At 47.8% G+C, this 144,179-nt stretch overlaps 1 protein-coding gene and 1 non-coding gene across 2 annotated transcripts; both read left to right on the top strand.

The window, feature by feature from the left end:
* Nucleotides 1-13,449: 13,449 nt before the first annotated feature.
* On the top strand, nt 13,450-13,523 carry TRNAT-UGU. Its single transcript has one exon. It is a non-coding gene; the product is annotated as a tRNA-Thr (tRNA).
* A 53,755-nt stretch (nt 13,524-67,278) lies between these two features.
* LOC123371173 lies at nt 67,279-138,407 on the top strand. The gene is made up of 19 exons (XM_045018472.1): nt 67,279-67,478; nt 95,852-95,989; nt 98,832-98,907; nt 100,176-100,330; nt 103,334-103,359; nt 103,703-103,818; nt 104,979-105,139; nt 112,971-112,996; nt 113,340-113,455; nt 114,630-114,790; nt 118,002-118,027; nt 118,371-118,486; nt 119,657-119,817; nt 123,026-123,051; nt 123,397-123,512; nt 124,652-124,812; nt 127,059-127,084; nt 127,433-127,482; nt 138,219-138,407. The coding sequence occupies exons 1-18, from the start codon at nt 67,476-67,478 to the stop codon at nt 127,464-127,466; spliced, it is 1,644 nt and encodes a 547-aa protein (XP_044874407.1). The 5' UTR covers nt 67,279-67,475; the 3' UTR covers nt 127,467-127,482; nt 138,219-138,407.
* The last annotated feature ends 5,772 nt before the right edge of the window (nt 138,408-144,179 follow it).

Here is a 144,179-nt window from a genome sequence, read left to right as displayed (position 1 = left end):
ATGGCAACAAATTCTCACAACCAAATGGAAATAATAAAACAAGCGTTACAGGAAAGTAAAAGTAAAGAACGATTCCTGACGGACCAAATTACAGCCTTCACAGAATTAGAAAAAGAAAATCAGGCTTTGATCAAAGAAAACCAAATCCTACAGGGCATGGTTAAGAAATTAACATTAGAACAGGGCAAAGCCTCGGAAAACCATACCCACTGCGATTCTATTATTAAGCAGTTAAAACACAGATTAGGTTTTGCGACCCGCCAAGAAGCGGGTGTCACATCAGGAGAATGGAACCCAACCAAATGTAAAATACAATCGGATTGGGACACAGATATTTGGGACCCCTGGGAAATTGGACAGAGAGATATCTGGCATGACCCACAAGAGGGTCTTGTAGCTCCGGTGGCAGCCATAGAATGGCGCACTGTGACCACCCCGGTAGACGGTGGGGGGAATCAACAGGTCACTATCGTTCCAGCATCAGCCTCAGACTTAAAAGCAATGGCTGATCATTTGGGAACACTAAATCGAGAAACCTTCTCCCAATGGGGTACCAATGCCATCCTGTTGGCAGGGAGAGAAGCACTCACCACTCAGGAAATTTATCGCCTCATGGGCATATGTGTGGCACCAGAAATACGAGCAGCCCTGGACCGCATAAGAATTGGCGCTGATGATAGTGGGCTAGCCCTAATGGCCACCTTTGGAGAACAGATAGGCAGGCACAATTTTATTGCCCAAGCCATGGCTTCTACTCAGGATACTAATGAAGATCCTGAAAATTATCTCACCCGGTGGGCCCTAATGCAGATTATGTCCGGTATAGTAACCGTACCTGCTAATACGGATTTAGGCTACGTCTACACTACCCGCCGTATCGGCGGGTAGCGATCGATTTTTCAGGGATCGATATATCGCGTCTCATCTAGACGCGATATATCGATCCCCGAACGCGCTTCTATCGATTCCGGAACTCCACCGCCGCGAACGGCGGTGGCGGCGTCGACATGGAGAGCCCCGGACATCGATCCCGCGCCGTGAGGACGGGTAAGTTATCGATATAAGATACTTCGACTTCAGCTACGTTATTCACGTAGCTGAAGTTGCGTATCTTATATCGATTTTTCCCCTTAGTGTAGACCAGCTAATCCCCTTCTCTGTACCATCTCTCAGGCCTGGTCTACACTAGGAGGTTATGTCGAATTTAGCAGCGTTAAATCGAATTAACCCTGCACCCGTCCACACAACGAAGCTATTTAGTTCGACATACAGGTCTCTTTAGTTCGATTTCTGTACTCCTCCCCGACGAGGAGAGTAGCACTAAATTCGACATGGCCATGTCGAATTAGGGTAGGTGTGCATGGAATTCGATGCTAATAGCTCCGGGAGCTATCCCACAGTGCACCACTCTGTTGACGCTCTGGACAGCAGTCCGAGCTCGGATGCTCTGACCAGCCACACAGGAAAAGCCCCGTGAAAATTTGAATTCCTTTTCCTGTCTGGCCAGTTTGAATCTCATTTCCTGTTTGGACATCGTGGCGAGCTCAGCAGCACTGGCAGCGATGCAGAGCTCTCCAGCAGAGGTGTCCATGCAATCTCAGAATAGAAAGAGGGCCCCAGCATGGACTGACCGGGAAGTCTTGGATCTGATCGCTGTGTGGGGCGACGAGTCTGTGCTTTCAGAGCTGCGCTCCAAAAAACGGAATGCGAAGATCTACGAGAAGATCTCCAAAGCCATGACAGAGAGAGGATACAGCCGGGATGCAACGCAGTGCCGCGTGAAAATCAAGGACCTGAGACAAGGCTACCAGAAGACCAAAGCGGCAAACAGACGCTCCGGATCCCAGCCCCAGACATGCCGTTTCTACGAGGCACTGCATGCCATTCTAGGTGCGGCTGCCACCACTACCCCACCACTGACCGTGGACTCTGAGGCATGGTCTACACTAAGGGGGGGGGGTCGAACTAAGGTACGCGACTTCAGCTACGCGAATAGCGTAGCTGAAGTCGAACTACCTTAGTTCGACTGACTTACCCGTCCAGACGCCATGGGATCGAACTCCGCGGCTCCCCCGTTGACTCCACCACCGCCGCTCGCGGTGGTGGAGTTCCGGAGTCGACGGGAGCTCGTTTGGAGTTCGAACTATCGCGTCTAGATTAGACGCGATAGTTCGAACTCCGAGAAGTCGAACTCTCCGCATCGACCCGGCGGGTAAGTATGGACCTACCCTGAGGATGAGATAGTGTCGACGGCCGGTTCCTCGGAGATGTTCGCGGACGGGGAAGATGAGGAAGAAGATGAGGAGGACGAGGCAGTCGACAGTGCTTACAACGCTGATTTCCCCGACAGCCAGGATCTCTTCATCACCCTCACGGAGATCCCCTACCAACCCTCCCCAGCCATTAACCCGGACCCTGAATCAGGGGAAGGATCAGTCGGTAAGTGCTTTAAACATGTAAACATTTATTTTTAACAGAACAGGAATATTAACTATGTGAAAAGAAGGTCAATATGTACGGGGATAGAACAGAAATCCTCATGGGAGATCTCCACAAAGCTCTCCTGGAGGTAATTGAAAAGCCTCTGCATGAGGTTCCTGGGGAGAGCGGCCTTATTGGGTCCTCCGTGGTAGCACACTTTTCCGCGCCAGGCTATCATCAGGTACTTGGGTATCATTGCCTCGACGAGCATGGCGGCATAGGGCTCTGGTTTTTGCCGGCTTTCATGCAGCATGCGGTCTTTATCTGTGTCACTGATCCTCATCAGGGTGATCTCGCTCATGGTGACCTGCTTTGAATTAGGGGAATGTTAGTATTGGGACTGCTTGCCTGTTCCTTTACATAACTGTAACCAGCAGTTTACAGCCATGCGGTGGAAGCGGGACAGGGGCAGAGTTCATGCTTTCCGGATTGCCGGCAGCAGGAACTGGCCAACGCTAGGAGCATTGCTTTGACCGTGAAAGGAGGGCACTGATATAAATTAAGTTTTAAGCAGCCAAAAGTCTACGGCTTACCATGTCTGCCTGCTACACGAATTCTGCTGTCCTGCCCTGCTTGTCTGATCTCCACTGCAAGACCCCATGCACTGAATGCGAAGGCTGAAAATTCGAACTTGTCCTGAGTGCGCATGAGATAGCTGCTGTGCATGGTCTTGTTCACAGAGACAGACTACACTATGTTCATTGTTCGCAAAAATGTATCTTTGTAAGGAATTCACTCCCTTTTTCTCATCACACAGCTGCGACTGTCTCCCGACCTACCCCGGCATCCCCCTCACAGAGGCTGGCACAGATTAGGTGGCGAAAGAAAAGGACACGGGATGAGATGTTCTCAGAACTTATGGGCTGCTCCCGAGCCGAGGCAGCCCAGCAGACCCAGTGGAGGGAGAACATGTTGCAGTACCAGCGCTCACACAGCGAACGGGAGGACAGGTGGTGGCAGGAAGACCAGCAGGCGACTCAAACGCTGCTTGGACTAATGAGGGAGCAAACGGACATGCTCCGGCACCTTGTGGATGTTCTGCAGGACCGGAGGCAGGAGGACAGAGCCCCACTGCAGTCTATCTCTAACCGCCCTCCCCCACCACCAAGTCCCATACCCCCCTCACCCAAAGTACCAAGAAGGAGGGGCGGCAGGGGCCGTGAAAACTGTCACTCCACCCCTGCAGAGTGCTCAAGTACAAGAAGGCTCTCATTCCCAAAATTTTGATAAGTCTTTCCTTCCCGCCTCACCCAAGCCCCCGTCCCAGTTTCATCCCCTAACTGTCTAGTTGATAATAAAAAATACTTTTCTGTTAATTACTGTTTCCGTCATGTTCTTTTAGAGGAGACTGTGTTTGAAGGGGGGGAAAGAGGTTGGTAATTGGACAGGACAGTCACCTTTACCAGGGTACAGAGACGGGGGCAGGTTCAGCAGCAGGTCACACACACAGTGCAGTCTCTATGCACCCTGGTCAGTCTGGGAGGTGGTTTTCATGTTTCAGGGGGGTGGGGCTATGTGACTTTGTGGCGGGGGAGGGCGGTTAGAGATCTTATGCAGCGGTCCTTATCCTGGATCACAGAGCCACGCAGCAGGGGATCTGTAACCGTCCTCCCTCGCCACAAAGTCACATAGCCACCACACACAGAGTCCCGAAAAGCAGGGGTGGCAGGCTCCGTTGAAACAAACAGTCCGCCACTGCGGACCGCTCTAGGAGCAGGAGCCTGTCATTCCTCGAGTTTAGAAGCGGTCTTTACAGCACTATACACCCTACCCACCACAGTCTGCGTCCCAGTTTCAACCCTTTACCACAAAATCAGTAATAAAGAAAACAGTGTTAATTAACAAAGTTCCATGTATTTTATTTTTAAGCGTGCGTTGGAAGGGGGGGAACAGGGTGAACGGGGTATGTAACTGCAGAGGATAGTCAACATTATCTGGGTAAAGAAACGGGGGCAGGTTCAACTTCTCTGTAAACAAACGTAATAGTCACAGGTTACCCTGCTGACTGAGGAACCTAGCTTTCAAAGGCTCCCAGATGCACAGCGCTTCCCGCTGGGCTCTTCTAATCGCACGGTTGTCTGGCTGGGCGTAATCAGCAGTCAGGCTATTTGCCTCCCATCCCACCATAAAGGTCACCCCCTTGCTCTCACAGAGATTGTGGAGCACACAGCAAGCTGCAATAACAATGGGGATATTGGTTTCGCTGAGATCTGAGCAAGTCAGTAAGCTTCTCCATCTCCCCTTGAGACGTCCAAAAGCACACTCCACCACCTTTCTGCACTTGCTCAGCCAGTAGTTGAAGAGTTCTTTGTCACTGTCCATGGCACCTGTATAGGGCTTCATGAGCCAGGGCATTAGCGGGTAGGCTGGGTCCCCGATGATCACTATAGGCATCTGCACATCCCCAACAGTTATTTTGTGGTCCGGGAAGAAAATATCTTCCTGCAGGCGTCTAAACAGACCAGAGTTCCTGTAAACACGCGCGTCATGAACCTTGCCAGGCCATCCGACGTTGATGTTGGTAAAACGTCCCCTATGGTCCACCAGTGCTTGCAGCACCATTGAAAAGTAGCCCTTTCGATTAATATACTGGCTGGCCTGGTGGTCCGGTCCCAGGATAGGGATGTGAGTTCCATCTATAGCCCCACCGCAGTTTGGGAATCCCTTCGCAGCGAAGCCATCTAGGATGACCTGAACGTTTCCCAGGGTCACTACCTTTGAGAGCAGTAGCTCAACGACTGCGTTGGCAACTTGCATCACAGCAACCCCTACGGTAGATTCGCCCACGCCAAAGTGGTTCGCTACTGACCGGTAGCTGTCTGGCGTCGCAAGTTTCCAGAGGGCTATGGCCACTCACTTCTGCACAGTCAGGGCTGCTCGCATCCGGGTGTCCTTGCACTTCAGGGTAGGGGACAGCAAGTCACACAGTTCAAGGAAAGTGCCCTGATGCATCCTAAAGTTTCACAGGCACTGTGATTCATCCCAGACCTGCAGCACTATGCGGTCCCACCAGTCTGTGCTTGTTTCCCGGGCCCAGAATCGCCGTTCCACAGCATGAACATGACCCATTGCCACCATGATGTCCTCGGCGCGGGGTCCCGTGCTTTGTGACAGGTCTGTGCCACTCTCAGACTTCATGTCCTCACCGCGCTGCCGTAGCCTCCTCGCCCGATTTCTCAGCATCTGACTGTGAAAAAGGTGGACGATAAGGTGCAAGGAGTTGACAACGGCCATAACTGCAGTGATGATCACAGCAGGCTCCATGCTTGCAGTGCAGTGGCGTCCGCACTGTGACTCACCAGAAAAGTGTGCGAACTGATTGCCCGCCGGTGCTTTCAGGGAGGGAGGGCAGGAGTGACGGTTGAATGAGGACAGTTACCCAAAACCACCCTCGACACATTTTTTCCCCCAGCAGGCATTGGGGGCTCGACCCAGAATTCCAATGGGCAGCGGGGACTGCGGGAACTGTGGGATAGCTGCCCACAGTGCACCGCTTCCAATGTCGACGCTTGCCCCTTTAGTGTGGACTCACAAAGTCGAATTACTGTCCTTAGTGTGGATACACATGTTCGACTTTGTAATATCGGTTCCACAAATTCGATTTAAGTAGAATCGAACTACTCTGGTAGTATAGACATACCTTCAGGGACTGCGCTGCCTCACTACTTCCCTATTATTCAGGCAAGCTTGCCGTTTGGCAGGATGGGCACCCTGCCACCTTAAGAGAATTAAAAGGGATGGTACAACAGATAATTACCCATGCTGGACCCAAGCCCAATATTAAAAAGGAAAGGGTGGCGTATGTGGCAGCAATGGAGCCAACAGTCACCTATTCAAATGAAAGTGGAACAAAGGGATTTGCAGGATCCCATGGAGGGCACTCAAAAGTCAAATTCAGGGGAAGGGGGAATAACCAGTCTAGGGGTCGGCTGTACCCAGACCTCCAAAGATCTCAGTCAGCCGAAAAGAGTAATCAGCCAGAGAAACCCGGTGCTGATGTGCGCCGCATGGCATGGAGGCTATTATAACAGATGGGAGGAGACAGACAAAAGTGGGATAAAGCCCCCTTGGCTGATATTATGACAGAGATTCTTAGATTACAGGACCAGCGAGGAGTCATATCAGAGGTAACGACCCCAAGCGCTCCTTTCGATTATCAGGAATACTCTTAGGGAAGCCCACTGGACGTGGAACCCCCACTTGGCATAGGAGCCCAACAGTGGAGGTTTATAGGAGAATTAACCTGGGATACAGGAGGAAGACCCTATATCTACGTCCAGCAGGGAAATCAAGCTCCTATGATGGCTCTAATTGATAGTAGAGCTTCCGTCTCTTTAATTAAAACAACTCCTCTAGCAGGAACAAAAGGGCAAAATATGATATTACACTCATTTCAGGGAAAACCCAGCACCGGGAAAGAATGGGTGCAGGTACCATTCTCTGTACAAGGATTCCACACCACTGGGAATCTGATTCAAACAAAACATATGACAGATGCCGTGATCCTGGGCACGGACTGGTTGTTCAAAAATAACATTATTATTGATCTCCCCAGGAGCGCTCTATGGAGACTGGAAACCCTCCCCCCTTATCTCCCTACAGCAAGCCGTGATAAGTTTGTCAGTAACAGAAGCGATAAACTAGTTGCTGCGCTCACGGCAGAACAGCAGGAGAAGTGGCGTTTTAAATTCCCCACGGTCTGGACCCAGAAGCAAACAGATTGTCGTAGAATTAACGCTTGTGTTAAAATTGTAGGTGAACTGGTGTCCCCACAGAAGCAATGTCGGTATCCCAGGGAGACAAAGACACAGCTTGTCCAAATCACTCAGGACCTGGAAGAGCAGGGAGTAATTAGAAAAACTAACTCCCCTTTTAACTCCCCTGTCTGGCCAGTCATGAAGGCAGATGGGCAATCCTGGAGACTAACCATTGATTACAGGAGAATCAACAAAGGAAGTATACCCATGGCCCCCATCGTGGCAGATATGACACAGGTCATCCAAAAGGTGCAAGCCACCTCCAGGTATTTTTCAGTTATAGATCTGGCTAACTGTTTCTTTGCCATCCCATTACATCCTGATTCACAGGACTGATTTGCCTTCACCATCAAAGACCCGCAGTACACATTTCAGCGCCTACCCCAAGGATTCCAAGACTCTCCAGCTATCACCCACAAACATGTGGTAGACATGCTGGACCAGTTAAGTCCCTCTGATCGACCACTTGTCTATTCCTATGTGGATGATATTTTGGTTTTTGGCCAGCTCGAGACACAGGTGCAGAGACTTACAGAGGACGTCCTTGCACTGATCCAGGACACCGGCTTCAAGGTAAGCCTGGAAAAAGCACAATTGGTGCAAACCCAGGTCGTCTACCTAGGTATTATCATTGGCCAGAAGGGAAGGCAGGTAGATCAAAGAAAGGTACGGGCTTTAATTGAAATGCCAGCCCCTACCGATATGCACTCTTTAAGGGTTTTGCTGGGTGGATTTAACTTTCTACGACCCCATATCTACAAATATGCAGAAATTACACTTCCTTTGTGGAAACTGCTAAAAAAGAAGACGCATTGGGAATGGGGTCCAGATCAGGAGAATGCCTTAAATATCCTCAAGCAAAAAGCCCCAACAGCCCCTGCTTTACGCTTCCCGGATGAATCTAAACCATTTGTCATCCGGTTAGCAGCTAATGAGGTGGCCATGGCGGCTACTCTCTTGCAACAAAATGAAAACCAAACATTGGTACCTGTGGCTTATGAGTCTAAAAACTACAGGGAGCTGAACTAAATTTTGATGCCTGTGAACGTGAATGCCTGACAGCGGTATGGGCTGTTCAGTCTTTTGAGCCGCTTACCGGCAGTGCCCCAATTACTATACAAAGCACACATACGCCTCTAAAATACATCCTATCTGGAAAACTAATAGGAGGCAGGGTGTCTAACACCCGAATGGCACAATGGACTCTAACACTGGTAAACAGAGGAGTCCGAACTGACACAGTATCTAAACCTGACATGCTGACACATGCTCTTATTGAAAAGGGGACTAAGCACGTATGTCCAGCAGTCACACTAGAACAGAGAATAGCACAAGCCCAAGCACCCCCCCCCCCGGAAGACTTGGATACCGTGGATCAGGAGAAAAATATTTGGTTCACGGATGGCAGTTCCATGGTGGTGCATGGTAAAAAGAAAATCAGACATGCAGCCATCAATTTAGAAGAGGAAGTACTGAAGGGGTACTTGGATCATGGCTCAGCACAACATGCTGAACTCCATGCCATATACCAAGTCCTAAAACAAAATGAAACAGAGAACTGCCCCCAGACTGTATACATCTATGCTGACAGCAATTATTGTGTAAATGGGGTGCAATATTAGATGCTTGATTGGCAGAGGAACTATTGGAAAGCCGCAGACAGGAAAGAGATAGCATATGTAGATGAATGGAGATGGCTGGGTTACCTCTCATCCCAACCAGCTTAAAATCAAACATGTCAAGGCACATAGAAAAGGCTCCGCAGCTGAAACAGTGTGGAATAACCATGCTGATGCCATAGCCAGAGATTATGAAGGGATAGCAGCGGTGACCCGAAGGCAGAAAAAGAAGGTTTTAGAAGCAGTCCGCTTCCCAGGAAGAATTGAAAGGCAGGAACTGGTGAACATAGCTCATCAGTTCATGCATGAAGGAGTGGAAGGAACGCTGGGAAGGTTAAAGCAAGTGGCAGAATGGAAGGGGATGAGAGATGATGTGGCTACATGGGTCAGAAATTGTATACAGTGTGCCAAAGATAAAGCTCATCCTCCGCACCAGCCTCAGATGCTACATCAAAGAAGTCTGGGACCCTGGCATAGAATCCAAATTGACTTCATTGATAAATTGCCAAGGAGACAAGAAGGATTTCGATATCTACTTGTAATCATAGATTCCTTTTCAGGTTGGGTGGAAGCTTTCCCTACTAGGAACAATAGCGCCCACACAGCTGCTAAGAAACTATTCTCCGAAGTAGTTTGCAGATATGGGACTCCTGAGATTATTGACTCAGACAACGGGGGATCTTTTGTGGGAGACATATTTACTCTACTACTTAAAGCATTAGGAGTTTCACACAAACTCCATGTCCCATACAGACCACAGTCTTCCAGACAAGTAGAGAGGATGAACCACACTATTAAAGAAGCCCTTAGGAAAGTTGTAGACAACACCGGTAAGAACTGGCTGGAAAAACTGCTGCTAATATTAGCAGCCATTCGCAGCAGTAACAGGCTGAGAACTAAGATCCAGCCATACCACATCCTCTTCGGACAGGCGATGAGGTTGGTCATCAACCCAGAACAAGCAGCAGAACCAGAGACTACAACTCACGAGCACTGGCAGTGGTTAAAACAGTTGCAGGAAGACAAAACCACCCTGCAGCATAGAATAAGCCAAGCCATTGAGCTCATGAATACAAAAATGGATCAAAATAAAAATGGGGATTCCCTACTTTGGGAACCAGGGGATCAGGTAATGTATTTGAAGTTGGGCAAAAGGGATCACACACTGGAGTCGAAATGGACCGGTCCCTACTCCATAGTGGACCGCCTCAGCCCTGTCATCTACCGCATAGACAAAAATGGTAAATTAAAGTGGGTCCATGTTTCACAAATGAAGTTGTTTGCATAAACTAATTTTATTCTGTTAACTATATTTCCAGATACAACACTCCCCCGTGGACGCAGTGTATTTTTGTTCCTGCAGGCTGGAATGCGGCTGCTGAGACTGCCAGTTCTAACCTTATCTCCGCTTTTCTCAAAAGGGTAGTAAAAGATCAGACGGAACGATGCCTCGCACAAAATGGGACACAGAGCCACGGCAGTTCTTGGTCTGGATCACAACATTGGCCCTAATCTCAGTGATAAAGACACAGCCTGTTCCCAAAGGAAAAATGCACAAAGCTCCGCCAATCCCTAACAATGATAGCCATGCTTCAACATACCTGGAACAAGGTAAACAATCCTCACCGCATTGCTGACACACAGCAACTCACACATATACAACATTCCATGGACCCCAGTACAACAACCAGATATTCACCTAAGATGGATCGATTTAAAAACTAATTTAACAATAACACCCTTAGGGGAAACTCATGTATATGTTGGGGATGGGGAACTGGGACTGCAAGGAAACATCTCAGTCCCCATAGGACGGGAAAAACATTGGATGGTAGGGGTGAGCACGGAAGGATATGCAGGAGATACCACGATGCTTTCAGACTACCCCTCACTCCCTTATATATGGGACGGGTTCGTGAAATCAGGGACCCTTGTAACAGTAATCATAGTTTACTGCCCAAACCATGCACATAGGATACCATTCCCTGATGGATGTGACTGGAAATGGGAAAAAGAACATATGTTTATAAAAAACACCCCATTACCTTATTTAAAATTCAGACTTCTCCGGTGAAAGTCTTGGTGAGCTCCCTGCTGGTAGAAGTAAAAATTTAAGTGGACTGGACAAGATTAAATGTCTCAAAAGTAGAGCCAAAGTGTAAGCCTTTTCCCCTCCCTATACTACAAGCCTGGATAAGGACACACAAACTGTCCCCCCCAGATACACCACATCCCAGAACTAAAAGAGATATTATGGATATTATGCTAGGTGGATTTGGAGCAGGAGCGGGATTTGCAAACTCAGTGGACTTGGAAACTATTAAGAACAAATTCATAGAATCATAGAATCTCAGGGTTAGAAGGGACCTCAGGAGGTCATCTAGTCCAATCCCCTGCTCAAAGCAGGACCAAACCCAACTAAATCATCCCAGCCAGGGCTTTGTCAAGCCTAACCTTAAAAACCTCTAAGGAAGGAGATTCCACCACCTCCCTAGGTAACCCATTCCAGTGCTTCACCACCCTACTAGTGAAAAAGTTTTTCCTAATATCCAACCTAAACCTCCCCCTCTGCAACTTGAGACCATTACTCCTTGTTCTGTCATCTTCTACCACTGAGAACAGTCTAGATCCATCCTCTTTGGAACCCCCTTTCAGGTAGTTGAAAGCAGCTATCAAATCCCCCCTCATTCTTCTCTTCTGCAGGCTAAACAATCCCAGTTCCCTCAGCCTCTCCTCATAAGTCATGTGTTCCAGACCCCTAATCATTTTTGTTGCCCTCCGCTGGACTCTCTCCAATTTATCCACATCCTTCTTGTAGTGTGGGGCCCAAAACTGGACACAGTACTCCAGATGAGGTCTCACCAAATTAAGCTCCCTGGCCCAACTACAGGACAGCCTTATACAAAGACAAGTACATGCGAATGTAGACTTAGTCCAAATTGGTCTGGGTAACCTAAAAGCCAAATGGAATTTATGGCAATGGCTAAATACTACCACCTGGTTACTCCATAAGAAAAATCTACAAATTGTTGTGCAGAAGAAGAAGAGCCACATCCAGCTGCAGTTCAGGAGTCTGATGACCAAAGAGCCAATAAATGTTCTGAGGGCTGGAGAAAAATGCCTTCTAGGGAGCTATTGAACGAGCTCAACCTGTTTAGCTTATCAAAAGAAGATTGAAAGGTGACTTCATTGAAGTGTTGAAATGCCTTAATGGATAGAAAAGATTGGGTATGAAAGGGCTCTTTAATCGAGCAGAGAAAGGCATAACAAGACCCAATGGCTGGAAGGTGGAAGGAGACAAATTCATATTACAACTAAGGCACAAATATTCAACAGCGAGGATGATCATTCACCACAGGAACAAGCTACCAAGGAAAGTGATGGATTCTCCATCTCCTGATGTCATTTAATGAAGACTAGTTGCCTTTCTGGAATGTGTTTGCCCCCAAAGTAGCTCTTCTGTCATAAAGGAGGCCTGTGATATGCAGGGGGTCAGATTAGATGCTCTAATGATCTCTTCTGGCCATAAAGTCAACTAATTTCTGAAAAACTGAGTGTAGCATTGAGAGCAGCATCTGATGTTTTCCTGTCTAGCCAACTTGTTTCCTAGAACAAACGCTCCTTGAGTGGGGTGATCCACAGGGAGTAGCTCAAACCTCCAAAGTGCCTGGCCAGGGGCAGGACATTAGCACAGCAAGGGAGGGGTGTGGCAGTGACATCACAAAGGCTTTTTGCAGGACCTCAGGCTATTGGTCCAAGGTGGTGGGGAGGTGGTGACCTCACAGAGAGATGCTGACATCAGCCAGGCAGGACAGGGGCGAGGGGCCAGGGAAACCTCAGAGACCCCTGTGGCTTTGCTTCAGCAAGTCTCCTTCTTTTAGTGATTTTACTAGAGACCAGCCATCCCTGTTTAGAAGGTAAGAGCCTCCTCGAAGGAAGGGGTGTCCTGGGGGTGTCACAGTTCGGATGCCGGTGCCCCCACCACTGTAAGGAAGTTCCCGCCACCCTGCTCTGTGTTCGCAGGGTGGGAGAAAGCATCATCCACGGCAGTGATTTGCTCCTGGCTGCCGGAGCAGAGCAGCAGGCTCAGCTGTCAGAACTTCCCAGAGCTATGAAAGGGGAGGGGCCCATGGCTCTGTAGCAGGAATGCAGGGCAGGCGAGTTCACAGCGGGCATTGTGGGATACTGGCAGAGGCCAGTTATGGTGATATAATGAACAGCAGCGTCTACACTGACACTCTGTCACTTTAAGTTTGCTGGAAAAAGCTCTAGGCCTCTCGTCTAGGTGGTTTTCATTTGTCAACAAAACAGGGCAGTTTTGTCACCAGACGTGGCATTGCAGTGTGTGCACCAGCCACAAGCTGCCGACCAAGGGAGCATTGTGTGTTTTTCAAACACCTGAGCAATATAATTCTGCTGAAATAACTTTGTAGTGCAGACCTGGCCGAAGATTCACACACACAGTCAGCTTGCAAGGAAAATGTCACCTGCTCCTCTGCTTTGCAGAATCCAAACACAAGCAAAGCTTGTCAGGCCTAGGTGGAGATGCAGGGAGTCAGGTGTGAGCAAACACTGTACCTTAGTTGTAGGCAGGCACCATGGCTTAGCTGGTTAAAGTACCTGTTTTGTAAACAGAAGATCCTGGGTTCAACTCCCAGTGGTGCCTTGCTGAGATGCTTTTAGAGCACCTGGCATTGGCTACTGTCGGAAGAGAAATACAGAGCTAGATGGACCTTTGGTCTAACCCAGTGTGGTTTTTCTTATGGTTTAAATTACACTCACTGGCACTGATAATAGAGTTACTGAACGTTTGGGAGTTAAGAGCTGATAAGTCAGTGGCCAAGCCCCTCCTGGATGATCCCCTCCCTCTGGGACAGGGAGAGGTCTGAGCTCTCGCACCAAATGCTCATTGTGGCTGCCAGAATCTGTGGGCAGCTCATTTAGTTTACACCCAGGGTTGAGTCCTTGATTCACACATCAAGGATAACAACCCTTTGTTTCTCCTTCTCCAATAACAAGGAGACTGGGAATCCAACACCAGCCACAAGTGATCATTTTGGTAAGCAATCCAACCTATTTCCAACATACTGTAAAATCCACATGCAGACTCATACACGAAACCTTGCAAGAAAATCTTCCTGAGGGGGTCTGAAGCACCTGCTACTGGAGGGAAGGAGGGAACTGTGGGTTGGGATTGAGGAGCAGCATGAGGAGGAGGGGCCTGTGGGTTGGGACAGAGGAGGAGGGTGAAGAGGAGCAGGCTCTGGTTGGGAGTGAGGAGCAGTGAGCATAGGAGGGGCCTGTGGGTTGGGATTGAGGAGCAGCGTGAGGAGAAGGGGCCTGTGGGTTGGAATTGAGGGGCACTGGGAATAGGAGGGGCCTGTGGGTTGGGACAGAGGAGAAGAGTGAAGAGGAGCAGGCTCTGGTTGGGAATGAGCAGCAGTGAGCATAGGAGGGGTTGTGGGTTGGGTCTGAGGGGCACTGGGAGTAGAGGGGACATGGGTTTGGGCTGAAGAGCATCCTTGTTTGGGGATCCAGCAGGACAGGGGAAGGTGCAGGTGATTCTAATTCCTTAGGGATATTCTGTGTGTTTGTGTGTGCAGGGGAGGAACATGCTCTATGCCCAGAGGACTTTATTCCTCCAGGCTGCAAGGACAGAGGGGATGTCAGGAAGTTGCTCCTTCAATCCCCCCCACAAAAAGGCCCTTCTTAGGAAAGGCAAAATCCTGAAGAGAAAGAGTAACACTGAAGACGACTCCAGAAAGTCAGATTTTTACAAGAATAGTGAGAAGTTTATCACCTGACCAGGGACTTGAGCCCTCAGATTAAAAGTCTGATGCTCTGCCAACTGAGCTAGCCAGACTCACATAGTAAAAGTGCCAGTTGGTGCAGAGGTGAAGCTAGTCAACAAAAAGCGAGCAGGAAACAATAGGGGAAACCTGCTGCTCTCTCTCTCTTCCCAGCCCTGGCCTGGCCTGGTATTAGTGCTGGTTAAAAAGAGGGGAAAATATCGGCATCTACCAGCCTCTCATAGCTGTACAAGAATCAGGCACAATACAGAGGTGCCCATCTGCAAGTGCCGAATGGTTGGATTGGCTAATGCAACCTGTAGACGTCCAGGGCACTCTGGGATATACAGCCAAGTGTCCATCACCATCATCATTTCAACGGGATAATGATAATGGTAGCAAGGTTCACAACTGATTCAGCAGTTGCATACAAAGGTGCACGTTTGGCAGTTACATTGGCTCAAGTTGGCCACCCCGGTCTAGATGTAGAAATTACAACATTTAAACTTGAAAGAGGGGCCAATTTCCCCATCATTTCACACCTTTACATCCAAACACGATGACTTTCTGAATGAACCCTCCTCGTTCAGCCAGAAGAGCTTGGGGTGGAGGTAGAAGTCAGTGAGTAAAATTCTCTGGACTCTGTTCTGAATCAGGTCAGAGCAGAGCAGACTAGTGATCTAGTCTGGCTGTAAAATCTATATATCAACACCAAATATGGTGTGAAATTAATCCTCAGAAACAGCTGTTCCCCACCCAGACCCCAGCAAAGGGCTCTCCAGGGAAGGGGGCTGTTGAGGAAGGAAAGAAGAAAGATGTCCTTCTTTCCCTGGAGGAACTGGGCTCTGCGCTTTGGACAGAAAGGAGGGGAAGGAAATGGCCACACGATGGCAGCAGAACCTGAGAAATGAAACACAACAGGCTTCTGAGCAGGTTGTTTCTGAACAGTGAACGAACCTGACTCCTGTATCATGAAAAGCCAAAAAGACGTTTCTTTCTATGAATGGGAGAAAAGAGTTCCAATCATTCCTGCCTGATTACTTTTGAATTATTTTACATTATAAAGAAAATTGTAACAAAATTAGTCTGAACTTGAGCTGGTTATTAAAAGCTGGTTCCCCAATTCAGTTCCAACTGCCCTGCTAGAAACACCCCCAGGTCCCTGCTCACCCCAGGAAGAGGAAAAAGAGAAACCCCCACTGGGCACTGCCCTTGGCTCCAGGCTGCTGTCCCGGGGTGCGAGTGAGGACTGATTGTTTGCTGCTGAGGAGGGAGCCAATAGAGGCCTCTGGTGCTCTGCTCCTAGCATCTGCCCGGCCCAGGCTGTCTCTGCCTCAGCTGCTGCTCTCAGCCTGCTCTAGAGTCAAACACGCAGGGCCCCCAGGGGAACAGAGGCTGGGACAGGGCAGCAGCCTGGGCTGGGCTGGGAAGATGCTGGGAGTTCTCGTTCCCTGAGAACTGGCCTGGCTCCCTTCTCAACAGCAAACAAATCAATTCCACGTCCCCTCCCCAGAAAAACCAGCCTGGAGCCAAGTGCAGCAGGGGACGATTCCCTCCAGTTCACACCGAGGCAGGAGAGAACCCAAGATGTCTCTAGCAGAGCTTATGGAACTGACATGGGGAAACCAGCCTTTAATAACAGGCAGTTCCAGTTTAAGCTAAGTGTTTTTAACAATTTCTACAACATTAAATAACACTGCTCTACAGGCAAAATGCTTCTGAAATAAATGTAGTCCAACTTTACTAATTCTGGGTCACTGAAAACGAAAATGATGCTTAAAATTGTTGATTGGCTCTAGTTTTCAAGATATGCTATTGGGTCAGTATATACGACCCTTCACTTGGGAATAGCGGAGGATAAGTGAGTTATAAAGGGAAGGGATCTCAATTTAAACCAGAAATGACTAAAATACATCTTTGACTGGATCTATGAATAAATCTATGACTGGGTTTGGACAGTACTTGCTTTTTAGACAAAACAATGAATGATGCAATCTGAAGCTGGTATTGCATCATACATGATATGAATTGCATCATGTTATTCCTAGAAGTCATGGATGATGCAATCATAACGAAGCTTACATCACTCTGCTGAACAAATTGCCCTATATCAGCTCTAGAAATCAGTGTCGTGCTCTCTTATTTGTCAGTGTTTGATTTTGCAAAGGGACACATTTTGGGGGGAGGGATAGCTCAGTGGCTTGAGCATTAGCCTGCAAAACCCAGGGTTGTGAGTTCAATCCTTGAGGAGGCCACTTAGGGATCTGGGGCAAAAATTGGTCCGCCTAATGAAGGCAGGGGGCTGGACTTGATGACCTTTCAAGGTCCCTTCCAGTTCTAGGAGATTGGTATCTCTCCAATCTTTATTACATTTCTGTTTAGCCAAAGTGAGCAGAGATGCTTCATACTCATGTGAACAGTGCAGATAACTTCTGCTATGTTTGTGGTGAAGTGACTTTTGTATCACAAAAGCGCAGTATAACCACTATGGTTAAGAAAGCCTATCACCTTTATTTTGGCTGCAAAATTGGAGATCAGGACAAAAGGTGGGCCCCACACATATGCTGCAACACTTGTGCAACAAATCTTCGCCAGTGGTTGAACAGGAAAAGGAAATCTATGCCTTTTGCAGTGCCAATGATTTGGAGAGATCCAACAGATCATACCAGCAATTGTTACTTCTGCACGGTGCCTCCAGTTGGGAAAGGTGTGTCAAAGAAGAAAAAGTGGACTGTGCATTATCCAAACATTCCATCAGCTATATGCCCAGTACCCCACGGAGAAGGACTGCCGGTTCCTGAGGCACCAGAATCATTCTCACTTGAGTCAGACGAGGAAGAGGAAGAGAATAAAACTTCTGGTCCTGAACCATCAATGTCACAGGACCCACATTTTCTCCCATCCTCCTCCTCTGAACCACACCTCATAACACAAGGTGAACTGAATGACCTTGTCAGGGATTTGGAACTACCCAAGAGTAAGGCAGAGTTGTTGGGCTCCAGACTACAGCAGTGGAATCTCCTGGCAGGTGATGTTAGGGTTTCCATGTTATGTGACCGTCAAAAGGATCTTGTCCCATTCTTCTTCATGGAAGGTGATGTTGTAGCCTGCAACAACATCGATGGTGTGATGGCATCCCTCAACATCGTTCACGATCCAGATGAGTGGAGATTGTTCATTGATTCATCGAAGACGAGTCTTCAAGCTGTTTTACTGCATAATGGCAATGTTTTGCCATCAATTCCAGTTGGTCATGCAGTCCGTATGTGTGGGAATGTATTGCTAACTTGGTGGATGGGAGTGTGGGAAGCTAAGGCATGTAGGCTTCAAGGACGGGCTAATTGGGCTGTGAGCTGTGTAGTGAGAAGCTGGCCTTGGCTGGTTCTCACTGCTAGTAGGCCGTAAACAGGATAATAAATCAGAAGGTTGTACAGGATGACAATTATCCAATGAAGTTATAGCTGTGCCTGTGTGTATCTTATTAACCAATTAGCAATTGCTTGATTGCTTGCCATAATTGTATATAAGAAGCATGCTGGAGAGAAATAAATGACTCTGCTACCAATCACATTGGTTGTTGGGCTTTGTCCATGCCCGCACGAGACGCACTGAGATGCAACAAATGGTGACCCCGACGTGATTCGAATCGAATTGTGTCATTGGCCTGACCCAGGCGGAAGAGCCGCGGCGGGGAGTGCTGGAGAAGGAGAAGCCCCCAGGCGTCCGAAAGGAGAGGCGCACCTGAGCTCAGAGGTGAGCGGCTATAAGCCGCAGGGCGTCCGAAAAGAGAGGCGCACCTGAGCCCAGAGGAGAGCGGCTATAAGTCGCGGCGGGGAGTGCTGGAGAAGCCCCCAGGTGTCCGAAAGGAGAGGTGCACCTGAGCTCAGAGGTGAGCGGCTACAAGCCGCAGGGCGTCCGAAAAGAGAGGCGCACCTGAGCCCAGAGGAGAGCGGCTACAAGTCGCGGCGGGGAGTGCTGGAGAAGCCCCCAGGCGGCCCTCCGAGAGAGGCGCGTTTGAGCTCACAGGTGTTTGAGCTCACAGGAAAACGGCTGGCTAAGTTAAGAGTACCGCTGTATCAGCTGAAGAAAAGATAACACAGAAGCTTTTATTGCACATTATGAACCGACAGGGGGAAAAGATTTCCCCTGCTGCACTAATTCACTTATTAAGGAAAGAGGGGGAGCTGGAGATGCTCCTCCTGACCGCCCTTCGGGCACAGGACGAGGAGGTGCTCCGCTGGAAGCGAGCCCTGGACGGGAAGACGTTGGAGTGCACGGCGCAGGCAGAGGCTCGTGCCGTGGCCCCGGAGGTCGTTCGGACCTACAAGCAAATAAGTTGTTTTGGCAGGAACCTGGAGAAGGCGTCCTACGCTGGCTGGTCTGAGCCTGGGACAATGCCGAGAAAACCGTTATGCTTCTCCGGTATGAGCAGCAACAGCTGGGTGTTCTGACACAGGCTGCACAGATTAAAAGAAGCCAAGCAGGGAAGGAAAAAGAACAGAATGAGTTAACCGAAGACAGCTCATTCTTTTCTGGCCCCGGTCAAGGACACACCGCTCACAGCTAAGACTTGGTGGACAGCCAAGGAAAAGGGGGGCTTGACTGGGCCCAAAAAAGCTGTGAGAGCTGAAAAACCCTACCAGGCACTAACGGAATGTGTTAGCTGTCTCTTCTCACAGGTATGGAAGAGCTGCCCAAAGATTCTAGCAGCCCTGCCACTTTTTGGAACCAGGAGATTGACTGCCTGGACCCATGATTCTTACTGCAAAAAGACCCCTTCACATCAGGAGAATTCTGCTACTGATGATTGGCCTACTTTTTTTTTTCTAGCTCCATTGTGCTTCTAAACAGCAGGAAAAAAGGACAAGGTGACGTGCTGGCTAACCTCTCCCTTGTCTGCTGCAGCCCCCATTGTGTTATTGATTTTTTTTTGAAAGAAGCAAAACCACTATAGGATAATGTCCTGATAATTTCCCTCGTAGAAGCTGAACCACGACGGTGGTGGAAAAGAAGAAAAAACACTTACATTATTGACATTGCCAAAGTCCAGAAATTCCTGACTAAAAGGACATTGAGAACTGACCCTGGTGAAGAAACAAAGAATTGTACACTGGCAGGAAAAAATTTTGGGACTCCTGCTGAGAAATGTGGTATTAATTGGATTTTGGGATTTATTCTACAGGCTGCGCCCTGTGTTTTGGATAAATTTTTTTTTAGCATGTATTGCCCTCCCTAATTGGATTGTAAATGATATTGCCCTTATTTAGTTTTTTGCTGTTGGAGCTCCGCTAACCCAGGTACAGGCTGGAGTTGGTGAGTTACATGTCATTTCCGCCATTAGTTTTAGGATTTAGAAGCTATTGGCAGAGATGGTATGGGCTATTACTGAGGCTGGGAAAGTATTGCAGTGGGAGCTAGTACGTTTAAAATCCTGAATGACCAGCTGATGGCCATTCGGAGTGATTTTGAGCACCAGGATGGCCCACTGCCCTTACTGATACATCAGGAGTACCATCTGATTTGGGGTTGTAGAGACATACCTGGACACTGTCTGGGTGGAAGTGTAAATATTTGCAGTGCTCCTCCCCAGCATGGGGACCGGTTAGGGTGGGTGAGGGCTCTCTCATACCAAATCCTGCCGGGTTCTTGGGGAGGATGAATGTGGGACTAATTACCCCCTTATTACTAACCCCAGCTTCCTAGAGTTTAATTGCTTTTGTTTTTAAAGTTTGAGAAAACTCAGCCAAAAGGTTTGTTGAGTATTCTCAAAGGGGGGAGTTGTAGGTTACTAGGCATAAATTTAGGTAACTCGGGAGAATGGCTTTTTGCCTGTGTGACCCAAAGTACCTTTATGTAAAGTGCTTTGTTAGCCTTATTAGATTTTGTAATTTTGTGTTATGTGCTGATATTGGCAGCTGTAAGACTGCTTGATATTTGATGTAGCCTATATTAAAATAGATAGGCTGAAAGTAGATGTTGTAATTAAAGTTATATGCATGAGAATGTAGCCCCCACGGTGGGAAAGTACAGATGACTGTTCACAGAATACCAGAAGGGTAGGGGCTAGTTAAGAAGTACACCCTCCTAGCTAAATTGATAGTGGGATAAGTTTGTGTCCATGAAAGGGAACGGTTCAGAGGAAATAAGGATCGGGCCCAGGCGGGCAGGCAATAGACAGAGAACTTGGAAAGGAAAAAAGGATCGGGCCCACGCGGGCAGGCAACAGACAACAAGCTTGGAAAACTGGTTGGAAACCTTTGAGGGTGTAGTGGATAGAAAAGGTAATTAAGCACAAGCATGGGGATTTCAAATATTCAGGAGAATATTTGGAATGGTGATTTGGATTAGTAAGTGGCTGTTGGAAGACAAGCTAGTAATTTTTAAGGAGAGTAAAAAGTTAATTCTGTGGTTGCTAGAGGGAACAGCAGTTGAATTTTGTAAGATGCTAAAGAGAGAAGTTTTTGGTGTTTTTGAAATGTTTGTAAATAAATTTAGGCGAAGAAATTAGTTTGCAATTGTTTGGCTATGAATAATTTTGTTGCATTAGCTGAAGAATGTATATAGTGCTATGTAATTGAGATTGTATTAGGTCCTAAGGGCATATAAGTGGTGATGTTTTCCTTCAGTGTTTAAAAGCAGAAGTTAAAGTAAGAAACTTTAAGCTGTGAATAGCTTTTAATCCAGAAGCAAGCCAGGAAGCAACTGTATTAATGTAAATGATTTAATTGATGAAGTAATTCCCCTGTTTTGCCTGAAATTAATAAGGGTATTTGTTTATTTTAAGTACTGATTGACTGCCCAGAAGGGGTAGACCTTCGTTTTTGTCTTTTGGATAATCAGAGAAGACTAATGCATGGTATTTGATATACCATGCATTTACTAATAGAGTTAAAATTTATGTTTTGTGTTCTATGTTCTGTCTTGTGGTGTTTGTTTTCTGGCCAGAATTGTTGTTGTGTTGTTTTAGGGAAGATTTTTATGTGGTTTATGGTGTGTTTTCTCTAGGACCCCCCCCCTCAGTGTCAGTTTAATCACCTGACATATGAGGGATGTATCGGTAACAGAAATTTGTCACAGGTTGGTGTGCAATAGAGAAGGGGGGAACCCTGCAGAATTTACACCATTTATTTGTTTTATTTTGTTTTATTTTTGGTGTTTTATGTTTTGTTTTGTTTGGTGTTGTTGGTGTTATATGTTAAGGATTGCATGGTTATAGGTAGGCCTTATAGAGTTTTAATTTTGGTTTGTGATAGATTGTAGTAATGTAATGCTATGAGCTGGGAATGTTTTGCTAATGCCTTTCCCCTTTTTTTTTGATTTTGAGAAAAGGGGGGAGATGTGGGAATGTATTGCTAACTTGGCGGATGGGAGTGTGGGAAGCTAAGGCATGTAGGCTTCAAGGACGGGCTAATTAGGCTGTGAGCTGTGTAGTGAGAAGCTGGCCTTGGCTGGTTCTCACTGCTAGTAGGCCGTAAACAGGATAATAAATCAGAAGGTTGTACAGGATGACAATTATCCAATGAAGTTATAGCTGTGCCTGTGTGTATCTTATTAACCAATTAGCAATTGCTTGATTGCTTGCCATAATTGTATATAAGAAGTATGCTGGAGAGAAATAAATGACTCTGCTACCAATCACATTGGTTATTGGGCTTTGTCCATGCCCGCACGAGACGCACTGAGATGCAACACATATGAAAGAAACCTATGACAACATGAAACAACTTTTGAGGTGCATAAACTATGACCAACATCAGTGGCTGCTTTGTGGCGATTTGAAAGTTGTTGCTCTCTTGCTTAGTCTGCAGACTGGATACACAAAGTACTGCTGTTTTCTCTGTGAATGGGATAGTCGTGCAAGAGATTCCCACTACATCAAGAAAGATTGGCCACTCCGACAATCATTGGAGCCTGGGAGGAAAAGTGTTCAGCATCCACCACTTGTTGAATCAAGGAAGATTTTGTTACCACCCTTACACATCAAGCTGGGTCTGATGAAGAACTTTGTCAAGGCCATTGACAAAACACAAGCAGCTTTCAAGTACCTCCGTGGAAAATTTCCAAGGTTGCGGAGAAACTAAATGGATTCTTTGCTTCAGTCTTCACGGCTGAGGATGTTAGGGAGATTCTCAAACCTGAGCTGGCTTTTGTAGGTGACATATCTGAGGAACTGTCACAGATTGAAGTGTCACTAGAGGAGGTTTTGGAATTAATTGATAAACTCAACATTAACAAGTCATTGGGACCAGATGGCATTCACCCAAGAGTACTGAAATAACTCAAATGTGAAGTTGCGGAACTATTAACTAAGGTTTGTTACCTGTCCTTTAAATCGGTTTCAGTACCCAATGACTGGAAGTTAGCTAATGTAACGCCAATATTTATAAAGGGTTTTAGAGGTGATCCCGGCAATTACAGACAAGTAAGTCTAACGTCAGTACCAGGCAAATTAGTCGAAACAATAGTTAAGAATAAAATTGTCAGACACATAGAAAAACATAAACTGTTGAGCAATAGTCAACATGGTTTCTGTAAAGGCAAATCGTGTCTTACTAATCTATTATTGTTCTTTGAAGGGGTCAACAAACATGTGGACAAGGGAGATCCAGTGGACATAGTATACTTAGATTTCCAGAAAGCCTTTGACAAGGTCCCTCATCAAAGGCTCTTACGTAAATTAAGCTGTCATGGGATAAAAGGGAAGATCCTTTCATGGATTGAGAACTGGTTAAAAGACAGGGAACAAAGGGTAGGAATTAATGGTAAATTCTCAGAATGGAGAGGGGTAACTAATGGTGTTCCCCAAAGGTCAGTCCTAGGACCAATCCTATTCAATTTATTCATAAATGATCTGGAGAAAGGGGTAAACAGTGAGGTGGCAAAGTTTGCAGATGATACCAAACTGCTCAAGATAGTTAAGACCAAAGCAGATTGTGAAGAACTTCAAAAAGATCTCACAAAACTAAGCGATTGGGCAACAAAATGACAAATGAAATTTAATGCGGATAAATGTAAAGTAATGCACATTGGAAAAAATAACCCCAAATATACATACAATATGATGGGGGCTAATTTAGCTACAACGAGTCAGGAAAAAGATCTTGGAGTCATCGTGCATAGTTCTCTGAAGATGTCCACGCAGTGTGCAGAGGCGGTCAAAAAAGCAAACAGAATGTTAGGAATCATTAAAAAGGGGATAGAGACTAAGACTGAGAATATATTATTGCTCTTATATAAATCCATGATACGCTCACATCTCGAATACTGTGTACAGATGTGATCTCCTCACCTCAAAAAAGATATACTGGCACTAGAAAAGGTTCAGAAAAGGGCAACTAAAATGATTAGGGGTTTGGAGAGGGTCCCATATGAGGAAAGATTAAAGAGGCTAAGACTCTTCAGCTTGGAAAAGAGGAGACAAAGGGGGGATATGATAGAGGTATATAAAATCCTGAGTGATGTGGAGAAAGTGGATAAGGAAAACTTATTTAATTATTCCCATAATACAAGAACTAGGGGTCACCAAATGAAATTAATAGGCAGCAGGTTTAAAACAAATAAAAGGAAGTTCTTCTTCACGCAGCGTACAGTCAACTTGTGGAACTCCTTACCTAAGGAGGTTGTGAAGGCTAGGACTATAACAGCGTTTAAAAGAGAACTGGATAAATTCATGGTGGTGAAGTCCATAAATGGCTGTTAGCCAGGATGGGTAAGGAATGGTGTCGCTAGCCTCTGTTTGTCAGAGGATAGAGATGGATGTCAGGAGAGAGATCACTTGATCATTGCCTGTTAGGTTCACTCCCTCTGGGGCACCTGGCATTGGCCACTGTCGGTAGACAGATACTGGGCTAGATGGACCTTTGGTCTGACCCAGTTCGGCCATTCTTATGTTCTTAAATTATGTTCATTTGTGTGTCTGATAGTTTCAACCAATTTGCCTGGTACTGCAGTTAGGCTTACTGGCCTACAGTTGCCAGGGTCACCTCTGGACCCTTTTTTAAAAATTGGCATCACATTAGCTATCCTCCAATCATTTGGTACAGAAGCTGATTTAAATGATAGGTTACAGAGTACAGTTAGTAGTTCTGCCTTTTCACATTTGAGTTACTTCAGAACTCTTGGGTGATACCATCTGGTCCCGGTGACTTCTTAGTGTTAGTTTATCAATTTGTTCCAAAACCTCCTCTAATGGCACCTCAATCTGGGCCAGTTCCTCAGATCTGTCACCCAGTAAGAATGGCTCAGGTTTGGGAATCTCCCTCACATCCTCAACTGTGAAGACCCTGACACCCTCTGTGCTCCTGCACCTGCTCACTGGGACAGCTGGGGTAGGGAGAATGCTTGGGATGATTCTACTTCCTTCATTTTTATTCTGCCTCTCTTCCCATTCTCTTCAGCTCCTTCTCCAGAGGTTTGGGAGCAGGGGAAGGGGAGCCACCTCAGTTAGCCAGTAGGAAATGCCAAGGAGAGAGGTGCAGCCTCTCCAAGGGAGATGGGTGCCTATCTCCACCTGAGATTAACAAGCACGTGCCTTCTCCTGGAGTGAGGTCAGCCCTCTCTCAAGACAAACAGAGTAGGAATAAGTAGTTGTGCTCCTCCATATAAATGTTTAGCCCAGTGGCTAGAGTACTCACCCAGAATGTAAGAGAGTTTTCAATTGCTCCCTCTGCTTGATAGGGAGCTGGTACTAAGTTGGGTCTTCTACCTCTCAGGAGAATGCTCTAATTATCGAGATATATGATAGTCTGATGTGGGTTTCCCCCATCTCTCCTGTTGAAGCTGTTCCTCTGTATATGAATAATTAGATTGGGAGAAAGAAAATGTGAGATTACCTCTCCAATCCAGTGGTTAGAGCATCCACCTGAGAGGTGGGATACCCAGGGTCCAGCCCCCTCCTCCAGTGAATATTTCATTATTCAGACACAGTAGAACAATTTCAAGACAAGTGACCCATGCCAGAATATCCCATTATCCAGTGGCTGGTGCACTCAGATGAGAGGTGTGGGAGATCCCTGTTCAAATCCCCACTCACCAGGGAAAAAGGGGTATTAAACCCAGGTCTCTGACATGCTAAGGGAGCTCTCTAACCACTAAGGCAAAAATTATGGGGAAGTAGCTTCTCCTCGGATCAATGTGTGTGTCATATTCTGCATGCACGCATCTACCAGATCGGGGCCTGAAGGTGAGACAGGCAGGGGACTGTCTAGCTTTTGAATCCCACTGAAGCTTAGGCAGGAGTGAGGTGCTGAGCTCCTGGGCAGTGTCAGGACTGAGGGGGCTGAGCACATGGCCAGTCACTGAAATTTAGGCACCTCGGGGACTTTAAGAGCGGAAGCTTCAGCACCTAAGGGTGGTACATGGGCACAGGGTTAGGCAGCAGCTGAGCAGAGGTTTGTGAATGTCAGTGATGCCTAAGTGTTGGGATGAGTCACCTCAAGAGGCAGATAGATGCTGATGTCCCCCTTGTGAATCCCATGAGCCTCCCTGCATCTATTGATACCTAAACACCTTTGAAAACATGCCCCACTGACTTTGCCAAATACCCACTGGTCAAGATACAGCCTGGAGGGAGCTAGGCACTGTTGAGACATGTCAGACAGGTGTTGCTCTTTCAGCCTCTCCTCCAGTTCACTGCATCCTTTGTACTCGGAGTATTTCTGCAGCTCCTCTCTGAATTCCTAACAGTTTGTCAGTATCTTTCTGGTATGTGCCTAGCAGTGTTTTTCCCAGGAATTGAAATTAGAGGGAGTGTTCGAATTTCCGGGGGAGGGGTGTCAGGACCGATGAGATATATAAAAGAGATATGAATAAAGTAAATGTTTTGTTAGGACAATGCAAATTTAACATAAGGATAATGCAAGTTACACCAAAACATATAACAGGTCTAGATTTCTAAAAACATTTTTTTAAAATGTATTTAATTTAAATTGACTTTTGAAAAGTAAGCCATCATGGGATAAGAGGGGAGTCCTCTCATGGATCAGTAACTGGTTAAAAGATGGGAAACAAAGGGTAGGAATAAATTATCAGTTTTCTGAATGGAGAGAGAGAAATAGTGGTATCTCTGAGGGGTCAGTACTGGGACCATTACTGTTCAACATACTCATAAATGATCTGGAAAAATGGGCAAACAGTGAGGTGGCAAAATTTGCAGATGGTACAAAACTTTTCAAGATAGTTAAGTCCCAGGCAGACTGCGAAGAGTTACAAAGGGATCTCACAAAACTGGGTGACTGGGCAACAAAAATGGCAGATGAAATTCAGTGTTGATAAATGCACATTGAAAACAATCTTAACTATTGTGACAAAGTTCTTCCTCTACCTTGGTGGGTCCTGTGCTTATTGGCAGATTTGCTCACCTCAGTGATCTTCCCCACAGTCTGGATCAACTCCTCCTGTGTCTGATCAGGAGTTGGGAGGTTTTGGGGGGAACCCGGGCCCGCCCTCTACTCCGGGTTCTAGCCCAGTGCCCTGTGGATTGCAGCTGTCTATAGTACCTCCTGTAACAGCTGCATGACAGCTACACCTCCCTGGGCTACTCCCCCATGGCCTCCTCCAAACACCTTCTTTATCCTCACCACAGGACCTTCCTCCTGGTGTCTGATAACGCTTGTACTCCTCAGCACGTCCTCTCCCTCTCAGCTCCTTGTGCCTCTTGCTCCCAGCTCCTCACATGCACTTCCTCTCCTCTGGCTCCCCCCTCCCTGACTGGAGTGAGCTCCTTTTTAAACCCAGGTGCCCTGATTAGCCTGCCTTGATTGGCTGCAGGTGATCTAATCAGCCTGTCTGCCTGAATTGGTTCTAGCAGGTTCCTGATTACTCTAGTGCAGCCCCTGCTCTGGTCACTCAGGGAACAGAAACCTCTTTCTCCAGTGACCAGTAGTGGATCTCCCTTCGACTTCTCTGCTGTAGAGGGTAGGAGGGAGAGGCAGAGGTGTAGCGAGCGCCCTCCGTACCCTCCGACCAGAGGGGGCCCCGCAAGGAAGAGGGCCCCTAAAAGTGGCCAAAAAAATGTAAGGTAAGTGACATTTATTGATGCTATTGCACAATCCATGTCAGTTTTACTGACAAAACCGTGAAGTCATTATGATACATCATAATGCTATTGGCTACATCAGTTGTCTGTCAGTCAGTTTTGAATTTTAGTTGGACCCATTCAAAGAATGTGTATTTGCGTTCATAATGGCGGTCAGCAGATAAATGTTATTAATTTAGTTGTTTAGTTTTTTATCGTTTCCAGCGCAGAAGCGTGCTTTGTGATGTCTAAGAGAACGTATAAGAGTGGAGCTAGTAAACGAAAGGCAGCACAAGATGCCGAGAAGGAACTTGAGAAAATTCCAAAGTTGTCAATGTATTTTGCGCTGCAATCCAACATACAGGTACAGGCACATGAAACGGACAGCGCTAGCAGCGACGAATCGTATCCAGAAGTATCCAGAAGTGCTTCAAGTGAGGTCGAAGGTGAAGCCAGTTGTTCTATCAAACAAACTGTGACAGATATTCCAGCTGCTGCCAGGAAAGAAGTATCTGCATCTGAACCACTGACTGATGATCCAGGAGATTGGCCGTCTATAATATCGGACCGGCAAGTGTGTGCCATTGTTGCACGTGGCCCACCGCAGCAGAATGAAAGTTACGAATTTCCATTTAACGAGGAAAGACGGAGGTTCACAAGTACTCATTTCTATCGAACCATGGCAAATGGTGAGAAAGTAAGACGTTCATGGTTAATGTACTCAGTTCAGAAAGATGCCATTTTTTGTTTTTGTTGTAAATTATTTGGCACTGGCGACATACCGCTACGTCGTGGAACATCTGCTTGGAAAGCACTGTCAAAAAGACTTCAGCAGCATGAAACAGGCAAAGGTCATCAAGACTGTATGGTGAAATGGTTTGACCTTTGGTCAGGCATAGTAAACCGTACATCTATTGACCAACTCGAATTGCAGGCTTTTCTGAAAGAAAGAGATTTCTGGAGAAATGTTGTCAAACGCATGGTTGATGTCGTTATTTTCTTGTCCGAAAGAAACTTGGCATTTTGAGGAAGTAATGAAAAGCTCGGTGATCCTTCGAATGGCAACTTTTTGGGACTGTTTGAATTGCTTGCAAAGTACGATACTGTCCTCAGCGAACTTTTACAGAGGATTAAGAAGGCAGAGACACATGTTCAGTACCTCAGTCCACAGATCCAAAACGAGCTGATTCAACTTGTTGCCAGTAACATTCAAGAGGCCAACATAGCACAGCTTAAAAAAGCAAAATATTATTCAGTTATTTTGGACTGTACTCCCGACGTGTCACATGAAGAACAGATGTCTGTGGTGTTACGCTTTGAATGCAACGGTGAAGATGGTGTCAATATTCGTGAAGCGTTTGTTGGTTTTCTTAATGTTCATGATACAACTGGCGAGGGCTTATTGGAAGCATTTCTTGAAAAGGCAAACAACTTAGGAATAGACATTGCTGACATGAGAGGCCAAGCTTATGGTAACGGCGCAAATATGAGAGGAAAGAATAAAGGAGTTCAAGCCCGCATGCTAGAAATAAATGACCGTGCCTTGTATGTACCATGTGGAGCTCACACTTGGAATCTTGTGATCTCAGACGCGGCAAAGTCATCGAAATATGCTGTTGACTTTTTTGGTCTGATTAACAGAATATACGTTATCTTTTCTTCTTCACCTTCACGTTGGGATATACTTCAAGAACATATGCCAATATCTGTTAAAGGGTTATCGGTCACTCGTTGGGAGTCGATGCTGTGAAGACATTGCTTTATCACCTTGAAGAATTGTGCAATGCTTCATCATCTTTGTGAGAATATGCGCTCGAAAAGAAAGATGGCAATACAGCAACAGAAGCCGGTGCGCTTTTAGACCATGTTACTATGTGGCCTTTTGTTCTGACTGTGTACATGTGGTACGATATACTATTTCACGTCAATAAAACCAGCAAATTAATTCAGTCACCAGATGTGTCAATTGACGTACTGCAGGCAGAAGTCAGTGCTACAATGAAGTTTTTGGAAGACTATCGAAATACAGGATATAACTCTGTCGTCACAAATGCACGTGAAATAGTAGAGCATATGGTTATTGAGCAGGTGTTTCCAGAAACCAGGGTGCGACGTAAGAAGAGAATGTTTGATTACGAATGTGCTGATGATTCGAGTCGTCTTTCTGCCGAAGAAAAATTCAAATCGCAGTTCTTTCTTGTTCTCACTGATCAGGCCATATCTTCTGTTTCATCGCGATTTGACCAACTCGTGGAGTGGTATAAGTTGTTTGGATTTCTGTACAACGCTAACAGCCTGAAGCAGTGTCACAGAGAAAATGAACTGGAGAATCACAGCAAAAATTTTGAAAGAAAAATGGGAGACATTGATGCCAACGAACTCATAATGGAATTGAATCGTTTTATTTATGTCATCGAGAAAGAGAGAGGACTTGTCACGGCAAACAATTTTTTAACGTACATATACAAGAACAGCCTTCAGGAGATATATCCGAATCTTTGCATTTGCATCAGAATTCTTCTGACCACACCAGTTACTGTCACCGGTGCTGAAAGGAGCTTCAGCAGAATGAAACTGATCAAGAATATCGACCTGCGCTCAACCATGACAGATGACAGGCTTTCTGCGCTTGCAGTTATCTCAGTCGAAAACAAGATTGCCAGATCTCTGGACTATGACGCATTGATTAACCAATTTGTGGAGAACAAGGCTCGAAAGAAGCGCTTTGCGTAAATACGGAATACATGTACACTGTAGGCCTATGTATACATAATATGAACCCTGTATATTGTATAAAATAAATACCGCATTCCAGTTTCTACATTGTAAGGGGCCCCGGACATATGTTCGGAGGGGGCCACGTTCTTTGTTGCTACGGCCCTGACCGGGTGCATTACTCGATGGGGGAGGCCCGGTGCTACCTCTGCCGGGCGATGGGGCACGTCCGGAGGCACTGCCTCTTGGCCCGGCACGGAGGAGCGTCCGGGACCCCCGAGCCCCGGCAAGGTGCCGGCCCTGTCACCGCCAGTGCCCCTGGCTGCCCGGCAACTGAAGCTGCCCCTCCTCCTTCTCGGTCCACCACTGTGGAGGAGGGTGTGGCGGAGATAACTCGTTCCTGTTGCCCCTCCATTGCCTCCCCGAGTTTCTGACCCATCGCCCTTGCCCCCGGATGTTAGCCAGCCCCCGGATGATGCCATGGAGGGCTGGTCATTAGTGCAGGGGAAGCGGGGCAAGCGGAAGGCTCGGGCCCCGTTACATCTTTCGGATTCGGAGACCCCCAGAAGAGCAGGAAGGGGGACACCGATGGCGAGCTTTCCGCCTTGCCCCCTGACGACGCCTGTTTTGTGGTGCTGGCTGGGGACGATGTGGCAGCACCGGACGGTGACGCTGCCCCTCCTCCGGGGTCCCTTCCCGAGGAAGCCCCCGAGGGAGCCCCTCTCACCCCCTTGCCATCCGAAGCCCCCGCGAACGCTGAGGTGGGCGTCGCTTCGGGTTTTGGCGGGGAGGGCCCCGGGGTGGCGGACGGCGATCTCCCCTACATCTACGAGGAGATTGAGGCCCTGGGTCTGACCCCATTTATGCAGGGGGAGGACGACCCTTTCCTAGCGGGCCTCGAGCTGAGCGACCTCACCTCGCCCCCCCTGTCCCCGGGTTCCCTTCCCCTTACTGCTGCTTCTGCTCCCGCCTCTGAGGGTCCCCTGGGGTCTTCCATCAGCTTGGCTGCGGGTGGCACCCAGCTGACGGCCGCCGAGCCCATTGGGGCGACGTCCGGTGCCCCGCTGCCCAGACCCAATTCCCAGGGGGTGTCCCTCTTGGGTGTGGGGCAACTGACCTCTTTCCCGGACGGGGACCCCATTGCTGACCTTACATCTCCGGATGCCGTGGCTGCCGCACCTGCCCTAGTGGCTGAGCCCGGCGTCGTTGAGGGTCCCCTACTCACTCCCCAGATCCCTGAGCCTGACCGAGAGGGGCCACCTTCCTGCAGCCCAACTATTGAGGCTCAGGATCCTGCCTCTGCCCCTCTCCCCAATTCTCTTCCTGATCCCACCCGTACTCCTGACCCCTGCCCTATCCCTGATGCCAGCCCCGTCCATGTCTCCTCCACCTCCCGTGATGCCATTGCTGCCCCTGGGGTAATCCCCCAGGGAGCGGCCTTAGTTGTTTTTCCCTGCCCTGACCCACCAGAGGCTGCTGTTCTCCTTCCACCGCCCCCTGTTGAACCGGGGAGCGGGGCGGGCCGCGTGGCGTCGGCCCATCGGACACCACGTCAAGGGTCTGCCCCCTGCCTGCCCGCCTCGGTGGGCCACGGGGCTGTGACAGGGGCCCCACTGGGGGACGGTCATCGATCCGTTACCCTGCCCCCCCATGCGCTGAGGGAGGAGCTGCGGGAGTTCCTTGAGGACGTCCGTGGCTCCCGTAACAAAGTCCAACTTGCGCTCCAGCGGTGGGGGGATTTCCATCTGATCCTCCGGGCCACGAGGGCCCTCATGGGGTAGGGTAAGAGGACTGGGAAGCAGGCCGCCGGCCTCTTCCGTAACTCTCTACTCACCTACGGGGTTGGTCACAGATTGCTGCGCGGCCCGTAGGAGGCCGTGGGCATGTCTGCCGGTGAGGATCCCCCTCAGCCCTCCTCATGGCACCGATCATCTTTGCCACTTTAAACACCCGGGGCTGTAGGATGGGTCTCCGCAGGAGCCAGGTGCTCTCCTTCCTTCGGGAGGGGAGGTACTCTGTGGTTTTCCTGCAGGAGACCCATACGGATCGGGCCGCTGAAGCTAGCTGGCGGCTGGAGTGGGGGGACGGGGTCTACTTTAGCCACCTCTCGGTTCGCTCGGCCGGAGTGGTGACCCTGTTCTCCCCTGACCTATGGCCCGAGGTGCTGGGGGTCGCTGAGGCTGTGCCAGGCCGCCTGTTGCACCTCCGGGTCTGCATGGAGGGGCTTGTGGTTAATCTCGTCAACGTCTATGCCCCGACATCGGGCCTGGAGAGGTTGCGTTTTTATCAGCAGGCGTCCGCCTTCCTCGGCTCCCTGGATCCTCGTGAGTGCCTGGTCCTGGGCGGGGACTTTAACACCACCCTCGAAGAACAGGACCGCTCGGGGACCGAGCAGTGCCCGGCCGCCGTGGACGTCCTCCGGGAGATCGTCGAACGCCACTCCCTGGTGGACGTCTGGCGCGACCACCACCCGGACAACGTCTCGACGTTCACCTTCGTCCGGGTGGAGGCCCATCAGTCGCGCCACTCCTGGCTGGACCGCATTTACCTGTCACGTTTCCACCTTTCACGAGCCCACTTCTCCAGCGTTCGGCCGGCCCCCTTTTCGGATCACCACCTTGCCACCGTGACGGCCTCTCTTTGCGCAGAGAGGCCGGGGCCGGCCTGGGCACTTTAATAATAGTTTACTGGAGGACGCGGGCTTTGTGGCGTCCTTCGGGGAGTTCTGGCTGGTCTGGCGAGGGCAGAGGCGCGCCTTTCCCTCGGCGTGGCGGTGGTGGGACCTGGGGAAGGTGCGCTCCCGGCTCTTCTGCCGCGACTACACCCGGGGCACCAGTCGACGGAGGGATGCGGCGATAGAGCAGTTGGAACGGGAGGTCTTGGAGCTGGAGAGGTGACTGGCTGCCGGCCCCGAGGATCCATCCCTCTGCGGAGCGTACTGGGAGAAGCGGGAGGAGCTCCGGGCCCTCGAAGACCATCGGGCCCGGGGTGCCTTTGTTCGATCCTGCATCCGCCTCCTTCGGGAGATGGATCGCGGCTCCCGCTTCTTCTATGTCCTGGAGAAAAGGAGGGGGGCCAAAAAGCACATCACCTGCCTCCTGGCAGAGGACGGCACCCCCCTCACGGATCCAGCGGAGATGTGCGGGAGGGCCAGGGCCTTCTACCTGACTCTTTTCTCCCCAGATCCGACCTATCCTAACGCTTGCAAAGTGCTCTGGGACGGACTCCCGACGGTCAGCGTGGGCGACCGGGACCGGCTAGAGCTGCCTCTCACTCTGGCGAAGTTCTTGGAAGCCCTCCGTCGCATGCCCACCAATAGATCTCCGGGCATGGACGGGCTGACCGTGGAGTTCTACCAGGTGTTCTGGGACGTCCTCGGCCCAGACCTAGTCACCGTCTGGGCCGAGTCTTTGCGGGGCGGGGTCCTCCCTCTCTCGTGCAGGGGAACCGTGCTCGCCTTATTGCCGAAGAGGGGGGACATCCGTGACTTACGGAATTGGCGTCCCGTCTCGATCCTCAGCACGGACTACAAAATCGTTGCGAAGGCCATCTTGATGCGGCTAGGGTCCGTGCTGGCGGACGTGGTCCACCTGGACCAGACCTACACCATCCCGGGCCGCACGATCTTTGATAACCTGTATTTGGTCCGGGACCTTCTGGAACTAGGGTGTAGGGATGTCAAGTATCAGAGGGGTAGCCGTGTTAGTCTGGTTCTGTAAAAGCAGCAAAGAATCCTGTGGCACCTTATAGACTAACAGACGTTTTGCAGCATGAGCTTTCGTGGGTGAATACCCACTTCTTCGGATGCAAGAAGGGATGGTCTGTCATTCGCCCTCTTGTCCCTGGATCAGGAGAAGGCATTCGACAGGGTGGACCACGGGTATCTCCTGGGCACTCTGCAGGCGTTAGGCTTCGGGTCCCAGTTTGTGGGTTTTCTCCAGGTGCTGTACGCTTCCGCGGAGTGTCTGGTCAGGCTCAACTGGACCCTGACCGAGCCGGTCAGCTTCGGGCGAGGAGTACGGCAGGGGTGTCCCCTCTCGGGTCAGCTGCACGCTCTGGCGATCGAGCCCTTCCTCTGTTTCCTCCGTTGGAGTCTGATGGGGTTGGTGCTTCGGGAGCCGGAGCTGCGGCTGGTCCTGCCGGCGTACGCCGACGATGTGCTCCTCGTGGTCCAGGACCTGGGCGACTTGGCGCGGGTGGAGGCTTGCCGGGCCATTTACTCGGCGGCCTCCTCCACCCGGGTCAACTGGGTCAAGAGCTCTGGCCTGGTGGTCGGGGACGGGTGGCAGGCGAGCTCCCTCCCACCCGCGCTTCAGGCCATCCGGTGGAGCGCAGGTCCGCTGCTCTATCTCGGCGTTTACCTTTCTGCCACGCAGCCGTCTCCGCCGGAGAACTGGCACAGTTTAGAGGGCGGGGTGAGGGCGCGGCTCCGGAAATGGAGAGAACTACTCCGGTGCCTCTCTCTCTGGGGGAGGGCGCTGGTGCTGAATCAACTAGTCCTGTCCATGCTCTGGTACCGGCTCAACACCCTGGTCCCGGCCCCGGTGTTCCTGACCGACCTCCGGACGGCGGTTCTGGAGTTCTTTTGGCCAGGGACGCACTGGGTCTCTGCAGGGGTCCTCCACCTGCCCCTGGAGGAGGGGGGGCAGGGCCTGAAGTGCCTGCGCACTCAGGTCCATGTCTGCCGCCTCCAGGCCCTGCAGAGGCTCCTGTATGGTGCGGGTAGTCCGGCATGGAGAGCACTGGCGCACGTCTTCCTCCACCGCTTCCGAGGGCTACGATATGACCGGCAGCTCGTTTATCTCCATCCAAGAGGTCTTCCGCGAGACCTCTCTGGGCTGCTGGTCTTCTACCAAGACCTCCTTCAGACATGGAAGCTCTTTTCAATGGCCAGGTCCATGGCGGCCACCGTGTGGGTCGATCTCCTCGCGGAGCCCCTGCTACACAACCCCCAGCTCCGTGTGCAGGTGGCGGAGTCCCCCGCGGTGTGCCAGAGGCTGGTCTTGGTGGGAGTCACCAGGGTCGGAGACCTCCTGGACTACGACTGGGGAGACTGGCTGGATCCCCTGATGCTCGCTCAGTGCATGGGGCTCTCCAGCCCTCGTACCCCTCGGCGCGTACTTCAGGAGGTGAAGGCCGCTTTACTGCCCGCTGCTCGGCTTTGGACCCAATTGACCCCCTCGGCCTTTCACGGCGAGCCGGCTGCCCGATCTGCAGCCGGTTCTGTTCCAGACCATGCCAAGAAAACATCTGTACATGCTCGTGCTCCACACTCTTCACTACCTCACCCTCACGTCCCGCCCGGATACAAAATGGCGGGACCTCCTGCCACCTCTCGAGGGTGAGGAGCCCCGGTGGGCCAGCTTGTATTCTGCCCTGGTCCCAAGGCCCACCAGGGATGTCAGTTGGTGGCTCCTTCACGGGGCCATGAGCACAGGCATGTACTTGGTGTGGTTTACCCCTGTCCCCAACACCTGCCCCTTTTGCGGCGTGAAGGAGACCCTGGCGCACGTTTATTTAGAATGCGCCAGGTTGCAGCCCCTGTTCTGGCTCCTCTTGGATCTCTTATTGCGTTTTTGGTTGCACTTTTCCCCTCACCTGTTTATCTATGCACTCCCCATCCGTGGCCCCACAAAGTCGCGGGATCTCCTTGTCAACCTCCTCTTGGCCCTGGCCAAACTAGCCATCTACACAACCAGGGAGAGGAGGTTGGCTGACGGGGTTTCCTGTGACTGTGGGGCCTATTTCCGCTCCTCCGTCCGTTCACGCATCCGGGCAGAGTTCCTCAGGGCGGCGTCCACTGGCTCCCTTGACAACTTTGAGGAGCAGTAGGCGTTGTATGGGGTTCTCTGCTCGGTGTCCCCATCAGGTTCCCTTCGTTTAGCCCTATGACCTCACTCCTGATCCTGTTTTTTTCATTGGTTGTCCCATGTAATTAGTTAGTATCCCAGACCTGTGGATCCTCCCCTTAGGCTGGAGGGAGGTCCTATAGCAGTGGGCGGGCTTCGCCTGCTCACTCCCTGGATACTAATAGGACCAGACTCCTGTACCCCACTGGCCTGGGTCTGTAACACTATACATACAAAATAAGCTTTTGTGGGCTACAGCCCACTTCATCGGATGTAGGCCACGAAAGCTTATGCTCAAATAAATGTATTAGACTCTAAGGTGCCACAAGTACCCCTGTTCTTTTTGCCGATACAGACTAACATGGCTGCTTCTCTGAAACCTTTGCTTTTTTAAGAAAGGGATCAATAATAAGACAGAAAGTATCATGTTTCCTCTATATAAATCCATGATATGTGTACACCTTGAATACTGTGTGCAGATCTGGTAACCCCATCCCAAAAAAAGATATATTGGTGTCGGAGAAAAACTCAGTTCTCGCTTTTCGTTTGGGTGCAGTAAAATCAAATACTTTATTCTTTCTCTAGTAATTACAATAGAGGGAGGGAGTGCCCTAGGACACAGGGTCGCCCCAGTCCCGGACAGGTGTCTCAACTAGTAAACAATTACAGCAAGCATTTATACCTTTGTTACAGACAATACTAGCAATAATACAGACAATAATGAGCAACAACTGTATTTTGTTTATACATAAGCCATCCTGCTATCTTATTTTTCTCACTCCTAGAAGACACCAGTCTGCATATTTGGTTATCAGTTGCAAGGTCGTAATAACTTTTTACACAGTTCTTTCCCTCTCGCCTCACACCATCCTCGCTTCTACAAGTCTCAAGTCATTAGGGTTACAGCTAGCCTAACTCTTGCTAACTGACTGACATGCATTAAAATCCCCTTCAAATCCTTGTTAATTCTTTCCCTACTTCCACATTGGAAATGGAAAAGGTACAGAGATGGGCAACTAAAATGATTAGGGGTATGAAGCAGGAGGAGAAATTAAAATGATTGGGAATTTTCAGCTTAGAAAAGAGAGGACTAAGGAGGGATATGATAGAGGTCTATAAAATCTTGACTGGTGTGAAGAAAGTGAATAAGGAAATGTTATTTAATCCTTCACATAACACAAGAAATAGCAGTCACCCAATGAAATTAATAGGCAGCAGGTTTTAAAAAAAACAAAAGGAAGTACTTCTTCATACAACATAAAGTCAACCCGTGGAACTCTTTGCCAGGGGATCAAGTGGAGTGCCCCAAGGGTCAGTGCTGGGGCCAGTTTTGTTCAATATATTCATTAACGACCTGGAGGATGGTGTGGACTGCACCCTTAGCAAGTTTGCAGAAGACACTAAACTGGGAGGAGTGGTTGATACGCTGGAGGGTAGGGATAGGATATAGAGGGACCTAGACAAATTAGAGGATTGGGCCAAAAGAAATATGATGAGGTTCAACAAGGACAAGTGCAGAGTCCTGCACTTAGGATGGAAGAATCCCATGCACTGTTACAGACTAGGGACTGAATGGCTGGGCAGCAGTTCTGCAGAAAAGGACCTAGGGGTTACGGTGAACGAAAAGCTGAATATGAGTCAACAGTGTGCCCTTGTTGCCAAGAAGGCTAATGGCATTTTGGGTTGTATAAGTAGGGGCATTTCCAGCAGATCGAGGGATGTGATCATTCCCCTCTATTCAGCACTGGTGAGGCCTCATTTGGAGTACTGTGTCCAGTTTTGGGCCCCACACTACAAGAAGGATGTGGATAAATTGGAGAGAGTCCAGCGGAGGGCAACAAAAATTATTAGAGGGCTGGAGCACATGACTTATGAGGTGAGGCTGAGGGAACTGGGATTGTTTAGTCTGCAGAAGAGAAGAATGAGGGGGGATTTGATAGCTGCTTTCAACTACCTGAAAGGGGGTTCCAAAGAGGATGGATCTAGACTGTTCTCAGTGGTAGAAGATGACAAAACAAGGAGTAACGGTCTCAAGTTGCAGAGGGGGAGGTTTAGGTTGGACATTAGGAAAAACTTTTTCACTAGGAGGGTGGTGAGGAACTGGAATGGGTTACCTAGGGAGGTGGTGGAATCTCCTTCCTTAGAGGTTTTTAAGGTCAGGCTTGACAAAGCCCTGGCTGGGATGATTTAGTTGTGTTTGGTCCTGCTTTGAGCAGGGTGTTGGACTAGATGACCTCCTGAGGTCCCTTCCAACCCTGAGATTTTATGATTCTATGATATGCTGTGAAGACCAAAACTATAACAGGATTAAAAAAAGAACTAGGTAAATTCCTGGAGAATAGGTCCATCAGTGGCTATTAGCCAGGATGAGAGTGATGCAATACCATGTGTCCCTAGCCTGTTTGCCAGAAGCTGGGAATGGGCAACAGGAGATGGATCACTTGATGATTACCCGTTCTGTTAATTACCTCTGAAGCACCTGGCCTTGACCACTGTTGGAAGACAGGGTACTGGGCCACCATTCACTCCATCGCTCTGTTGCCAATGGCCCTGTGCAGTCACCTTCTGCTGCCACTTGCCACTGTGACCTCTGCGAGTTGGTCTCTTCAGCTTCCACCCAGCTTTCAGTGATTTCAGCTGAGCTCTCAGTGGGGGAACCTCACTGCTAGTGCAGTCTGGGCTGTCTCTTCCCCAGAAACACTGTCCCCACAGGAACACTGTCCCCACAGCAGGACTAAGCACTTAGACCTGATTATCAGTGATTTCAGTTGCAGTGGTCACTTAACAGAACAAAAGACTATCTATGGAGCCTAATCAGCTGTCTTTAAACAGTGGAGAGGGACAGGTCCCCACCCTCTCTCTTGATGCCCTCAATCAGCACAGGCTCAGTACAGTTCTACTGCCCTTTACTCATACAATAAGAACAACAACATTTCATTCCCCCCCCGCACCCCCCGCATTCAAGTGATTTGTAACCCAACCCCAGTCAAAATCTATCACTTGGGCAACACAGCTCTGTTTGCTGGATACTGAGGTAGATTAGGTGTGAATGTAAATACAATCTGGTCCTGAAGCCTTTCGCCCCAGTCCTCAGCTCATCACTAGCTGTCAGGAAGAGCTCATTTAGACTTTACTTACAAATCATCATTTGAAATTATTAGGTTGGTCAACATCACCGAAATGAATGCACTGACAATGTCATAAAAAACAACAGCTGTATAAGGAAGCCTGTCTATGTTCATACTTTTCAAATCTATGATACTTTCAGATACACGTATTTTATCATACACTGTATATACTTTTAAAGTTTGTATTAATGCTCCAATTTAAATTCAAATTTCCATGCAGTCACTAAATTGGCATGTTTCAGAGAAGCAGCGGCGTTAGTCTGTATCCGCAAAAAGAACAGGAGTACTTGTGGCACCCTAGAGACTAACAAATGTATTTGAGCATAAGCTTTCATGGGTTCACTTCATCGGATGCATAGAATGGAACTTATAGTGAGGAGATATATATACATACAGAGAACGTGAAAAGGTGGGAGTTGCCCAACCAACTCTAAGAGGCTAATTAATTAAGATGTGCTATTGTCAGCAGGAGAAAAAAAATTGTAGTGATAATCAAGATAGCCTATTTAAGACAGTTTGACAAGAAGGTGTGAGGATACTTAACATGGGGAAATAGATTCAATGTGTGTAATGGCTCAGCCATTCCCAGTCTCTATTTAAGCCTAAGTTGATTGTATCTAGTTTGCATATAAATTCCAGTTTAGCAGTTTCTAGTTGGAGTCTGTTTTTGAAGCTTTTCTGTTGCAAAATTGCCATCTTTAACTCTATTACTGAATGGCCAGAGAGGTTGAAGTGTTCTCCTACTGGTTTTTGAATGTTATGATTCCTGATGTCAGGTTTGTGTCCATTTATTCTTTTGCGTAGAGACTGTCCGGTTTGGCCAATGTACATGGCAGAGGGGCATTGCTGGCACATAACAGCATATATCACATTGGTAGATGTACAGGTGAATGAGCCCCTGATGGTGTGGCTGATGTGATTAGGTTCTATTACGGTGTCATGTGAATAGATATGTGGACACAGTTGGCATCGGGCATTCTTGCAAGGATAGGCTCCTGGGTCAGTGTTATTGTTGTGTGGTGTGTGGTTGCTGGTGAGTATTTGCTTCAGGTTGGGAGGCTGTCTGTAAGCAAGGACAGGCCTGTCTCCCAAGATCTGGGAGAGTGAGGGATCATCTTTCAGGATAGATTGTAGATCTTTGATGATGCGCTGGAGAGGTTTTAGTTGGGGGCTGAAGGTGACAGCTAGTGGTGTTCTGTTATTTTCTTTGCTGGGCCTGTCCTGTAGTAGGTGGCTTCTGGGTACTCTTCTGGCTCTGTCAATCTGTTTCTTCACTTCACCAGGTGAGTAATCTAGTTTTAAGAATGCTTGATAGAGATCTTGTAGGTGTTTGTCTCTATCTGAGAGATTGGAGCAAATGCGGTTGTATCTTAGAGCTTGGCTGTAGACAATGGATCGTGTGGTGTGTCCTGAATGGAAACTGGAGGCATGTAGGTAAGTATAGCGGTCCGTATGTTTCTGATATAGGATGGTGTTTATGTGACCATCGCTTATTAGCACAGTAGTGTCAAGGAAATGGACTGCTTGTGTGGATTGGTCTAGGCTCAGGTTGATGGTGGGATGGAAATTGTTGAAATCATGGTGGAATTCCTCAAGGGCTTCTTTTCCATGGGTCCAGATGATGAAGATGTCATCAGTGTAGCACAAGTAGAGTAGAGGCATTAGGGGATGAGAGTTAAGGAAGCATTGTTCTAAATCAGCCATAAAAATGTTGACATACTGTGGGTCCATGCGGGTACCTATCACATCGCCACAAGGTATATATTGTCCACAAATGTGAAATAGTTGTGGGTGAGGACAAAGTCGCAAAGTTCAGTCACCAGGTTTGGCATGTAACTAGTTCACAAAACTGCGGGGGAGGGGGGTTTGGGAAATTTGGGGGGGTACACCCCCCTTTGGGGAGTGTAGGGAAATCACTGGTGCCTAGACCTAAACCGAGTTTTTAATGTGTAGTATCCCCAGAAAGGGTCTGTCCCATTCTTTCATTGTAACTTGACTGGTTCTCTGCATGCATCCTTTTATTGCAGCCAGATTGTACTGCAAACTCACATCTAATTTCCTCCAATTCTCGCCCTACATCTCCCTTAGTCTTTCTGACTTCCCAGGTCTCTCCTTCCCAATGAGCATCTGGATTTTCATTTATTTTTCTCCAGCTGCATGAGCTGCATTTTCCCAGACTGACTCTCATGTTGTTGTTGTCTGTCCATGCCACTAATCTCTCTAGGCCCCTTTATTATTTTTTTCTGTTCACATTCATATTTGTAGCTTCTTCCAATGTAGTTATCTGCTGTGAACTTCACTGGTGTGCAGTTTAGTCCCTCAGCCAGATCATTCCATTTAAATTGAAGTAACAAAATAAGGACAGTCCCTGTCCCAAAGGAACTGCAGTCTAAAAGACATGGAAGAGTCATAACAAGGTGTGGGGATGTGGTTTATTCTTTAAGTGATAATCTCATGTTTAGGGCCTTGCAGATGAAATGGGTTTTAAAGAGGGATGGGAATGAAGGCAGCATGTTTTCTAAATCTATTTAATTAGGTATTTCCCCATTTACTCCTGTGGGGATTCTGTGCCCCCAGTGCAGAAAAATGAAAACAAAAAATCTGCTGGGGCTGGGGACATAAGCCTCTTCCCAGGCAGCGTGTCTGTTCCAGCGTGCCCTGCTGGAGCAGCCTCAGAGACAGGGGAGCGAGCGGGGCTGGGCCTAAGTACAGGTGTGCCAGCAAGCGAGAAAGACTCACTCTGTCCCTCTCTCTGCAGCTACCTGGCGTGTAAGGGTAGGACTTTTATTATGCATGAGGCAGGCTAGAGGCAGGAATGTAGCACCCTGATTGTATAGTAAAGTTGTTAAAGCTACTGTTGATGGTTAATCTCATTCTCCAAGGCAGAAATGTAACAGCATGCCTATTGTTCCTATTATTAGTTAACTGTTCCCATTCTCAGTCTATTCCCCCAGGAGCATAATATCTGTGAAACTTTTCAGGGCCCTACATTGCCAGAGTGATGTAAAGGAGTCTTTCAGAGTATCAGCCGTGTTAGTCTGTATCCCCAAAAAGAACAGGAGTACTTGTGGCACCTTAAAGACTAACAAATTTATTTTAGCATGAGCTTTTGTGAGCTGCAGCTCACTTCTTCTTACTTATAATGACAGTAAGGGAAACCTCAATTTAGGAAGATCTAGGAACTTTCTCATTTTTTTGGTGTGCCAAAGTGGCACAGTGGGTTTAGATTACAACTCAGGATTTATTTTACTTACCCATTAAAAACAAGACTTTGAGGGCAGATAAAACATTCACCAAGCAGTCAATAAAATGTCAGGACAATCAGAGCCAAGCACTTCCCAAAGTACCCAGTCAGGTCCAGGACAATGATTAGTAAAACTGTATGACTTTCTTGTGTGAAAGTCTGAGCAACTTGAAATGACATTCTACTTTTTTTTCTTCCCTGTTTGATGTTCTGTAATGTAATTTAAATGAAAATCCAGGATTGTAACTGCAATGCAGGGTATTAGTTACCAAGTGTTTGTAACTTAGGGCTTGTCTACACTTACATTTTATAGCGCTCTAACTTGCTGGCTCAAATGGGTGATTTTTCACCCCCTGAGTGCAGCAAGTCTGAACACTTGTAAAGTGCTAGTATAGACAGGCTCCCAGCGCTCTGAGCTGTTCTATTTCCCTCGTGGAGGTGGATTACCAGAAGTGCTCCTGTGACCACACTTGCACTTGAAAGTGCTGCTGCGGGAGCGTTCCTGCGACAGCGCTTTGAGGTTTCTAGTGTAGATGTAGCCTTAATTTTCATATGTTTAGAAAATGCTGAATAGTTATTGTGACTTTTTTCTGTATTGTAGTTTAAATAACTTACCAAAATAATTGAAACTGGTGTGATTATATTGCATTATTTTGACAAATAAAGTACGCAGAATTTTGCATTTTTTTCGCACAGAATTTTGCATTTTTGGTGCAGAATCCCCCCAGGAATATGCATTGCATGTGTTGGTAGAGGGGTAACAAGCCCCTCACAGAACTCTCCTTACTCCATGGATCTCTATTTAACTCTATGTCTACACTTAAACCATTAAGCGACACAGCAGCACCTGCACCTCTGTAGTGCATTAGGGTAGACATACATTACCGGCTTTCTTCCGGCAACTAGCAGAAGTTACTAGATCGCAGGGCCTGGTTCTCCTGGGAGAATTTAATCACCCTGATATCTGCTGGGAGAGCAATAGAGTGGTGCACAGACAATCCAGGAAGACTTTGGAAAGTGTAGGGGACAATTTCCTGGTGCAAGTGCTAGAGGAACCAGCTAGGGGCAGAGCTCTTCTAGACCTGCTGCTCACAAACAGATAAGAGTTAGTAGGGGAAGCAAAAGTGGATGGGAACCTGGCAGGCAGTGACCATGAGATGGTCGAGTTCAGGATCCTGACACAAGGAAGAACGGAGAGCAGCAGAATACGGACCCTGGACTTCAGAAAAGCAGACTTTGACTCCCTCAGGGAACTGATGGGCAGGATCCCCTGGGAAAATAACATGAGGGAAAGGAGTCCAGGAGAGCTGGCTGTATTTTAAAGAATCCTTATTGAGGTTGCAGGAACAAACCATCCTGATGTGCAGAAAGAATAGTAAATATGGCAGGCGACCAGCTTGGCTTAACAGTGAAATCCTCGCTGATGTTAAATGCAAAAAAGAAGCTTACAAGAAGTGGAAGATTGGACAAATGACCAGGGAGGAGTATCAAAATATTGCTCAGGCATACAGGAGTGAAATCAGGAAGGCCAAATCACACTTGGAGTTGCAGCTAGCAAAAGATGTTAAGAGTAACAAGAAGGGTTTCTTCAGGTATTTTAGCAACAAGAAGAAAGTCAAGGAAAGAGTGGGCCCCTTACTGAATGACGGAGGCAACCTAGTGACAGAGGATGTGGAAAAAGCTAATGTACTCAATGATTTTTTTGCCTCTGTCGTCACAAACAAGGTCAGTTCCCAGACTGCTGCACTGGGCAGCACAGCATGGGGAGGAGGTGACCAGCCCTCTGTGGAGAAGGAAGTAGTTCGGGACTATTTAGAAAAACTGGATGAGCAAAAGTCCATGGGGCCGGATGCGCTGCATCCGAGGGTGCTAAAGGAGCTGGCGGATGTGATTGCAGAGCCATTGGCCATTATCTTTGAAAACTCATGGCAATCGGGGGAGGTCCCAGATGACTGGGAAAAGGCTACTGTAGTGCCCATCTTTAAAAAAGAGAAGGAGGATCCGGGGAACTACAGGCCAGTCAGCCTCACCTCAGTCCCTGGAAAAATCATGGAGCAGGTCCTCAAGGAATCAATTCTGAAGCACTTAGAGGAGAGGAAAGTGATCAGGAACAGTCAGCATGGATTCACCAAGGGCAAGTCATGCCTGACTAACCTCATTGCCTTCTATGAGGAGATAACTGGGTCTGTGGATGAGGGGAAAGCAGTGGATGTGTTATTTCTTGACTTTAGCAAAGCTTTTGATATGGTCTCCCACAGTATTCTTGCCAGCAAGTTAAAGAAGTATGGGCTGGATGATTGGACTATAAGGTGGTGTGATAGACCCAGGCCAGTTGGGTACAGCATAGCAGAAGGCAGATATACTGGCCACTGGATTAACAGTTTTCTGTTCCCTGACTGACCAGAGCAGGGGCTGCTCCAGGCTAATGAGAACACCTGACTCTAATTAACCTGTAAAGAGTCAGGTGAGGCCATTGAGGTAATGTGCCCACCTGACTCTAATTAAGGCCCTGCTGATACTATAAAAAGGGCTCACTCCAGTCAGGCAGGGGAGTCAGGGAGCCAGAGGAGAGGAAGTGCGGCTGAAGGGCTGGTTACTGAAGATACCCTAAAACCATCGTTAAAGGAGCCTTAAGGTAAGGGTGAAGAAGGGAGAAGCAGGAGAGCTGTGAGGAAGTGGCCCAGGGAAATGTAGCAACTCTGGCAGTGAAAGGTTGGCTGCCAACAAACTGTTACCATTAGGGTCCCTGGGCTGGAACCCGGAGTAGAGGGCGGGCCCAGGTTCCCCCCAACCCACCACTACAGGAACATCTCCTGGAAGGGGAAGTCAGGTCCCTGTCAGGACAGGAGGCTGAACAGAGACTGTGGGAGTTCTCTCACCAACCTCTTTGCAGGCCTATGATGAAAAGGGCTCAGTAGACTGTAACCCTGGCCCTAGAGAGAGAAGGGCTACGTGGAGGGTCACAGTGAGCCACTGAGGCTAAGCATAAACCGCCTAGAAGAGCAGGACCCACAGGAGCAAGGTCAGAGCTCTGCCACAATATGCAGAACCAGAACCTGAAAAAGCAAAACCAGGCGAGGAGGCAACGGCAGCGTGGTGATGAGAGTGATGAGGACATAGACATGGATATAGACTTCCCACAAAGTACGGGCCCCGGCATTGTGCACATCATGGTGTTAATGGGGCAGGTTCATGCCGTGGAACGCCGATTCTGGGCCCGGGAAACAAGCACAGACTGATGGGACTGCATAGTGTTGCAGGTCTGGGATGATTCCCAGTGGGTGTGAAACTTTCACATGCGTAAGGGCACTTCCATGGAACTTTGTGACTTGCTTTCCCCTGCCTTGAAGTGCCAGAATACCAAGATGAGAGCAGCCCCCACAGTTGAGACGCGAGTGGCGATAACCCTCTGGAAGCTTGCAACGCCAGACAGCTACCGGTCAGTCGGGAATCAATTTGGAGTGGGCAAATCTACTGTGGGGGCTGCTGTGATCCAAGTAGCCAATGCAATCAAAGAGCTGCTGATATCAAGAGTAGTGACTCTGGGAAATGTGCAGGTCATAGTGGATGGCTTTGCTGCAATGGGATTCTCTAACCGTGGTAGGGCGATAGACGGAACCCATATCCCTATTTTGGGACCGGAGCACCAAGCCAGCGAGTACATAAACCGCAAGGGGTACTTTTCAATACTGCTGCAAGCACTGGTGGATGACAAGGGACGTTTCACCAACATCAACGTGGAATGGCCGGGAGAAGTACATGACACTCGCGTCTTCAGGAACTCAATTTTACTGACTTGGATAGACCTCAGCAAAACCAATATTCCCATTGTTATTACTGCTTGCTGTGTGGTCCGTAATATCTGTGAGAGTAAGGGGTGGGAGGCTGAGGCAAATCACCTGGCCGCTGATTACGTGCAGCCAGACACCAGGGTGGTTAGAAGAGCACACCAGGAAGCAATAAAGTCATTGTTACTTCACATTCATGCATTCTTTATTAATTCATCACACAAATTGTGGGATAACTGCCAAGGTATCCCGGGTGGGATGGGGGAGGAGGGAAGGACAAGGCCACACTGCACTTTAAAACTTTAAAACTTATTGAATGCCAGCCGTCTGAGTTGGATGCTCCAGCAGCCAGAACATCGACTCCTGCTTTCTGTCATCAAGCTGACTCCACCTATCATCTTCAGCCCGCCACTTACTCTCTTCAGCTCACCACCACTCCTCGTGTTCATATTGTGCTTTCCTGCACTCTGACATTGTCTGCCTCCATGCATTCTGGTGTGCTCTGTCAGTGTGGGAGAACAGCAGGAGCTCAGAGAACATTTCATCTTGAGTGCGTTTTTTTCGCCTTCTAATCTTCGCTAGCCTCTGCGAAGGAGAAACATTTGCAGCTGGTGGGAGAAAAGGGAGAGTGGTAGTTAAAAAGACACATTTTAGAGAACAATAGATACACTCTTTCTCATTAAACTTTGCTGTTCACATTACACAGCATATGTGCTTTCATTACAAGATTGCATTTTGCCTCTTATATTGAGGGTATGCTGGTGTGGTGTGAGAGATCACTCACGCAGGGCCAAGCAACAGAATGCTACTTGCAGGTAGCCATGGTAAGCCACAGTCTTTAGGCTTCTTTAACCTTCATAACGTGGGAATGGTTTCAAACAGCAGCGCCCTCATTTCCCATACCAAGTGGTCATTGGGTTGGGGGAAAGGAGCAGGGGATGGTTAAATTCTCCTTGTTTTAAGATCCAAGGGATTTGGATCAGTGTCCACCAGGGAATTGGTGGAGGAGTCTCTCAAGGCTACCCAGGGAGGGGAAGGTTTTGGGGGGGAAGAGAGTTTTCCAGGTACTCAGAAATCTGGATGGTGGCAGCGAGACCAGATCTAAGCTGGTAGTTAAGCTTAGAGGTGTCCATGCAGGTCCCCACATCTGTACCCTAAAATTCAGAGTGGGGAAGGAACCTTGACACATACCCATGAAATAATTCAGTATCACAGCCCTGTCAGTTAGGCTGCTGGTGTTCTAGTGCCATGATTGCTCCATTGTTTATCAGTGATCCTGTGGGGTTGGGTCATTGAGATGAGTCGTTTCATTTCTTGCTGAATGCAGGATCCATTTGCTCAGTGCAAAGTTTCAAATGAATAGGCACTCAATATAGTTTTATTATTAAACCTTGTACTTTAGATACTGATGAAACTTTATGGGTGTCATAAATTCTAGAAGCCAGGGCTGTGCTCTTTTAGCCAGGCCTGTAGCTTGTTCCTCATTGCCCCAAAACACAGAATAAAAGGCCGGTCTACCTTAAAAAGTCACATTGTCAAAGCTCTATCTCTCAGTGATGTGAAAATCTACACCCTGGAGAGATGTACTTAAACTGATCTAATCCCTGGTATAGACAGTGGTAGGTTGATGGAAAAATTATTTTGTCAACCTAGGTAATGTTGTTTGGGGGTGTGGATTAACTACACTGCTGGATAATGTGTATCTATCCTAATGCACTATAGCGGTGCAGGTGCTGCTGTGACTCTTAATGGTTTAAGTGTAGACATAGTATTAAATAGAGATCTATGGAGTAAGGAGAGTTCTGTGAGGGGCTTGTTACCCCTCTACCAACACATGGAGTGGATACTCCTGCAGGGATTCTGCACCAAAAAAATGCACAATTCTGTGCCAAAAAAATGCACAATTCTGTGTATTTTATTTGTCAAAATAATTGCGCCAGTTTCAATTGTTTTGGCAAGTTATTTAAACTACAATACAGAAAGAAGTAACAATAATTATTCAGCATTTCCTAAACATATGAAAATTAAGGCTACATCTACACTAGAAACTTCAAAGCACTGCTGTGGGAGTGCTCCTGCAGCAGCGCTTTGAATTGTGAGTGTGGTCACACATGGTCAGAGCTCTCCCAGTGCTTCTGGTAATCCACCTCCAGGAGGGTAATAGAATAGCTCAGAGCGCTGGGAGCCTGTCTACACTTGTGCTTTAAAGTGCTCAAACTTGCTGCACTCAGGGGGGTGATTTTTCACCCCCCCACCCAAGCCAGCAAGTTAGAGCGCTATAAAATGTAAGTGTAGAAAACCCTAAGTTACAAACACTTGGTAACTAATACCCTGCATTCCAGATACAATCCTGGATTTTCATTTAAATTACATTACAGAACAACAAACGGAAGAAAAAAAAAAGTAGAATGTCATTTCAAATTGCTCGGACTTTCACACATGAAAGTCATACAGTTTTGCTAATCGTTATCCTCGACCTGACTGGGTACTTTGGGAAGTGCTTGGCTCTGATTGTCCTGACATTTTATTGACTGCTTGGTGAATGTTTTATCTGCCTTCAAAGTTTTTTTTTTTAATGGGTAAGTAAAATAAATCCTGAGCTGTAATCTAACCCCATTGTGCCACTTTGGCACAGCAAAAAAATGAGAAAGTACATAGATCTTCCTAAATTGAGGTTTCCCTTACCGTCAGTATAAGTAAGAAGACTCCTTTACATCACTCTGGCAATGTAGGGCCCTGAAAAGTTTCACAGATATTATGCTCCTGGGGGAATAGACTGAGAATGGGAACAGTTAACTAATAATAGGAACAATAGGCATGCTGTTACATTTCTGCCTTGGAGAATGAGATTAACCATCAACAGTAGCTTTAACAACTTTACTATACAATCAGGGTGCTACATTCCTGCCTCTAGCCTGCCTCATGCATAATAAAAGTCCTACCCTTACACGCCAGGTAGCTGCAGAGAGAGGGACAGAGTGAGTCTTTCTCGCTTGCTGGCACACCTGTACTTAGGCCCAGCCCCGCTCGCTCCCCTGTCTCTGAGGCTGCTCCAGCAGGGCACGCTGGAACAGACACGCTGCCTGGGAAGAGGCTTATGTCCCCAGCCCCAGCAGATTTTTTGTTTTCATTTTTCTGCACTGGGGGCACAGAATCCCCCCAGGAGTAAATGGGGAAATACCTAATTAAATAGATTTAGAAAACATGCTGCCTTCATTCCCATCCCTCTTTAAAACCCATTTCATCTGCAAGGCCCTAAACATGAGATTATCACTTAAAGAATAAACCACATCCCCACACCTTGTTATGACTCTTCCATGTCTTTTAGACTGCAGTTCCTTTGGGACAGGGACTGTCCTTATTTTGTTACTTCAATTTAAATGGAATGATCTGGCTGAGGGACTAAACTGCACACCAGTGAAGTTCACAGCAGATAACTACATTGGAAGAAGCTACAAATATGAATGTGAACAGAAAAAAATAATAAAGGGGCCTAGAGAGATTAGTGGCATGGACAGACAACAACAACATGAGAGTCAGTCTGGGAAAATGCAGCTCATGCAGCTGGAGAAAAATAAATGAAAATCCAGATGCTCATTGGGAAGGAGAGACCTGGGAAGTCAGAAAGACTAAGGGAGGTGTAGGGGGAGAATTGGAGGAAATTAGATGTGAGTTTGCAGTACAATCTGGCTGCAATAAAAGGATGCATGCACAGAGTCAGTCAAGTCGTAGTGAAGGGATGAGGCAGATCCTTTCTGGGGAGACTACACATTAAACACTCAGTTCAGGTCTAGGCACGCTACCAGAAAGATACTGACAAACTGTTAGGAGTTCAGAGAGGAGCTGCAGAAATACTCCAAGTACAAGGGATGCAGTGAACTGAGGGAGAAGCTGAAACAGCAAAACCTGTCTGACATAACCTAGGTCCCCCCAGGCTGTATATTGACCAGTAGGTATTTGGCAAAGTCAGTGGGGCATGTTTTCAAAGGTATTTCAGTATCAATAGATGCAGGTAGGCCCATGGGATTCACAAGGGGGACATAAGCATCTATCTGCCTCTTGAGGTGATTCAGCCCAACACTTAGGCATCACTGACATTCACAAACCTCTGCTCAGCTGCTGCCTAACCCTGTACACATGTACCACCCTTAGGTGCTGAAGCTTCAGCTCTTAAAGTCCCCGAGGTGCCTAAATTTCTGTGACTGGCCATGTGCTCAGCCACCTCAGTCCTGACACTGCCTAGCAGCTCAGTGTTTAACTCCTGCCTAAGATTCAGTGGGATTCAAAAGCTAGACAGTCCCCTGCCTGTCTCGCCTTCAGGCCCCGATCTGGTAGATGCGTGCATGCAGAATATGACACACACATTGATCAGAGGAGAAGCTACTTCCCCATAATCTTTGCCTTAGTAGTTAAAGAGCTCTCCCAGGATGTCAGAGATCTGGGTTTAATACCCTCTTTCCCTGGTGAGTGGGGATTTGAACAGGGATTTCCCACACCTCTCAGCTGAGTGCACCAGCCACTAGATAATGGGATATTCTGGCATGGGTCACTTGTCTTGAAATTGTTCTACTGTGTCTGAATAATGAAATATTCACTGGAGGAGGGGGCTGGACCCTGGGTATCCCACCTCTCAGGTGGATGCTCTAACCACTGGATTGAAGAGGCAATCTCACATTTTCTTTCTCCCAATCTAATTATTCATATACAGAGGAACAGCTTCAACAGGAGAGATGGGGGAAACCCACATCAGACTATCATATATCTCCATAATTAGAGCATTCTCCTGAGAGGTGGAAGACCCAACTTAGTACCAGCTCCCTATCAAGCAGAGGGAGCAATTGAAAGCTCTCTTACATTCTGGGTGAGTATTCTAGCCACTGGGCTAAACATTTATATGGAGGAGCACAACTACTTATTCCTACTCTGTTTGTCTTGAGAGAGGGCTGACCTCACTCCAGGAGAAGGCACGTGCTTGTTAATCTCAGGTGGAGATAGGCACCCATCTCCCTTGGAGGAGTGTGACTTAGGCTGCACCTCTCTCCTTGGCATTTCCTACTGGCTAACTGAAGTGGCTCCCCTTCCCCTGTTCCAGTAAGCCTGACTTCAGTACTGGGCAAATTGGTTGTAACTATCATAAACAACAAAATTGTCAGACACACAGATGAACATAATTTGTTGGGAAATAGTCAACATGGTTTTTGTAAAAGGAAATCATGCCTCACCAATCTACTAGAATTCTTTGAGGGGCTCAACAAGCATGTGGACAAAGGAGATCCAGTGGATATAGTGTATTTAGATTTTCAGAAAGCCTTTGACAAGCTCCCTCACCAAACGCTCTTATGCAAAATAAGCTGCCACAGGATAAAAGGGAAGGCTCTCCCATAGATTGGTAACTGGTAAAGAGATAGGAAACAAAGGGTAGGAATAAATGGTCGGTTTTCAGAATGGAGAGAAGTAAATAGTGGTGTCCCCCAGGAGTCTGTACTGGGCCCAATCCTATTTAACATATTCATAAATGATCTGGAAAAAGGGGTAAACAGTGAGGTGGCAAAATTTGCAGAGGAAATAAAACTACTCAAGATAGTTAAGTCTAGGCAGACTGCAAAGAGCTACAAAAGGATCTCACAAAACTGGGTGACTGGGCAACAAAATGGCAAATGAAATTTAATGTTGATAAATGCAAAGTAATGCACATTGGAAAACATAATCCTAACTATACGTATACAATGATGAGGTCTAAATTAGCTGTTACCACTCAAAAAAGAGATCTCAGAGTCATTGTGGATAGTTCTTTGAAATCATCCACTCAATGTGCAGCAGCAGTCAAAAAAGCAAACAGAATGTTGGGAATCATCAAGAAAGGGATAGATAATAAGACAGAAAATATCATATTGCTGCTATATAAATCCATGGTACACTCACACCCTGAATACTGCATGCATATGTGGTCACCCCATCTCAAAAAATATATATTGGAATTGGAAAAGGTTCAGAAAAGGGCAACAAAAATTATTAGGGGTATTGAACGGCTTCCGTATGAGGAGAGTTTAATAAGACTGGGATTTTCAGCTTGGAAAAGAGGCCACTGGGGAGATATGATAGAGGTCTATCTATAAAATCATGAGTGGTGCGGAGAAAGTAAATAAGGAAGTGTTATTTACTCCTTCTCATAATACAAGAACAAGGGGTCATCAAATGAAATTCATAGATAGCAGGTTTAAAATAAACACAAGAAAGTATTTTTTCACGCAACTCACAGTCAACCTCTGGAACTCCTTTCCAGAGGGTGCTGTGAAGGCCAATACTATAACGGGGTTCAAAAAGGAGCCAGATAGATTCATGGAGGTTAGGTCCATCAATGGCTATTAGCCAGGATGGGCAGGGATGGTGTCCCTAGGCTCTGTTTGCCAGAAGCTGGGACTGGGTAACAGGGGATGGATCACTGATGATAACCTGTCTGTTCACTCCCTTTGGGGCACCTGCCATTGACCACTGTCAGCGGACAGGATACTGGGCTTGATGGACCTTTGGTCTGACTCGATATGGCCATTCTTATGTTCAGGAGGCCAAGGGGTTGTCCAGAGTTGAGGAGATGGACTGGGATGGAGTTCTGAGTGTTGTTGTTGGGCTGAAAGCAGAGTCATGAAGAGGCTGCAGGGGGCTAGAAGGAAAAGGCTGAGATCACAAGGGGGAGAAGAGTACACATGAGAGAGGACAGCAGTGAGGGACAGACAGACCCTAGGGAATGGTCAAAACTGTGTTTGGGTGGGGATTCAATTTTTTGATTAAAAGTCAATTTTCCACTGAAAATGTTGACAAAAAATATAAGTTAGATAAGTTTTAATTGAAACTTTCAGTGGAAGAAAAAAAAACATTTTTTGACCAGCTCTAGTGAGGAGCCCAAGGCAGGGAAAAGCGTGAAGGGAGAGGAAAAAGGTCCCTCCAGTTTAGTAGAGACACCAGAACAGCTTGGAAGACTCCATGTACAAAGGACACCATGAAGACAGGGCATACCTGGGAGTGGTGAAGGAAGAGGAGGGTTAACACCAGTTAAGAGCTAGGTTTGTGTGGGTTGTGTGTGTGTGTGTGAAGCAGCACCCTTAACTGTGCATTTCCTGATGTTCAGAAGTCTGTGGTTTGGTTTTGCTCATCACACTAACATTCATTTTGGTCAGATATGGAGAGACCTTAACTGAGCACTTCCTTGCTTTCTAGCTGTTGTGTCTGAGGTTTGGAAATCCCACATTCTGCAAAACTATGAGAAGCAGAAGTACTTGTATTAATGACCTGTTAGAAAATATAAAATCACTGATAAAGTTTGCAGATGATACAAAAACGGGGGAGTGGCAAATAATGAAGAGGACAAACCTGAATCAATTGGTAATCTGGCCTTCAGCCGATAACGTGTTTTAATATTGCTAAAGATCAATGGAAGAAAGACTGTCCATGCCTTTATCCTGGGAAGCCGTGACTCTGAAAAAGGCTTAAGGGGGTGGGGGTGGATATTCAGCTTAGCATGAGCTCCCAGTGCGACCCTGTGGCCAAAAGGGCTAATGAGATCCTGTGATGCAAAAACAGGTGGATTGTGAGGAGGGGCAGAGAGGTTATTTTACCTCTGTAATTGGTACTGGTGCAACTGTTACTAGTCCTGTGTCCAGTTCTGGAGCCCACAATTCAAGAAGGATGTTGATCAATTGGATAGGGGGCAGAGAAGAGCCACAAGCATGATTAAAGGATTGTGATAGACACAAGGAGCTCAGTCTATTTAGCTCGACAGAGAGCAGGTTAAGGAGTGACTTGATTACAGTCTGTCAGTACTTGCATGGGGAGCAAATATTCAATAATCTAACAGAGCAAGGTATAACAAGATCCAGTGGCTGGAAGCTGAAGCTAGACAAATTCAGACTGGAAATGAGGTGCACATTTTTAACAGTGAGAGTAATATGGAACAACTTACCAAAGATTTCAGAGTGGTAGCCGTGTTAGTCTGTATCAGCAAAAATAATGAGGAGTACTTGTGGCACCTTAGAGACTAACACATTTATTTGGGCGTAAGCTTTTGTGGGCTGTAACCCACTTCATCAGATGCATGGAGTGGAAATTACAGTAGGCAGGTATAAATATACTAATACATGAAAAAATGGGACCTTACCTATCAGCTCTCTGAGCTTACCAAAATCCACCTTCCTGAAATCCATTGTCTCTATTTTGCTATACTCCCTTCTACCCTTCCTTAGAATTGCGAACTCTATGATTTCATGATCACGTACACTCAAGGTACCTTCCACTTTCAAATTCTCAGCGAGTTCCTCCCTATTTGTTAAAATCAAGTCTAGAACAGCTTCCCCCCTAGTAGCTTTTTCAACCTTCTGAAATAAAAAGTTGTCTACAATGCAGTCCAAGAATTTATTGGATAGTCTGTGCCCGGCTGTGTTATTTTCCCAACATTTATCTGGATAGTTGAAGTCCCCTATCACCGCCAGATCTTGGGCTTTCGATGATTTTGTTAGTTGTTTAAAAAAAGCCTCATCCACCTCTTCAACCTGGTTAGATGGCCTGTATTAGACCCCTAACATGACATCACCCTTGCTTTTTACCCCTTTTAGCCTAACCCAGAGACTCTCAACACTTCTGTCTCCTATGTCCATCTCCACCTCAGTCCAACTGTGTACATTTTTAATATACAAGGCAACACCTCCTCCCTTTTTCCCCATCTATCCTTCCTGAGCAAGCTGTACCCATCCACACCAACATTCCAATCATGTGTATTATCCCACCAAGTTTCAGTGATGCCAACAATGTCATAGTTGTATTTATTTATTAGCACTTCCAGTTCTTCCTGCTTATTACCCATACTTCTCGCATTTGTATATAGGCATCTAAGATCCTGATTTGATCTTGCCTCCCAGTTTTGCCCTGACCCTCCTTTCCGCCTCCGTCCCCCTCAGAAGAGAGTCTCCGACCACCATTACCCTACATTTCTTATTCACAGTGGTGGAAGCAGACCTCCCAGCCTTAGGGGTACAAGGCTTCTCCTCTACTGTAGGGGGTGATTCCTTCTCTCCTGTATCAAGAAGAGAATAACGGTTACCTATTACCATGGCAGGAGGGTTTGAAGCAGGGGTGGAGCACTGCCCGCTGCAGAAGTAACCAGCTGCCAGTGTCCACCCTGAGCCATCTCCTCCTCCACCGGTGGTGTGTCAGCAGTCCTGTGTACTGGGACAGCTACCTCAGCTGTCTCCACATGCCCACTGTCCAGGAATTGCTCATGGATCCGGATGCTCCTCAACCTAGCCACCTCCTCCTGTAGCTCTCCCACCTGCTGCCTGAGAGATTCCACCAGTAGGCACCTTTCACACTGGATGGTCTCCCCAGCCTGGGTATCAGTAAGTGGGAATTGCAGGTCACAGTCCCTGCAAAACCACACCAGGATCGGGGTAGAAGCATCCATGCTCAGGTGCTCTGTCTGGCTACAGGCGCAGGTGGAGGAGACAGAAGCAGTGCTGGCACAGGTGTTGCGGGTCTTCCTAACCATCGTAGGCCTCCCTCTGTCAAACTCCCTCTCAAATTCCCTGGTCTGCAGCCACCTGTCCACTTCGCTCCCTAATGGGGCATTAGGGTTTGTAGTGTTTGAATTTTTTGCCTCCCCACAGCTTCCCCACTTTGGCTGAGGTACCTACGGGCCTGGATACAGCACCATAGAATCATAGAATCATAGAATCTCAGGGCTGGAAGGGACCTCAGGAGGTATCTAGTCCAACCCCCTGCTCAAAGCAGGACCAAACCCAACTAACTCATCCCAGCCAGGGCTTTGTCAAGCCTGACCTTAAAAACCTCTAAGGAAGGAGATTCCACCACCTCCCTAGGTAACCCATTCCAGTGCTTCACCACCCTCCTAGTGAAAAAGTTTTTCCTAATGTCCAACCTAAACCTCCCCCTCTGCAACTTGAGACCATTACTCCTTGTTCTGTCATCTTCTACAACTGAGAACAGTCTAGATCCATCCTCTTTGGAACCCCCTTTCAGGTAGTTGAAAGCAGCTATCAAATCCCCCATCATTCTTCTCTTCTGCAGGCTAAACAATCCCAGTTCCCTCAGCCTCTCCTCATAAGTTGTGTGCTCCAGCCCCCTAATCATTTTTGTTGCCCTCCGCTGGACTCTCTCCAATTTATCCACATCCTTCTTGTAGTGTGGGGCCCAAAACTGGACACAGTACTCCAAATGAGGCCTCACCAGTGCTGAATAGAGGGGAATGACCACATCCCTCGATCTGCTGGAAATGCCCCTACTTATGCAACCCAAAATGCCATTAGCCTTCTTGGCAACAAGGGCACACTGTTGACTCATATTCAGCTTTTCGTCCACCGTAACCCCTAGGTCCTTTTCTGCAGAACTGCTGCCCAGCCATTCGGTCCCTAGTCTGTAGCAGTGCATGGGATTCTTCCGTCGTAAGTGCAGGACTCTGCACTTGTCCTTGTTGAACCTCATCATATGTTGCATCGCAGAGGAGCATGGACAGAGTCTGACAACCCATGTGATCATAAGCAGAGAGTCCTTTATTCATTTCCAGCATGCTCTTATATCCCATTATGGCAAGCAATCAGACAGTTGCTAATTGGTTAATTAAATATACACAGCCGCAGCTGTAACCCCATCCTAATTAACATCCTACACACCTGTTTGACTTATCATCCTATTTACAGTTAGCTGGCCGATGAGAGCGCGCCCAAGGCCAGCCCTTTATACACAGTTCCCAGCGTTATCGGCTCGTCCCAGAAGCCTAAACAATCTCAGCATTTCACATTCTATTCCCAACACCTCCCCCCTCTACCCAAAATCAAAAAGGAGGGGAAAAAAAAGGGATAAAAACATTAGCAAAACATTTCCAACTTATAACAACATAACACCACAATCTATCACAAACCAAAATTAAAACTTTATAAAGCCAACCTATATAACCATGCAATTCTTAACATAACCCCAACAACACCAAACAAAAACAAAGCACAACAAATAAATGGTGTAAATTCTACAGGATTCCCCCCTTCTCTATAGCACACCAACTTGTGGCAAACTTCTATTACCAAATCATCCCTCAGATGTCAGGCGATCAAACTGACACTGAGGGAGGGGGGGTCCTAGAAAAAAAACAACATAAACCACATAAAACGCAAAAGACAATTCTGGCCAGAAAACAAACAAACAAACACCACAAACAAAACATAAGACACATAACATAAATTTGACTCTATAAATAAATGCATGGTACATAAAATGCTATGCAGCTAACACCAATTTTCTTAATATCTAAAAAACAAAACAAAACTACCCCTACTGGGCAAGCAATCATTACATACAATATACAAATACCCTTAGTACCATCAGGCAAAAAAAGGAAAATTACATCATCAATTAAATCATTTACAGTAATACAATTGCATCCTGACTTGCTTCTAAATTCAAAGCTATTCACAGCTTAAGGGTTCTTACTATTAACTTCTACTTTTAAACCCCCCAAAAAAATCACCACTTATATACCCTTAGCCTAATACAATTACAATTACATAGCACAATATACAATCTTCAACTAATGCAACAAAATTATTTATAACCAAACAATTGCAAACTAATTTCTTTGCCTAAATTTATTTACAAACATTTCAAAAACACCAAAAACTTTTCTCTTTAGCATCTTTACAAAATTCAACTGCTATTCCCTCCAGCAACCACAGAGTTAACTTTGTACTCTGCCTAACATTACTCGCTAGTAGTTAATTACCTTTTCTATCAACTACACCCTCAAGGTTATCAACCAGTATTCCAAGCTTGTTGTCTGTTGCCCGCCGCCTGGGCCCGATCCTTTTTTCCTCGTCAAGTTCTCTATCTATTGCGTGCCTGCCTGGGCCCGATCCATATTTCCTCTTGCTAAACCGTACTAGCCCCTACCTTTCTGGTATCTTCTGTGAACAACTATCTGTACTTTCCCACCGTGGGGGCTACATCAAATATCAAACAATCATACAACTGCCAATAATCAGTACATAATACAAAATTTACAAAAATCTAAAAAGGCTAACAAAAGCACTTTACATAAAGGTATTTTGGGTCACATAAATTCAAAGCCATTCTCCCAAATTACCTAGATTTATGCCTACAACTCCCCCCTTTAAGAATACTCAACAAACCTTTAGGCCGAGCTTTCTCAAACTTTAAAAACAAAAAACAAATAGGCTCTAAAAAACAGGGGTTAGTAATGGGGGGGGGGTAATATCATTTACAATCCAATTAGGAAGGGCAATACATGCTAAAAAAAAATTCCACAACACAGGGCGCAGCCTGTAAAATAAACCCCAAAATCCAATCAATACCACATTTTTTAGCAGGAGTCCCAAATCTTTTCCTGCCAGTGTGCAATTCTTTGCTTCTTTACCAGGGTCAGTTCTCAATGCCCTTTTAGTCAGGAATTTCTAGACATTGGCAATATCAATGATGTGAGTGTTTTTTCTTCTGTTCCACCACCATCGTGGTTCAAGTTCTACGGGGGAAATTATCAGGACATCATCCTATACATTCAGGCAAAGCAAAAATTATCTCAATCAATTAAATCATTCAGGGAGGATCAAACAAAAAGGATCCTGGCACAGCTAACAAGCAGTTGTCCTCCAGGGGCTCAGGGTGTGTACATCTTGTTGCTTTCTCAGTCATTCCATCCACCATTGCAGCAGTCATCTCTAATACTGACACTGTTGCAGTTTCTTCAGTCCTACTGTTTGCAGCCTCAAATCCCGAATGAGCGGTGGTAATATCTTGGACTAGTTCAGGAAATAGTTTTCCAGGCACTGCTTCTAAAGGCTTTAAAGTTTCAGCTGAGGTTTCCATAGATGTTACAATTTCTGCAATGATTTGTTCTTCAATTGCTGCAGCTGTAACAGGCACAGATGCTTTTTGAGCCTCAGAGCTTTCAGTACTAGGAATGGGTGAGCCAATATCTTCCAGCTGCACTGGAGTTGAATAAAGTTTATCACCGCTTGCAAGTTCTAATTTTCCAGATTCAAACAAATCTTTTTCCACTTCCGTCCTTAGCTCAAACTTGGTTTCCCCTCGCTGATTGTCACTTGAACTTGTCGCAGTCAGTAGAAATGTTTGTTTTGCTTCCATAGGTCCTCTTCGTGTCCCTTTCCACACACAGGCAGTTCTTGAGGACACATGTCGCTCTGTAGAGGGGCCCCATTTACAACTGCCCCTGGGCATTCTGATACTAGGTTAAACGGCGTATCTCCTACATCATTTTGCATGGGGGCCTCAGCTGCAACCGCTTCAGTGGGCCCTGATTCCAAGGTAAACACAGTATCTTCTACCTCTGTCGTCACAGGTGCCTCAGTTACCCTACTCTGCATTGCATCCCCAATAAAAGCTTCCTGAGTGATCTGCCGCCCATCGGATCCCTGAAGCCGAGCAGTTCGGGTGGGCTTGCGCAAAGTGATGTCCATAGCAAAGGCAGTTTGGGGAGGGCCAGTGGATCCAAACCCTCGAGACCCGCGGTCAATCGGGGTCGATCGGGGCACACATCCCTTGACAGGTATTAACTGAGCAAGACGTGTACCAGCAGTTATAGTCACAGGGGGACAGAGGGCACGTACCATTATCCCAATATTCCCCGTATAGTCGGCATCAATAAGGCCAGGCAAAACAAAAATACCTTGTTTCGATGTTGACGAACGGCCAATCAAAAGGGCACTCAGTCCAAATCCTAATGGACCATCGGTGTTGGAAGGAAGAACTTGAACCTCGTCAGTCTCTAAAACTACATCTGTCGCTGTGGCCAAATCCACTCCGGCACTGCCACGGGTTGCTCCGGTGAGGTGTTCCAGGCAGCCGGGTTGGCGGGTGGAGGCACTTGTGTCGTCGCGCTCCTCCGAGGGGCGCTCCGTGATCCGTTTCCCGGCAGCGGTGTTCCATCCTTCGTGTAACGCGCCCAACAGTCGGCGGCGCGATGTCCAAACTTATCACATCGTGTGCAAGCGCCAGTTGCAGCTTTAGGTGACACATCAGAGGCCCGCTGCCCATTTTGCATAGGGCAGTCCCGCCGGAAATGCCCGGGTTTTCCACAACCAAAACAGGGGCCGGCTGGCCGGGTCGGTCTTCTAGCCCCCCGCTGTCCCCCGAGCAGGGGTTGTAACGCCACGGCCAGTGCAGAGGCCTGTGCCTTAGCATGAATTGCCGCCTTATCCGTCTCCTCAAGCATAGCGGCCCTACCACATGCCTCAATCATTTCCATCAGGGTCGCAGTCTTGGGCAAGGTGGCTAATATACGGCGGCAAGTGGGATTTGCATTCTGGGTGGCAAGATCAAGTCCAACTGCAGTTCTGGCTTCTGGTGTCAGATTGGGAGATCTATCAATAGCCTCTCGAAGGCGATCCAAAAAGGTGGAATACGGTTCCGATGGGCCTTGTGTAATTTTAGCGTAGGGAGGGACCGGCTTTCCCATCTGGGGCACCGCTTTAAAGGCAGCCAAAGCTAGTTCCTGTGATTGCTGCAGGATCCGGGGCTCAAGGCGAGCTTGCAAGTGCGGGTCAACAAAGCGACCGGCTCCCAAAAACATATCAGCAGTGGCCAGGCGCCGAGGATCATCATCCGGTAAATCCAAATTGCGGACAAGAGCCAAGTCAACTCTCTTAGCCCAATCATCTTTCCACAACAGTTTCTGTGTAGGTGTAAGAAGCATATCAGCTAGCTTAATCGCATCGTACGGACACATTGCTTGGCCAGCAAATACCTGTTCAATGATAGACTGTACATACGGATTATCTAGTCCATAAGCCATGATCGATTTCTGTGCCTCACGGATCAACTTCCAGTCCAAAGGGGCCCACCGTCTATGATTAGGGTGTTGAGGGTCTGGCGTAATCACCGGAAAGGCCTCAGGTGTTAGACCTTCAAGGATGGCTTCTCTTAAAACCCCATGCCAGCGCTGTACCGGATCCGGAGGGTCCCCAGTTGGAGGGTCCCCGGGGCCAGGCGGGGCGGGGGGGCGAGTCGAATGAAAGCACTTGTGAAGATGCGATTGCGATGATCCAGGTGGAAAACCTTCCAATTGGTCCAACTTGTCACATATATGCTGCAGCTGTCGACCCTGGCGCTCCATCTCCTAATAGAAGGCATCAGACTGAGTAAACTGAGTAAACTTAGTCAAATCGGGATATGGGTTCGATGGCACATGTTCCACCCGAGCCTCCTCTGTCCCCCCGCAATCGTGGCACCCCCAGGCCCCGTGGACACGGCATGGCTTTGGAGGGGGTGCATACGGCAAGGCTGTCTCCATAGGCTCGGGTGTATCGGGGGGTAACGGGACCGTAGCAGGATCAATCATGTCGGGGCCGATAGCCACATTGGAGGGTAGTGGGGCCGTAGCAGGGGCAACATCATCCATAGGGTAGGGGTTGGAAGCCAAAGGTATCACCGTGTCCTCACCACCGAAAAACTCTCTGGCTCCAACCGGCAACACAGAAGGCATTCCGGGCGTTGGGCGGCAAAGCTCAGAAAGGGCCGCCTGCACTCCTGCCTCGGCCGCGAGAGTTTCTACTATCTCCTTCGCCTTATTCCATACTGGACTCAGGGAGAAGGCCTCCTTATCGCCCTGAGCCACCGACTTCCAAAGCTCGGAGCCTAGCCGCTCCCAAACAGTTTTATCAAAAATTGTACTTGATTGAACAGAAAGTCCCCTTCTCCGTCCCCACCGCAGCAGACGGGATAACGTATCAGAGGGGAGCTTCTCTCCCTGCCGCTCCGCGATGCGCATCAAATATTCATGCACCGTCCTTTCTTCCGCTGATGCAGCGGTTCCCATGTTAGCTGCTCACCTCTGGGCTGGGGTGTGCCTCCCTTTTCAGACGCCCTGCGGCTTGCCACTCGACACTGAGCTCAGGTGCGCCCCTCTTTTCGGACGCCCTGCGGCCGCCGCTCGACACTGAGCTCAGGTGCGCCCCTCTTTTCGGACGCCCTGCGGCTCCTAGCCGCTCGACACTGAGACTCAGGTGCGCCTCCTTTTCTTCTTTTCAGTTCAGGCCACCAACACTATCCTCGTTCAATCACGTCGGGGTCACCATTTGTTGCATCGCAGAGGAGCATGGACAGAGTCTGACAACCCATGTGATCATAAGCAGAGAGTCCTTTATTCATTTCCAGCATGCTCTTATATCCCATTATGGCAAGCAATCAGACAGTTGCTAATTGGTTAATTAAATATACACAGCCGCAGCTGTAACCCCATCCTAATTAACATCCTACACACCTGTTTGACTTATCATCCTATTTACAGTTAGCTGGCCGATGAGAGCGCGCCCAAGGCCAGCCCTTTATACACAGTTCCCAGAGTTATCGGCTCGTCCCAGAAGCCTAAACAATCTCAGCATTTCACATTCTATTCCCAACAATCATATTTCTTTTGGCCCAATCCTCTAATTTGTCTAGGTCCCTCTGTATCCTATCCCTACCCTCCAGCGTATCAACCACTCCTCCCAGTTTAGTGTCATCTGCAAACTTGCTGAGGGTGCAGTCCACACCATCCTCCAGATCGTTAATGAAGATATTGAACAAAACCGGCCTCAGCACCGAACCTTGGGGAACTCCACTTGATACTGGCTGCCAACTAGACATGGTACCATTGATCACTACCCGTTGAGCCCGACCATCTAGCCAGTTTTCTATCCACCTTACTGTCCATTCATCCAGCCCATACTTCTTTAACTTGCTGGCAAGAATACTGTGGGAGACTGTATCAAAAGCTTTGCTAAAGTCCAGAAATAGCACATCCACTGCTTTCCCCTCATCCACAGAGCCGGTTATCTCATCATAGAAGGCAATTAGGTTAGTCAGGCATGACTTGCCCTTGGTGAATCCATGCTGACTGTTCCTGATCACTTTCCCCTCCTTTAAGTGGTTGAAAATTGATTCCTTGAGGACCTGCACCATGATTTTTCCAGGGACTGAGGTGAGACTGACTGGCCTGTAATTCCCTGGATCTTCCTTCTTCCCTTTTTTAAAGATGGGCACTACATTAGCCTTTTTCCAGTCATCCGGGACCTCTCCCGATCGCCATGATTTTTCAAAGATAATGGCCAATGGCTCTGCAATCTCATCGGCCAACTCCTTTAGCACCCTCGGATGCAGTGCATCCGGCCCCATGGACTTGTGCTCGTCCAGCTTTTCTAAATAGTCCCGAACTACTTCTTTCTCCACAGAGAGCTGGTTACCTCCTCCCCTTACTGTGCTGCAGAGTGCAGCTGTCTGGGAGCTGACCTTGTCTGTGAAGACAGAGGCAAAAAAAGCATTGAGTACACTAGCTTTCTCCACATTCTCTGTCACTAGGTTCCCTCCCTCATTCAGCAAGGGGCCCACACTTTCCTTGACTTTGTTCTTGTTGCTAACATACCTGAAGAAACCCTTCTTGTTACTCCTAACATCTCCGGCTAGCTGCAACTCCAAGTGTGATTTGGCCTTCCTGATTTCACTCCTGCATGCCTGAGCAATACTTTTATACTCCTCCCTGGTTATTTGTCCAATCTTCCACTTCTTGTAAGCTGTTTTTTTGTGTTTTAGACGAGCAAGGATTTCACTGTTAAGCCAAGCTGGTCGCCTGCCATATTTACTTTTCTTCCTACACATCGGGATGGTTTGTTCCTGCAACCTCAATAAGGATTCTTTTAAATACAGCCAGCTTTCCTCGACTCCTTTCCCCATCATGTTATTATCCCAGGGGACCTTGACCATCAGTTCCCTGAGGGAGTCGAAGTCTGCTTGTCTCAAGTGCAGGGTCTCTGTTCTACTGCTCTCCTTTCTTCCTTGTGTCAGGATCCTGAACTCGACCATCCCATGGTCACTGCCTCCCAGGTTCCCATCCACTATTGCTTCCTCTACTATTTCTTCCCTGTCTGTGAGCAGCAGGTCAAGAAGAGCTTTTCCCCTAGTTGGTTCCTCGAGCACTTGCACCAGGAAATTGTCCCCTACACTTTCCAGAAACTTCCTGGATTGTCTGTGCACTGCTGTATTGCTCTCCCAGCAGATATCGGGGTGATTAAAGTTCCCCATGAGAAACAGGGCCTGTTATCTAGCAACTTCTGTTAGTTGCTGGAAGAAAGCCTCGTCCATCTCATCCCCCTGGTCTGGTGGTCTGTAGCAGACTCCCACCACGACATTACCCTTGTTGTTCATACTTCTAAATTTAATCCAGAGACTCTCAGGTTTTTCTGCAGTTTCATACTGAAGCTCTGAGCAGTCATACTGCTCTCTTACATACAACGCAACTCCCCCACCTTTTCTGCCCTGCCTGTCCTTCCTGAACAGTTTATATCCATCCATGACAGTACTCCAATCATGTGAGTTATCCCACCAAGTCTCTGTTATTCCAATTACATCATAATTCCTTGACTGTGCCAGGACTTCCAGTTCTCCCTGCTTGTTCCCCAGGCTTCTTGCATTTGTGTATAGGCATGTAAGATAACTCACTGATTGTCCTGGTGTCCCAGTATGAGGCAGGAGCCCTCCCCTCTTGCACTCACCTACTTGTGCTTTCTCCCGATATCCCACTTGCCCATTTACCTCGGGGCTTTGGTCTCCTTCCCCCGGTGAACCTATTTTAAAGCCCTCCTCACTAGGTTAGCCAGCCTGCTTGCAAAGATGCTCTTCCCTCTCTTCGTGAGGTGGAGCCCGTCTCTGCCTACCAATCCTTCTTCTTGGAAGACCATCCCATGGTCAAAGAATCCAAACCCTTATCTCCGACACCACCTGCGTAGCCATTCGTTGATTTCCACGATTCAACGGTCCCTACCATGGCCTTTTCCTGCCACAGGGAGGATAGACGAGAACACCAGTTGCGCCTCAAACTCCTATATCCTTCTTCCCAGAGCCACGTAATCTGCAGTGATATGCTCAAGGTCATTCTTGGCAGTATCATTGGTGCCCACATGGAGAAGCAGGAAGGGGTAGCGATCTGAGGGCTTGATGAGTCTCGGCAGTCTCTCCATCACATCATGAATCCTAGCCCCTGGCAAGCAGCACACCTCTCGGTTTTCCCGGTCAGGGCGGCAGATAGATGACTCAGTCCCTCTGAGGAGAGAGTCCCCGACCACCACCACCCTCCTCCTCCTCTTGGGAGTGGTGGTCGTGGAACCCCCATCCCTAGGATGATGCATCTCATGCCTTCCAATCAGTGGAGTCTCCTTCTGCTCTGTTCCCTCAGATGTATCATCCACTCCACTCTCTGCACCAGTACCTGCGGAGAGAACATGAAAACGGTTGCTCACCTGCATCTGTGTTTCTGGTACATGGACGTTTCTGGTACTCTTTCCTCTTCTGGAAGTCACATGCCGCCAATTATCATCACTGGCCTTCTGTCCCCGCTGCGTAGCCTACTCTGAATCTTCAGAACATTGTGCCCGCTGAAGCTGATCCTGACGTCTATCCAGGAAATCCTCATTTTCTTTTATGGAACGCAGGGTTGATATTCGTTTCTCCAGACCTTGAATCTTCTCTTCCAATATGGAGATCAGCTTGTACTTTGTACAGACAAAGTCGCTTCTATCCTGTGGAAGGAAGACAAACATGGCGCATCCTGTGCAGGTCACAACAGCGAATCGCTCAGCATCCATAGTCTCTTCCTTCTAAGAGCTTCCTTACTTGTGGCAGAAGCTACTCAGAGGAACCTGCGAGAGGGGAGCCTCAGTAGGCTCTCTCCAGGCGAACTCCCAGGCAAACTCCTTCTGTTTGCCTATCTGCTGTTCGCTGCTCAGCTGATCCGCAGCTGACTGCCTGTTTATAACAGTCAGGCCCAGCTGGAACAAAGCACTCCCAATTCACACTGTTCGAACAAGCAATCAAACAATCAAGCACACGGTCAAACTGCCAAACTGTCCCCTCAACAGACACTCAGATACTCACCAGCACAGTCCCCCTAATGCAGCACTTAGCGTACCTCTGCTCAGACAGATCCCAGGCAAACTCCTTCTGTTTGCCTCTCTGCTGTTTGCACCACACACTGTACAGCTTTTACACTAGCCTGGCTGGCTGTAGAAAAAAACAGTTCTGGTGATGCTTGGCAGCCCTGTTTGATTTTGATTTTTGTAACAGTGCCCTTGCCTAGTGCCTATTGCGCTTTCTGAAACATTGTAGAAAAGGAACCACCTCTACATGGCTAACCAAGGCATTTTCGGCACCAGTTCACATTTCTTGCTGAGAACTATTATCATGATTGGGGAGTACTTGTGGTACCTTAGAGACTAACAAATTTATTTGGGCATAATCTTATGTCCCAAATAAATGTGTTAGTCTCAAGGTGCCACAAGCACTCCTCATTCTTTTTGCTGATACAGACTAACACGGCTACAACTCTGAAACCTGTTATCATGATGGGTCATTTTCCTAGCACTGATATGAGTTACCATGTCCCTCCCATTGTCCTGATGGGAGGCGTTGTCAATGACCTGGGGAGAAGCTTATAAATGTTCATAAGAGAGCAAAGGTAGCTTCTTATAATCTCTGTGGAGGAGCTCCATGGGGCGGGGTCAATAAGACTGCAGTGAGGACCTTTGGACTAAAAAGGTTTCTGAGGAACGAGGCACAATGAGACAAACACATTGAGAAGGATGTTTTGGTGACAGGGAACTGGTTCTTACTCTCACAAGAAGAAGCATGGCTGCTTCAGATCCTGTACAATCCATTAAAGGTAACACTACTTGTCCCATCTGTTTGGATTTGTTTCAAGACCCTGTGACTAGTGACTGTGGACACAGCTTCTGCAAAGACTGTATCCTCCACTGCGAGGGAGAGAGCAACATCACCTGTCCTCAGTGCAAAACGAGGTTCCAAAGGAGAAATTTAAGGGCAAACAGGGAACTTAGGAATATTGTGGAATCTGTTCCCCAATTATTAAAAACAAAGGAAGAACCTGGCAGAGGAATTCAGTGTGAGAAACACCGAGAGCCTTTGAAACTCTACTGTAAAGAGGATCAAGTTCTCCTCTGCGTGGTGTGTGAAAGATCCCAGGTTCACCGAGTCCACACTGTGGTGCCCAGGGATGAGGCTGCTCAGGAGCTCATGGTAGGCAACATTATTTATCTTTATTAATTAAACTGCTGGGAGGAACATGTTTTTACTATTAATATAAAGCGACTCTTTTTTCAAAATGGGTCCATTTACACAAATGCATGTTCTAGTGCAATGATTCTCCAGCTGTGGGCTAGCATCCCAAAGTGGGTCACAACCCCATTTTAATGGGGTCGCCAGGGCTGGCTTAAACTTGCTGAGGCCCAGGGCTGAAGGCCAAACCCCACTTCCCAGGACCAAAGCTGAAGCCTGAGAGCTTCAGCATGGTGTGGCCTGGGCGGTGGGTGAACAGCTGGCTTGGGGAGGCAAGCCCCCAAGCCCTGCCCCTTCCGTGCCCAGCAGAGCCCACCCAATGCTCATTGTAGCCATTGGCCCCTGCCCCACACTCCCAACCCCTCCCATTGTGACCACTGGCTGGCCCCTGCCGAAGGATAGCATGCCCCCACTGCGGAGTGCCAAGTTGCCAGGCATTGTAGGCCCCAGCCCTGCACCCCAAGCCTTCCTGGCTGCCCCCTCCCCCTCCAGCTGCCCACCCCAAGCCAAGAGCAGCCTGCTGCATGCAGGTAAGAGGAGGCCTGACCTGGGGTGGAGTGTGGATGGGGCCATCCATGTCTGTTTGGGTCCGTAATGCCTTCTCTTGCATTCAATACCTGCTGCCAATGGATGGCGGGGCTCAAGTTACAGGCCTCCTGCTCGAGGCTGAAGGCCTTTGGATTCTGCTTTATTTCCCTGCCCAGGGTGGTGGGGGTCAGGCTTTGCCCTCCTCCCCACCCCCAAGGCGGTGGAGCTTGGCCGGGGTCAGGCTTCGGTCCCCCGTTCTGGGGTCATGTTGTAATTTTTGTTGTCAGAAGGGGGTCGCAGTGCAATGAAGTTTGAGAGCCCTTGTACTAGTACACACCTTCATTTCCATGTGCAGTTACCAAGATTCACATGCACAAACGGTGATTTAGCTGTGCACATATATAACTTGTGTGCACATCATAAGCGTGCACACAGGGTGTGCCGGGTGTGGCCAGGCAGAGCTCTGCGGGGGGCGGCAAGGCTGTGTGCTCCCGCGAGGCAGCGTGTCTGGCTCCATGCTGAGCCAAAGCTGCTAGGAGCCTCATGGTTAGAGGGGCTGGGGGGTTGGATAAGGGGCAGGGGCAGTCAGGTGACAGGGAGCAGGGTGTGCCCATGCTTCACAGTTCGGCAATGTGGGGTGGGGCGCTTTCAGGTCAGGGGCAGCTCCCTTCTCCCCACCCCCGGCATCCCTGCATGCAGCGGAGTCTCGGCAGAGGCAGGGAAGCTCTGCAAGCTGCCTCCATCCCCCCTCCCAGAGCTGACCTGGTTCCCAGCTCATTTGCCAGGAACCCCGGCCAATGGGAGCTGGGGGGGGGCAGTGCCAGAACTGCCTGACCGGGCCTCTGAAGCAGGGATGGGGAGGGAGCTGCTGGCAGAGAGAGCAGCAGGAGTCTGTCACTGTCAGACACAGATGGGGGGGGGGCATTGTGGGGGCAGACTAACAGATGGGGCCGGGGGCAGGAGAAAGGAGCAGTGATGGGCACACTGGGGCTGGCATAAAATACACAGTACAGAGGGGGCTTCCTGAGCTGGGGGGTATAGCAACATTCCCTTCCCCCACAGACCAGACCCGGGCTGCAGCTGGCTCTGTCCATCACTCCCCCCCACCCCACAGAGACCCACAGAACCCTCTGCCCCCCTGGAATATCCCCACCAGCCCCTGTGCCCCCATTATCCCTCTCCAGAGAGCCCCCCCATTTGTGCCTCCAGAGACAGCTCCCTTCCCCTCCTGCCTATCCTGCTCACAAACTCCCTACAATCTTCCCCTTTGCCTTCCCCCTCCTGCCCTCAGCTCATGGGCCAGGAGGCTCCCAGACTGTTGGCCACCAAGGCCAATAGGAGCTGCACCTGAGGCAGGCGCCTGCTTGCTGATGCAGACCTGCCTGGCCATGTCTCCACAGCATGGGGAGGGGGAGCCACAGGTGAGCAAGCCCTGGTCATCATCATCACAGGCCCAGCAATTCTCTGGGTATTTAATTTCACTGAGACGAGTAATTCAATCTACTCTTCCTTTCCAGACAGTTTGTGGCTTTTCCTGTGTAACCCTTCTGCCCCTCTGAGTTGGCAGCAACAAGGGCTGGGTTCAGTATCCAGGGGTTCCATTTCAATAACACAATGCAAAACCGGCTCGAGCCCCCACCCAGTGACCTGGGACAATTACATACCACCCCCCTGGGCGTCTCAGGAGGCAATACTTCCCCTCTCACACTCTGACTCTGTGCTTGCAGCAAAATCCTTTTAATAAAGGAGGGAAACAATGAGGCATCACGTTGAAGAAATACCACAAACAGGATTATAACACAAACCATAAGCAACAAAAATCCACCTCCAAGTACATTTGGCAATGTCCTTTCCCCCTTAGGGTCTTAAGTCCAATCACCTCAGAGTCCAACAACCCAAAAGTCTCTGGTCAGTGCCACCCCAGAGTTCAAAAGCTTATCTGCAGAGTGTTACCCCCCCAGCATGGGTGGAAATGGGGGGGGGGGGCAGGGCCAACTGCTTCGCCTCTCCGTGGAGTTCTGCTGCAGCCTTCCCCATGACCAGCTCCACTACACTAGCTGTGCCGCTCCTCCAGCCAACCCGTGAGCCACTCCAATCATCGCACAAACCGCTCCACTCCGCTCACTGTTCCATGGGCTGCTCCAACACGCTGCAAACCGCTCAGCTCTGCCAGCTGCTTGGCAATAGATCTTCAGGCTCCCCCACTAGTTAACACTACACTTAGTGATCTCAGCTCAGTAAGCTTAGCTCTTTTAATGATTTCAGCGTGTAGTAGGGGAGCCCTAGTGCTGGTGCACCACTGGCCCACTGTGAATTCAGCTCAGCAGTCTCTAGATGAACTCTTAATGGAATCAAAATTAGCTCTGCTCTTTAACAGTGGAGAGAGAGAAGGATGTGCAGTAGGTACTTCAGGCCCACAAAAGGGGCCCATCCCATCAGGTACACACACCAGTCTCCAACCTTTCTCCCTTCACTGCGTTTTGGCACCCATGTCCCTTGCCTAGCAAGTGCTACTTAATTCATGGTAAGACTCTTTGTCATAAAGCAGTCTCATAGTTCCTTATTCACATAATCAGGGTGACACCACTTTATTCCTCCTGCCCCAATAACAAAGAAATTGGGGATCCCAAAGCTGTCAAAATAACCATCCCAGGCTGCTGTGAGCTATGCTAAGTGGGTTGGGAGTGCCAATGCAAATAACTGAAATTCCTGTCCACACTCCCCATAATTTACCACCAGATGTCAGGGTAGAGCTCATCCTGACTCTGCTTACACCTGTAAGAAAACATATATGTTCTTTGCCAAGAAGTCCAGTTATAGTTTTTCACCTGAGAAGTATATTTTCTCATTGTTCATAAGCTCATTTATTTTGTTAATGCAGTTTCATAGGGAATTTTAAAAATCACTTGAATTGTAACTGTTTTTTTTTCCATTGGTCCAAAAAACACATGGAAGATGTGCAGATTTTTATTTCTGTGGGCCAAACCATGTAGAAATGTAAATGTCAGAGCTAGAAAAGCTCTGCAAGGCTAAGGGTCTCTCAGGAAATTGTCCTCAAGTCATTCATTCTTCTGGGCATTCCATTCTATTGTTCCCTCCTACAGTGATAGAGATCAGTGTTTCCACCCACAGGGGAGATGCAGAAGACTGGGCCAACCCTGCAGTGACTCTGCCTCTACCCTTGTTGTCTGTCTGTTCCCTCTACCAGCCCCTTTGGTCTCCCTGGGATTGCTCCTACCATTACTCCCTCTGGGTCTTCTTTCTCTGGAGCTTCTCATGAAGTAAAGTTGTCATGACAGGTTCTTATCTCTGTAATGTATTTAATTTTGATGTATTTATTAAGTGTTAATTAATGCACTATGGGAGGCCCCCTTCAGCCCTCTGTATAAATTTATCCTCTTCTTCTCATAGGTTTTGCCTATAGGGTTTTCTGCAGCCCTAAGGCAGCCAGCAATAACACCTGCACCTTTGCAATGGGGTGAAGGCAGGGGACCATGAGATCCCTATTTATGTGATTTGCAATAAGTGTTATCATTATTGAGGGTACCAAATGTGTTTAAAGTGCCTTGTAAAATCCCAAAGCAAGCTCATTTTCATTTCTCATATAATAATCTCATACACAGTATACACACATTTTTCATTAATTCTCTGAGTTGATTTTATTATTATTATTAATTATTAAGTCCATAACACCTGGTGAGCAACATCTCATTCTCTAGGGCAGGAAGATGAAGAAATCTTAATCTGTTTTGGTCAGTTTGGGTTAGTTCATTATCTGGTTAAAGATAAAGATCATGAAAATTGATTGCATCTTTGTATGTGCCTGGTTATCACTACAGCAAAACTTTGGTATTTTGTGTCTCATTTTTTAAGTTTGTATTTTTTAAGTAAAGTTTAGTTGTTAATTTAAAAAAAATAAGTTTAGTTACGTTTTAGATTCTTTAGTTTGTTTGATGAATAAAAATAATGTCTCTTATGACTGAGTATTCAATAAATGTTCACCTTTAAAAAATAAAATAAATAAAATTCCCTGGGTGCACACCCTAATGAAATGTGCTGCGCATGCCTATGGTGCACATAAATCATGTAACGTTTCTATCAGCACGGCCCTGTGAGCTACTGGATTCAGAATGAGGGTGTGATTGAGGACTCCTATGTCCTATCCTGGATCTGCTACTGACTTGCTGTTTGACCATGGAGCACTTGCACTGCACTTCTTTCCCCATTTATACACTGGAGGCAGTGAGATTTACACACACCTGTGAGGTTTAACTAGGTAATGTCTGTAAAGTGTATTGTAACCGTGAAGTCTCGTTAGGGAATCAGTGACAGGGTTTAACAGGAATCTTCTGGCTCCCAGTCTGGTAATCTTTGCCTTGGCCATGAACCCTTTAAGGGAAGACAACCCCCTGCCCGCTCCCAGCCTGCCAAACAAAGAACCCAAAATGTCCACAGACCACAATTAATTCCTGAGCTCCTTGGCTGTTTAGAGCAGCTCACTTGACCCAGCACTTCACCGTGCAGTTAAATCACCACACATATATGCACACTTACTCTGTCAATCATCACGTATCATTTCAGTCCCTCCATTTTATTGCCCAGATTCCCTGCATTTGAGTACAAGCATCTCTGCTGTTTTCCACTGAACTCACTCAGCACTTACCTGACTGCTGCACCAATCAGTGTTTTTTTCCTCTTTCTCCTTGCTCTTATCTTGTGGTGTTCCATTATCACTTACTGTATCTTCAGTTAGCTGATTTTCCTCCTCCTATGTACTGAAGCCAGGTATGAAGATTTCATGAGTCTCTTCCAATCTTCTCTCCTCATCTCCTAACATAAAGCCCTTCTTATTAATCATGCCAGCCTTGATCCCAGAAGAGTAATACCCCAGTTAGTCAAACGGAGTCCATGAATTGAAAAGAACCTTTCTGCAAATATCAGAGGGGTAGCCGTGTTAGTCTGGTTCTGTAGAAGCAGCAAAGAATCCTGTGGCACCTTATAGACTAACAGACATTTTGCAGCATGAGCTTTCGTGGGTGAATACCCACTTCTTCTGCAAATGCCTCCCAATAGTTGATCACCCAAAAACTTCTTCATAGAACCAATCCTTGAGCCATCTGTAGACCTTCATTATCTTGTGACAGGTTCCCCCTCCTTTAGGGACCAGAAATATTGTGCTAAAGCTCAATTAGGACTCTTACCCAGCTAAGCACAGTCATCCTTGATCCAACCCAGTGTAATTCGTCCCAAGGTGTAGCACAGTCAGTGAATTTTTACCACTCCCATCAGGATCCTTTTTAACCTCATGTCCACATCTCATATCCTTGATCCTGGCAGACAGCACGCTCTTCTGTTCTCTGGATCCAGTCTGGTGACAGGCCTGTCGATTCTTGTCCCTGATCACAGGGACCTGCTGGCAGGGCTGGCTTTAGGAAGTGTGGGGCCCAATTCGAACATTTTCGGCAAGGCCCCGGCAGGGATGACTATAAAAAAAAAAAGTTAAAAAAAGCCTTTCATTTCTTAGCAACCAGTTCCCTATAAAAAGTTCTGATTTAAGGGATGTGCCACAGTATGTATTTTTTGTACCAATAGGGTTACCATACATCCTTATTTTCCCAGGAGGAATTTTTAAGAACTGAAAAGCGATTTAAGAACCGAAAAGCCTGAAATGTTTGGGAAAATACAGATGTATGTTAACCCTACCTAAAGTTCTTTTTTAAAAAGATGGGGCTGAACTAGAACTGAGCTCCGCTTCACACGTGTGGGTCCCCGCCACTTCCTGGGGTGTGCTAGGGTGACCAGATGTCCCGATTTTATAGGGAGAGTCCCAATTTTGGGGTCGTTTTCTTATATAGGATCCTATTACCCTCCACTCTCGTCCCAGTTTTTCACACTTGCTGTCTGGTCACCCTAGGGTGTGCACATGTGTGGGTCCCAGCTGCTCCCTGCCCCCCTCATTGAAGCAGGTGTGCAGGGTTACTGCCCTGGGAACTGCAGGGCACCAGTGGACATGGGGCTGGCGGGAGGGGTGTGTGGGGCGGGCTGGCTGGCTTCAGGCAGGGCCGCCTGGGGAGTGCGGCAGGGGTTGGCAGTGCTGGAGACAGAGGAGTGCAGGACTGGCTGGCTTCAGGCAGGGGGGTGCGGCAGGGGTTGGCTGGAGACAGGGCAGGGGGGTGCGGGGCTGGTGCGGTTTTTTAAAGGGCCAGGGCAGTAGAAGCAACAGGAGCCCTGGACTTTTTAAATAGCCCCCAGAGCCCTGCAGCCCTACCCAGGGCGCCAGCAGTGGGGCTCTGGTGGCAATTTAAAGGGCCTGGGGCTCCAGCCCCTGCTGGGAGCCCCAGGCCCTTTAAATTGCCCCCTGGGGAAGCCGGGCCACCCCGGTACAGCGCACCAGCTGTTGCTGGTACGCTGTACTGGGGCTTGGACACAGGGCCCTCTTAGGAGCTGGGCCTGATTATGGGGAATTGGTTGAATTGGCCTAAAGCCGGCCCTGCCTGCTGGTATGAATGTCTTAGACTCTGTCATAAACAGATAGTTAAGGGTTAATGCCTCTTTTACCTGTAAAGGGTTAAGAAGTTCACCTAGCCTAGCTGACACCTGACCAGAGGAACCAATGGGGGAACAAGATGTTTCAAAAGGAAGGAGGGAAGTTTCCTTTGTTTAGTCAGTTTCAGGGTATTCTTGTGTGCATTAAGGTTTTTGCTCAGGGGAACATCCTATGTTTTCTATCTATTGTCTGTGAGATTAGCTGGTATGCTGTCTCTCAGGGTTTTTTCCCCCCCTCTTTCTTTTACCTTTCTTTTTTTTAATTAAAAGCCTTCTTTTTAAGAACCTGATTGATTTTTTCCCTGTTTTTGAGATCCAGGGGAATTGGATCTGGACTCACCAGGGAATTGGTGGACGAGTCTCTCCAGGCTACCCAGGGAGGGGAAGGTTTTTGGGGGAAAGGGAGTGTTCCAGGTACTCAGAAATCTGGATGGTGGAAGCGAGACCAGATCTAAGCTGGTAATTAAGCTTAGAAGTGTCCATGCAGGTCCCCACATCTGTACCCTAAAGTTCAGAGTGGGGGTGAGACCTATGACAGACTCTCTCTCACTGTCCATTGTACAGCATCCCCATTTTTGCTTGGGCTCCAATCCCTGACTATCTCCATCATCTCTTCCTCTTTTCTGCAGGGACTAGCTTCCCTTCTTTTCTTCCTATTTTTTGGCTCTGTCTCCTCCAGCAAGCCTGTTACTCAACTTGATTTCATCACCACTAGCCAGTCTCTTTCTCTGCCTTGTCCTTGTGGTCTTGCTTTTCCATGGATCACCCTTCTCCTCTGACAGTCTGACCCCCAGGTCCTGTTTAGCAGGCATCCATAAATACTGAGTTATCTCCTCTCTACTCTCCTGCGATATACCTTCAATCCCCCTCTGAATGCCATCATTGTCTCCAGCTGCAGCTGTCATCTGTGAATCTTCTCTACCATGAGGTCTATCAGGTGACATTTCATGCATAAGTAGCTTCCACCAGATACTCACTCAAGATGGATGTACATCCTGCAGCATCCACATCTGAACATCTTCTGTCTCCTCTCCTCAGCTCATTTGCATTGCTGCCTCAGTAGCCATCATTGTCTTCTTTTCCAGGTCCCTACTCCCAGAGCAAAAAAGAAAGGACAAAAATCCTCACCAACTCACTGTAACAGGATGTGCCCCTGTGTTCACACACGATTGCAATAATTTTTGTACAAGGTATGTCTTGTAAGGTATAAAATAACTTATAATTTGCTGGTCAATATCACCCTGATAAAATACATGGCAACACTATATGTGATGCTATAAGATTTCCCAGCATGATATTAACACAAGGTCCAAACCCCACAGCCATGCCCAAACTGAGGTTGGCAAACAGGTCTGTCCTAAACAAAGGTATGTGTGCTCTACTGAATTTACATTTAAGCAGTAAACAGAGTCATCAAGCAGGGAGAGAAACAAAGGAAAGGTCAAACAGGTGAGAAACAGCCAGCAGGGAACATCTTTTCACATTGACTCTTTTGCTCATAGGGCCCCGCTGGAAATGTTTTTCAAGAGGGGGACTGAAATAAAAAGAGGTACAAATACCCTAAGGGACCCATCTCTCTCTATCTCCTGGCCCATTCCATTCACTGCACCTGAAGAAGCAAATGAAGCATGTTAAGTGTTAGTAAACATTTTATCCTTATTTTTCTTGTAACTATTTCTGACTTTTTCCCTCATTTCTTGTGCTCACTTAAAAATCTCTCTTTGTAGTTAATAAACTTGTTTGATTGTTTTAGCTAATCCAGTATGTTTAAATTGAAGTGTGTGGGAAACTCCCTTTGGGGTGACAAGCTGTATGCAAAGGAATAACAGACTTAATATAATTTGTACTGTCCAGGAGGGGGCTGGCCAGTACAGGACATTGTGACAGGGTACACTCATCTCTTGTGAGTGCCTCCTGTTGGCAGGGTACAATTCTGCACTCTTTCCTTTTCCTGGTGCACCCTGTCTGCTATTACCCATATCAGGTGGGTCTTCAGTGTCTCAGCCCTCTGACCAAGTCACACACAGCAAAAACACACTAAGGAACCGCTTCTGGGGTAACAAAGTCCAACAAATGGTCAACCCTCTCGGTGGTCTTCAGCCCTGTCTTTGGATTGTTTAAATTCTAGCCCCTTTCTGGGGCTTTCAGTACTGAGTCTTATCCCGATCTTGGGGTGTAGGTCACTTCCCCAGTAGCTGGTGTGGGGAACCAGGCCCCCCACTACTCTGGGTCCCACCCAGGGATGTTATAAACAGCAACCACATACTGCTTCCCTTTGATAGTTGCTGCTGCCTTCCCTGGGCTGCTTTCCACTCAGTCCCATCACCTTCTTGGGTTATAGACTTTAAGGTCAGAAGGGACCTTTATGATCATCTAGTCTGACCTGCACAACGCAGGCCACAGAATCTAACCCACCCACTCCTGTAACAAACCCCTAACCTAGGTCTCAGTTATTGAAGTCCTCAAATTTGGTTTAAAGACCTCAAGGTGCAGAGAATCCTCGAGCAAGTGACCCATGCCCCATGCTGCAGAGGAAGGTGAAAAACCTCCAGGGCCTCTGCCAATCTGCCCTGGAGGAAAATTCCTTCCCGACCCCAAATATGGCGATCAGTTAAACCCTGAGCATGTGGGCAAGACTCACCAGCCAGCACCCAGGAAAGAATTCTCTGTAGTAACTCAGATCCCACCCCATCTAACATCCCATCACAGACGATTGGGCATATTTACCTGCTAATAATAGAAAATCAATTAATTGCCAAAATTAGGCTATCCCATCATACCATCCCCTCCATAAACTTACCAAGCTTAGTCTTGAAGCCAGATATGTCTTTTGCCCCCACTACTCCCCTTGGAAGGCTGTTCCAGAACTTCACTCCTCTAATGGTTAGAAACTTTCATCTAATTTCAAGTCTAAACTTCCTAGTGTCCAGTTTATATTCATTTGTTCTTGTATCCACATTGGTACTAAGCTTAAATAATTCCTCTCCCTCCCTGATATTTATCCCTCTGATATATTTATAAAGAGCAATCCTATCTCCCCTCAGCCTTCTTTTGGTTAGGCTAAACAAACCAAACACTTTGAGTCTCCTTTCAGAAGACAGGTTTTCCATTCCTCAGATCATCCTAGTAGCCCTTCTCTGTACCTGTTTCAGTTTGAATTCATCCTTCTTAAACATGGGAGACCAGAACTGCACACAGTATTCCAGATGAGGTCTCACCAGTGCCTTGTATAATGGTACTAACACTCCTTATCTCTACTGGAAATACCTCGCCTGATGCATCCCAAGACCGCATTAGCTTTTTTCCACGGCCATATTACATTTGTGGCTCATAGTCATCCTGTGATCAACCAATACACCGAGGTCCTTCTCCTCCTCTGTTACTTCCAACTGATGTGTCCCCAGTTTATAACCAAAATTCTTGTTATTAATCCCTAAATGCATGACCTTGCACTTTTCACTATTAAATTTCATCCTATTACTATTACTCCAGTTTACAAGGTCATCCAGATCTTCCTGTATGATATCCTGGTGCTTCTCTGTGTTAGTAATACCTCCCAACTTTGTATCATTCACAAACTTTATTAGCACATTCCCACTTTTTGTGCCAAGGTCAGTAATAAAAAGATTAAATAAGATTGGTCCCTGTAGCGGGCCGGTGTGGCTCCCCTCCTCCCCGGAGAGGGTTGAGCCCCGGACACAGGAAGGGGCGGGGCTACAGCAGGGTGAGCCCGCCCCTCAGAGGGTCAGGCGGCGACCCGGAAGAATAAAAGCCGGGCCTCCCAGCTCAGTCAGCTCTCAGCCACCGGGGAGAGCCGACCGGCCTGAGGGAGCTCCTACCGGAGGAACCACCGGAGCCCCGAGCGACTGCCTGGACTGGACGGAGAGCACCCTACCTCGCTCCTGGGAAGACCCGCCGGAACTCCCCCGCGCCACCTACGACGAGGAGCCCGGGGGAGCGCCCCAGCTGCCGTGCTGTTACCCCGAGGAGCCCCCGGGGCAGGATTGGCCGGACTTCCCTAAGGACCTACCAGACCTACCCCCCAGCCCGGGTTGGGACGAGCCCATGCAGTGGGACTTCCCGGGGCGAGACGCCGTGGACCAGGTAGGACAAGAGGGGGATAGTGGAAGTGGCCCGGGGGCAGCTGACCTCAGTCAGGCTGCTGACCAGACTGAACCCATGTCAGTGTGTTGCGGTCAGGATCCCCACTGACCGGCAGCGGTGAGGACCGCTGCCTAGGGCCCCGGGCCGGGACACAGTGGAGTGGGTGGGCCTGTGTCCCCCCCTGCCACCCCACTCACGGGTGGCAGTCGTCCCCCTCTACCTACTGGCTCAGCCTGCCACAAGAGGCCTGAGCCCCTGTACTGCTTGCTACTGGCTCAGCCTGCCACAAAAGGCCTGAGCCCCTGTACTGTTTGCTACTGGCTCAGCCTGCCACAAAAGGCCTGAGCCCCTGTACTGTTTGCTACTGGCTCAGCCTGCCGCAAAAGGCCTGAGCCCCTGTACTGCTTGCTACTGGCTCAGCCTGCCACAAGAGGCCTGAGCCCCTGTACTGCTTGCTACTGGCTCAGCCTGCCACAAGAGGCCTGAGCCCCTGTACTGTTTGCTACTGGCTCAGCCTGCCACAAAAGGCCTGAGTCCCTGTACTGTTTGTTACTGGCTCAGCCTGCTACCAAAGGCCTGAGACCTATCTAGACTGTTTGTCGCCCAGCCCCTGCACCAGGGGGCCTGGGCCTGTCCTAGCCTTAAAGAGACAGGACAGAACCCCCGTGAGACAAGCGGGCCGGTGTGGCTCCCCTCCTCCCCTCAGAGGGTTGAGCCCCGGACCCACCTGTTACAAGTGGCACCTGACCAGGGACCCGATCCCTTGCCCCTGTGAGAAGGGGCCGGTGAGAGGGCGGCGGAGCGCCCTCTTAGCCAGGACGATGGAGGCAGACCGGCTGTTCCAGCTGCTGGTGGAAAGCCAGGAGCGGGAACAGACGGCTGAACTCCTACAGCAGCAGCAACAGCATGCCGCCCAGCTGGAACAGCAGCGGCAGCGAGACGCGGCCCAGCTCCAGCAGCAGCAACAGCAACAGGTAGCTCAGCTGGAGCAGCAACAGCAGCTGGTGCAGCAACTTGGGGCCCAGCTGCAGCACCTCCTCGGGCCTGCCCCCCGCCCCGCTGAGTGGCCTGCGGGGGAGGGTACGGGAGGGGGTCCGCGTCTGGCGACCCCCCTGCATCTGACCAAGATGGGCCCAGATGACGACCCGGAGCCTTTCTTGGTCACTTTTGAGCGGGTGGCCCTCGTGGCGGGATGGGCAAGAGACCAGTGGGCCACCTTGCTCGCCCCCTATTTGACTGGGCCGGCCCAAGCAGCCTACCGGGGGCTGGCGACCGAAGAAGCCCGCGACTACGACCGTGTAAAGGCGGCAGTCCTAGACGCTTTGGACATTAGCCCGGAGACGTTTTGGCAGCGATTCAGGCGCCATACCTACCCGGCGGGAGCCCGTCCCCGGATGGTGGCCCAGACCCTGAAGGAAGCCTGCCGTCGGTGGCTGCAGCCAGACGTCCGGACGGCGGAGGAGGTCACCGAGCAGGTGGTGTTGGAGCAGTTTATTCACACCATACCGGCCAAAGGTAGGGCCTGGGTACTCCGCCACCGACCGACGACCTTAGCGGAGGCCGTCGCGCTCCTGGAAGGCTTCCTGGCTGCTGAAGCCTCGATAGGGCCCGCCTTCCGGCCACCTACCTCGGGACCCGAACGACCCCGAGACGAGAAGAGGGCGTCGAACGTGCCCCACCCACGAGGCCCGGACCCCGGGCCGGGACCCCGACAGGGAACCGCGACTCCACGCTGGGAAGCAACCCCCCAGCGGACTACCCCGGCCTTCACCCAGGGAGCGCCTAAGGTCCGGCGGAGCCCCCCCCGAAGTGCCAGAACAAGCCTTCCCCGGAGTGGACGCCCTGAGCTCGGTCCCTGCTTTAGATGTGGGAAAGCCGGACATGTACAACGAGACTGTCCCGAGATGGATTGCAGTTTCGGGCAGGTTTACGTAGGGGCCGGCCGGGCCCGCCGGGCGGGGCCCCCCCAGCTGATAATCCCGGTAACGGTTGAGAACCAGGCCACACAGGCCCTGATCGATTCAGGGTGCGGCCAGACCTTGGTCCGCCAAACTCTGGGACCACCGGCCGACCCCCGTCTGACGCCGATACAGTTACAATGCATCCACGGAGATGTCCGACCTTACCCGAGTGCCTGGGCCCAGCTAACGGTGGGAGGCACTACCCGGAGGCTAGTCGTCGGCCTGGCGCCTGGACTGGCCTATCCTGTGATTCTGGGGCGAGACTGGCCCTTATTCGAAGAGGTCCTCCGGGCAACGCCGGGCTTGGCTGCTGAACCCCGGGAACCCCCGCCCGCGGCGGGGCAGGCCGGTGCGGAGAGTGAGGGAGAGGACCAAGGAGGTCAGAGGCCGCTGGAACAAACTCCCTCAGCACCTCGCTTCGATACGGACTTTTGCTGCGACCAGCGATCAGACCCGACGCTTAGCCGGGCCTATCAACAACTTGCGGCCGTCGACGGCTCCGTGGTAGATTCTCATCGGGCCACGCAGTGGCCTCATTTCGAGCTGCGGCGAGATAGGCTCTACCGCATCGATCGAGACCCACGCACCCGTGAACCCTTGACGCAATTGTTGGTACCCCGCTGTCACCGCAGGGCCGTGATGCAGTTGGCCCACGATGTGCCCGCCGCCGGGCATCTGGGGCAAGAGAAGACCCTCGCCCGAATCCTGACGCGGTTCTTTTGGCCTGGTATCCATCAAGAGGTGAAGCAATATTGTACCTCCTGTCCTGAGTGTCAGCTGGCCGCACCACCTCGGGTATCCAAGGCCCCCTTGGTCCCCATGCCAGTCATCGAGACCCCCTTTGAGCGGGTCGCCATGGACCTGATAGGTCCGCTTCCCTGAAGCGCGGCCGGCTTCCAGTATGTCCTCGTCCTTGTGGACTACGCCTCCCGCTTCCCCGAGGCCGTCCCCCTGCGGAGCATCACCGCCCGGACCATTGCGGGGGAACTGATGAAGATATTTTCCCGAGTAGGGTTGCCTAGGGAGATCCTAACAGACCAGGGCACTAACTTCACGTCCCAGCTGCTCCAACAGGTCTGCAAGCTCCTGGGGGTGAAACAGCTGCGTACGTCAGTGTACCACCCACAGACCGACGGGCTGGTAGAGCGGTTCAACCGCACCCTTAAGGACATGCTAAAAAAATTTCCCCCTGAGGAATTGCGGCACTGGGACCAGTTCCTACCGCCCCTGCTTCTGGCCATCCGGGAGGTTCCGCAAGCCTCAACTAAGTTCTCCCCCTTTGAACTGTTGTACGGGCGGAGGCCCTGCGGACTTTTAGATTTGATGCGGGAGACCTGGGAGGAGTCGGTCTCCCCAACCCAGGGCCTCCTCCAGTATGTCCACCAATTACGGGAATACCTAACCCAGGCCGGGACAGTAGCCCGGGAGAATTTGCGGGCCGCCCAGGCGAAGCAGGAGCGGAACTATAACCAGGAGGTCCGGGCCCGGACGTTCGCTCCTGGGGACCGGGTCCTACTGCTCCTTCCCTCCAGCGAGTCGAAGCTGTTGGCCCGTTGGCAGGGGCCCTATGAGGTGGTGCGGCAAGTGGGACCCGTGACATATGAAATCCGCCAACCCGACCGACGGAAGAAGCTCCAGATCTACCACGTTAATCTGCTAAAGCCATGGTGTGACCGAGAGGGCCTACTAATCGACCCTTGCCTGCCCGAGCCCGAGCTGGGTCCGGACACGGCCGAGACGAAGGGCATGGAGGAACCTCCGATAGGCCCCTCGCTCACGGCAGAGCAGCGTAAGCAGGCTACATGTCTCCTGCAGGCTTTCCAAAAAACCTTCACGGCCGCCCCAGGTCATACAACCCGGGCCTGTCACACAATTCTGACCGAGCCAGGGAAAACGATCAGAGAAACCACCCGGCCTTTGCCGTACCGGATGCGACAGGAGGTAGAAGAAGAAGTCCGAACCATGTTAGCCTTGGGGGTCATCGAGCCCTCCTGCAGTGAATGGCGCAGCCCGGTGGTGCTGGTCCCCAAACCGGACGGTACGCGCCGATTCTGTATAGACTTCTGTCGGGTAAACGCCATCTTGCGGTTTGACGCCTATCCGATGCCCAGGGTGGATGAGCTCCTGGGCCGCCTGGGGGAAGCCCAATTTATCACTACCCTGGACCTGAGCAAAGGGTATTGGCAGATCCCCCTCGACGAAGCGTCCAAAGAAAAAAAGGCCTTTGCTACCCCCTCAGGCCTTTATCAATTTAATCGGATGCCGTTCGGCCTCCATGGGGCCCCTGCGACCTTCCAGCGGTTGATGGACCACCTCTTGCGGCCCCACCAGGAGTATGCGGCCGCCTACTTGGATGATGTGGTAATCTACAGCCGCCACTGGGAAGATCACCTCAACCGGGTCGCCGCGGTCCTACGAACCTTGCGGGAGGCGGGGTTGACCGCCAACCCTAAGAAATGTAGGATCGCATGGCAGGAGACCACCTATCTGGGCTACACGGTGGGAGGAGGACGAATCAGACCCCTGGTAGGCAAGGTACAGGCCCTTGCGGACTGTCCCACGCCCACGACGAAGCGTCAAGTGCAGCAGTTCCTGGGGCTCGCCGGGTATTACCGGCGGTTTATTCCGCAGTTCGCCTCAATTGCCGCACCCCTAACTGAGCTCCTCAAGAAAAATAGTCCCCGACAGGTGCGCTGGACGGCCGAGTGCGAGGTGGCCTTCCAGACCCTGAAGGACCGCCTTTGCCAGGAACCAGTCCTGTACAGCCCGGACTTCGACAAGCCGTTTATTCTACAGACAGACGCGTCTAAGACCGGCGTAGGGGCGGTCCTGTCGCAGGACATGGAGGGGGGGGATCATCCCGTGATATACCTCAGCCGGAAGCTATTCCCCCGCGAGCGCAACTATTCCGTGATCGAGAAAGAAGCCCTAGCGGTGAAGTGGGCCTGTGACGCCCTCCGATTCTTCCTCCTAGGTGCCCCCTTCACCCTCGTCACGGACCATGCACCCCTCCAATGGTTGATGAGGATGAAGGATAACAACCCCCGGATCATGCGGTGGTACCTAGCCCTACAGCCCTATGCCTTTACCATCCGGCATCGGGCAGGCAAGGACCACGCAAATGCCGACTTCCTGTCCCGCCTTGAGGAGATGGAAGGACCTGGCCCCAAGGTATGGGAGCCAGGCTTGAGGGGGGGGGAATGTAGCGGGCCGGTGTGGCTCCCCTCCTCCCCGGAGAGGGTTGAGTCCCGGACACAGGAAGGGGCGGGGCTACAGCAGGGTGAGCCCGCCCCTCAGAGGGTCAGGCGGCGACCCGGAAGAATAAAAGCCGGGCCTCCCAGCTCAGTCAGCTCTCAGCCACCGGGGAGAGCCGACCGGCCTGAGGGAGCTCCTACCGGAGGAACCACCGGAGCCCCGAGCGACTGCCTGGACTGGACGGAGAGCACCCTACCTCGCTCCTGGGAAGACCCGCCGGAACTCCCCCGCGCCACCTACGACGAGGAGCCCGGGGGAGCGCCCCAGCTGCCGTGCTGTTACCTCGAGGAGCCCCCGGGACAGGATTGGCCGGACTTCCCTAAGGACCTACCAGACCTACCCCCCAGCCCGGGTTGGGACGAGCCCATGCAGTGGGACTTCCCGGGGTGAGACACCGTGGACCAGGTAGGACAAGAGGGGGATAGTGGAAGTGGCCCGGGGGCAGCTGACCTCAGTCAGGCTGCTGACCAGACTGAACCCATGTCAGTGTGTTGCGGTCAGGATCCCCACTGACCGGCAGCGGTGAGGACCGCTGCCTAGGGCCCCGGGCCGGGACACAGTGGAGTGGGTGGGCCTGTGTCCCCCCCTGCCACCCCACTCACGGGTGGCAGTCGTCTCCCTCTACCTACTGGCTCAGCCTGCCACAAGAGGCCTGAGCCCCTGTACTGCTTGCTACTGGCTCAGCCTGCCACAAAAGGCCTGAGCCCCTGTACTGTTTGCTACTGGCTCAGCCTGCCACAAGAGGCCTGAGCCCCTGTACTGTTTGTTACTGGCTCAGCCTGCCACAAGAGGCCTGGGCCCCTGTACTGTTTGCTACTGGCTCAGCCTGCCACAAAAGGCCTGAGCCCCTGTACGGCTTGCTACTGGCTCAGCCTGCCACAAAAGGCCTGAGCCCCTGTACTGTTTGCTACTGGCTCAGCCTGCCACAAGAGGCCTGAGCCCCTGTACGGCTTGCTACTGGCTCAGCCTGCCACAAAAGGCCTGAGCCCCTGTACTGCTTGCTACTGGCCCAGCCTGCCACAAAAGGCCTGAGCCCCTGTACGGCTTGCTACTGGCTCAGCCTGCCACAAAAGGCCTGAGCCCCTGTACTGTTTGCTACTGGCTCAGCCTGCCACAAAAGGCCTGAGCCCCTGTACGGCTTGCTACTGGCTCAGCTTGCCACAAAAGGCCTGAGCCCCTGTACTGTTTGCTACTGGCTCAGCCTGCCACAAAAGGCCTGAGCCCCTGTACTGTTTGCTACTGGCTCAGCCTGCCACAAGAGGCCTGAGCCCCTGTACGGCTTGCTACTGGCTCAGCCTGCCACAAAAGGCCTGAGCCCCTGTACTGCTTGCTACTGGCCCAGCCTGCCACAAAAGGCCTGAGCCCCTGTACTGTTTGCTACTGGCTCAGCCTGCCACAAAAGGCCTGAGCCCCTGTACTGCTTGCTACTGGCTCAGCCTGCCACAAAAGGCCTGAGCCCCTGTACTGTTTGCTACTGGCTCAGCCTGCCACAAGAGGCCTGAGCCCCTGTACTGTTTGCTACTGGCTCAGCCTGCCACAAAAGGCCTGAGCCCCTGTACTGTTTGCTACTGGCTCAGCCTGCCACAAGAGGCCTGAGCCCCTGTACTGTTTGCTACTGGCTCAGCCTGCCACAAAAGGCCTGAGCCCCTGTACTGTTTGCTACTAGCTCAGCCTGCTACAAGAGGCCTGAGCCCCTGTACTGTTTGCTACTGGCTCAGCCTGCCACAAGAGGCCTGAGCCCCTGTACTGTTTGTTACTGGTTCAGCCTGCCACAAAAGGCCTGAGCCCCTGTACTGTTTGTTACTGGCTCAGCCTGCCACAAAAGGCCTGAGCCCCTGTACTGTTGTTACTGGCTCAGCCTGCTACCAAAGGCCTGAGCCCCTGTACTGTTGTTACTGGCTCAGCCTGCTACCCAAGGCCTGAGCCCCTGTACTGTTTGTTACTGACTCAGCCTGCTACCAAAGGCCTGAGCCCCTGTACTGTTTGCTATTGGCTCAGCCTGCTACCCAAGGCCTGAGCCCCTGTACTGCTTGCTACTGGCTCAGCTTGCCACAAGAGGCCTGAGCCCCTGTACTGCTTGCTACTGGCTCAGCCTGCCACAAGAGGCCTGAGCCCCTGTACTGTTTGCTACTGGCTCAGCCTGCCACAAGAGGCCTGAGCCCCTGTACTGTTTGCTACTGGCTCAGCCTGCCACAAAAGGCCTGAGCCCCTGTACTGTTGTTACTGGCTCAGCCTGCCACAAAAGGCCTGAGCCCCTGTACTGTTTGTTACTGGCTCAGCCTGCTACCCAAGGCCTGAGCCCCTGTACTGTTTGTTACTGGCTCAGCCTGCCACAAAAGGCCTGAGCCCCTGTACTGTTTGTTACTGGCTCAGCCTGCCACAAAAGGCCTGAGCCCCTGTACTGTTTGTTACTGGCTCAGCCTGCCACAAAAGGCCTGAGCCCCTGTACTGTTTGTTACTGGCTCAGCCTGCCACAAAAGGCCTGAGCCCCTGTACTGTTTGTTACTGGCTCAGCCTGCCACAAGAGGCCTGAGCCCCTGTACTGTTTGTTACTGGCTCAGCCTGCCACAAAAGGCCTGAGCCCCTGTACTGTTTGTTACTGGCTCAGCCTGCCACAAAAGGCCTGAGCCCCTGTACTGTTGTTACTGGCTCAGCCTGCTGCCCAAGGCCTGAGCCCCTGTACTGTTTGTTACTGGCTCAGCCTGCTACCAAAGGCCTGAGACCTATCTAGACTGTTTGTCGCCCAGCCACTGCACCAGGGGGCTTGGGCCTGTCCTAGCCTTAAAGAGACAGGACAGAACCCCCGTGAGACAAGCGGGCCGGTGTGGCTCCCCTCCTCCCCTCAGAGGGTTGAGCCCCGGACCCACCTGTTACAATCCCAAAACCGATCCCTGAGGAACTCCACTGGTAACCTCCTTCCAGCCTGACAGTTCACCTTTCAGTACGACCCGTTGTAGTCTCCCCTTTAACCAGTTCCTTATCCACCTTTCAATTTTCATATTGATCCCCAACTTTTCCAATTTAGCTGAAAATTCCCCATGTGGAACCATATCAAATGCCTTACTGAAATCAAGGTAAATTAGATCCACTGCATTTCCTTTGTCTAAAAAATCTGTTACCTTCTCAAAGAAGGAGATCAGGTTGGTTTGGCATGACATACCTTTTGTAAAGCCATGTTGTATTTTGTCCCAATTACAATTGACCTCAATGTCCTTAACTACTTTCTCCTTCAAATTTTTTTCCAAGACCTTGCATCCTACGGATGTCAAACTAATAGGCCTATCATTACTCGGATCACTTTTTCCCCTTTCTTAAAAATAGGAACTATGTTAGCAATTCTCCAGTCGTACGGTACAACCCCTGAGTTTACTGATTCATTAAAAATTCTTGCTAATGGGCTTGCAATTTCATGTGCCAGTTCCTTTAATATTCTTGGATGAAGATGATCTGGGCCCCCCAATTTAGTCCCATTAAGCTGTTCGAGTTTGGCTTCTACCTCGGATGTGGTAATATCTACCTTCATATCCTCATTTCCATTTGTCATCCTACCATTATTCCTAAGCTCCTCATTAGTCTCATTAAGACTGAGGCAAAGTATTTGTTTAGATATTGGGTCATGCCTAGATTATCCTTAACCTCCACTCCATCCTCAGTGTTTAGCGGTTCCACTTCTTCTTTCTTTGTTTTCTTCTTATTTATATGGCTATAGAACCTTTTACTATTGGTTTTAATTCCCTTTGCAAGGTCCAGCTCTACATGGGTTTTGGCCTTTCTCACTTTATCCCTACATGTTCTAACCTCAATAAGGTAGCTTTCCTTGCTAATCCCTCCCATCTTCCACTCCTTGTAGGCGTTCTGCTTTTTCTTAATCACCTCTCTGAGATGCTTGCTCATCCAGCTTGGTCTACAACTCCTGCCTATGATTTTTCCCCTTCCTTGGGATGCAGGCTTCTGATAGTTTCTGCAGCTTTGACTTAAAGTAATTCCAGGCCTCCTCCACCTTTAGATCCACAAATTCTTCAGTCCAATCCACTTCCCTAACTAATTTCCTTAATTCTTTAAAGTTAGCCCTTTTGAAATAAAAAGGCAAAGATCTATTTTTGTTTATCCTTCCATCTAGTTTGAACTGAATTGGTTCATGATCACTCGAACCAAGGTTGTCCTCTACAACCATTTCTTCTATGAGGTCCTCACTACTCACTAAAACCAAATCTAAAATGGCATCCCCTCTTGTTGGTTCTTCAACTACTTGGTGAAGAAATCCATCAGCTATCGCATCCAGGAAAATCTGAGCCCTATTATTATTACTAGCACTTGTCCTCCAGTCTATATCTGGGAAGTTAAAGTCTCCCATAATCACACAATTCCCATTAGTGTTTACTTCATTAAAAACATTAAAGAGGTCTCTATCCATATCCAAATCAGATCCCGGCAGTCTGTAGCATACCCCAAGCACTATCTCAGGGGACGCTCTAGTAGCTTTCTTTCCCAAGGTGATTTTTGCCCAGACAGACTCTGTCTTATCCGTTCCATCACTTTTTATTTCTTTACGGTTAACCTCATCATTGATATACAATGCTACTCCACCACCTTTGCTTTTATTTCAGTCTTTCCTAAACAGCACATAGCCTTCAATACCTGTACTCCAGTCATGACTACTATTCCACAACATTTCTGTTATCCCTATAATATCTGGTTTCACTTCCTGCACCAGTAGCTCTAGTTCCTCCATTTTGTTTCCTAGGCTCCTCGCATTAGTGTACAAACATCTTAATTTTTGACGTTTGGCTTCACTGACATTCTTTACCCGATTAGACATAGACATTCTACCACCAGTATCACCTATTAGACTGCTATCTACACTACCCTTCCTCCTTATTTCCATTCTCCGACCCACGGCTGTATCCCTTCTTACTTTGTTTTCTTCCCTCTCAATGTTAAATTCCAGCGTGGAGATTACCTTGACATCTCCCAACCATCTCCCCCAAATTCGTAGTTTAAAGCTCTTTTAATCAGTTGTGCCAGCCTCCATCCTAGAAGTCTATTTCTCTCCTTACTCAGGTGAAGTCCATCCTGAGAGAACAGTCCTCTGTCCATGAATGCTGCCCAGTGGCCGTACATCCCAGAGCCCTCCTTATAGCACCACTGCCTGAGCCATCTGTTGATTGCCATAATCTTGTCACACCTTTGTTGCCCTTCTCTAGGAACAGGTAGAATCCCACTGAAGATCACCTGAGCCTCAATTTCCTTAAGCGTTTTCCCCAGCCTGGCATAGTCTCCTTTGATACTTCCCACCAAGAATCTAGCCGTATCATTTGTTCCCACATGAAGGACAGTCAGAGGGTACTTGCCCACTCCCATTAGGATCCTCTTCAGTCTCAGGTCCACATCGCGTATCTTAGCACCCGGCAGACAGCACACCCTTCTGTTCTCCGGATCAGCTCTGATTACAGGCCTGTCTATTCTTGACAGTAAGGAGTCCCCAATCATGTAGACCTGCCTTTTCCTGGTGATGGTGCGATTCTCTGGTCTATCCCCTGTTCCCTCTGGCTGCAAGTCCTCTCGATTCCTATTCACCCTTGCAATCCTCCGCAATCCATCCCGTATCCTCCTGGGGCTCATATCTGGTATTGTCTCCATTGACTCTTTCCCTCTTCCTATAGGACTAGTTGCTCTTCTCTTTTTCCTTGCCCCCTCACCTTCAGCGACCACCTGCTGTGCCTCTTCTTCATTTTCCCACTCTGCAAACCTGTTCCTGAGCTTTATTTCTCTTTCAGTAGCCTGTCTTTTCCTCTGCCTGGTTCTGTTAGGAACTGGTGTGCAGGTGGGCTCTCAGGGTATGTCTGCACTATGAAATTAGGTCGAATTTATAGAAGTCGATTTTTTAGAAATCATTTTTATACAGTCGATTGTGTGTGTCCCCACACAAAATGCTCTAAGTGCATCAAGTCGGCGGACTACATCCACAGTACCGAGGCTAGCGTCGACTTCCAGAGCATTGCACTGTGGGTAGCTATCCCACAGTTCCCGCAGTCTCCGCTGCCCATTAGAATTCTGGGTTGAGATCCCAATGCCTGATGGGGCAAAAACAGTGTCGCGGGTGGTTCTGGGTACATGTCGTCTGCCCCCCCTCTTTCTCCCTCCCTCCCTCCATGAAAGCAACAGCAGACAATCATTTTGTGCCTTTTTTCCTGGGTTACCTGTGCAGACACCATACCACGGCAAGCATAGAGCCTGCTCAACTCACCATCACGGTACATCTCCTGGGTGCTGGCAGACGTGGGACTGCATTGCTACACAGCAGTAGCTCATTGCCTTTTGGCAGCAGATGGTGCATTATGATTGGTAGCCATCGTCATCACATTCCTGGGGCTCTTTTAGCTGACCTGAGTGAGGTTGGTCAGGGGCGCTTGGGCAGACATAGGAGTGACTAGCCAGGTTGTTCCCATCTTCTGGTGAGCACCCAGGAGATGATGATGGCTAGCACTCATACTGCACCGTCTTCTGCAGAGCACCCAGGAGATGATGATGGCTAGCACTCATACTGTACCGTCTTCTGCTGAGCACCCAGGAGATGATGATGGCTAGCAATCGTAATGCAGCATCTTCTGGTGAGCAGCCAGGAGATGACGATGGCTTGCAGTCATACTGAACCGTCTGCTGCCAGCCTAAGATGTAAAAGATAGATGGAGTGGATCAAAACAAGAAATTCACCTGGCAATATGCACATCATGCTGATGAGCTATGCATGGTCACCTGTGCTGATCAGCTCTCCATGCTGGGCAAACAGGAAATGAAATTCAAAAGTTCATGGGCCTTTTCCTGTCTACCTGGCCAGTGCATCTGAGTTGAGAGTGCTGTCCAGAGTGGTCATAATGGAGTACTCTGGGATAGCTCCTGGAGGCCAATGCTGTCAAATTGTGTTCATGCTACCCCAAATTTGACCTGGCAAGGCTGATTTCAACTCTAGAATATCTGGGTTGGAAGGGACCTCAGGAGGTCATCTAGTCAAACTCCCTGCTCAAAGCAGGACCAATCCCCAGCCAGATTTTTACCCCAGTCCCCAAATGGGCCCCTCAGGGATTGAACTCACAAACCTAGGTTTAGCAGGCCAATGCTGAAACCACTGAGCTATTCCTCCCTCCCCCCAAAAAATATTAATGGAGATATACCTATCTCCTAGAACTGGAAGGGACCCCAAAGGATCATTGAGTCCAGCCCCCTGCCTTCACTAACAGGACCAATTTTGGCCTAGATCCCTAAGTGGCCCCCTCAAGGATTGAGCTCACAACCCTGGGTTTAGCAGGCCAGTACTCAAACCAGTGAGCTATCCTTCCCTCTAATCCCCTTCCTGGAGGTGGAATAAAGAAATCGGTTTAAAGAGCCCTTTCAGTTGAAAAAAAGGGTTTTGTTGTGTGGACGGGTCCAGGCTTAAATCGAGGTAACGCTGCTAAATTCGACCTAAAATCGTAGTGTAGACCAGGCCCAAGTCACATGCTTCCACTGTCCACTTTCCTCACCCAGCAGTCTCCCCTCAGAATTCTTTGGTCCTGCTTCCATCTGCGAGTCTGAGCTTTTCCCTTCAGCCTCCTCATGTCTTTGCTCCATCATCCGCTCCAACTCCCTTCTAAACTCAACCAGAGTTTCCACCTGCATCTCCAGTCCTCGGATCTTTTCTTCCATCAGCTCTATCAGGCAGCACTTCATGCAAACAAAACTCTTTTCAGATACCTCCTCCAGGATCATGTACATGCCGCAGCTTCCACGTCCAGTCATCCTCATTGTGTCTTTCACTGCTGCCTCTGTATCGGCATAGCCTTCCCACCTAAAACCTGTTAGTCCAAGAAACACAAACCAAACCACCACCACCCAAAATAAAACAAACCCCCAACAGGCACCAGAATACTGCCAGAACACCACCCACTCCCTTCAATACCCTGTCAATTCCTCTGCCTAGGTCTCTAAGTCTCTCCCGCAAAGTCCCACTGAAACTCCCCAGTTTACAACTCTGTTTGCTGGCTCCTGTGCTGCTGCAGCTGTCTATCTCTGTCTGGCCCCTGTTTAAGCAGGATCTCTCCCAGACCCGGCAACTCCTTTTATGCTGCACTCTGATTGGCTGCTTTCCTGCAGCCTTTCTAGGCAGGCCAGGAGGACTTCACTGCTTCTTTTCTGGGTCAAGGTGTTGTAGAACTATGAGGTGTCCAGCAAGTGGGCTCAAAGGGCCTGGTGCACCCTGTGACAAACATACATTTCTGGGGCCTGGAGGTGTGTCAGGGTCACCCTGCAGTATAACCCAGGCTGCTGAGAGGCAAAGAGTAACCCAAGTGCAGTTGGCAGGCTGCAGTTACATACAGGCACTGGAGGTTTGGCTTGCATGCTGGCAGGCTCTTTGTGAGCAGACCAGGTGGAGCTACTTCAGCAATGCATTGTAAGGTGCCCAAGATTGCAGGGCAGGGGTAACACAGCTGCTTGTTAGTCTGGATTGTACCCTGGTATGTCACACTCACCCAGAAACTCTGTTGTTAGCTGCCAGCTGCTCATTCAAAGCACATTACAAAGGAGGTCAATATCATTATCCTCAATTTACAGACTGCAACAATTGGGGCATAGGGAGGAAAAGTAATTTGCCCCAAATCACCCAGGTGGGTCAGTGGCAGATGTGGTAATAGAACACTACAACACTCGGACCATATCTCAGAGATTGCTGAGAGTGGTGAGGTAACTGGTGGAGAATGGTGTACATGTTTTATTGGTTTTTCCTAGGTCCATATATCTCCTGCACTGTGTCAAGTAAAGAGTAATTGGTTTAGACATCTTTGCAAACCCTATGTCTGTTTGTGTCAAGTCTCACATGTGCCTGAAGAGGTGAACTGTAAGGCAGAATGCCCACAGGTGTGGAGCTCTGGGAGTGTGCTCCTAGGGAAGCCAGCACTAGACTCGGGGCCTTGGTCGTTGGACTGTGGGGTTTCATCTCTTTGAGCAAGGTGCTAGAAAAAGAATCTGCACCCTGAAACTGTGCCTAGAAACCCAGAGGCAGTGGCTGGACTCTGCTCAGACTCTGGGACCTTAAAAGCATACATAAGAACATAAGAAAGGCCGTACCGGGTCAGACCAAAGGTCCATCTAGCCCAGTATCTGTCTACTGACAATGGCCAACGCCAGGTGCCCCAGAGGGAGGAAACCTAACAGGCAATGATCAAGTGATCTCTCTCCTGCCATCCATCTCCATTCTCTGACAAACAGAGGCTAGGGACAACATTCCTCACCCATCCTGGCTAATAGCCATTGATGGACTTAGCCACCATGAACTTATCCAGTTCCCTTTTAAACATTGTTATAGTCCTAGCCTTCACAACCTCCTCAGGTAAGGAGTTCCACAAGTTGACTGTGCGCTGCGTGAAGAAGAACTTCCTTTTATTTGTTTTAAACCTGCTGCCTATTAATTTCATTTGGTGACCCCTAGTTCTTGTATTATGGGAATAAGTAAATAACTTTTCCTTATCCACTTTCTCAACATCACTCATGATTTTATATACCTCTATCATGTCCCCCCTTAGTCTCCTCTTTTCCAAGCTGAAGAGTCCTAGCCTCTTTAATCTTTCCTCATATGGGACCCTCTCCAAACCCCTAATCATTTTAGTTGCCCTTTTCTGAACCTTTTCTAGTGCTAGAATATCTTTTTTGAGGTGAGGAGACCACATCTGTACACAGTATTCGAGATGTGGGCATACCATGGATTTATATAAGGGCAATAATATATTCTCAGTCTTAGTCTCTATCCCCTTTTTAATGATTCCTAACATCCTGTTTGCTTTTTCGACCGCCACTGCACACTGCGTGGACATCTTCAGAGAACTATCCACAATGACTCCAAGATCTTTTTCCTGATTTGTTGTAGCTAAATTAACCCCCATCATATTGTATGTATAGTTGGGGTTATTTTTTCCAATGTGCATTACTTTACATTTATCCATATGAAATTTCATTTACCATTTTGTTGCCCAATCACTTAGTTTTGTGAGATCTTTTTGAATTTCTTCACAGTCTGCTTTGGTCTTAACTATCTTGAGCAGTTTAGTATCAACTGCAAACTTTGCCACCTCACTGTTTACCCCTTTCTCCGGATCATTTATGAATAAATTGAATAGGATTGGTCCTAGGACTGACCCTTGGGGAACACTACTAGTTACCTCTCTCCATTCTGAGAATTTACCATTTATTCCTACCCTTTGTTCCCTGTCCTTTAACCAGTTCTCAATCCATGAAAGGACCTTTCCTTTTATCCCATGACAGCTTAATTTACATAAGAGCCTTTGGTGAGGGACCTTGTCAAAGGCTTTCTGGAAATCTAAGTACACTATGTCCACCGGATCCCCCTTGTCCACATGTTTGTTGACCCCTTCAAAGAACTCTAATAGATTAGTAAGACACCATTTCCCTTTACAGAAACCATGTTGACTATTGCTCAACAGTTTGTGTTTTTCTAAGTGTCTGACAATTTTATTTTAAACTATTGTTTTGACTAATTTGCCCGGTACCAACGTTAGACTTACCGGTCTGTAATTGCCAGGATCACCTCTAGAGCCCTTTTTAAATATTGGCATTACAGATGGGTCCAGTGTGTGGGATCCACACATAGCAGCCTGGTGAGTGTCCCAAAGGGCACCAGGACTGTGAAAGCAGCCAGCCTTCATGCAGCTCCATGATGAAGCCCCGACAAGCTGAAATTTATGGTCACATGCAAGTTTTATGTAAAGGTGTGCGTTTGCTCATTAGATAACTTGTTAAATGTCTCACCTGGGGCTGCAGAAAGGTGTCAGAAGTTAAGATTCTGCATTGCAGTGTAAGGTAGAATGTATGTCATGTGGCTCTTTTTCCATTGGAGCAGGAATGGAGGTCATAGTTGTCATAGGTCTCACCCCCACTCTGACTGTAGGGTACAGATGTGGGGACCTGCATGGACACGTCTAAGCTTAATTACCAGCTTAGATCTGGTCTCGCTGCCACCATCCAGAATTTCTGAGTATCTGGATCACTCCCTTTCCCCCCAAAACCTTCCCCTCCCTGGGTAGCCTTGAGAGACTCCTCCACCAATTCCCTGGTGGACAATGATCCAAATCCCTTGGATCTTAAAACAAGGAGAATTTTACCATCCCCCCTCATTTCCCCCCACCAATTCCTGGTGAGTCCAGATCCAATCCCCTTGGATCTTAAAACAAGGAAAAAATCAATCAGGTTCTTAAAAAGAAGGCTTTTAATTAAAGAAAAGAAATATAAAAGAAAAAAAACCTCTGGGAGACAGCATACAGCTCACCTCAGACAACAGATAAAAAACACAGGATGTTCCCCTGGGCAAAAATCTCAATACACACAATAATACCCAATTTGATAATTCCCTTAATGGCACCAAGACAAGTTACAAAGAAAATAAACATAAACCTATTTATCCCTTTCTAAAACATACTACTCTGATAAGAGGCTGATTTCTTGATCTTTTTCACTCTGGCTGAAACGGAAACTGACTAAACAAAGGAAACTTCCCTCCTTCCTTTTGAAACATCTTGTTCCCCCATTGGTTCCTCTGGTCAGGTGTCAGCTAGGCTAGGTGAACTTCTTAACCCTTTACAGGTAAAAGAGGCATTAACCCTTAACTATCTGTTCATGAGAATAGTATATCAGGGATATTGCACAAGATATATGGTTAAGAATATTCCTTTTCTTGGCAATTCCTTGCTTTTATGGATTCATTAACCTTAACTGATCTTTAAGAAAGTTTTTATTTGCAGAGTTATTACAGGGACTGATTTTACTCCTTTCAAAGTCCATGGGGAAGGTTCCAGAGTGATACATTTGTAATATTCTCTACTTTGGAATAGAAATAGGAATTATAAAGAGTGACCCCTTCTCATAAGAAATTTAAAAAAATATTTGTTACTGTAGGAAACAATAATAGAACTCAAGAAGCAACTTCAGTCTGCCACGGAGAAACTGCACCTGCTGGAGGACAAGGACTGGAAGCCCCTCCCACAGAGGGCACGAGATGAGGAGCTTCAGAGGCTGAAGAGACCAACTGAAAAGGTAGAGACACTTTTACAGATACGCTCTGTTACAACCTGGCCCAGTACCCCTACTATCACCAGTCTGTTAGGAGTGGACCCAAGCACAGTGTCCCATTTGCTCCATGTCAACTGGGTCTGAGCAGAGTCTGGTCACTGATTCTGACTGTAGGACCTAGGGCACACTCCGAGGGGATCAGACAAGAGGTCTGAGCCTTCCTTGGGAAATGTTGGGGGACATGACCCAGCCACCCTGGACCCTGAAACCTCAGATCTCCTGCATGGTCCCCCACTCAGTCACTTTCACATACTGGCATCAGCTGTGAGCACTCCTAGTTTAACCCCATGAGAGATTAAATGGCAGAAAGGCAAAGAACACCGGCTGAGCACAGGAATTTCTTAATTATAGACACTTTGCTCATAAGGCACTCGAGAGCTACAAATCTTTGAAAACAACTGAAGTCCTGAGGAACTCCCTCCCATTGTCATATCTCACCCTCCTGTGAATCCTAGGTCTATCAGAATTTCTCTCTGGGCAGAGTCTGCCCTGCTCAATGTCTCCTGTGCATCCTTCTTACCTGCGGTAATGGTCGGTCCCCTGCACAGAGCAGGAGCTCACTCTTGAGTGAAGTCTCTGTCCTTTGTGCCATGGGCTCCAATGGGAAGCTATAACCTATGGCGTATTGAAAACTGGGTTAAAATGACTTCAGATTCTTTGGGGGTTTCCTTGTCCTGTTTGAAGGCTAGGGGGATCTCTAGGGAAGTGTTCAGTCTGGGTCTCAGCAGCAGTCAGTCTGCAAGGAGCCAACCTAGAGTCAGGATGTGTCTATACTAGAAACTTAACTCGACCTATGTTAGGTTGACTTACAGCCATGGCATTCATTACTGCAGTGGTTCATGTCACACTACCATCCTGTTCGTGTTGTGCATCCTCTCCAGGAGCGCCATCACTGACCCAAGAAAGGCAGGATGTGGGGCTGAAAGCCCAGGATCCCAGCTCCACACAACTCCCTGCTGGAAGCACTGCAGCCACCTGGTCTCTCAGTGTGGAGCTCCTTGCAGGGAGCCCAGGCAGCTCAGGGAGAGGGGAGCCTTGATGCAGCCGTGCTCCTGGCAGGGAGCAGGGAACCAATAGCAGAGGTGAGGGGGGACCCGGGATCCCAAGGGCAACCTGGCTTGGAGCAGGGAGCCCAGGGGGCAGCTGGGCTGTAGCTGAAGCCCCCAACCCACTCTGGGGTGACAGCCTCAGCTGTGTGCGGGTTTCACGTCAATAACCATGAAAGTGACAAGAATGACAGCCAAGAGCTGATGTAAGTAACCCGCGGTGTTCTACATGGACATTGCATTGCCCTAACTACACCGACATAACCCCTACACCTTTCATGGAGGTGGAGTTATTATGTTAGTGTAGTAGGGCACTTACATCGCTGGGAGCAAGTCTGTAATGTGTACACTGACATGAATAGGTTGAGGTAAGCTGTCTTATGTCAGCCTAACTCTGTAGTGTAGACTTAGGGTAGGTTTACACTTACCTTCCAGGTCGACGCGGTGAGTTCGACTTCTCGGAGTTCGAACTATCGCGTCTGATCTAGACGCGATAGTTCGAACTCCGGAAGTGCTGCGATCGACTCCGGAACTCCACCACTACAAACGGCGGTGGCGGAGTCGACGGGGGAGCCGCGGAGTTCGACCCCGCCGCGTCTGGATGGGTGAATAGTTCGAACTAGGGTACTTCGAATTCAGCTACGCTATTCACGTAGCTGAATTTGCGTACCCTAGTTCGACCCCCCTTCTTAGTGTAGACCAGGCCCAAGTCTAAGATGGGGTGAATTGCCTTGCTGCCTTAGGGAGCAGTCTGCTTTGTCACTCTCTGTTTTTTTTTTAATTCTAATGTTGTTTTGAATTCTACAAAATAACAGTATTATGCTGCAATTTTCCAGCAAGGGTATTTTATTTTTTTATCTAACTTTTCTGTGTGTAAGCCATGAACATAACAGTTGCCTTCTGTCATGCAGACCACACCCCTGTCACGCTACTGTTCTGGTAGCAAAACCATCGTTCCATGAGGTGGGCCAGTGGTTGAGACACAATCAGAGCTGATCACTCTGGATGCTTTTTGATGGCTTCCCCTGGATAGTCCTGCACCTTTCCCAATAGGGCAGCTGTGTGGAATGCAGTACAATAGGCTAACCTTAGGCAAGCTTCATTGGGTGTTCAACGCATAATACAAAATGGAGTTCATAATGTGAGAGAGTACGATAGGTCTGTTTCAAGAGTAACACTATATAAAAATGATATTAAAGGTGAAGCTTCAACGATGCAGTGAGGATCAGCTGAAACTGAGTTTTGTTTCTGCATGCACATACACGCGCACACACATATAAAATTTGTTCAGTTTTAATGCTTGTCATCTCACCTTTTGTGACCAATTGATTGTATTCTCCATCAATAAGTTCTAGCTCTTATTGCCCTTCTGGGGAACTTTAAAGAAAGAATCCCTCAGTTTCCAACACTTCGGTTCCTTGGAAGTTTAACCTAAATTTTGTATTTCTGTCTTTAAATTTTTTTAAGTACAACAGTCATCAGAGGACTTTCACTTTTGCATTATTGAGTGTGCTCTCAACTGCAGCTTCATCATAGCAGAGTGTTTTGCCCTGGTATTATTTCAGTGTCTGAAGAATTACTTCTGATATGTAACAAATGGAATATGAACTTCTGAGGATCCAGACACAAATATTTGAGTAAATGAGGAAGCAAAATGAGAAAAGGAAAACAGAACCAACAAACCAACCAAAACCTTCTAAATGACCATGGCAATGGAAATGGCCAGTGACTTTTCCAAATATTCTCACTTCTCTTCTCAGTCACCTGGATCTCAATGGAAAAGCTTCTCCCCTGGAAAGAAGATTGCTGTGGAGACAGAGCTACAGGGACACAAAGGTAACAGAATGGGCCTGGTGTCCATGCATCAGGATTTTGGTATTTATGGAGTTACCAGGATGGATCAGCACCTGGGAGCAACCTATCAGTGTCTGTGTAACTGAAATCACTCAGCTCAGCCCATCCCCACACTGATCCCTTACTGTCACTGTTTGTTACCCTCTTCCCTGTGCCTTGGTCCTAAAAGGAGTCCTCTCACTCCTGGCTGAGCCCCTGATTCTCTCCAGCAGGCAAACAGCCTGTCCCCTGTGACCCTGCTGCGATTGGGGGTCTTGGCCAGTCTCAGGAAATGTCCATTCTTAGACACAATCCCTTTTCCTTGTAGCTTGTTTTCACATTTCTACACTCAGATTAGCACTTTGATTTTACATCACCCCAGCCAAACACAGGAGCCTAGAAACTGGTGTGAAATCTAGGTCATAAAATCACATTTCTTTGTCCTTCCTACTGTATTGGGGCCGGCTCTGGCCCCCGGAAGGGGCGGGGCCTTGGGCAGAAGGGGCGAGGATGGGGGGGTCAAAGCCAGTCCCAGCCCGCCCTGTACCGGTAAGTGCCCTCCCCCTCTCTCGCCAGGGTAGCAGCAGCCGCCGGGGGCTCTGGCAGCTATTTAAAGGGCCCAGGGCTCAGCTGCCACTACCGCCCCAGGCCCTTTAAACCGCTGCTGGAGCCCCCAGCTGCCGCTGTTACCCCAGGGCTCTGGCAGTGGAGCTCCAGGGGCTATTTAAAGGGCCCAGGACTCCGCTGTCTCTACCACCCCGGCCCTTTAAATTGCTGCCTGGGGAAGCCAGGCCGCCCCGGTACAGCACATCGGCTCTTGCTGCTACCCCATACCGGGGTGTATTGGCTGACTTTCACCTCTGGATTACACCCTAATTTGCAAAAGTGCCCTTGATTTTGGGTGACCAAGTTAGGATACCTATGACCTGCTTTTCATTAGTATTAAGGAGCAGTGCTTCCCATTCAACTAAAAAGGGTGTCAGCATCAGCACCTCTAAAAATGAAGGAACCCATTGCCCAAGAATAATAATTTTATGAAGAGTTTTTACCCTAGGACAGATTTCACTCCCTATCCATCTACAACTAAACTAGCTTTTAGGAAGCCACAAAGAACTCAGTGTAAAACTGGCTCTCAGGATGAGTGGTTTTATGAGATGGAGGGAGCTGTAACTGAGTTTTGTAGTGAGAGTTTTCTTTCCATTTCTTAGCTGGGAAGGAAATGGACAGCAGGGGACTATCATGTAAATAACCCATACTCCATTTACCTGCAGAGAAAAAAAACAACAGAAAGCGAGTGTCCAAGAAACAGGAGTCTAAAAGTCATGTCATTCATGCCAGCGAAGAGGCATCTGTTCCCAATCAATCTTACCTGGACTCGATAATTCACCAAATCAGAATTACAACAGAGGATGCTGAGCACAATAAGGTAGACAATGACAATTTTGTGTAAACAGTTACACTCCTGTGTGGAAGTGAATTGGTTCCAAGGTCCCATCCATCAGTGCCTGGCATGAGTGCCTGATTCCTTGCACAAAGGCCAACATTCACCTCTAGGCATTTTAGCCAGAATGGTGCCCACTGGACAGTGTGGGGGTAGGAGGGAGATGGATGAGAGAAAGTAGAGAAACATAAAAGGAAACTATCAACAAGGACTCTGAAAGGAATTGGATTATCCTTGGGACAAAATGAACCCCAGCCTCTTAGCAAGGTCGCAGTCCTTTTCCTTTTTAGAATAACTTCGGCGAAGAAACTGAAAAAAGGACTGAACACACCAGAAACAGACTGACTGGATAGAAAGCTTATAAACAAAGGCACTGAAACTACAAAAAGAGTTACCAAAATTTGGAGGGTGAGCTAGGGGATGGGCAGAGGTCCAGGGCAGGAGGAGGCAAATTCTGAGAGAGTAATTGGGGTAGGTAGGAAATAATTATATCTCATAAATGTTCAGACTACTGTGCAAAAGGCCACCGGCAGGCCCGGATTAACTTTTCTGCAGGCCGGGGGCTATTAGATTTTGTGGGCCCCCTAGGCTCCGGGGTGGGGCCAAAAATGTGGGGCTCAGAGTGCAGGAGGGGACTGCAGGTTGAGGCACGGTGTTGGGTGTAGGAGGGGATGAGGGCTCTGACTGGGGGGGCAGGATCTGGGTTGGGGCTGGGGCCAAGGGGTTTGGAGTGTGGGAGGGGGCTCAGGGGAGGAGGTTGGGGTGGGGTGTGAGATCTGGGAGGGAATTAGGGTGCTGGAGTGGGCTGGGTTGTGGGCATGAGTTAGAATGTGGGAGGGGACTCGGGGCAGGAGGTTGGGGTGGGGTGCTGGGCCTGGGAGGGAATTAGGGTGCGTGAGGGGGCTGCAGGTTGAAGCAGGGGGGTGGGTGCAAAAGGTGATGAGGGTGCTGACTGGGGGTGCAGGCTCTGGGGTAGGACTGGGGATGAGGGGTTTGGAAGTGGGAGGAGGCTCAGGGCTGGAGGTTGGGGTGGGGGTCTGGGAGAGAGTTAGGGTGCGTGAGGGGGCTCAGGGCTGGGGCAGGGGCTGGAGGTGTGGGGTGCTTACCTGGGGCAGCTCCCATTTGGTGGTGCACTGGGGTTGAGGCAGAAAACTTGCCTGCCCTGGCCTGCGCTGCTCCTACCTGATGGCGAATGGTGCCAGGCGAGCAGGCGCAGGGGTAGGGGGAAGAGTGGAGGCACCCTGGGGAGGCACCTGGGGGCACCCAGCTTTAACAATTAACAATAAATGTCTTTGGCTGCGGCCCCACGGAGGGGCAAGCAGGTGGCTCTGTGAGCTGCCCTGTGCTCACCTGCTGGCACCGCCCCCCACAGCTCCCATTGGTTGGCAATCACAGCCAATGGGAACTGCAGAGGCAGAGCCTGCAGGCAAGGGAAGCATGTGGACTGAGCTTCCCAGCGCTTGCAGCTCCAGCCCAGAGGGGGAACAGCAGGACGCGGAGCCTCCCCCCGTCCCTCTCCCCACCAGACAGGGCCAGATAATGCTCTAGCCACTTGACTTTAGTCCGTTGGCCAGGACTGGATTAAGAAAGGGGCTCTAGTGGCTGCATCCCAGGCCCCAGGACTAAGGGGGCCCCGCAAAAATATCTGGACTTTTGGCAGCCCAAAGATCTTTTTGCGGGGCTCCCCTTAGCCCTGGGCCCTGGACTGCAGCCCCTAAAGCCCCTTTCTTAATCCAGTCCTGGCCAACGGACTAAAGTCAAGTGGCTTGACCCAGTGCCCTGGGGTCAATTAGTAGAAAGACTGAGCAATGAATCAGGTCCCACGTTGTTGTACAGTAAGGGAGAACTGCAATGTTTTCTCTGTCACAATGTTCACAGATTATGACTAACCCCACTGTTGTCCAACCCACCTAAAGTCCCCAGCCCTCTCTCTCTGAAGGCCTGGATGAAGGCTTCTCCATGATGCTTGCTAATAAGAGGGGCTTCTCCACACTCATTGCATGGCTTGGCTCCTGGGTTCTTTAATTTGGCTCCTGGTGCCACCACTGCAGGTCACTCCTGGGGCACTGTCCTTTGGGAATCTAACTAAGGCTTTGTCTACACCAGGGGTAGGCAACCTATGGCACGTATGCCAAAGGCAGCACGCGAGCTGATTTTCAGTAGCACTCACACTGCCCGGGTCCTGGCCACTGGTCCGGGGGGGTCTCAGCATTTTAATTTAATTTAATTTTAAATGAAGTTTCTTAAACATTTAAAAAACCTTATTTACTTTACATACAACAGTAGTTTAGTTATATATTATAGATTTATAGAAAGAGACCTTCTAAAACGTTAACATGTATTACTGGCACACGAAACCTTAAATCAGAGTGAATAAATGAAGACTCAGCACAGCACTTCTGGAAGGTTGCGGACCCCTGGTCTACACTAACAATGTTAAAGTACTGCTGCAGCAAACATTGCTGTGTAGTCACAGCAACAGCACCAGGAGAGAGCTCTTGAAGTCTTTAAACCATGATTTTAGGACTTCAATAACTCAGACATAGGTCAGGGGATTGTTACAGGAGTGGGTGGGTGAGATTCTGTGACCTGCATTGTGCAGGTCAGACGTAGGAATCAAGCCCCTACAAAATTTCCCATTGGCTTTTGTAGGAGTTTTGAGTCTGTTCTGTCCCTGTTCCGCTCCCTAAGCAGGCTGGGAAATGGTGTCCAGAGGCCCTGGAGCCAGTGTTGCTGTAGTCCAGAGAGTAGGACCCCAAGGAGGCTCAGTTCAGTGCTGCAGGAGCTACCAAGCTCCACAGGGGTTTACATTGACATCAGTTCAAGTTTTATCATGGAAAAGGAAGTTTAAATCAAATGAAGAACATCCACAGTGTTGGGCACCAGTTTTGCTAACTGATTTTAAGTTAAATGGGCTTCACTTGGAAAACAGAGGAACCCTTAGCAACAAGTTATCTGAAGTTTGTTGTCTTTGATTTTCCCTTTTAGGTGGACGTAGCAGGCCTTAGGCGAAGGTGAGTTGGGAGTTGCTTTTCACTGCACTATGTCAAGCTCACAAACAACATATTTGCAAGCTGAAAATAAGACCAGGCCAGTCACAGTCACTGTCCCTCTGTCCCCAAGGCGCGGGGGTGTTTCACTTCTTACTAAAGTGATTTAATTCCTCAGGAGGGTGGATCATTCATGCTAGGGAATGAAAGGGAAAATCATTTTAGGAATTCCCTCTGCCATTTGGAGAGGTCCTACTCCCCCTTCCCAGTTAAAGTTCTGAGCTACATGCTAAAGGCACTTTCTCTCTGGGGACTTGGTTTCATGATGCAGCAGTGCAGGAGTGATGGGATTAAATGTTATGTTTAGATTTGAAGTTTCCATGTCTTCAAAAGAATCACTTGACCCTGGACTGAGAAGTGGGAAGCATTTAGCATCTTCTGACCACACATGGATTGTGCAGGTCGGCTCCAAGGAAAACAAAAGTGAGTAATGGCCTGTGCCTCCGGGAGCACTTCACTTATCATCTGGATTTGCGAGAGGACTAAAACAATGTATCTGTGTAACTACACCTGTTATCCATTCAGTTACTGACCTCTGCCGATGCTCACAATGTTCTCCATTTGGGGAGTGGGCTTTGCTCTCCCATTCCCTGGGTGCTAAAAGGAGCCTTTTCACGCCAGACTCCTTTCCAGACTCCTGATCTTTGGTCAGAGTTCAGGGAAATGCTGGCCTCAGCTTAGATATCTCCAATGCCAATGTGGGGATTCGCAAGGGAGTTCAGTAAAAGCCACGTTTCCTTACCAAAGAATGTTCAGAGTGAAAAGACAAAATGAAAGGGAGCATGAGAAAATGGCACAAACTTAGCCTCTCACTTTGGGAAGGACCTCCAATCAGGCGCCAAATTATTGACAGTGTCTGGGCTAGGCAGGAGGGATAACAGATTGACACAACATAGAAAATGCGCTTTTCTCCAGCAGGCAGCCTGTGTGTCACCTCTTTCCGAGGAAGGACTCTGGGATAATTAGAGGTCACTTCTGGGAATGTGGAGCCTCGTGGTGACCCTAAAACAATAATTATGGGAAGACCCTTTCTTTAGCATGGCCTGGACAGGTTCAGCCTGAGAGATGAAGCTACAATAAGATCTAAGAAGCTGAAGCAAGAAATATTTAAACTATAAATAAGGCACACATTTTTAAAGGGATGGTAACTAACCATTGGAACCAATTGACAAGGGTTGAGGTGGATTCTCACAGTCTACAAAACAAGATATACCTTTTAAAAAATGAAAAAGGTCTATTCTAATTCCAAATAAATTATTCTGGGAAATTCCTCTGGCCTGTGTTCCACAGGAGGTCAGACTAGGTGATCACAATGATCCTTTCTGGGTTTGAAATCTGTAATTACTGGCTCTTGGTAGCCATCAATCTTGGCCTAGGGAGGTCGTCAAAATATCAAGGTAAAAGTGACTCTTGGGCTCAGTAATTTGGTGGAGTGGTGAGTTTGGTAGCAGACACTGTTGGTGACATGTGTTGAGAGATGCTGGTACCATCTGGCAGCAGAGAAAGGGGCTGTCAGCAGAGAGAGGATTCCTCAGAGGAGAGGAGGATTGAGTAAGTAACACCAGAAAAAATTTTGCTCCTAGAGAGAGAAAGTGCTGGAGAGAATGTGTCTGAGAAGCAGAATGGGGCTTCAAGTCATGTTGTTGAAGAGACGCAAACTCTGAAACGTGGTATCAGTGAAACATCTCGGGACCTGACACCTCCCACTCTGAATCCATCAGTGGAGGAAGCTGAGGACAACCAGGTAGATATTGGTTATATAATGTAAATATGCAAACTATTATGAGGAAGTCCACTTCCATAAATTCAAATGGCTTGACGCAGTGCCCTGGGGTGAGTCAGTAGGAAGTCTGGGCGCTGTATCTGGTCCCATGGTCTGCATATTGTTATACACTAAGGGAGAACTCAAATGTACATGTTTTCTCTGTTACAATATTAACAAATAAGGTCTAACCCCATTGTTCTCCAACCGAGTCAAAGTCCCCAGCTATCATTTCCACTTTGTCTGGAGCTTCAGCCTACCAGTAATTGCCCTTCCGTCTCATATAAAAACTAGGATGCTACAACTTTGAAATGGGAGAGGAATATTTTTTGTCACTCTCCCAAAACACAGAAATGTCTGGAATTCTATTACAGACAAGTATCAGAGGGGTAGCCATGTTAGTCATAGAATCATAGAATCTCAGGGTTGGAAGGGACCTCAGGAGGTCATCCAGTCCAACCCCCTGCTCAAAGCAGGACCAAACCCAACTAAATCATCCCAGCCAGGGCTTTGTCAAGCCCGACCTTAAAGACCTCTAAGGAAGGAGATTCCACCACCTCCCTAGGTAACGCATTCCAGTTCCTCACCACTCTACTAGTGAAAAAGTTTTTCCTAATGTCCAACCTAAACCTCCCCCTCTGCAACTTGAGACCATTACTCCTTATTCTGTCATCTTCTACCACTGAGAACAGTCTAGATCCATCCTCTTTGGAACCCCCTTTCAGGTAGTAGAAAGCAGCTATCAAATCCCCCCTCATTCTTCTCTTCTGCAGGCTAAACAATCCCAGTTCCCTCAGCCTCTCCTCATAAGTCGTGTGCTTCATCCCCCTAATCATTTTTGTTGCCCTCCGCTGGACTCTCTCCAATTTATCCACATCCTTCTTGTAGTGTGAGGCCCAAAACTGGACACAGTACTCCAAATGAGGCCTCACTAGTGCTGAATAGAGGGGAATGATCACATCCCTCGATCTGCTGGAAATGCCCCTATTTATACAACTCAAAATGCCATTAGCCTTCTTGGCAACAAGGGCACACTGTTGACTCATATTCAGCTTTTCGTCCACCGTAACCCCTAGGTCCTTTTCTGCAGAACTGCTGCCCAGCCATTCGGTCCCTAGTCTGTAGCAGTGCATGGGATTCTTCCGTCGTAAGTGCAGTACTCTGCACTTGTCCTTGTTGAACCTCATCATATTTCTTTTGGCCCAATCCTCTAATTTGTCTAGGTCCCTCTGCATCCTATCCCTACCCTCCAGCGTATCAACCACTCCTCCCAGTTTAGTGTCATCTGCAAACTTGCTGAGGGTGCAGTCTACACCATCCTCCAGATCGTTAATGAAGACATTGAACAAAACCGTCCAAAGCACCGACTCTTGGGGCACGCCACTTGATACCGGCTGCCAACTAGACATGGAACCATTGATTACTACCCGTTGAGCCCAACCATCTAGCCAGTTTTCTATCCACCTTACCGTCCGTTCATCCAGCCCATAGTCGGGATCTGTAAAAGCAGCAAAGAGTCCCGTGGCACCTTATAGACCAGGGGTAGGCAACCTATGGCACGGGTGCCGAAGGTGGCACACGAGCTGATTTTCAGTGGCACTCACACTGCCTGGGTTCTGGCCACCAGTCTGGGGGCCTCTGCATTTTAATTTAATTTTAAATGAAGTTTCTTAAACATTTTAAAAACCTTATTTACTTTACATACAACAATAGTTTAGTTATATATTATAGACTTATAGAAAGAGACCTTCTAAAAACATTAACATGTATTACTGGCACACGAAACCTTAAATTAAAGTGAATAAATGAAGACTCGGGACACCACTTCTGAAAGGTTGCCGACCCCTGTTATAGACTAACAGACGTATTGGAGCATTAGCTTTTGTGGGTGACAAGTTCATGTAGTGTCTCTCCCCTGGCATGGCTGAAGCCACCTAACTACTGCCTGCTAATCGGAGGAGATTCTCCTCCATCCTTGTTCTGGATTTGGCTCCTGAGTTCTTTATTTTGGTACCTGATGTCGCCACCAAGGTGACACTTCTCTGTGCCTGGGACACAAGTATGCTGTCCTTGGGAAAACAATTAATTCCACCGTTCTGTTCACAAGGAATATAACCCAGCAATGAACAATAAAATCCTTTCCTACATAATCCCAAGCAATGAAATGCTGAACTCAAAAAGAACAGTGTGATACAGGGGACATTATTGGGGACAGCAAACAAAGGCTCTAAGGAAGGACAGGGTTAAGATGAACTAAAACATGAACAATATCACAAATTACCCACCTGCCGGCATTCCCCATTGCACACAACTCCCAGTTCCCTTCTTAGCACCCGAACAGGCAGATGAGATGCTGAGGACAAGTCCTGCAATGAGTGCTGAAGCAATGTGAAGGTGGGCAGGCCTGTGTATATATATTTAAAATAAAGGTGTTGCCTTGCAGGCTTTCACCGCCGGATGAGGCTGGGTCCTTTCCTGTGTCTCTGGTTTGGAGTCCTGTGGGGGTGACAGCAGGCCCTAAGTAGCTAATGCCAGAATGGTTCTCTGTCTCCCTGATCACTGGTCTCTGCAGGGCTGGCACTCCGTGATGACATACTAAATCCCATCATAGTTCAAAGTCCCCTGGGCCCTGTGTATGGGGAGAGGAAGCTGAGTACAAACTTCCTAGGCCATGTTGCTCCTCTCCCCATCCCAGCTCTAAACTTAAACAGCCCCAAAGTGAAAAACAGAACAATCCCTTCACCTCTGAGGCAGCCTTGTTTCCTCCCATTGAGGGACTGAGTAGTCCTGACACCTCATTGGCTCAGAAAACTCTATAGAAATCAAGCCCTCCAAAACTTCCCATTGGCTTTTGTAGGAGTTTTGAGTCTGTTCTGTCCCTGTTCCGCTCCCTAAGCAGGCTGGGAAATGGTGTCCAGAGGACCTGGAGCCAGTGTTGCTGTAGTCCAGAGAGTAGGACCCCAAGGAGGCTCAGTTCAGTGCTGCAGGAGCTACCAAACTCCACAGGGGTTTACACTGACATCAGTTCAAGTTTTATCATGGAAAAGGAAGTTTAAATCAAATGAAGAGCATCCACAGTGTTGGGCACCAGTTTTGCTAACTGATTTTAAGTTAAATGGGCTTTAGAACATAAGAACATAAGAAAGGCCGTACCGGGTCAGACCAAAGGTCCATCTAGCCCAGTATCTGTCTACCGACAATGGCCAACGCCAGGTGCCCCAGAGGGAGGAAACCTAACAGGCAATGATCAAGTGATCTCTCTCCTGCCATCCATCTCCATTCTCTGACAAACAGAGGCTAGGGACAACATTCCTCACCCATCCTGGCTAATAGCTATTGATGGACTTAGCCACCATGAACTTATCCAGTTCCCTTTTAAACATTGTTATAGTCCTAGCCTTCACAACCTCCTCAGGTAAGGAGTTCCACAAGTTGACTGTGCGCTGCGTGAAGAAGAACTTCCTTTTATTTGTTTTAAACCTGCTGCCTATTAATTTCATTTGGTGACCCCTAGTTCTTGTATTATGGGAATAAGTAAATAACTTTTCCTTATCCACTTTCTCAACATCACTCATGATTTTATATACCTCTATCATGTCCCCCCTTAGTCTTCTCTTTTCCAAACTGAAGAGTCGTAGCCTCTTTAATCTTTCCTCATATGGGACCCTCTCTAAACCCCTAATCATTTTAGTTGCTCTTTTCTGAACCTTTTCTAGTGCTAGAATATCTTTTTTGAGGTGAGGAGACCACATCTGTACACAGTATTCGAGATGTGGGCGTACCATGGATTTATATAAGGGCAATAATATATTCTCAGTCTTATTCTCTATCCCCTTTTTAATGATTCCTAACATCCTGTTTGCTTTTTTGACCGCCTCTGCACACTGCGTGGACATCTTCAGAGAACTATCCACGATAACTCCAAGATCTTTTTCCTGACTCGTTGTAGCTAAATTAGCCCCCATCATGTTGTATGTATAGTTGGGGTTATTTTTTCCAATGTGCATTACTTTACATTTATTCACATTAAATTTCATTTGCCATTTTGTTGCCCAATCACTTAGTTTTGTGAGATCTTTTTGAAGTTCTTCACAATCTGCTTTTGTCTTAACTATCTTGAGCAGTTTAGTATCATCTGCAAACTTTGCCACCTCACTGCTTACCCCTTTCTCCAGATCATTTATGAATAAATTGCATAGGATTGGTCCTAGGACTGACCCTTGGGGAACACCACTAGTTACCCCTCTCCATTCTTAGAATTTACCATTAATTCCTACCCTTTGTTCCCTGTCCTTTAACCAGTTCCCAATCCATGAAAGGAACTTTCCTTTTATCCCATGACAGCTTAATTTACGTAAGAGCCTTTGGTGAGGGACCTTGTCAAAGGCTTTCTGGAAATCTAAGTACACTATGTCCACCGGATCCCCCTTGTCCACATGTTTGTTGACCCCTTCAAAGAACTCTAATAGATTAGTAAGACACGATTTCCCTTTACAGAAACCATGTTGACTATTGCTCAAGAGTTTGTTTTTCTATGTGTCTGACAATTTTATTCTTTACTATTGTTTCAACTAATTTGCCCGGTACCGACGTTAGACTTACCGGTCTGTAATTGCCGGGATCACCCCTAGAGCCCTTTTTAAATATTGGCGTTACATTAGCTAACTTCCAGTCATTGGGTACCGAAGCCGATTTAAAGGACAGGTTACAAACCTTAGTTAATAGTTCAGCAACTTCACATTTGAGTTCTTTCAGAACTCTTGGGTGAATGCCATCTGGTCCCGGTGACTTGTTAATGTTGAGTTTATCAATTAATTCCAAAACCTCCTCTAGTGACACTTCAATCTGTGACAGTTCCTCAGATTTGTCACCTACAAAAGCCAGCTCAGGTTTGGGAATCTCCCTAACATCCTCAGCCGTGAAGACTGAAGCAAAGAATCCATTTAGTTTCTCCGCAATGACTTTATCATCTTTAAGCGCTCCTTTTGAATTTTGATCGTCAAGGGGCCCCACTGGTTGTTTAGCAGGCTTCCTGCTTCTGATGTACTTAAAAAACATTTTGTTATTACCTTTGGAGTTTTTGGCTAGCCGTTCTTCAAACTCCTCTTTGGCTTTTCTTATTACACTCTTGCACTTAAGTTGGCAGCGTTTGTGCTCCTTTCTATTTGCCTCACTAGGATTTGACTTCCACTTTTTAAAGGAAGTCTTTTTATCTCTCACTGCTTCTTTTACATGGTTGTTAAGCCACGGTGGCTCTTTTTTAGTTCTTTTACTGTTTTTCTTAATTTGGGGTATACATTGAAGTTGGGCCTCTATTATGGTGTCTTTAAAAAGGGCCCACGCAACTTGCAGGGATTTCACTTTAGTCACTGTACCTTTTAACTTTTGTCTAACTATCCCCCTCATTTTTGTATAGTTCCCCCTTTTGAAATTAAAGGCCACAGTGTTGGGCAGTTGAGATGTTCTTCCCACCACAGGGATGTTGAATGCTATTGTATCATGGTCACTATTTCCAAGCGGTCCTGCTACAGTTACCTCTTGGACCATCTCCTGCGCTCCACTCAGGATTAAATCCAGAGTCGCCTCTCCCCTTGTGGGTTCCCGTACCAGCTGCTCCATGAAGCAGTCATTTAAAGTATCGAGAAATTTTATCTCTGCATTTCGTCCTGAAGTGAAATGTTCCCAGTCAATATGGGGATAATTGAAATCTCCCACTATTATTGGTTTCTTAATTTTGATAGCCTCTCTAATTTCCCTTAGCATTTCATCATCACTATTACTGTCCTGGTCAGGTGGTCGATAATAGATCCCTACTGTTATATTTTTACTAGAGCATGAAATTTCTATCCATAGAGACTCTATGGAACCTGTGGATTCGCTTAAGATTTTTACTTCATTTGAATCTACACTTTCTTTAACATATAGTGCCACTCCTCCCCCTGCACGGCCTGTTCTGTCCTTCCGATATATTTTGTACCCCGGAATGATTGTGTCCCATTGATTGCTCTCAGTCCACCAGGTTTCTGTGATGCCTATTATATCTATATCCTCCTTTATCACAAGGCACTCTAGTTCACCCATCTTATTATTTAGACTTCTGGCATTTGTGTACAAGCACTTTAAAAACTTGTCCCTGTTTATTAGCCTGCCTTTTTCTGATGTGCCAATTTCTTTTTTATGTGACTGTTTATCATCTGATCCGGCCCTTACATTATACTTCTCATTCCTCTGCTCCTGACTATAACCTGGAGATTCTCTATCATCAGACTCTCCCCTAAGAGAAGTCTGTGTCCGATCCACACGCTCCTCTGCAGCAGTAGGCTTTCCCCCTTCTCCTAGTTTAAAAACTGCTCTACAACCTTTTTAATGTTTAGTGCCAGCAGTCTGGTTCCACTTTGGTTTAGGTGGAGCCCATCTCTCCTGTATAGGCTCTTCCCATCCCAGAAGTTTCCCCAGTTCCTAATGAACGTGAACCCCTCCTCTCTACACCATCGTCTCATCCACGCATTGAGACTCTGAAGCTCTGCCTGCCTACCTGGCCCTGCGCATGGAACTGGGAGCATTTCTGAAAATGCCACCATAGAGGTCCTGGATTTCAGTCTCTTCCCTAGCAGCCTAAATTTGGCTTCCAAGACATCTCTCCTACCCTTCCCTATGTCATTGGTACCTACATGTACCACGACCACTGGCTCCTCCCCAGCACTACAAATAAGTCTATCTAGATGCCTCGAGAGATCCGCAACCTTCGCACCAGGCAGGCAAGTCACCATACGGTTCTCCTGGTCATCACAGACCCAGCTATCTACATTTCTAATAATCGAATCTCCCATTACTAACACCTGCCTTTTCCTAGAAACTCGAGTTCCCTCCCCCGGAGAGGCAACCTCAGTGCGAGAGGTAACCCCAGCACCATCTGGAAGGAGGGTCCCAACTGCGGGAAGGTTTCCCTCTGCTCCCATTGACTGCTCTACTTCCCTGGGCCCTTCTTCCTCCTCAACAGCACAGGAGCTGTCTAAGCGGAGGTGGAACAATTCTACAGTGTCCCGGAAAGCCTCATCAACATACCTCTCTGCCTCTCTCAGCTCCTCCAGTTCCGCCACCCTGGCCTCCAAAGTCCGTACATGGTCTCTGAGGGCCAGGAGCTCCTTGCACCGACTGCACACATACGCCACCCGCCCCCAGGGCAGGTAATCATACATGCGACAGTCAGTGCAATAAACTGGAGAGTCCCCACTCTGCTGCTGGGCTTCTGCCTGCATTGTCTCCTAGTTAGTGAAAGGGTGGTTTACGGAAGTAGTCTTGGAATATAGTTTGGTTTACAGGTTTTTGGATTTTACGGGGGGGCCACAGGGAAGGGGTTACGGCCGGCGAGGGACTCCCGCTCCCTTCCCACTCCCCTTCTAAACTCCCTTGCGAAACTCCCTGTTAGCAGCCCCTGGTTGCTTGTGCGCGGCTTTATAAAGCCCTGGCCTGAGTGAATGCCCCGCCCACTGATTAAGGCTCAGCCAATTACCAGAGGCTTCGAGCTTTCAAACCTGCCTCCAACTGCCAGCCAGAGCACACGGTCCCTCAAACAACCAAACAAACAAACAGACTGACAAACACAAGCTCAGCACACAGCAAGTAACCCCCAAACACAAACAAACACACACTACAGACAGTCACTTACCCCACAGATGCTGTATTAGCTCCTCCTTCACCTGGAGAACTCCCTTGCGAAACTCCCTGTTAGCAGCCCCTGTTCACTTGGAAAACAGAGGAACCCTTAGCAACAAGTTATCTGAAGTTTGTTGTCTTTGATTTTCCCTTTTAGGTGGATGTAGCAGGCCTTAGGCAAAGGTGAGTTGGGAGTTGCTTTTCACTGCACTATGTCAAGCTCACAAACAACATATTTGCAAGCTGAAAATAAGACCAGGCCAGTCACAGTCACTGTCCCTCTGTCCCCAAGGCGCGGGGGTGTTTCACTTCTTACTAAAGTGATTTAATTCCTCAGGAGGGTGGATCATTCATGCTAGGGAATGAAAGGGAAAATCATTTTAGGAATTCCCTCTGCCATTTGGAGAGGTCCTACTCCCCCTTCCCAGTTAAAGTTCTGAGCTACATGCTAAAGGCACTTTCTCTCTGAGGGCTTGGTTTCATGATGCAGCAGTGCAGGAGTGATGGGATTAAATGTTATGTTTAGATTTGAAGTTTCCATGTCTTCAAAAGAATCACTTGACCCTGGACTGAGAAGTGGGAAGCATTTAGCATCTTCTGACCACACATGGATTGTGCAGGTCGGCTCCAAGAAAAACAAAAGTGAGTAATGGAAATTCTGCCTCTGCCTTTGCCTCCGGGAGCACTTCACTTATCATCTGGATTTGCGAGAGGACTAAAACAATGTATCTGTGTAACTACACCTGTTATCCATTCAGTTACTGACCTCTGCCGATGCTCACAATGTTCTCCATTTGGGGAGTGGGCTTTGCTCTCCCATTCCCTGGGTGCTAAAAGGAGCCTTTTCACGCCAGACTCCTTTCCAGACTCCTGATCTTTGGTCAGAGTTCAGGGAAATGCTGGCCTCAGCTTAGATATCTCCAATGCCAATGTGGGGATTCGCAAGGGAGTTCAGTAAAAGCCACGTTTCCTTACCAAAGAATGTTCGGAGTGAAAAGACAAAATGAAAGGGAGCATGAGAAAATGGCATAAACTTAGCCTCTCACTTTGGGAAGGACCTCCAATCAGGCGCCAAATTATTGACAGTGTCTGGGCTAGGCAGGAGGAACAACAGACTGACACAACACAGAAAATGCGCTTTTCTCCAGCAGGCAGCCTGTGTGTCACCTCTTTCCGAGGAAGGACTCTGGGATAATTAGAGGTCACTTCTGGGAATGTGGAGCCTCGTGGTGACTCTAAAACAATAATTATGGGAAGACCCTTTCTTTAGCATGGCCTGGACAGGTTCAGCCTGAGAGATGAAGCTACAATAAGATCCAAGAAGCTGAAGCAAGAAATATTTAAACTGTAAATAAGGCACACATTTTTAAAGGGGATGGTAACTAACCATTGGAACCAATTGACAAGGGTTGAGGTGGATTCTCACAGTCTACAAAACAAGATATACCTTTAAAAAATGAAAAAGGTCTATTCTAATTCCAAATAAATTATTCTGGGAAATTCCTCTGGCCTGTGTTCCACAGGAGGTCAGACTAGGTGATCACAATGATCCTTTCTGGGTTTGAAATCTGTAATTACTGGCTCTTGGTAGCCATCAAACTTGGCCTAGGGAAGTCGTCAAAATATCAAGGTAAAAGTGACTCTTGGGCTCAGTAATTTGGTGGAGTGGTGAGTTTGGTAGCAGACACTGTTGGTGACATGTGTTGAGAGATGCTGGTACCATCTGGCAGCAGAGAAAGGGGCTGTCAGCAGAGAGAGGATTCCTCAGAGGAGAGGAGGATTGAGTAAGTAACACCAGAAAAAATTTTGCTCCTAGAGAGAGAAAGTGCTGGAGAGAATGTGTCTGAGAAGCAGAATGGGGCTTCAAGTCATGTTGTTGAAGAGACGCAAACTCTGAAACGTGGTATCAGTGAAACATCTCAGGACCTGACACCTCCCACTCTGAATCCATCAGTGGAGGAAGCTGAGGACAACCAGGTAGATATTGGTTATATAGTGTAAATATGCAAACTATTATGAGGAAGTCCACTTCCATAAATTCAAATGGCTTGACGCAGTGCCCTGGGGTGAGTCAGTAGGAATTCTGGGCGCTGTATCTGGTCCCATGGTCTGCATATTGTTATACACTAAGGGAGAACTCAAATGTACATGTTTTCTCTGTTACAATATTAACAAATAAGGTCTAACCCCATTGTTCTCCAACCGAGTCAAAGTCCCCAGCTATCATTTCCACTTTGTCTGGAGCTTCAGCCTACCAGTAATTGCCCTTCCGTCTCATATAAAAACTAGGATGCTACAACTTTGAAATGGGAGAGGAATATTTTTTGTCACTCTCCCAAAACACAGAAATGTCTGGAATTCTATTACAGACAAGTATCAGAGGGGTAGCCGTGTTAGTCATAGAATCATAGAATCATAGAATCTCAGGGTTGGAAGGGACCTCAGGAGGTCATCCAGTCCAACCCCCTGCTCAAAGCAGGACCAAACCCAACTAAATCATCCCAGCCAGGGCTTTGTCAAGCCCGACCTTAAAGACCTCTAAGGAACCACCACCTCCCTAGGTAACGCATTCCAGTTCCTCACCACTCTACTAGTGAAAAAGTTTTTCCTAATATCCAACCTAAACCTCCCCCTCTGCAACTTGAGACCATTACTCCTTGTTCTGTCATCTTCTACCACTGAGAACAGTCTAGATCCATCCTCTTTGGAACCCCCTTTCAGGTAGTTGAAAGCAGCTATCAAATCCCCCCTCATTCTTCTCTTCTGCAGGCTAAACAATCCCAGTTCCCTCAGCCTCTCCTCATAAGTCGTGTGCTCCAGCCCCCTAATCATTTTTGTTGCCCTCCGCTGGACTCTCTCCAATTTATCCACATCCTTCTTGTAGTGTGGGGCCCAAAACTGGACACAGTACTCCAAATGAGGCCTCACCAGTGCTGAATAGAGGGGAATGATCACATCCCTCGATCTGCTGGAAATGCCCCTATTTATACAACTCAAAATGCCATTAGCCTTCTTGGCAACAAGGGCACACTGTTGACTCATATTCAACTTTTCGTCCACCGTAACCCCTAGGTCCTTTTCTGCAGAACTGCTCCCCAGCCATTCGGTCCCTAGTCTGTAGCAGTGCATGGGATTCTTCCGTCATAAGTGCAGTACTCTGCACTTGTCCTTGTTGAACCTCATCATATTTCTTTTGGCCCAATCCTCTAATTTGTCTAGGTCCCTCTGTATCCTATCCCTACCCTCCAGCGTATCAACCACTCCTCCCAGTTTAGTGTCATCTGCAAACTTGCTGAGGGTGCAGTCTACACCATCCTCCAGATCGTTAATGAAGATATTGAATAAAACCAGCCCCAGCACCGACCCTTGGGGCACGCCACTTGATACCAGCTGCCAACTAGACATGGAACCATAGATCACTACCCGTTGAGCCCGACCATCTAGCCAGTTTTCTATCCACCTTACCGTCCGTTCATCCAGCCCATAGTCGGGATCTGTAAAAGCAGCAAAGTGTCCCGTGGCACCTTATAGACCAGGGGTAGGCAACCTATGGCACGGGTGCCGAAGGCGGCACACGAGCTGATTTTCAGTGGCACTCACACTGCCTGGGTCCTGGCCACCAGTCTGGGGGCCTCTGCATTTTAATTTAATTTTAAATGAAGTTTCTTAAACATTTTAAAAACCTTATTTACTTTACATACAACAATAGTTTAGTTATATATTATAGACTTATAGAAAGAGACCTTCTAAAAACATTAACATGTATTACTGGCACACGAAACCTTAAATTAAAGTGAATAAATGAAGACTCGGGACACCACTTCTGAAAGGTTGCCGACCCCTGTTATAGACTAACAGACGTATTGGAGCATTAGCTTTTGTGGGTGACAAGTTCATGTAGTGTCTCTCCCCTGGCATGGCTGAAGCCACCTAACTACTGCCTGCTAATCGGAGGAGATTCTCCTCCATCCTTGTTCTGGATTTGGCTCCTGAGTTCTTTATTTTGGTACCTGATGTCGCCACCAAGGTGACACTTCTCTGTGCCTGGGACACAAGTATGCTGTCCTTGGGAAAACAATTAATTCCACCGTTCTGTTCACAAGGAATATAACCCAGCAATGAACAATAAAATCCTTTCCTACATAATCCCAAGCAATGAAATGCTGAACTCAAAAAGAACAGTGTGATACAGGGGACATTATTGGGGACAGCAAACAAAGGCTCTAAGGAAGGACAGGGTTAAGATGAACTAAAACATGAACAATATCACAAATTACCACCTGCCTGCATTCCCCATTGCACACAACTCCCAGTTCCCTTCTTAGCACCCGAACAGGCAGATGAGATGCTGAGGACAAGTCCTGCAATGAGTGCTGAAGCAATGTGAAGGTGGGCAGGCCTGTGTATATATATTTAAAATAAAGGTGTTGCCTTGCAGGCTTTCACCGCCGGATGAGGCTGGGTCCTTTCCTGTGTCTCTGGTTTGGAGTCCTGTGGGGGTGACAGCAGGCCCTAAGTAGCTAATGCCAGAATGGTTCTCTGTCTCCCTGATCACTGGTCTCTGCAGGGCTGGCACTCCGTGATGACATACTAAATCCCATCATAGTTCAAAGTCCCCTGGGCCCTGTGTATGGGGAGAGGAAGCTGAGTACAAACTTCCTAGGCCATGTTGCTCCTCTCCCCATCCCAGCTCTAAACTTAAACAGCCCCAAAGTGAAAAACAGAACAATCCCTTCACCTCTGAGGCAGCCTTGTTTCCTCCCATTGAGGGACTGAGTAGTCCTGACACCTCATTGGCTCAGAAAACTCTGTAGAAATCAAGCCCTCCAAAACTTCCCATTGGCTTTTGTAGGAGTTTTGAGTCTGTTCTGTCCCTGTTCCACTCCCTAAGCAGGCTGGGAAATGGTGTCCAGAGGCCCTGGAGCCAGTGTTGCTGTAGTCCAGAGAGTAGGACCCCAAGGAGGCTCAGTTCAGTGCTGCAGGAGCTACCAAGCTCCACAGGGGTTTACATTGACATCAGTTCAAGTTTTATCATGGAAAAGGAAGTTTAAATCAAATGAAGAACATCCACAGTGTTGGGCACCAGTTTTGCTAACTGATTTTAAGTTAAATGGGCTTCACTTGGAAAACAGAGGAACCCTTAGCAACAAGTTATCTGAAGTTTGTTGTCTTTGATTTTCCCTTTTAGGTGGACGTAGCAGGCCTTAGGCAAAGGTGAGTTGGGAGTTGCTTTTCACTGCACTATGTCAAGCTCACAAACAACATATTTGCAAGCTGAAAATAAGACCAGGTCAGTCACAGTCACTGTCCCTCTGTCCCCAAGGCGCGGGGGTGTTTCACTTCTTACTAAAGTGATTTAATTCCTCAGGAGGGTGGATCATTCATGCTAGGGAATGAAAGGGAAAATCATTTTAGGAATTCCCTCTGCCATTTGGAGAGGTCCTACTCCCCGTTCCCAGTTAAAGTTCTGAGCTACATGCTAAAGGCACTTTCTCTCTGGGGACTTGGTTTCATGATGCAGCAGTGCAGGAGTGATGGGATTAAATGTTATGTTTAGATTTGAAGTTTCCATGTCTTCAAAAGAATCACTTGACCCTGGACTGAGAAGTGGGAAGCATTTAGCATCTTCTGACCACACATGGATTGTGCAGGTCGGCTCCAAGGAAAACAAAAGTGAGTAATGGAAATTCTGCCTCTGCCTGTGCCTCCGGGAGCTCTTCACTTATCATCTGGATTTGCGAGAGGACTAAAACAATGTATCTGTGTAACTACACCTGTTATCCATTCAGTTACTGACCTCTGCCGATGCTCACAATGTTCTCCATTTGGGGAGTGGGCTTTGCTCTCCCATTCCCTGGGTGCTAAAAGGAGCCTTTTCACGCCAGACTCCTTTCCAGACTCCTGATCTTTGGTCAGAGTTCAGGGAAATGCTGGCCTCAGCTTAGATATCTCCAATGCCAATGTGGGGATTCACAAGGGAGTTCAGTAAAAGCCACGTTTCCTAACCAAAGAATGTTCGGAGTGAAAAGACAAAATGAAAGGGAGCATGAGAAAATGGCACAAACTTAGCCTCTCACTTTGGGAAGGACCTCCAATCAGGCGCCAAATTATTGACAGTGTCTGGGCTAGGCAGGAGGGACAACAGACTGACACAACACAGAAAATGCGCTTTTCTCCAGTAGGCAGCCTGTGTGTCACCTCTTTCCGAGGAAGGACTCTGGGATAATTAGAGGTCACTTCTGGGAATGTGGAGCCTCGTGGTGACCCTAAAACAATAATTATGGGAAGACCCTTTCTTTAGCATGGCCTGGACAGGTTCAGCCTGAGAGATGAAGCTACAATAAGATCTAAGAAGCTGAAGCAAGAAATATTTAAACTGTAAATAAGGCACACATTTTTAAAGGGGATGGTAACTAACCATTGGAACCAATTGACAAGGGTTGAGGTGGATTCTCACAGTCTACAAAACAAGATATACCTTTAAAAAATGAAAAAGGTCTATTCTAATTCCAAATAAATTATTCTGGGAAATTCCTCTGGCCTGTGTTCCACAGGAGGTCAGACTAGGTGATCACAATGATCCTTTCTGGGTTTGAAATCTGTAATTACTGGCTCTTGGTAGCCATCAAACTTGGCCTAGGGAGGTCGTCAAAATATCAAGGTAAAAGTGACTCTTGGGCTCAGTAATTTGGTGGAGTGGTGAGTTTGGTAGCAGACACTGTTGGTGACATGTGTTGAGAGATGCTGGTACCATCTGGCAGCAGAGAAAGGGGCTGTCAGCAGAGAGAGGATTCCTCAGAGGAGAGGAGGATTGAGTAACACCAGAAAAAATTTTGCTCCTAGAGAGAGAAAGTGCTGGAGAGAATGTGTCTGAGAAGCAGAATGGGGCTTCAAGTCATGTTGTTGAAGAGACGCAAACTCTGAAACGTGGTATCAGTGAAACATCTCGGGACCTGACACCTCCCACTCTGAATCCATCAGTGGAGGAAGCTGAGGACAACCAGGTAGATATTGGTTATATAGTGTAAATATGCAAACTATTATGAGGAAGTCCACTTCCATAAATTCAAATGGCTTGACGCAGTGCCCTGGGGTGAGTCAGTAGGAAGTCTGGGCGCTGTATCTGGTCCCATGGTCTGCATATTGTTATACACTAAGGGAGAACTCAAATGTACATGTTTTCTCTGTTACAATATTAACAAATAAGGTCTAACCCCATTGTTCTCCAACCGAGTCAAAGTCCCCAGCTATCATTTCCACTTTGTCTGGAGCTTCAGCCTACCAGTAATTGCCCTTCCGTCTCATATAAAAACTAGGATGCTACAACTTTGAAATGGGAGAGGAATATTTTTTGTCACTCTCCCAAAACACAGAAATGTCTGGAATTCTATTACAGACAAGTATCAGAGGGGTAGCCGTGTTAGTCATAGAATCATAGAATCTCAGGGTTGGAAGGGACCTCAGGAGGTCATCCAGTCCAACCCCCTGCTCAAAGCAGGACCAAACCCAACTAAATCATCCCAGCCAGGGCTTTGTCAAGCCCGACCTTAAAGACCTCTAAGGAAGGAGATTCCACCACCTCCCTAGGTAACGCATTCCAGTTCCTCACCACTCTACTAGTGAAAAAGTTTTTCCTAATGTCCAACCTAAACCTCCCCCTCTGCAACTTGAGACCATTACTCCTTATTCTGTCATCTTCTACCACTGAGAACAGTCTAGATCCATCCTCTTTGGAACCCCCTTTCAGGTAGTAGAAAGCAGCTATCAAATCCCCCCTCATTCTTCTCTTCTGCAGGCTAAACAATCCCAGTTCCCTCAGCCTCTCCTCATAAGTCGTGTGGTTCATCCCCCTAATCATTTTTGTTGCCCTCCGCTGGACTCTCTCCAATTTATCCACATCCTTCTTGTAGTGTGGGGCCCAAAACTGGACACAGTACTCCAAATGAGGCCTCACCAGTGCTGAATAGAGGGGAATGATCACATCCCTCAATCTGCTGGAAATGCCCCTATTTATACAACTCAAAATGCCATTAGCCTTCTTGGCAACAAGGGCACACTGTTGACTCATATTCAGCTTTTCGTCCACCGTAACCCCTAGGTCCTTTTCTGCAGAACTGCTGCCCAGCCATTCGGTCCCTAGTCTGTAGCAGTGCATGGGATTCTTCCGTCTTAAGTGCAGTACTCTGCACTTGTCCTTGTTGAACCTCATCATATTTCTTTTGGCCCAATCCTCTAATTTGTCTAGGTCCCTCTGCATCCTATCCCTACCCTCCAGCGTATCAACCACTCCTCCCAGTTTAGTGTCATCTGCAAACTTGCTGAGGGTGCAGTCTACACCATCCTCCAGATCGTTAATGAAGACATTGAACAAAACCGGCCCCAGCACTGACCCTTGGGGCACGCCACTTGATACCGGCTGCCAACTAGACATGGAACCATTGATCACTACCCGTTGAGCCCGACCATCTAGCCAGTTTTCTATCCACCTTACCGTCCGTTCATCCAGCCCATAGTCGGGATCTGTAAAAGCAGCAAAGAGTCCTGTGGCACCTTATAGACCAGGGGTAGGCAACCTATGGCACGGGTGCCGAAGGCGGCACACGAGCTGATTTTCAGTGGCACTCACACTGCCCGGGTCCTGGCCACCAGTCTGGGGGCCTCTGCATTTTAATTTAATTTTAAATGAAGTTTCTTAAACATTTTAAAAACCTTATTTACTTTACATACAACAAAGTTTAGTTATATATTATAGACTTATAGAAAGAGACCTTCTAAAAACATTAACATGTATTACTGGCACACGAAACCTTAAATTAAAGTGAATAAATGAAGACTCGGGACACCACTTCTGAAAGGTTGCCGACCCCTGTTATAGACTAACAGACGTATTGGAGCATTAGCTTTTGTGGGTGACAAGTTCATGTAGTGTCTCTCCCCTGGCATGGCTGAAGCCACCAAACTACTGCCTGCTAATCGGAGAAGATTCTCCTCCATCCTTGTTCTGGATTTGGCTCCTGAGTTCTTTATTTTGGTACCTGATGTCGCCACCAAGGTGACACTTCTCTGTGCCTGGGACACAAGTATGCTGTCCTTGGGAAAACAATTAATTCCACCGTTCTGTTCACAAGGAATATAACCCAGCAATGAACAATAAAATCCTTTCCTACAAAATCCCAAGCAATGAAATGCTGAACTCAGAAAGAACAGTGTGATACAGGGGACATTATTGGGGACAGCAAACAAAGGCTCTAAGGAAGGACAGGGTTAAGATGAACTAAAACATGAACAAAATCACAAATTACCCACCTGCTGGCATTCCCCATTGCACACAACTCCCAGTTCCCTTCTTAGCACCCGAACAGGCAGATGAGATGCTGAGGACAAGTCCTGCAATGAGTGCTGAAGCAATGTGAAGGTGGGCAGGCCTGTATATATATTTAAAATAAAGGTGTTGCCTTGCAGGCTTTCACTGCCGGATGAGGCTGGGTCCTTTCCTGTGTCTCTGGTTTGGAGTCCTGTGGGGGTGACAGCAGGCCCTAAGTAGCTAATGCCAGAATGGTTCTCTGTCTCCCTGATCACTGGTCTCTGCAGGGCTGGCACTCCGTGATGACATACTAAATCCCATCATAGTTCAAAGTCCCCTGGGCCCTGTGTATGGGGAGAGGAAGCTGAGTACAAACTTCCTAGGCCATGTTGCTCCTCTCCCCATCCCAGCTCTAAACTTAAACAGCCCCAAAGTGAAAAACAGAACAATCCCTTCACCTCTGAGGCAGCCTTGTTTCCTCCCATTGAGGGACTGAGTAGTCCTGACACCTCATTGGCTCAGAAAACTCTGTAGAAATCAAGCCCTCCAAAACTTCCCATTGGCTTTTGTAGGAGTTTTGAGTCTGTTCTGTCCCTGTTCCGCTCCCTAAGCAGGCTGGGAAATGGTGTCCAGAGGACCTGGAGCCAGTGTTGCTGTAGTCCAGAGAGTAGGACCCCAAGGAGGCTCAGTTCAGTGCTGCAGGAGCTACCAAACTCCACAGGGGTTTACACTGACATCAGTTCAAGTTTTATCATGGAAAAGGAAGTTTAAATCAAATGAAGAACATCCACAGTGTTGGGCACCAGTTTTGCTAACTGATTTTAAGTTAACTGGGCTTCACTTGGAAAACAGAGGAACCCTTAGCAACAAGTTATCTGAAGTTTGTTGTCTTTGATTTTCCCTTTTAGGTGGACGTAGCAGGCCTTAGGCAAAGGTGAGTTGGGAGTTGCTTTTCACTGCACTATGTCAAGCTCACAAACAACATATTTGCAAGCTGAAAATAAGACCAGGTCAGTCACAGTCACTGTCCCTCTGTCCCCAAGGCGCGGGGGTGTTTCACTTCTTACTAAAGTGATTTAATTCCTCAGGAGGGTGGATCATTCATGCTAGGGAATGAAAGGGAAAATCATTTTAGGAATTCCCTCTGCCATTTGGAGAGGTCCTACTCCCCCTTCCCAGTTAAAGTTCTGAGCTACATGCTAAAGGCGCTTTCTCTCTGGGTTGACTTGGTTTTATGATGCAGCAGTGCAGGAGTGATGGGATTAAATGTTATGTTTAGATTTGAAGTTTCCATGTCTTCAAAAGAGTCACTTGACCCTGGACTGAGAAGTGGGAAGCATTTAGCATCTTCTGACCAGACATGGATTGTGCAGGTCGGCTCCAAGAAAAACAAAAGTGAGTAATGGAAATTCTGCCTCTGCCTGTGCCTCTGGGAGCACCTCACTTATCATCTGGATTTGCGAGAGGATTAAAACAATGTATCTGTGTAACTACACCTGTTATCCATTCAGTTACTGACCTCTGCCGATGCTCACAATGTTCTCCATTTGGGGAGTGGGCTTTGCTCTCCCATTCCCTGGGTGCTAAAAGGAGCCTTTTCACGCCAGACTCCTTTCCAGACTCCTGATCTTTGGTCAGAGTTCAGGGAAATGCTGGCCTCAGCTTAGATATCTCCAATGCCAATGTGGGGATTCACAAGGGAGTTCAGTAAAAGCCACGTTTCCTTACCAAAGAATGTTCAGAGTGAAAAGACAAAATGAAAGGGAGCATGAGAAAATGGCACAAACTTAGCCTCTCACTTTGGGAAGGACCTCCAATCAGGCGCCAAATTATTGACAGTGTCTGGGCTAGGCAGGAGGGACAACAGATTGACACAACATAGAAAATGCGCTTTTCTCCAGAAGGCAGCCTGTGTGTTATCTCTGTTTGAGTTAGGACTGTGGGGGTAATTGGGGGGAATGTGGAGCCTTGTGATGATGCTAAGAGGATAATTATAGGAAGGGCATTCCTTTACCCTGGACGAGTTCAGTCTAGCAGATAAAACTACAAGATCCTAGCGGCTGACGTGAGATGGATTTAAACTGGAAATAAGGTGTACGTTTTTAACAGGTAGGTAACTAATCATTGGGTCAAATTAACACGGCTCGAGCTGGATTCTTACAGTCCCAAAAAACAAGATTTGATGTATCCCCCCTCCAAAAATCTACTCTGATTCAAAATAAATTATTCTGGGGAAGGTCTCTGGCCTGTGCACCACAGGAGGTCAGACAAGGTGATCACAGTGATCCCTTCTGACCTTGGAATCCATAAATCACTAGCTCTTGGTGGCAGTCAAACTAGGCCTAGGGAAGCCACAAAAATGTCAAGGTAAATGTGACTCATGGGCTAAGTAATTCGGTGGAGAGGTGATTTTGGCAGCAGTGACTGTTGGTGGGATGTATTGAGAGAGGCTGGTACCATCTGGCAGCAGAGAGAGGATTCCTCGGAGGAGAGGAGGTTTGAGTAAATAACACCAGAAATCATTTTCACCCTAGAGAGAGAAAGTGCTGGAGAGAACGTGTCTGAGAAGCAGAACGGGGCTTCAAGTCATGTTGGTGAAGAGACACAAACTCCCAAACATGGTATCAACAGAACATCCCAGGACATGACACCTCCCACTGCAAGTCCAACAGTGGAGGAAGCTGAAGGCATCCAGGTAGGGACTAGTTAAATAGCATAAATAGTCAAACTACTGTGCGGAAGCCCAGTGGCCTAAAGTCAGATGGCTTGGCCCAATGCCCTGGTATCAGTGAGGAGGAAGGCTGGGCATTGGATCAGGTCCCCTGCTGGGCACTTGCTTATGCACTTAGGGAGCACACTGACGTTCCTGTTTTCTCTGTTACAATGTGCACAAGTTAGATCTAACCCCATTGTTGTCAAAACCAGCCAAAGGCCCCAGTCCTCATTACCACTCTGTCTGGGACAAGTGTCAGCATTCTTGTAATTCCTCTTCTTCCCCTTGTAAAACTGGTTTCCTGGAACTTTTGAAATGGGAAAGGAATATTTATTGTCACTCTCACAAAACACAGAAGTGGCTGGAATTCAATTGTAGACAAGTTCATGGAGTCTCTCTTCCAAGGCTTGGCTGAATCCTCTTCCCTGGTGCTTGCTAAACAGAGGGGCACCTCCCCCCTCTTTGCATGGCTTGGCTCCTGAGTTTCTTATTTCAGCACCTCAAGGTCACACCTCTCTGTGCCTGGGTCCCAGGGGCACTGTCCTTGGGAATATAACTAATTCTACTACTCTGTTCGCAAGGAATATAACCCAGCACACAAACAAGAATGTCCAGTCATACAAGTCCCAACCAATGAAATGCCACACTGAAAGAGAACAATGTAACAAAACACGCGCGGGGGGTGGGGGGCGAACGGGCTAGTGGGAACAGGAACTAAAGGCTCTAGGGAAGGAAAATTTTAATGTAACTAAAATACTAAAACATCAACAAGATAAAAAATTCCGCATCTCTCTGCATTCCCCAATGCACAGCCCCCAGCTCTCTCCCTGGCACCAGCCTAGAAGGATGGTATACTGAGGATAAGCCCTGCAACAAAGGCTGTGGAGCTGTGAAAGTCAACTAGGTTACACAAAAAGAAAGGGGCTCTCTTATGGATATAAACTGGACACTAGGAAGTTTAGACTTGAAATTAGACGAAGGTTTCTAACCATTAGAGGAGTGAAGTTCTGGAACAGCCTTCCAAGGGGAGTAGTGGGGGCAAAAGACATATCTGGCTTTAAGGCTAAGCTTGATAAGTTTATGGAGGGGATGGTATGATGGGATAGCCTAATTTTGGCAATTAATTTAGCAATTGATCTTTGATTATCAGCAGGTAAGTATGCCCAGTGGTCTGTGATGGGATGTTAGTTACTATAGAGAATTCTTTCCTGGGTGCTGGCTGGTGAGTATTGCTCACATGCTCAGGGTTTAACTGATCACCATATTTGGGGTTGGGAAAGAATTTTCCTCCAAGACAGATTGGCAGAGGCCCTGGAGGTTTTTCGCCTTCCTCTGCAGCATGGGGCACAAGTCACTTGCTGGAGGATTCTCTGCAGCTTGAGGTCTTCAAGCCACAATTTGAGGACTTCAATAACTCAGACATATGGGTTTGTTACAGGAGTGGGTGGGTGAGATTCTGTGGCCTGCATTGTGCAGGAGGTCAGACTAGATGATCATAATGGTCCCTTCTGACCTTGAAGTCTATGAGTCTATGGTGTCTTCATCCCTGCGTGGGGAAGGGTCTCTTCCTGGCTCCCTTGTATCAGCTGTCTCTGCCAGTCTGATCACTGGTCTCTGCAGGACTGGTGCTCCCAGATCACACAATGAATCCCATAATAGTTCAAAGTCCCCCTCTGTGTGGAGGGGCAGCTGATTAGAGACTCCCCAGGCTGTGCTGCTCCTGTCCCAGCTCCAAACTCAAACAGCCTCAAAGTGAAACCACAACAATCCCTTTGCCTCTGAAGCAGCCTGTCCCCTGCCAATGAGGGATGGAGCAGTCCTGGCATCTCACTGGCCCAGCAAATTGCCCGTATGAATTACTCCCTCCAAAACTCCCCATTGACATTTGTAGGAGTTTCCTGTCTATTCTGTCCCTGGCTGGGACTCTACGTAGGCTGGGATATTGTGTCCGGAGGTGGCCTAGAGCCATTGCCGCTGTGGTCCAGACAGTAGGATCCCCAGAGGCCCAGTTCAGTGTTGCAGGAGCTAGCAAGCTTCAAAGGAGGTTACACGCACATCAATTCATGGTTTATTTCTATAAAGGAAGTTTAAACCACATGACGAATGTCCACAGTAACTGGCACCAGTTTTACTAACTGATATGAGGTTAACTGGGCTCCACTTAGAAAACAGAGAAAGCCTTAGCAACAAGTTATCCAACATTTGATGTCTTTCTTTTTCCCTTCTAGGTTCATGTAGTGGATCTTAGGCAAAGGTTAGTGTTTGAGTTTCCATTGACTGTGCTATGAAGTGTTCAGCAACATATTTGTAACTTGAATATATGTCCTGGCAAGACCCAGGCACTGTCCCTCTGTCCCCATAGCCCTAGTGGTGTTTAACTTCTTACTAAAGTCATTTAACTCCCCGGAGGGGTGGATAATTCATGGGAGAGAATGAGAAGGAAAAGTCATTTGGAAAGTCTTTGCTATTTGAGAAGATCCCCGGCCTCACCCTCTCCCACATCGAACATTTATTCTGTATTCTGTCAGCCTTCTCTTCTATTTGATGTTTGTTGTATTGATGTTGAAAGTGCAGGAATGATGAGAGTAACTCTTTTGTTTAGATTCGAAGGTTTAGATTCTGAATCGAGCATCTGACTCTGGACTAAAAAAAGTGAGTGCTTCTCTGCTAGATACCATGGGGTCAGACCATGGGGCAGGTCATGGGGGCTGACTCCATACAAAACACAAGGAAAGGAAAATGGTTCCTGCCTCTTCATCAGTGCATCCAGTTTAGTTATTACCTGGGTTCATTAGCACCTGATAATATTGTATCTGTGTAATTTTACCGGGTATCCTCCAGTTATCCACCTCTCCCAGTGCTCACAGCGAGCTCCATTTGGGGCAGCGTAGAACTATTCCCTTTGCTTTTCTCTCATTCCTTAAGAGTCACTCCACTCCAGACTCACCCTCTATGGCCAGAGTTCAAGCTCCCTCTCTCTTAGATAGCCCAACAGTGACCGACCCAATGTAACTGCATCTGCAGAGCAGGGTGTCAGAGAAATGCCCTGGCGACAAGAGAGGCTCAACAGAGAAAGTACAGGGAGAAACAATACAAGGGATGATAGGCACTGAAGATGATGTGAATGTAGCTGGTCACTATGAAACAAATCTTTAAGAAAGCCCCAGGCCTTGGGGGCAGCAGAGGGGACCCCCTTGTGTTTTAGAAAGTCCCTTTCCTCTCCAGCAGCCACCTGTTCCCTCAGACAGGATTATGGGATGCTGCTTGTCCCAGGAAACATTGGTTATCCAATAGCCCTGCAGTCAAGAGCCGGATTATGCTCTGGCTGGTCTCAGATCAGCATTTGGGCAGTGCCTCCACTCAGGCCAAAATGGGCAGAGCTGGAAACTACATGTATAGACTCATGTTGCCAAACTTAGTCTACCCTAAGCATAGAACACAGCTACAGCCATGAACAGCACGTACTGGTTTTTACTTCTGTTAGCCCAGCGGAGATGTCACTGCTACAGCAGGTGCTGGAGCCTAATCAACATAAGGGGCACATCTTCTATTCATGTTCCATTTATATATGGCTTATAAATGGTTATTCATCGTTTATTAGATGTTATAAGCACATCAGTGGACAGTTTTATAGATGATTTAATCCATGGCTATAAGCAACATTTTGTCCTACCTGTATTGCAAATAGAGCTGTGGGGGAAATTAATTTTCCATTTTGTGGTACATTCCATAGTTTTGACAAAAATCATTTTTTTTTTTGAAATTTTCCAATTTGAAAAATGTCATTTTGTTTCATTCAAAACATTCTGTTTCAATAAAAATGAAATATTTTGTCTTTAAAAAAACATATATTACATATAATATAAAATGAAAAATAACAACAAAGCATTCTTTTCCCCAAAAGGTCAAAACAGAACAATTTGGTCTTGTTGAATTTTCCCCACAAAACTAAATTGAATCAGAATTGACATGTTCCTGGGAAATGTTTAAATTTTGGTTAAATGTCATTTTCTGACAGAATTTTTTTCTATTGGACAATTTTTGACAGGCTCTAGTTATAAGCCATGGTTACAAGAAGCCTCTCTTTTCTGTCTTAAGTACTTATCTGCCCTCTTCCCAGTCTTTAATATATTCATGCTCACAAATCCCCTGTGAGACGGGAAAATTGGGCTCCGTGTAGATTAAATCAGTGGTTCTCAAACTGGGGCTGCTGCTTGTTCAGGGAAAGCCCCTGGCGGGCCGGGTTGGTTTGTTTACCTGCCGCATCCGCAGGTTCAGCCGATTGCAGCTCCCAGTGGCCGCAGTTCACTGCTTCAGGCCAATGGGAGCTGCAGGAAGCAGCATGGGCCGAGGGACATACTGGCTGCCACTTCCCACACTTCTCAAGCAGTGGCCTTAGTTTGAGAACCACTGGACTAAATTACTTTCCCAGCTCACACAGGGAGTCCGTGGCAGGACAGGGAATTGAATGTAGGTCCCCCAATGACTGCCCTATCCTTCTTCCCCCCTCTTTTTCTCTAGGTCTATATAGCAATCAATTAATCATTTATCGTGTATTAACCTTTTAAATGTAACCAAAGTACAGAGTGTGACCCAAAAAGGGTTTATGATGTTGCAATTGTAGCATTTTCATTACTAGGCATTATGCATACAAAGGGAAGAGCACAGTTTGCCTTTCGGGCCCCAGGGTGACTTTGTCATGTTGGTCATCAGAAAAAAACAAAAAACAAAAAAGAAGAAGACATTTCTTCCACAATGGGCTGATTTGCTCTGGAGTCCCTTAGAGGAGAAACACCTGGAAATCCCACCATGCTGTTTGCACTGAATCTGCCTTATAGAGACAGAGCTGTCCCGTCATCCCGGGCCACCTAGCAGCATTGCTAGTGGCCTGGCCAGCTGGACAGCTCAAGATTTTCATTAGCAGAGACCCAATTCTAATTTAGCTGTTCTATTCTATTCAAGTTATTCAACCACCCTCATCAATGTTGTATCTGAGAGCCTTCCTGTGGGGCACTGAGCAATGTGACTAACATCTGTCAGGTGCTATTTGTTCTCTCTTCCTGTCATGAGGGGGAGAATTGTGTGTATGGTGGGTATGAATTCATTGTGGCTGGTCTGTGTTTATGTTAGATAAGGCCAGGTCACAGCACTGTGCCTTGTACTTGGACTGGGAGGTGGGAGATTTGTGATGGCCCCTGAGTCCTGTGGGAGTTGATGCCACAGTCTGGGATTGACCCCTCAGAAAGCTCCATCTCTGGCACCAATGAGCTTGGATGGTGACATGGGCAGCTCCATTGTGCCTGAGGAGCGGAGCTGTTGATCTTCATCCCAGAGCTGGCAAATTGTTCTCAAAATTCCCCCATAAGCATGGAGCCAGCTCAAGGTTTATACATCTGAGAATGTCTGCTCTGCACATCCCTACACTTGACCCACTTTCTGCTTTGGGTGGCAGGTTGCAAGGGGGCTTCTTTGGGAAGCTTTGTCCTGAGACCAAGGCTCCTTGTTTAACAGCTGATATTTCTAAGTGTTCTAAAATCCACATGGAGAAACAGATGGTTTCGAAAATTGCTATGCCTTAGGAATAGAGTTAGTCCTCTGGGGCAGGGAATTTATTACTTTATTTTTGTAAAATTTTTCATTGAAATAGCACTTCTTGAGTTCACACTAGTTCATAAATTAGACAATAACCTGGCATTGTTTACTGGATCCAATGTTTACTGGTGTTTCCCATTTAAATTCTGGTGAATTCTGAGTGTGGGAGATCCATGGATCAACTCTTGGAGTTGGGCAGATCCTATTGCTGAAATGACCAAACTTTTACCAACTCTGACGGTAAAAAATATCTCTCTCCACAGTGAATATGACTCTGGATCCAATCACAGCTCATCCTCAACCTATCGTGTCGATGAATCAGAAAATTGTGGTATTTGGTGACAAATGGAACAGTCTGCCCAACAATCCTAGATATGTGCTTTGAAATGTAAATGTAGGCCATACTTACAGGATGAGGGACTCTATCCTGGGAAGCAGTGTCTTGAAAAAATTTAAGTGTGGTGATGGATAATCAGATGACCATGAGCTACCAGTGTGATGCTGTGGCCAAAAGAACTGATGTGATCCTTGGAAACATAAATGTGAATTTTGAGTAGGAGCAGAGCGGTTATTTTATCTCTGTGTTTGGCACTGTTGGAATTCTGTATCCAGTTCTGATGTCCACAGTTCAAGAAGGATGTTGATAAATTGAGAGGTTCCAGAGAAAAGCCACAAGAATGGTTAAAGGCCTGGACAACATGCCTTGGAGTGATAGACTCAGGACCGCAATTTACTTAGCTTAAAAGATGAAGGTTAATGGATGACTTGATTACAGTCTATACATCCCTAGATGGAAAATACATATTTAATAGTGGACTCTTCAGTCTAGCAGAGAAAGATATAACACAATCCAATGGCTGGGTGTTGAAGCAAGGCAAATTCAGACTGGAAATAAAATGTAAATTTTTAACAGTGAGAGTAATTAACCATTGGAACAACTTACCAAGGATCATGATGGATTCTCCATCACTGACCATTTTATAATTGAAATTGGATGTTTTTCTTAAGGATCTGCTCTAGGAATTATTTTGGAGAAGTTCTTTGGTTTGTGTTGTAGAGCAGTGGTCTCCAAACTTTTTTGATCGCGCACCCCTATCATTAAAAATTTTTTTAGCATGCACCCCCTGCCATGCCAAAGCAAAAAAAAGCCATTCAGACTCCTGTCTGAAATGCCAAAGCAAAAAAAAAAAAGTGTTCCTTCTGCTGTGCACCTCCAAGGATCCTCTTTGGAGACCACTGTTGTAGAGAGGTCAGACTAGACGATCACAGTGGTCCCTTCTGGCCTTAGAATCTATGAATCTGGAGAGATTTGATGTTTTTGTTTCTGTCCTAACATCTGAGGGCTTCACCTTGGGGCAAATTCAATGGGAGGTGGAGGAGGGGAAATGGGTAAGTGGGCTGTTGGGGTTGCCATGGACTCCAAGGAGGAAGGGAGAGATGAGCATTAAACCTATGGAGAGGATCTGGGTTCTCACCTTTTTTAAGGTCCTTTGGTCTTTGTGTGAGAGACCCAGGAAGACTGGAGTTTAGCTGAATTATACAAAGAAACAGGTGACATTTTTATGGTGCTGAGATTATGGCTCTGGTCTCCTCTCTCACTGCCAATTTTACTGGGAAAGTTTTCCCTTTCTTCCGCCCGTGGTCTAAAGGATCCTCTATCAAGCTGTCCTCCTGCCACCGATAAATATTCCATTGTATCCACTGCATAGTCTGGACAGAAACACTCACTTCATTGATCACTCATAAAACATGGTTGTGTTTCCAGGATGTAACCTTAACCCATTTCCAGGGGATGCTGTGTGGGTTAATTGGTTACAGTTTGTAAAGAAGAGCTATGATACTGTGTAAATACTATGTGCAACCCAGATTTATTTACTGTCATCCACGCACTGAACATCAGCACATCTGAGCCACCCTGACATCTGCCTTAATCCTGTTGTTGTCACACTGCAGCGTTTAGGGGGCTGGACTTAAAGACCTTTTTTGGCTTCATGACAGAGTTTGTTTAAAGCACTGGTTATTTATTTCATTTATTGTATTGTTATGATGGGAGTCACCACCAGATGGTGCTGATATACATAGTCTGCCATGTTCTGTTTCTTAATTTGTGAGAGCAAATGTTCAGTCCTTGAAGAAATGCTGTATTGTCATCAGTTTTGTGATACAGTGTCTTTGTGGGGAAGCTATTGCAAACATTGAGAAGGTTTCCTTCTTCCCATATGCAGAATAACATAATGGAAGGCTGATGTTTCTGAAAGAGGAATATTCCTGTGTGTATTGTGTGACCCTTCCATAAAAAGACTGGTGTTTATAGTGTAAATAAACAAGTTACAATAAGAAAATACCCAGACTCCATGTCCCTGATTTCTGGTTCACTGGGAAGCCAACCTGCAAGGCCCTGGAATCTCTCGATGCCCAGTAAAGGGATGATGTTGAGGGGACATTGGTGTCAGAAAAGGGACACTGGTTCAGAGGCAGGACCATATATGGTTCAACCGCATTACACTAATTCCAATTTCTTTTTCCTCTCCACCTTTTATCTAATACCCGAGTCAGCTTGTTTGAGAAATACCCCGCCTACCAAAGTTTACATTATTCTTTCAAGTTCCCCTAGACACAGATTATTTCCTGAGTGATTTCCAAGTGGAGGCACCTGGTGCTAGTTTAAAATCAAATCCAGGGATCAATTCCCCTGAGGTGACAGGTTAGCCCCTGGAACATGCCACCCTTGGTGTACAGTGTGTTGGTATTTTGTCCTATACGTTACCTGAGAATGGAAACGCTCACACCCCCATGTACTGATCCAAGACAAATGATGATAAAATGGAGCTAAGGCTGCGAGAACAGATCAGTGATTCAGGGTAAATGACATTGCAGGACTGTTGCAATAATTCTCAAACCCGAGCGTTCTAAACCCAGGCAATTCACAGTTAGGGTTAGATGACACAGAAGCAGCCTCAGCAACTGCTGGAGCAAGGGAGTGGGAGGGAGAGATGGGGCCTACAAGGCCCATCCCTTGTGCTCCTCCCCAGTGCCCTGTGCAGAGGGGACTCACTGCCCTAATGAGGCAGCACTAGGACCAGCAGCATGCCCCTCCCCCAAGCCATATGGACAAGAGGAACAGTCCATGAAGGCGCAGGCCCCTGGTCAGAGAAACTCCTCTGCACACAGAGCAGGCACAGTAGCAGGAGCCCTGGCAGGTTTTACAGCAGGGGCCCTCAGCCACTAATGATGTCATCAGGCTGCTTTACACAGCATGTGTTCTGGGCACCATCCCTCTGTGCTGATTGAATGTCTGCTCTGTGTTCAAATTTTCTATTCTGTCCTGAGAACATGGCAGCCCCATTGCTGGTAGTGCCTCACTCCACTCAACTCTCTGGGTTTTATAGGACAGGCATCTGTAAAAGCTACGTAAAGGTTAAGTAGAATCTAGAAGTTGCTGTTGTAGATTTTTAAGAATCAAGTCTGTGTACTTTTTCAGTTGTCTTAACAAACACTTTTTGTCCTCTTCACTTAAGGATTCAATATAAATGCCTTCATTAGTCAACTTCTGGTCTGAAGTCTTTGCTTCTTCCAGTACATTTTCAATGGATAGCTCTCAGATTGATCCAAATGTAGCTTCTATTGCTGGACAAAGACCTACTACTGTTGTAGCAGATGCCTGGATGGCATTGTTTAATGACCCAAGTGGTTTCAACAGTAGACTTACAAGAGAGAGAGAATGGCAATAGCCTTCTCTGAACATAATAGCAAAAGTAATCCACCAGCCTCACTACTTAGATCCATCCCATCTTGGTAGATACTTTCCAAAGCCAGTAATAATGGCTGGAGTAAATTTAAGACAACAGCCAAGGATCGCTCATGAGAAAGCCAGAGGGTTTTCCCAGGTTGGACTAATTTGAACTTCAATCCCAGTGTATCTTCTGTATTTTCTATGATATTCAGTCTTTTTGGACACTTGCTGAAAAAAAGAATATAACGAAGACATTAAATGTATAGCTTTTTAAATGTCTTTTGAAGAGTCTGCAGCACGTACTAGTGCTAGTTGGAGTAGATGGCCTCTGCAGTTTGTATAGGAGATGTTAGAGTTACACTTTTCTCTGAGAAAAGCTTGTACTCCACCATGTCTTCAAGAGAAGTCTGCAGCTCCATCAAATGCACAAGCAGCCATCTGTTTGGGATCCAACTGACAAGTATTTAACTCTTCTAAGATGTGGATTGTCACAGATGCAGCCAATGTGTCTTTTATAACTTGAACATCTAGAAATGCATCTACTGGCCTACCCCTGACATCAAGATAACATACACAGTGATTTAATACTTGATGCTCATTTGCATTGGTGCATTCATCAGCCATGTATGTACATTTTTTAAATGTGGTGAGAAAGTTATTTACTTTTTCAACTGTTGAGTCTTTCACTGTTTCACCACATGCTTCTAGCCAGTAAGTTGAGTTTCTTGCAGAAAGATAGTGAGCATTTGCTGGTCTTTTTCGGGACCACTGTTCAACTTCAGGATGAACAAGTGACAATGCACTTAACATTGGCCTTTGGATTGTAGTGTGTGGTTTCTCTTACTTAAATAGAAAGTAGGATGCCACAGTCATGTTTGTTCGCGTGAACTGTGTTGTGTCTCCAGCATTCTTAACAGCCTCATTAACACTCACCAGTGTTGTCCCTGGGCGGTTGAGACTCAGAGTTCAGAGGTGCTTTCACATGAGTTCACCTCCCACATGGCGGGCAAGAAGGCACCTTGCTCGTTTCTCCGGCTGCTTACTGTTCGCTTTGGCCACTGTTGTTCATTGTGCTACCATTCACTCCATCGCTCTGTTGACAATGGTCCTGCTCCGTCACCTTCTGCTGCCACCTGCCACTGTGACCTCTGCGAGTTGGTCTCTTGAGGTTCCACCCAGCTCTCACTGATTTCAGCTGAGCTCTCAGTGAGGGAACCTCACCGCTAGTGCAGGCTGGGCCATCTCTTCCACAGAAACACTGTCCCACAGCAGGTCTAAGCACTTAGACTTGATTATCAATGATTTCAGCTGTAGTGGTCACTTAACAAAACAAAAGACTATCTATGCAGACTAATCAGCTCTGTCTTTAAACAGTGGAGAGGGTCAGGTCAAATAGTACTTGTGATTCAGGCAGACCATCAAGCAAAACACCTGTCCCCACCCTTTCTCTTGATGTCCTCAATCAGCACAGGTAAGTACAGTTCTACTGCCCTTTACTCATACAATAAGAATAACATTTCATTACCCCCACATTCAAGTGATTTGTAACCCAACCCCAGCCAAAATCTATCGCTTGGGTAACACAGCTCTGTTTTTTGGATACCTAGGTAGATTAGGGGTGAATGTAAATACAATCTGGTCCTGAAGCCTTAACCCCCAGCCCCCAGATCATCACTAGCTGTCAGGGAGAGCTCATGTAGACTTTGCTTACAAATCATCATTTGAAATTATTAGGTTGGCCAACATCACTGAAATGAATGCACTGATACTGTCATGAAAAACAACAGCTGTATAAGGAAGTTAGTCTATGGTCATATTTTTCAAATCTATTATACTTTTTCAGATACACATATTTTATCATATGCTTTTAAAGTGTGTATTAATGTTTCAATTTCAATTCAAATTTCCAAACAATCACTAAATTGGCAACACTGCATGTAACTAGTTCACAAAACTGGAGGAGGGGGTGTTGGGGAAATTCAGGGGGGGTGTACACAGGGAAATCCCTGTGGCTGTCGTTCCATCTCCAGACTCAGCAGATTCTATGGTTTCTGCACTGATCAAAAAGGTCTCTCCAGACACAGAGATCTGCAGCATCTGTCTCAGCTCTGGTCCCATTAGATTCCTTGCCTCCATCCTTTCAGTGCCAAGGAGTTACACAGACATTGCAATCAAATGAACAGGCCTTAATAAATCTAGAGACAAAAGTGAATGCAGTGATACAGTCTCACAGGTAAAGGGGTTGTGAATTACAGGGTTGTGAAGGTTCTTTGCCTTCACAACCCTGTAATTCAGGCTGTGCAGCCACATTCCCTTCAGGAGAGGCTTCGTCCTTCCTTCTCCATCCAGAGTCCACTGATCGCTTTGGAGACTCTGGGTATTGGCGGGTAGCAATCGATCTATCGGGGATCAATTAATCGCATCTAGTCTAGACACAATAAATCGATCCCCGAATGCTCTCCCGTTGACTCTGGTACTCCACTGCCGCTAGAGGTGCAGGCGGAGGCGATGGAGGAGCGCCAGCAGTCGACTCACCACCGTGAAGACGCCGTGGTAGCTTGATCTAAGTACATCGACTTCAGCTACGCTATTCTCATAGCTGAAGTTGTGTAACTTAGATTGATCCCCTCCCACCCAGTGTAGACCAGGGCTCTGAGTCTTTAAACCTGAACACAGTATTTGGTGTCATCCCTCACTGCCTTCTTCACACCAACCCCAAAAATCACCAGGGGGAAGGAAAGGACCTTTGAACTCCTGGCCCAGTGATTATGTGGGGACATAAGAGTTAAGATGCAGCATACCCAGATGGTTAAAGAGGGACATTCAGCCCTGGTCTACACTACATAATTACTTTGGTATAACTACATCATTCAGGGGTGTGAATAATCCACACCCCCTGAGTGACATAGTTATATTGACTTGAGCACTGGTGTACACAGTGTTATGTCGGTGGGGGGGACGGACTTCTGACCCCACCATGCTTGGCGTGGATGGAGGACTGGGGCCTCGTTAGCCCATAGCTGTTCCTTACCCCCTTCTGTCCAATGAGGGGTTTATATACCCTGTCAGATACCCTCTCCCTTCATTTTAGGGTCAGGGTGCTGCTTTGCAGATCTTGTGCCCCCATCTCTCTCTCTCAAAAAAAATCTGCACTCGTATGGTCCTTCTTGGCCCAGTGAAGGATTTCAAAACTATACGGCTGTAATGAGAGGTACCATAGCATGATTCTGGGGTTGGTGTCCTTCATGGTGTTCAGCCACTGTAATGGGGCATGATCCATCAGTGCATCTATGACCCATTTCACTGCTAGGGCCTCCTTCTCAATGATTGAATAAGATGCTTCCTGTGGGAACAATTTCCTACTGAGGTATACTATGGGGTGTTCCTCTCCATCAATGTCTTTAGATAATATAGCACCCAGACCCACTTCTGAGGCATCTGTGTGGACTGAAAACTTCTTGATGAAGTCTGTGTGGATGAGCATGGGTTCTTGACTCAACCCTTCTTTTAGCTCCCAGAAGGCTTTCTCACATGCCACTGACCACGGGATCTTCCTTGGGCTGGCATTCTTTACCAGGTTGGTTAAGGGTTGTCGGAGAAAAACTCAGTTCTCGCTTTTTCATTTGGGTGCAGCAAAATCAAATACTTTATTATTTCTCCAGTAATTACAATGGAGGGAGAGAGTGCCATAGGACACAGGGTCGCCCCAGTCCCAGACAGGTCTCTCAACTGGTAAACAATTACAGCAAGCCTTTATACTTTTGTTACAGACAATAACTAGCAATAATACAGACAATAGAGAGCAACAACTACATTTTGTTTATACATAAGCCATTCTGCTATCTTATTTGTCTCACTCCTAGGAAAAGCAAGCCTGCATATTTGGTTATCAGTTACAAGGTCGTAATAACTTTGTACACAGTTCTTTCCCTCTGTCTCACACTATCCTTGCTTCTAGAAGTCTCACGTCATTAGGGTTACAGCTGGGCTAACTCTTGCTAACTAACTGACATGCATTAAGATCCCCTTCAAATCCTTGTTAATTCTTTCCCTGCTTCCACAGGGTGCTGCAATGGTGGCAAAATCCAGGATGAAACTTCAGTGGTACCTGGTGAGGCTGAGGAAGAAGCACGCCTGACATTTGGTAGTATGGACTGTGCATTGCACTAGAGGCTGTGCTTTGTCATTGAGTGACTTTTTTTCTCCCACGGCATTGCACTGCTGACTCATGTTGATGCTATGATCCACCACAACTCCCAGATCCTTTTCAGCAGTGCTGCTGCCGAGCCAGTTATCCCCCATTCTGTAGTTGTGCCTTTGTTTTTACTTCCCTAAGTGTAGCATCTTACATTTTTCTTTGCTGAATTTCATTTTGCATTTCATTTTGTGCAACCAAATCCCTTTAAACTTACAGTTTGAAAAGAAATAAAGTATGGCCTATTAATAGTTAATAGCCGTCGTAGATGGGTAGCATCAATACGTAGTTGAAGGTGGAGGCAATGAAGAGTAGACAGGAGTAGATAGGTGGATAGATTGCCTGCCTAATGGCGAGCTGCCTCACCTTTTTATAGGGCATTAGTCGGAAATCCTTCCTCTTATGCCAAATTTCATTCTTCCCCCACGGAAATGTTAGGGTACACTTACCCCATAAGCTAGTATGTATATGCATATGGATGACAGGTATGTATGCATTTGTGGTGTACTTGTTAGATTTGTGGGCAAAAATCCCCTTTTTCCACCCTTTATTGTTATCGATTCAGGCAAAGGTCTCTAGACATCTGTGTGGATGTTTTGTCTAATTTAACTTTTCTGGGTAAGGGTCCCAAAATGTGTTAACTTCACATTAGCTTAACATACAGGGTTTTTGGCCTGCAGGTCTCTTGCATTACAGCCAAACTTATTTTAATATAAATCTATTCAACCTATTACATCAAATAGTCAAAAAAGAAAAGATATATTTATACAAACAGATTTAATCCTTAGGGCTACAGTTCTGACCCAGCAGCTCTCTTTATACTATCTTGCTGAGCCTTGATTGGCTGCTTCACACGCAGCCGCTCCAGAGAGCTTGGAGGACTTTTCTACTGCTCTTTCCTGGGGCGGGGTGTGGCAGGGCCTCAAAGCCTCCAGCAGGGAGCCTCGGGGCTTAGTCCACCCCATCACAATTACTCAAGTAGCTTCCCAGCTATCGAAGTCAGGCTGACTGGTCTATAGTTGCCAGCGCCTCCTTTCCCCCATTTTTTACGGATGGACAGTTTCTGAGGACTGCTCCTGTCATCCTTGAGTTTGCAAATATTATTGCCCATGGCTTCAAGATTTCTTCTGCTAATTCCTTCAGTACTCTCGGGTGAATAGCATCCGGCCCTGCTGATTTGAATCCATTCAAGTTTGTCAGAAGATCTGTGTTATTTACTTGTTCCTATCTGCATCCCTTCCCCTTTGCCTTCTATGGTAACCTTCCAAAAGTCTATACAAAAATGCATTAACCCATTGTGTTCCGGCACCAAAAGGATGGGGCTCCAGCACTCACTTTGTGATTCTTCTGTGATCCCAAACTTCAACATCAGCGGCAGCTCCTGTTGGACCATTCTCCACATCTTCTGCAACAGTGGATGGGGTTCTCCTGGACTTCCCTCCCTGACTCATTGGCTATCTGGTACTGTGCTACATGAATGTGCCTGTTCGCCCCAAGATCATAGGGAAGGCTTTCACCGGCCACCAAAGCTGGCACCTTTGTCCAGGCAGGAGCTCTCCATCAATGGGCACCAGTTGTCAGCAATCCCTTGGGGACCCAACTCTGCATGTGTCGGGTCCAGTGTTTTTGGGAGGTCTTCTTACTCACCCCGGGCCTTGAGCAGGTTAACATGATATATCCGAGATTCCTTCTGCTTCCTGGGCTGATATATTTCCTAATCCACAGCCCCTACCTTTCTTATTACTTTGAATGGGCCCTTCCACTGCACTATCAGCTTCGATTTGGATGTCCGAAGGAGTAGTAGGACGCTGTCCCTGGGTGTGATCTCCCTCATCTGAGCCCCATTATTACAGGTACATTTGGGCCTCTGCTGAGCTTTCTGCAAGTTTTCCCGGGTGAACACCCCTCACTTCCCCAAGTTTTCCTGCAGGCAGATCACATACTAGTCTACACTGGTCTTTAGGGGTTGTTGTTCTTCCCAGATCTTGTATAGAAGGTACAGCATGCCCTCGGGCTGCCGTCAACAAACGAGCTTGAAAAGGGAACACCATTGATGCTTGTGGCACCTCACGGATGGTGAATAGGAGTGGTGAGAGCAACCAGTTGCAATGTTGCTGGTCCCCTGTAGCCTTTTATTTAATTTAAAATGAATTTAATAATGCATTGCCAATGGTGGGTTCAGCTTTGGTGGCTATAGACTTAAGTTTTAGAGAGTGAAGCAAGTAGCAGAGGTGGCTTTCAAATTTAGAGTCTCTAGGATAGTGACCACATATACATTCACAAACACAAAGTCCAGTCTGTCTTACAAGTTTTATTAAAGTTACAATTCAGGTTATGATTACCAAACAATATAGAAATTCTATAAAGACCTATGCACATGTTTAAAAAATAGTCCTACTCACATCCTTAGCGATATTCTTCAGGTTTCATGGATACCTTGCCAATTGATCATCAGAAGAGGGATGGTTTCTACTGGAGTTTTCCCATGGGGAACTCATTTTATCCTACTTAGGAGCTCTCTTTTATCTTGTGATTCTGACTATGCCTAGCACTGCGCACATGCATGAAGATGTCCATCCTCTTTCTTTATTTGGATTGTGTCCTCCAAGAATATTGAGGCACCCCATTTTTCATAGTCTGTTTATAGTTCCTTTTATTCTCATTAGCATTTATGCACATAGTGCACCTTGCCGTTAGGGAACATGTTAGAACAATGTGACTACCAGGTATCTTGTATTCAAAATTACTCTGATGTTTAATGTTTTGCAATACCACCCATTGGCACATCATTTCCCGTAATCCTGCAACTTAGTATCATTCTGTGGTTACTTATGTCAAGCATTTCTTAAGCCTATGCCCTAGTATGGCTAAGTTGACATTTTACAGGCCTTAACCAGTAGGCCTTGCATTTCAGCCCTCCTTACTTAGATATCGAATGCATACTTACTGATCAGTTTTATAATTCTGTATTCCTACAACTTAAATCTCTTTACCATACAATGATTATATATGACTTGACATGTTAGTTCATTGATTGTGTGATGTTATGATTAATGAGAAAATGAACCAACTGGCTTCAACCTGGCTACAGATTTTTGCCACATCTCCTTCAGGGTCTTGTTAAAGTATTGCACCAGGCTGTGTATTTGGGGGTGGTAGGTGGACGTCTTTTGTATTTTTTTATTTTTAAAGGGGCACGTCTTTCTGTCACTATTGGTCCCCTGCTCCATTAGCATCTCTTTAAGCACTTTCTCAAGCACCTTCAGCAACCTGGGTGCAATGTGGGCAGCAGTTGTCAACCGGAGAGGTATGGCTTCAAGGTATTGGATGACGTAATTCAATATCGCCAGTATGTATTGGTAGTCAGTTGTTGTCTTCTCCATGGTTCCCACCAGGTCCATCCTGACTTTCTTGAATGGCAATGATCAACAGGGGAGGGACCAGTGGTGTCTTTAGGAGTTTCTTGGTCCCTGCTAGTTGATAGTTGGGGCAGGAGACACAATAGCTTTTGGCCTGGGTATGTACCCCCAGTCAATAGAACCTGAGTGTTACTTAGTCCAGGGACTTGTAATATCTGAGGTGCCCCCAGCGGGTATTGCATGGATCAGCTGTAACACCTGCCCCTGGAACCTTTTGGGGCCCAGGAGTTGGGCTCTAGTCTAGTTTCTCTGTGTGTCTCTGGTCACCTGATACAATGTCTTCTCCTGCAGATTGAAATGGGGCCATAACTTCCCCAAATGGGGATTGACCACCTCTCCATTAACACTGACAAGCTGTTCATAGGTCCGGTTTAGTGTCGAGATGTTGATAAAATCCACCTCCATCATCAGAGCGCCCGAGGATTGGGGGTTAGGATTCCCCTTCCTCCCCTCTCTCAGTCCTTGTACAGAGGGGCCTTATCCAGGGTTGTCATCATCACCCCTTGCTTGATTCAGGGTCCCCATCTCTGGGGGATTGGGGTCCTGCCCCTAGGGAACTCCCTTTTCCTGGAAGCGGCAGTTGCCCCAAGTTTTCATGATCTCTTTAAACTACTCTAAATCCCACCTCAGAATCACTGGTCTGTGAGAGTCTGCGAGATTGCAACCCACACCATCCTAGTGTGCCCACTTATCTTGAGTTCAGTTTCTCTCACAGGACATGGGTGTACATCTCCATGGACACACTTGAGGTAAACTGTGTCCACATCATCTCCTGCATCTACCAGCTGTTGCCAGACCATAGTCTGGCTATACTCTGAGTCTATTAGCACTATCGCAGACTTTCCATTGACCAACACTGTTGTGTATTTGGTTGTCATGGGTTTTGTTACTATGGCAACTGAGTTAGACTATTATGGGATAGCTCAGCCGGTTTCAACCGGCTGAGTGAGCTCTCTGTTTCTGTAAATAAAATGGAGGTTTTGGTTAGCTGTCTGCTCTCTGGCCTCAAGTGATTGTTTCCTACACCGGCTGCCCCAAGGACTTAACACTGGCGACGAGGATGGGATCCTGGTGCTGCTCCAGTAACAGAAGGAAGTAGAAGTCAAGGTAAAGACCAAACAAAGAAAAAAAGCTGCTTGTTTGCACTGACTGTGAAAGTGAAACTAAAAATCATGGCTACTCTGACCAGGCCCCTGGAGCCTTTTGATGAGAATACAGAGCAGTGGTATGTGTATACTGAGCGTTTTGAGCTTTTTGGTATTGCAAATGACATTACAGAAGCGAAGAAGGTGCCAATATTCTTAACTGTTGTAGGGGCTAAAACCTACTCTCTGCTACACAGCTTACTGCACCCTGTTAAGCCTGAGACTAAATCTTACAGTGACATTGTGGAAATCCTGGGGTCTCATTTCTCCCCAAAACCACTGGTAATTGCTGAAAGATATAGGTTCCACAAAAGAGACCAAAAGGAAGATGAAACAGTTGTACAATTTGTAGCCATTTTAAAAAAGCTAGCAGAACACTGTGAATTTAAAGAGATGTTAAATGATGCCCTGCGTGACAGGTTAGTGTGTGGCCTCTGCAGTGAAGCTATACGGAAGCGCCTACTGACAGAGGCTCAGCTTACATTACAGAAGGCTGTTGATATTGCTGTCTCCATGGAACTGGCTACAAGGGAGGCACAATACATCGGTGCATCCCCTAGGGTGCAAAAAGTGTCACAAGAACTGACCCACAAAACGGTGCAGAGTCAAGAATGTTACCGCTGTGGTAAGCTGGGTCACCAGGCATCAGAATGCTGGTGTAAGGACCTGGTGTGTCGACACTGTGGCAAAAAGGGACAACACTCCATTCAAAAGCGTCTGGATACCTTCTTACTTTCCTATAGAAACACACCTCATGCTACGACCCAGGCTTCCCCAGCCTTTCTAATGATGGGACGACAGCTGCGCACTTGCTTTGATCTGCTGAAACCTTCTGAACCCAGACAAACTGTGCAACATCAGCAGCAATATCAAGTCATCAGACGGGCACCCAGAGCAAAAGACCGAACCTTTAGCCCGGGACAGCCAGTTTTGGCTCGGAATTATACTTCCAGAGCTAAATGGGTCCCGGCCACAGTCATCACTCAAACAGGACTTGGTTCCTATACAGTCCGGACTGCAGAGAATCTTACCTGGCGGCGACATGTAGATCAGCTGTTGCCAGGTCATGCCAGTCTTCAGGACCCATCTGCAGTTGAGGGGTCTGACTTCACCCCTCCTGGTGAGACACCGAATCATGAGTCACCTGTTCCTGACTGTTCTCCTTCATTACTGCCGGCAGCTGAGATACCCCTTTGCCCAGCACGAGCTGATACCACCTCCTCACCTATTCGTGCTGCGGACCCTGAGCCCCTAGAACTTTTGGG

This window comes from Mauremys mutica, chromosome 5 (genome assembly GCF_020497125.1).
Source record: "Mauremys mutica isolate MM-2020 ecotype Southern chromosome 5, ASM2049712v1, whole genome shotgun sequence".
In the NCBI taxonomy this organism is placed as follows: Eukaryota; Metazoa; Chordata; order Testudines; family Geoemydidae; genus Mauremys; species Mauremys mutica.
The sequence above is the reverse complement of the archived record's forward strand: the minus strand, read 5'-3'. Positions and strand labels throughout refer to the sequence as shown.

Bases quoted from the DNA above. Each gene is read 5' to 3' on its own strand.
- LOC123371173 (XM_045018472.1), top strand. The intron at 95,990-98,831 runs GTAGAGACACTT...TTCTCTTCTCAG, and splicing joins TGAAGAGACCAACTGAAAAG to TCACCTGGATCTCAATGGAA. The intron at 127,085-127,432 runs GTTAGTGTTTGA...TCTTTTGTTTAG, and splicing joins GTAGTGGATCTTAGGCAAAG to ATTCGAAGGTTTAGATTCTG.